The 144,179-nt window shown below is 46.6% G+C and overlaps 3 protein-coding genes across 7 annotated transcripts in view; 2 read left to right on the top strand and 1 right to left on the bottom strand.

Moving 5' to 3' along the window:
• The window catches only part of LOC129708471 (uncharacterized), a 15,639-nt gene extending 6,682 nt beyond the window's left edge, over nt 1–8,957 (bottom strand). For both annotated transcript variants that reach the window (XM_055654279.1, XM_055654278.1), the window contains exons 1-2: nt 8,143–8,957; nt 6,107–6,278 (exon numbers count right to left, since the gene is read on the bottom strand). Coding sequence is in view for 1 of the 2 variants with exons in the window: in XM_055654278.1 (XP_055510253.1) it covers nt 6,107–6,278; nt 8,143–8,364 (394 nt within the window). In the remaining variant the exon portion in view is untranslated. The remainder of the gene's footprint in view (nt 1–6,106; nt 6,279–8,142) is intronic.
• A 3,598-nt stretch (nt 8,958–12,555) lies between these two features.
• LOC129708472 (sulfotransferase 2B1-like) lies at nt 12,556–28,554 on the top strand. Its single transcript, XM_055654280.1, has 6 exons — nt 12,556–12,793; nt 17,469–17,677; nt 18,460–18,586; nt 21,381–21,475; nt 23,487–23,667; nt 25,589–28,554. Exons 1-6 carry the CDS (start codon nt 12,658–12,660, stop codon nt 25,696–25,698), a joined length of 858 nt encoding a protein of 285 aa, XP_055510255.1. The 5' UTR covers nt 12,556–12,657; the 3' UTR covers nt 25,699–28,554.
• A 6,123-nt stretch (nt 28,555–34,677) lies between these two features.
• wu:fj29h11 (uncharacterized) lies at nt 34,678–143,698 on the top strand. 4 transcript variants are annotated; one of them, XM_055654268.1, is made up of 50 exons: nt 34,678–34,943; nt 36,086–36,146; nt 37,752–37,836; nt 38,765–39,096; nt 41,591–41,824; nt 61,925–62,302; nt 65,280–65,917; nt 68,007–68,135; nt 69,299–69,496; nt 72,647–72,787; nt 73,869–74,129; nt 77,098–77,272; nt 78,120–78,286; nt 80,696–80,824; nt 81,367–81,548; nt 82,578–82,786; nt 84,732–84,965; nt 86,536–86,642; nt 87,613–87,813; nt 88,896–89,016; nt 91,220–91,433; nt 92,593–92,740; nt 95,260–95,440; nt 96,897–97,074; nt 98,721–98,847; nt 99,814–99,933; nt 100,735–100,885; nt 101,378–101,490; nt 103,869–104,022; nt 105,001–105,249; nt 107,405–107,614; nt 109,467–109,645; nt 111,513–111,702; nt 113,572–113,714; nt 115,205–115,389; nt 118,297–118,571; nt 120,015–120,228; nt 121,732–121,909; nt 123,263–123,389; nt 124,998–125,072; nt 126,475–126,657; nt 127,515–127,765; nt 129,933–130,078; nt 130,743–130,827; nt 133,998–134,115; nt 136,461–136,607; nt 138,367–138,477; nt 140,195–140,296; nt 141,484–141,610; nt 142,810–143,698. In XM_055654268.1, exons 4-50 carry the CDS (start codon nt 38,775–38,777, stop codon nt 143,393–143,395), a joined length of 9,093 nt encoding a protein of 3,030 aa, XP_055510243.1. In that variant the 5' UTR covers nt 34,678–34,943; nt 36,086–36,146; nt 37,752–37,836; nt 38,765–38,774; the 3' UTR covers nt 143,396–143,698. The 4 variants fall into 4 exon arrangements, with proteins under 4 accessions (XP_055510243.1, XP_055510244.1, XP_055510242.1 ...); XM_055654269.1 differs by lacking the exon at nt 36,086–36,146 and having other exon boundaries at nt 136,464–136,607; XM_055654267.1 differs by lacking the exon at nt 36,086–36,146.
• Nucleotides 143,699–144,179: the final 481 nt, after the last annotated feature.

Raw genomic sequence — 144,179 nt, 5'->3', positions numbered from 1 at the left:
GAATCAGGCCATTCGGCCCATCAAGTCTACTCCGCCATTCAATCACGGCTGATCCAACTCCCCCCATTCTCCTGCCTTCACCCCTGTAATCTCTGACACCCGTACCGATCACAACACAGAAGCAGGCCCTTCGGCAACGTGCGAACTCCGTACAGACAGCACCTGTGGTCAGGATGGGAGGCGGGTCTCCGGTGTTGAGTGGCAGCAACTCTACCGCTGTGGCATGAGGCCACCCTAGTTATTGTACCTGCCCCTGGCAGCTTGTTATACCCACGTGCCCCCCTGTGTGAAACATGTGGTCCTCAACCTTTACCCCAGCGGGTAGAGCTGCTGCCTCACAGCGCCAGAGACCCCGGGTTCGATCCCGACTACGGGTGCTGTCTGTACGGAGTTTGCACGTTCTCCCCGTGACCTGCGTGGGTTTTCTCCGAGATCTTCAGTTTCCTCCCACACTCCAAAGATGTGCGGGTTTGTAGGTTAATTGGCTTGGGATAAATGTATATTGTTTCTGGAGGGTGTAGGATAGTGTTAATGTGCGGGGATCGCTGGTCAGTGTGGACCAGGTGGGCCGAATGGCCTGTTCTGCGCTGTATCTCTAAACTAAACGTTAGTCCTATGTTTCAAGAGAGAGCTAGATAGGGCTCTTAAAGATAGCGGAGTCAGGAGATATGGGGAGAAGGCAGGGACAGGGTACTGATTGGGGATGATCAATCAGCCATGATCACATTGAATGGCGGTGCTAGCTCGAAGGGCCGAATGGCCTCCTCCTGCACCTATTGTCTGTTGTCCATCTGTGGTGAGGACAGGGGGCTTGGACAGAGTGGATGTGGAGAGGATGTTTCCACTGGTGGGAGAGTCGAGGAGTAGAGGTCACAGAATTCCCCGCTGTATCTCCAAACTAAACCCAACTAAACTAATGAATCCAATTTGCAATCTGTGTATGAGTGGAGCAGTTTGCTGGGAGCAGACGGGTAAGTGAGCAACATTCCTATTTTGTCATCAAACCATTGCAAAGTATTGGGTGAACCACAAAACATTTTTAAAACCCATGCAGAGAGAACAATACACTCTTCGCATTGACTTACAGATCTCCAAACTAAGGGACAAGCAAGTTATCAGTATCTGCAGTCTTACTCAATACCAATCAATATCAGTTTTATTCGACACTTGAGCATAAAGTGCAAGTTAAATGAATTTGCCAGCAGCGGTACAATGAAAAAGAACACACAAAAACACAATAGAAAATAGTACGATTAAACACGAACTTACCAGTTTGAAGTTTGATCTTTATTTTATGAGGAGTTACGATGAGGGATTACGTGAAGACCCCGTCAGCACGCATGCGCGACATTCTTCAAAGCAGCGGTGTGGAATCACAGTAATAGTAATTGAAATAAACATAGTAAGATAAGAAGAACTAATATACCAGTTGACCTTTATAATAGAGGGCGGGAGCAGAGGGCACGTAATCCCTCATCGTACTATTTTACTTCGGAGTCACGCGAGTGACTACGTGAAGATTTTAAAGCTCTGTGATTTCAAGCCGTGGAACAGTCCATGCTTCACTCACTGCCGAAGTCATTCAAGGGAGGAAGTATGTTATTGTATTCAGACATGTATCCAATTCAGACAATAACAATTTATTTTAACAAAATAATGCTCCCTTGGGCTAAATTTATTACTGAATTTAAACTTCATTCTGCAACAGCGTAGGTTTGGTTATTGGCTTTTTATAAAGAATTGGAAGGTCTTTCGCTAGACCATCCTGCTGTTGCCAGGATATGGTCCATAGGCACTTCCTTGTCTCTAGCTGCCGATGTTGCTGCTGCCCTTGTGGATAGAGATTTAAGATACACAAAAATGCTGGAGAAACTCAGCGGATGCACCAGCATCTATGGAGCGAAGGAAATAGGCAACGCTTCAGGCCGAAACCCTTCTTCAGACTAATAGAGATTTAAGATGTCAGTATCCACCCAGCAGCTCCCAAAACCTGTCTGAGCCATCTAGAGATGGTTTGTACTGATACCCGGCCATTCGGCTGTTTGTTGCTGCCCATAGTGCCAATTTACTTCCTCTTAAAGTTTAGGTAGTCTTAAGGTATAGAAGGTATGTCATTACACACAGTCGAGTGTTAGATGGGTATGCCTGGAATTCATAATATTGTCCTGATGCTCCTGGTTGATCTTGTTTAACAAGCTCTAATATGCAACGTTATCTTTTCTGGAGATGCCATCATATATCCCAGTCTCAGTTTATGTAGAAACTGCACCCTTAGAGCTGAGACCAGTACTATCAGCATACATGTCAGTTTTCCCCCAGGGACAGGGACATTGCTTGTGCCCCTAGCAATGTTAGTACAACACTGACGTCCCAGATCCATCCATCTCAGTCCTTCATCTACATGGAGGCTGGATAGGAATTCCCAGGACGTTGGTGGTTGTCGCTGTGTTATACGCTACACCAGTCCTTGTTGATTCTTGATAGGCCGCCGTGATCATGCTTGTGGTCCTGTCCACCAGCCCAGATCTAGCATGGTGGACTGTGGTTCAGAGGCTATGTCCGAGACCACAGGGATCCATGGCTGTGTAGGCCAATCAGGTACTTTCAAGACACCTGATGTTGAGACCATATGTATTTTGCTTAAGATCCGACTGATGAGGCAGGAGGGGAAAACATTGTAAACAATTATTCCCCATTCAGTGAGTAACGTCCATTGCTGCTGCCCCAGGTGTGGTTCACAAGCGGCATATGTTGGTAACTGGTGATCTAGACCCAAATGGATCGATATCTGGTGTCCCTATCTTTTAGTAATATCAGCAAACTTATTTGTGGCCCAACAACCATTCAGTGCTGTCATTGAATTTTCATGACCTGGTGTGTGCCACTGTATTGAACTTACCTGGTAGGTAAGTTTGCTGATAGCCAAATATGTATGTTAACACACCATTGCCAGATTGTATTGCTCAGATTGACACGTGATATTGATTTTATTCCACCCATATGATTAATATATGCCACCACTGTGGTATTATCAATTTGTAGGCGGACATGCAGATGGTGCATTGTTGAACAGTAGGCTTTTAGCCCATGAAACGCACCCAACTTTAAATAATTCATACCCAGTATTTTTAGTAATGACGGTTAACCATATAACCATATAACAATTACAGCACGGAAACAGGCCATCTCGACCCTTCTAGTCCGTGCCGAACACATAATCTCCCCTAGTCCCATATACCTGCGCTCAGACCATAACCCTCCATTCCTTTCTCGTCCATATAACTATCCAATTTATTTTTAAATGATAAAAACGAACCTGCCTCCACCACCTTCACTGGAAGCTCATTCCACACAGCTACCACTCTCTGAGTAAAGAAGTTCCCCCTCATGTTACCCCTAAACTTCAGTCCCTTAATTCTCAAGTCATGTCCCCTTGTTTGAATCTTCCCTACTCTCAGTGGGAAAAGCTTTTCAAGTCAACTCTGTCTATCCCTCTCATCATTTTAAAAACCTCTATCAAGTCCCCCCTTAACCTTCTGCGCTCCAAAGAATAAAGCCCTAACTTGTTCAACCTTTCTCTGTAACTCGGTTACTAATAATGATGGGCTGGAACTATGCCAACTATTCCCTTTCATCGTTATAACTCCGAATTGATTTGGCTGGTAACTGCATAGGTCGATCAAGGTGACCTGCAAGGTATTTTCACTCTTGCACTTTTGCCCTTTTTGAGCTTTAATGATGCAAGGCCCAAACTGAGTAGCTGGAAATGCTGCTACTAGTTTCCCAGTTACCCTTGTCTCCTGTCGAATAGATGGTTTATTTTGTAATAATTAATTTTGTTGTAGGCTTCCACCAAGTCTGCTGCTTTACTCTTTGGCAATGTTACAGACATATGGATAATGTTAATTGTAAATCCCAGAAAGTCCATAGTTGTGGATGACATCAACTTGGATTTATCTGGATGGAGATGACCCCAGAGCTTTGGTAGCTAAAACTGCTGATTTAGCTAGTTCCAGGGTTTTTCCCCACAATTGATATATCATCAAGATATGCCATGACAATATATTTTGTTTCCTAAGTATTGCCAAGGCCAGTTTTAATATCTTGGTGAACAGTCTTGGGGCTGAAGTTTAGCCCATTAGGCAATGCTATGCACTGCCATAATTGCCCCATCCAGTTAAATTTTAGGTATCGACAATGATCCCTCCATGTCTCCCAAAACAAGTGTAACATTCCCCCTGTTAGTACAGGTCGTACACCTTAGTGTTCTGGAAAGAACCAGATCCACCTACCTCCCTGGTTGCCGGTGATACGTCCCTTTCTTCAACTTCTGCCGGAGTGCGGGGTTGGCACGTTTTCCATGAGGGTCGCTCTGGGCATTGGCCTTCGTGGTTGCTGCGCGGCCCTCATGCTTTTCACCGGCGTCCTGGTGTTGATGCCTGCTGGTGGATGCATAGGGGTGCTGCCGTCTCAGGTGTGTGGTCTGCCCGTTGTTGATGACGCCCTCATGAGCGCGACGGCTTTAAAACTCTTCGTCGAGCTTTCTTACTTGTTTAGACAAGTTCCCCCCCCCCCCCCCCCCCCTGCAAATTTGGGGTTTCGTGCAGGTTTACTGTGTTCCTGCAAGCACTTGATCTCATAGTGGGCACTGCGGAGCAATGTCAAACCTGCTGTCATCTCTGTACCATCGTCTAGGCGAGCAACCAATGATATGCCCGCTGTCAGAAGGTTTAGAATCTTCTGTAGTTTGCCCTGCTGTATTTTTGTGCCAGTCCCACTCTACCCCCAGATCGCATTGTTCACTGCAGGCACTTTTAACGAAGTAAAGTTCACAGGAGGCATATACTGTACTTCTCCGTAATTTAGTTACCTGTTCCTGCAGAGGATGGAAGTTCAGGTAGTCGATGCTGGCCGCCAGCATGGTCTGTAATGCTACTCCTACTCTCGTTGATCCGCAAGTTTGCTGACCACTCCCAGTAGCTCCTTAGGATTCTGCACCCCCAGCACACTGCCGTTTTCTTCAGCCACGTCCCCTTCTTCCGGACCAGCCCAGCCCTGGTCCACAATGCTCTCCTCTATCGAGGGAGATGCATTGTTTTACAGCCCTCGATAAGGTGCTGTTGTGGGAGTGAGAACACTCCCATAGTGAGCTTGCTCCATCTCCCGGAGCAAGTCACGGGTGGACCTCTGCTGCACTCGGGCAGCGAGCCCCTTCGGCCGGACTCAGATGAGTTTGATCGGCCGGGCTGAGTCCTGCTGGGCTTTGCCTCCAGCCTGCTGCGCTGCTTTGGGCTGTACGACTCATGGCGCTGGATTCGGCTTAGCAGAGTTGGAGTCGGTAAGTGGACCTTAGTAACCACTCCAACGGTCACTTCCACTGCCCTTGGGCAGCGCGTCCTCCTGGCCGGACTCCCCGAGTCTATCGGCCGGACCGACTCCTGTCCTGCTTGCCTGCAGCCCGCGGCGTTGTTGCCGGGTATACAGCCCGCTGCGCTGTTGCCGGGTATGCAGCCCGCTGCGCTGTTGCCGGGTATGCAGCCCGCTGCGCTGTTGCCGGGTATACAGCCCGCTGCGCTGTTGCCGGGTATGCAGCCCGCGGTGCTGTTGCCGGGTATGCAGCCCGCGGTGCTGAGCTCAGCCTGCGCTGGTCGTCCCCGACTGTCCGAACCTTCCTAGTTCCTCCCAGCCTGTGGTCCTGGAGTTGCCGGTCACTCATGGCTATCGGCTGTTGGAACTTTCCCAGGTGTCCGTTTATCCTTCTGCTTGTCCAACGTGCTGTAACATGAAGCACAGCAACGGGAAGAAATACTTTAGAATAAATGTTCTCCTTACCTGTCGATCCGTTTCAAGTTTGCCGCGGGAGCGCTCCACCCCCGCCCGTCGCTGTTGCACCGCGTGAGACGCTATGCCGCACACATGTGCTGGCGGGGTCTTCACGTAGTCACTCACATGACTCCGAAGTAAAATGTTAACACAAACATCCACCACGGCATTGATCACAGTGGTGGAAGGCACAAAATGTGGCCTGGATTACGCGGTGGAATGTGTATCATGCGTAATATATGCGGTGAAGGTTACGTTGACCGAGATTAATATCTCCAATTACCCAGTTTGAACTGGTCGTACTGAAGCAAGCCGTTGCCGGCCTTGTCGTATTTGCAGAAGAGTTGCATGGCCTGCTGGTGATGTGCTTTCAGCCACTTGTCCATGCGCTCCAGGAAGGGTCTGTACTCACTGCCGTTCCTCTGGAACTCCCTTGCCGCCTTTTCCAGCTTCACCTATTAGACGGGGTCAAAGTTAGCATTCATTTAGATACATAGAAACATAGAAAATAGGTGCAGGAGTAGGCCATTCGGCCCTTCGAGCCTGCACCGCCATTCAATATGATCATGGCTGATCATCCAACTCAGTATCCTGTACCTGCCTTCTCTCCATACCCTCTGATCCCCTTAGCCACAAGGGACACATCTAACTCCCTCTTAAATATAGCCAATGAACTGTGGCCTCAACTACCACAGTGCTGTTGCTGTCTCTGGCCAATTGGGTGCAGCTACACAAGTTTAGTGATAGTTTTAACTTCTGTTTAATTTTTGGCTTAGTTTAGTTTAGTTTTGGAGATACAGCACAGATTAAGGCCCTTCTGCCCACCGAGCCCGCACTGACCAGCGATCCCCGCACATTAACACTATCCTACACACACATTAGGGACAATTTACATTTAATTTAGTTTAAGAAAGAACTGCAGATGCTGCAAAAATTGAAGGTAGACAAAAATGCTGGAGTAACTCAGTGGGTCAGGCAGCATCTGTGGAGAACATGGATAGGTGACGTTTCACAGAGTGCTGGAGTAACTCAGCGGGTCAGGCAGCATCTGTGGAGAACATGGATAGGTGACATTTCACAGAGTGCTGGAGTAACTCAGCGGGTCAGGCAGCATCTATGGAGCTAAGGAAATAGGCAACGTTTGCCTATTTCCAGAAGGATTTTGGCCCGAAACGTTGCCTATTTCCTTAGCTCCATAGATGCTGCTGCACCATAACTCAATGGGTCAGGCAGCATCTGTGGAGAACATGGATAGGTGACGTTTCACAGAGTGCTGGAGTAACTCAGCGGGTCAGGCAGCATCTGTGGAGAACATGGATAGGTGACGTTTCACAGAGTGCTGGAGTAACTGAAGGTCTCGACCCAAAACGTCGCCTATTCCTTCGCTCCAGAGATGCTGCCTCACCCGCTGAGTTACTCCAGCATGTTGTGTCTATCTTTGATGAGAACCAGCATATGCAGTTCCTTCCTGCACTTACAGCTACTAGATGCTGGGGCTACAATCTCCCAAAATTGTCACCATCTTGCGTAAACAAGGAACTGCAGAGGCTAGTTTACACAAAAGGACACAAAGTGCTGGAGTAACTCAGCAGGTTTGTAGGTTAGGTTACACAAAAAAGCTGGAGAAACTCAGCGGGTGCAGCAGCATCTAGATGCTGCTGCACCCGCTGAGTTTCTCCAGCTTTTTTGTGTAATCTTCGATTCTCCAGCATCTGCAGTTCCTTCTTAAACACAGGTTTGTAGGTTAATTGGCTTTGGTAAAAATATTGTAAATTATCCCTGGTGTGTAGGATAGTGTTAGTGTACGGGGATCGCTGGTCGGCGCGGACTCGGTGGGCCAAAGGGCCTGTTTCTGTGCTGTATCTCTAAACTAAACTATACATTAGTCCTACCTGCGGTGAGCACTGGTGGCTTGGATAGAGTGGATGCGGAGAGGATGTTTCCACTGGTGGGAGAGTCTAGGACCAGAGGGCACAGCCTCAGAATTAAAGGGCGCTCTTTTAGGAAGGAGATGAGGAGGAATTTCTTTAGTCGGAGGGTGGTGGATCCGTGGAATTCTTTGCCACTGAATGTTGTGGAGGCCACAAGTCAGTGGACATTTTTAAGGCAGAGATGGATAGATTCTTGATTAGTGCGGGTGTCAGGGGTTATGGGGAGAAGGCAGGAGAATGGGGTTAGGAGGGAGAGATAGATCAGCCGTGATTGAATGGCGGAGTAGACTTGATGGGCCGAATGGCCTAATTCTGCTCCTATCCCTTATGACACCAACAACGTTTTCGCGAGAGGGGACAGATTGAGTGACCTCACAATCTCTCTCACCTCTTTGCTCTCTGTTTGTTTTACCTTCGTCTTCTTTCTGTGTTTTTTCTTGCCCGTGACGTTCAATGGTTTTGCTTTATTTGGGCGGTCCATTTTAGACGCGGAATGTTCCTGGAAAAAAGGAATTGTGCAGAGACTCAATTCCCGTGGGAAAGCTGGTTGAGGAATTGCAGGTGCTGTTAAGCACCGAGTGCTGGAGTAACTCGGCGGGTCAGGCAGCATCTCTGGAGAACATATAAAATTATTAAAGGACTGGACAAGCTAGATGCAGGAAAAATGTTCCCAATGTTGGGTGAGTCCAGAACCAGGGGCCACACAGTCTTAGAATAAAGGGGAGGCCATTTAAGACGGAGGTGAGAAAAAACGTTTTCACGCAGAGAGTTGTGAATTGGTGGAATTCCCTGCCACAGAGGGCAGTGGAGGCCAAGTCACTGGATGGATTTAAGAGAGAGTTAGATAGAGCTCTAGGGGCTAGTGGAATCAAGGGATATGTGGAGAAGGCAGGCACGGGTTATTGATAGGGGACGATCAGCCATGAACACAATGAATGGCGGTGCTGGCTCAAAGGGTCGAATGGCCTCCTGCTGCACCTATTTTCTATGTTTCTATGTAACATGGATAGGTGACGTTTCAGGTCGGGATCCCTGTTCCATAGCTGAGATTTCCCCTATCCATGTTCTCCACAGATGCAGCCTGACCCGCTGAGTTACTCCAGCACTCTGTGAAACGTCACCTATCCATGTTCTCCACAGATGCTGCCTGACCCACTGTGTTATGGTGCAGCAGCATCTATGGAGCTAAGGAAATAGGCAACGTTTCAGGCCGAAACTCTTCTGGAAATAGGCAACGTTTCGAGCCGAAACCCGGAAGGGTTTCGGCCCGAAACGTTACCTATTTCCTTAGCTCCATAGTTGCTGCTGCACCCGCTGAGTTACTCCAGCACTCTGTGAAACATCACCTATCCATGTTCTCCACAGATGCTGCCTGTTTGTAAACCAGCATCTGCAGTTCCTGGTTTCTACGGAACCTCTATTAGGGATGAATTCCTGATCTTCCAATCTACCTTGTTGCACCCTTTGCACTTTTCTGCAGTTGCAACAATATATTCTGCACTTTTTGTTTCTTATTTTCCTCTTTTGCACACCACTTGGAGTCCTGGAGATAACAGTGTGGAAACAGGCCCTTCGGCCCACCGAGTCCGTGCTGACCAGTGACCACTAGCTCTAACCTGCACACACTCGGGGGACAATTCACAGAGAGGCCAATTAACCTACAAAGCCACGCGTCTCTGGGATGTGGGAGGAAACCGGAGCCCCCACGCGGCCACAGGGAGAACGCGCGGACTCCACACAGAGAGACAGCACCCGTGGTAAGGATCGAACCCGGGTCTCTGGCGCTGTGAGGCAGCAGCTCTACCCGCTGCGCCACCGTGCTGACCCCTCTCTGTCCCCTCTCTGTCCCCTCTCTGTCCCCTCTCTGTCCCCTCTCTCCCCCTCTCTGTCTCCTCTCCCCCTCTCTGTCCCCTCTCTGTCTCCTCTCCCCCTCTCTGTCCCCTCTCCCCCTCTCTGTCCCTTCTCCACCCCCACCCCCCTCTCTCCCCGCTTGCTTTCCCCGTAGTGTTTGGACACTCACCCCTCACCCTCGCCCAGCGGCCGATGTAACTGCCCAGTTGCCAGGGACGCGTCGCTAGGGCTACAATGGACACACCGACAGCTCTGCAAGAGACCGCATGTTGCAGCAACTTGCAGCACAACCGGTGCAAACACCTTGTCCACTGCCTTGTGGTTGTTTGCTTGTACAGATTGCACCTGAAGAAGGCTCAGTGTGCCGTGGAGTTGATACTTGCAGCCTGATCCTCTGAGTTACTGCAGCAATTAGTAATTGTTTTGTTAAACCAGCACCTGCAGTTCTATCCGTCTACATTCCCAGTCGCTGCCCGACCTCAGATTCAGCTGCCCGCAGCCCGGCTAGCTGAGGTTACCTGATCCTTCATTATAACTGGATCCGTAAAGAGGTTAGGCGTGGGTCTGAAGAAGGGTCTCGACCCGAAACGTCACCTATTCCTTTCCCTTCTCTCCAGAGATGCTGCCTGTCCCGCTGAGTTTCTCCACCATTTTTATCAACTTTATTAGGTGTAGGAAATAACTGGTTTACACCGAAGACGAACACAAAATGCTGGAGAAACTCAGCGGGTGCAGCAGCGTCTATGGAGCGAAGGAAATAGGCAACGTTTCGGGCCGAGTCCCTTCTGCAGACCATTTGTTGCATATCTTTCATTATTTGTTCCACATCTCACGTTTCTCATTCCCCTGACTCTCAGTCTGAAGACATCTCACACAAAAACGTCACTCATTGCTTCTCTTGAGATGCTGCATCACCCGATGAGCTACTCCGGCATTTTGTGTCCATAGACGATAGGTGCAGGAGGAGGCCATTCGGCCCTTCGAGCCAGCACCAGCACCGCCATTCAATGTGATCATGGCTGATCATCCTCAATCAGTACCCCGTTCCTGCCTTCTCCCCATATCCCCCGACTCCGCTATTTTTAAAAGCCCTATCTAGCTCTCTCTTGAAAGTATCTTCTGGGGCAGATAATTCCACAGACTCACAACTCTCTGGGTGAAAAAGTGTTTCCTCGTCTCCGTTCTAAATGACTTACTCTTTATTCTTAAACTGTGGACCCTGGTTCTGGACTCCCCCAACATCGGGAACATGTTTCCTGCCTCTAGCGTGTCCAAAGCCTGAATAATCCTATATTTCAACAAGATATCCTCCTATCCTTCTAAATTCCAGAGTATACAAGCCCAGCCGCTCCATTCTATGAACAAATTACAATAGACCATAGACAATAGGTGCAAGAGTATGCCATTCCTCAAATTAGGGGACCAAAACTGCACACAATACTCCAGGTGTGGTCTCACTAGGGCTCTGTACAACTGCAGGAGGACCTCTTTGCTCCTATACTCGACTCCTCTTGTTGTAAAGGCCAACATGCCATTCACTTTGTTTAAGAAGGAACTGCAGATGCTGGAGAATCGAAGGTACACAAAAAAGCTGGAGAAACTCAGCGGGTGCAGCAGCATCTATGGAGCGAAGGAAATAGGCAACGTTTCAGGCCAAAATCCTTTTGGAAATAGGTAACGTTTCGGGCCGAAACCCTTGAAGGGTTTCGGCCCGAAACGTTGCCTATTTCCTTCGCTCCATAGATGCTGCTGCTGCACCCGCTGAGTTTCTCCAGCTTTTTTGTGTACCTGCCATTCACTTTCTTCACTGAAGAAAGCATTTTTTTTCTTTAATCTTCGGTTTAAACCAGCATCTGATGTTCCTTCCGACATGCCATTTGGCCCAGTTCCTTGGCTGCACGCGAATAGAACTCCCTGCTCTGAGCTGACATTTGCTGAGCCTCCGTTCGCTTTGTGGACTGGTCACTTTCGGTCACCGGTCTTCTGATCCAACAGCGAAAATCTTGGCAGACCAGAGGGAAGTCACGAGAGTTCCTGTTTACGGAAGTCACGTCTAATAACAACATCTCAAAGGCCTCCGTTTATGGGGCAGGGGATGAGAAGGTGGAACAGCACAACTGGCTGGCGTTCACAATAGCCCCTTCAGTGTTTCAGCTTCAGATTGAGTTAGAAGGATGAGAGGGCATCCCATTGAAACATATAAGATTGTTAACAGCTTGGACACACTAGAGGCAGGAAACATGTTCCCGATGTTGTGGGAGTCCAGAACCAGGGGCCACTGTTTAAGAATAAGGAGTAAGCCATTTAGAACGGAGACGAGGAAAAACACTTTTCCTCACAGAGAGTGGTGAGTCTGTGGAATTCTCTGCCTCAGAGGGCGGTGGAGGCCGGTTCTCTGGATGCTTTCAAGAGAGAGCTAGATAGGGCTCTTAAAAATAGCGGAGTCAGGGAATATGGGGAGAAGGCAGGAACGGGGTACTGATTGGGGATGATCAGCCATGATCACATTGAATGGCGGTGCTGGCTCGAAGGGCCGAATGGCCTCCTCCTGCACCTATTGTCTATCATTGGTCATCTTCAACTTTCCGATGGCTTGGCCAGGAAGGGTCAAAGTTCACACACACACACACACACCACCACACACACACACACACACACACACACACACACACACACACACACACACACACACACACACACACACACACACACACATACACACACACACATACACATACACACACACACACACACACACACACACACACACACACACACACATACACACACACACACACACACATACACATACCCACACACACACACACACACCCACACACACACACACACACACACACACACACATACACATACACACATACACATACCCACACACGCACACACACACACACACAGGGTTAACTGCTGGCAGCGATCCAGTCTCCCAGTGTTCAACGCCAGCGGGTGTATTGAACTGCGAGTGCCCGGAGCTGGGAGTGTCAGTGTGTGTCTGTGTCCGTGTGTCCTGAGCGGGGATCTGGGGGTCTGCGCGATGAGTGAGCTGAACCTCGAGTACCAGGGGGTCCTCTTTCCGACCCACGTCCACGCGGTGGACAGCCTGAGCTACAGCCGCGACCACTTCCAGGTGCGGGACGATGACCTGTTCATCGCCACATACCCCAAGTCAGGTGAGTAACAGCGGGCAAAGCGGCCTCTCGCCACCGTCCAGCGCCCAGCCCCGACCCCCAGCCCAGCCCCGACCCCCAGCCCCGACCCCCACCCCTGCACACATGCTGCCTGGTCTGCTGAGATAAACTAGTCACAACTGTTGTATTATCAAATGTCGCCAAAATGCAAATCCTTAATTGCAGTTGCACAGCAGACACGTAAACTTGTGTTGGAAGGAACTGCAGATTCTGGTACATTCAAGGTAGACACACAATGCTGGAGTAACTCAGCGGGACAGGCAGCATCTCTGGAGAGAAGGAATGGGTGACGTTTCGGGTCGAGACCCTTCTTCAGACCCTGATTCTCTTTTTGAATCGTTTTCAACTTGATCTCTGGAGTACTTTGCGTTTTCCTAAACTCTCCATTTTGTGTCTCAAGAAGGGTCACGCTGAGTTACTCCAGCACTCTGTGAAACGTCACCTATCCATGTTCTCCACAGATGCTGCCTGACCCGCTGAGTTACTCCAGCACTCTGTGAAACGTCACCTATCCATGTTCTCCACAGATGCTGCCTGACCCACTCAGTTATGGTGCAGCAGCATCTATGGAGCTAAGGAAATAGGCAACATTTCGGGCCAAAACCCTTCTGGAAATAGGCAACGTTTCCAAAACGTTGCCTATTTCCTTAGCTCCATAGATGCTGCTGCACCCGCTGAGTTACTCCAGCACTCTGTGAAACGTCACCTATCTTTGTTCTCCAAGTCAACGGATATATTTAAGGCAGAGATAGACAGATACTTGACCAGTGCGGGTGTCAGAGGTTATGGGGAGAAGGCAGGAGAATGGGGTTAGGAGGGATAGATCAGCCATGATTGAATGGCGGAGTAGACTTGATGGGCTGAATGGCCTAATTCTGCTCCTATCACATGACCTTTTAACCTTCTTGATTCCCGTCCCATCTATTCCCCTCACGGTGTCAAACACCTCCGTAAAAATCGAAAGATCGGTTTCGCCTCGAGTTGACATTGACACGATGGGCCAAATGGCCTTCACCCCATCGGTCGCGGTGCCACAGCGGTAGAGTTGCTGCCTTACAGCAAATGCAGCACCAGAGACCCGGGTTCGATCCTGACCACGGATGCTATCTGTACGGAGTTTGTACAACCTCCCAGTGAGTTTTTCTCCGAGATCTTCGGTTTCCTCCCACACTCCAAAGACGTGCAGGTTTGCAGGTTAATTGGCTTGGTATAAATGTTAAAAAAAAGATGTCCCTAGTGGGTGTAGGGTAGTGTTAGTGTGCGGGGATCGCTGGTCGGCACGGACCCGGTGGGCCGAAGGGCCTGTTTCCGCGCTGTAGCTCTAAACTAAACTACCTTGCAGATTATGTGTGTCCCGTGCTAATCCAGGTGATGTTTGCACGATCTCCCGGACATGAGTGTGTTCATCGATTCGGAGATTGCAGCATATGTTGACCGATGGCTCGCAACCGTTCCAATAATATTTGCTGCACTCTGCACCAGAGCTCGCTGCGACTGGTCTCTGGCCCGCCTTGGTCTCCCTCTCATCTCCCCCTTTGGCTTGAGTGATGTTCCCCATTTGTACAGTGTGTATAGGAAGGAACTGCAGATGCTGGTTTAAACCGAAGATAGATACAAAAAGCTGGAGTAACTCAGCGGGACAGGCAGCATCTCTGGAGAGAATGAGAGTTGTGAGTCTGTGGAGGCCGGTTCTCCGGATACTTTCAAGAGAGAGCTAGATAGGGCTCTTAAAGATAGCAGAGTCAGGGGATATGGGGAGAAGGCAGGAACGGGGTACTGATTGTGGATGATCAGCCATGATCAAAATGAATGGTCGTGCTGGCTCGAAGGGCCTAATGGCCTACTCCTGCACCTATTGTCTATTGTCTTTTGTCTGTTGTCTGTTGAATGGGTGACCTTTCGGGTCAAGACCCTTGTTTGTCTGAAGAAGGGTCTCTGCCCGAAACGTCACCCATTCCTTGTCTCCAGAGATGCTGCCTGTCCCGCTGAGTTACTCCAGCTTTTTGTGTCTGTCTTTTCCCATTTATACTTCAGTTGCAGAAAGAGAGACCGCATTTAGAGTATTTTGTTCAGTTCTGGGCACCATGTTACAGAAAAAATATTGTCAAGCTGGAGAAGGTATAGAGAAGATTCTCAGTCTGAATGGAGCAGCTGGGCTTGTACACTCTGGAGTTTAGAAGGATGAGAGGGCATCTCATTGAAACATATAACATTGTTAAGGGTTTGGACACGCTAGAGGCAGGAAACATGTTCCCGATGTTGGGAGAGTCTAGAACCAGAGGCCACACAGTTTAAGAATAAGGGGTAAGCCATTTAGAACGGAGACGAGGAAACACTTTTTCTCACAGAGAGTGGTGAGTGTGGAATTCTCTGCCTCAGAGGGTGGTGGTGGCCGGTTCTCTGGATGCTTTCATGAGAGAGCTGGATAGGGCTCTTAAAAATAGCGGAGTCAGGGGATATGGGGAGAAGGCAGGAACGGAGTACTGATTGGTGATGATCAGCCATGATCACATTGAATGGTGGTGCTGGCTCGAAGGGCCGAATGGCCTACTCCTGCACCTATTGTCCATTTTTTATTTATGAGGATGTTGACAGGCCCAGAGGGTGTGAGCTACAGGGAGAGGTTGAGTAGGCTGGGTCTCTATTCAATGGAGCGCAGGAGGATGAGAGTGATCTTATAGAGGTCTTATAGATCTTATAAATCACTTCTTAAGACCCATCTCTTCTCCGTGGCCTTTGATACCCAGTAAGATGTCGACTTTATTTATATACTTGAGTTAATCTCTTATTTTTTGATTGCTTTTATTCCATGGTTATTATTTTTATGTCTTTTAATTTATTTCATGTGTAATTTTTGCGCCTCATGTGAGCTGTTATGGTGTTTGTTTATGATGTCTTGTTTATTCTTCTGTACAGTACTTTGGTCAACATTGTCTGTTTTAAAGTGCTTAACAAATAAAGTTGGATTGGACTTGGATTGGATAGGTGGACAAAATCATGAGAGGAATAGATTGGGTAGATTTATACTTCCCGAAATGAGAGCGTGGCCAGGGTGTGTGGGATTTTGACGATGCTGGCTGCCTGTTAACTATATAACCGTATAACAATTACAGCACGGAAACAGGCCATCTCGGCCCTACAAGTCCGTGCCGAACAACTTTTTTTTCCCTTAGTCCCACCTGCCTGCACTTATACCATAACCCTCCATTCCCTTCTCATCCATATGCCTATCCAATTTATTTTTAAATGATACCAACGAACCTGCCTCCACCACTTCCACTGGAAGCTCATTCCACACCGCTACCACTCTCTGAGTAAAGAAGTTCCCCCTCATGTTACCCCTAAACTTCTGTCCCTTAATTGAGGCAACACCTTTGTGGAAGTGTGCAGGAAGGAACTGCAAATGCTGTTTCACACCAAAGATTCCACATTCTTGTGGTCCTGTCCCACTTAGGCAATTGTTTAGGCGACTACAGGCGACTGGACTTCCCCAACCTGGTTGCCGGAGTGTCGCCTGTATGGTCATGAGTCGCCTCCTCAGTCGCCCAAAGAGTCGAAGCATCTTTCTGGTCACCGCTGGATTTTCAACATGCTGAACATTTTTTGGCAACAGTGGGCGTGATGCAAATGAGCGCGGCTTGACGTAGGCGTTGTCGTAGCTTGTCGCCACTGCTGACCTTGGTGAATTGCATTGTCATATTCACCGGCAGTCTCCTAAGTGGGACAGGCCCATTAACCATCCATGTGTCACATCTCCCTCTCCTCCCTCTCCCCCGGCTGGAGTGTGAAGCAGAGTCTCGACCCAAAACCTCGCCCATTCCTTCTCTTCAGACCCGCTAAACCAAACAAAACTATCTTGCAGATTAACTATCCTGACCCGCTGAGTAACTGAGTCAACATTTCCCTCGCTCCTAAGATGCTGCCTGAACCACTGAGTTACTCCAGACTTGCCGTCCTGCATGTGTCAGCAAGGTGCACACTTGACATAGCTTGGCATCACGCGTAGCAAGGAACTGCAGACAATAGACAATAGGTGCAGGAGTAGAGGCCATTCGGCCCTTCGAGCCAGCACCGCCATTCAATGTGATCATGGCTGATCATCCCCAATCAGTACCCCGTTCCTGCCTTCTCCCCATATCCCCTGACTCCGTTATCTTTAAGAGCCCTATCCAGCTCTCTCTTGAAAGTATCCAGAGAACCGGCCTCCACCGCCCTCTGAAGCAGAGAATTCCACAGACTCACAACTCTCTGTGAGAAAAAGTGTTTCCTCGTCTCCGTTCTAAATGGCTTACCCCTTATTCTTAAACTGTGTGACCCCTGGTTCTGGACTCCCCCAACATCGGGAACATGTTTCCTGCCTCTAGCGTGTCCAAACCCTTAACCCAGGCCTATTTCCTTCGCTCCATAGATGCTGCTGCACCCACTGAGTTTCTCCAGCTTTTTTGTGTACCTTCGATTCTCCAGCATCTGCAGTTCCTTCTTAAACCATTAACCCAGACGCTGGTTTAATCGGAAGATAGACACCAAATGCTGGAGTAACTCAGCCGGGACAGGCGGCAGGGTCTCTGGAGAGAAGGAAGGGGTGACGTTTCTGGGGGGATGGGCGGATAGCTTCCAGCTGTTCTATGTTGTTGAGCTCCGCTGTTTGTACAAACAGGCACAACATGGATGCAAGAAATAATCCCTCTGATCTACAACAGCGGGGATCTGACACCAGTCCTGACCATTCCAAACTGGCGCAGAGTCCCCTGGTTAGAGCAGGTAACCGGTAAAGGCCTACTGGAGGACAGGCCATCACCCCGATACATGGTAACGCACCTTTGTCACCACATGATGCCGAAGACCTTCTACTCATCAAAGGCCAAGGTGAGGTGGCATCGTTTTTCTACCCAATTAGAAGTGTGCAGTGAACCAGGAGATCGCAAATTGAGCACAACGTCATCTGCGGAGAACATGGATAGGTGACGTTTCACAGAGTGCTGGAGTAACTCAGCGGGTCAGGCAGCATCTGTGGAGAATCTGAAGGGCCCGACCCAAAATGACACACATCCATGTTCTCCACAGATGCTGCCTGACCCGCTGAGTTACTCCAGCACTTTGTGAAACGTCACCTATCCATGTTCTCCACAGATGCTGCCTGCCCCGCTGAGTTACTCCAGCACTCTGTGAAACGTCACCTATCCATGTTCTCCACAGATGCTGCCTGACCCGCTGAGTTACTCCAGCACTCTGTGAAACGTCACCTATCCATGTTCTCCTCAGATGTTGCCTGACCCGCTGAGTTACTCCAGCACTCTGTGAAACGTCACCTATCCATGTTCTCCACAGATGCTGCCTGGCCCGCTGAGTTATGGTGCAGCAGCATCTATGGAGCGAAGGAAATAGGCAACGTTTCGGGCCGAAACTCGGAAGGGTTTCGACCCGAAACGTTACCTATTTCTTTAGCTCCATAGATGCTGCTGCACCCGCTGAGTTACTCCAGCACTCTGTGAAACGTCACCTATCCATGTCCTCCACAGATGCTGCCTGACCCGCTGAGTTACTCCAGCACTCTGTGTCTTCTTCTGGGCTCTGAATTGTTTTTCAAGTGTTCTTTAAGAGCGTGTGTCACTTCTTGCAGACCGAATATATTGTGTTAAATCTTGCAGGTAATATACGTGGCCCGCAACCCAAAGGATGCCCTAGTGTCCTCTTATCATTACCACAACATGGCCACGTTCCTGGATGACCCAGGCACTTTTGAGGAGTTCATTGACACCTTCTTGGAAGGAAAGGGTAATGGTCCATATTTGTTTCGTTTAGTTAAGTTTATATTAAAGATACATCGCAAAACAGGCCCTTCGGCCCACCGAGTCCACACCGACCAGCGATCCCACACACTAGCACAATCCTACAACACACGAGTGACAATTTTACGATTATGCCCAAGCTAATTAACCTACAAACCCGCACGTCTTTGGAGTGTGGGAGGAAACCGGAGCACCCGGAGAAAACCCACGCGGTCACGGGGAGAACGTGCAAACTCCGTAAAGACAGCGCCCGTAATTGTGATTGAACCCGGGTGTAAGGCAAGGCAAGGCAACTTTATTTATATAGCACATTTCATACACGAGGCAGACTCAAAGTGCTTCACATAAAAACATGTCATACAATAAAATGAAATAATAAAATGAAATAAAATAGAACTAAAAGAAAAGAAAAGCAAAATTAAAAATGCATTATAAAAAGTGCAAAAGTTAAAAGTGCAATGTAGTTAAGATTTAGCTGAGAGCTAAAGTCAACGTAAAAGTTTTCAGTCTTGTTTTAAAAGTGGTCAAAGTTGAGGCAAGTCTTAAATCTTCAGGAAGTTTATTCCAGCTATTTGTTGCATAGTAACTAAATCCTGCTTTCCCATGTTTTGTATTTACTCTGGGAATCACTGCCAGATTGGTTTCAGAAGATCTTAGCGGTCTAGAAGGCTTATGTAGTGGAAGCATGTCAGTGATATACTTTGGTCCTAAACCATGTAGTGATTTATAGGTGAGCAGCAGGATTTTAAAATCAATTCTCTGACATACAGGGAGCCAATGTAAGGCAGCAACTCTACCGCTGCGCCACTGTGTTGTTCTTTATATTGGTCACGGTTTATGTCAATACACACATGAGTCAAGAGTGTCCGATTGTCATATGTACCAAAATGGAACAGGGAGATCTACACTTGTAGCAGCAACAAGCCAAGTTTATTCGTCACAAGCGCATACGAGATGTGCAGTGAAATGAAAAGTGGCAATGCTCGCACGGATTGTGCAAAAAAACAAACTACAAAACTGAATGGAACAGGATCAGTAATTACATATTTGTGGGGAAAAAAGAAAAAACAGCAATTTTAAAAAGACACCACACAACAGTAAATGGTTCAGTAAAGTTAGTCCCTGGTGAGGCAGGAGTTCACAGTCCTAATGGCCTCTGGGAAGAAACTACGTCTCATCCTGTCCGTTCTCACAGCATGGCAACGGAGGCGTTTGCCTGACCGTAGCAGCTGGAACAGTCCGTTGCTGGGGTGGAAAGGGTCCCCCATAATGTTGTTGCACCTTCTGGTGTATAGTTCCTGCAGGGGGGCGAGTGAAGTTCCCATAGTGCGTTCGGCCGAACGCACTACTCTCTGCAGAGCCTTCTTGTCCTGGGCAGAACAATTCCCAAACCAGATTGTAATATTTCCGGACAAGATGCTTTCCACAGCCGTTGAGTAGAAGCTCTGGAGGATCCTCAGAGACACTCTGAATTTCCTCAATTGCCTGAGGTGGTAAAGGCGCTGCCTTGCCTTACTCACCAGTGCTGCAGCGTGTGATGTACATGTCATATCCTCTGAGATGTGGACTACCAGATATTTAAAGCAGCTCACCCTATCCACAGTATCCAACAGGTTGGTAATCACAATACTCAATAAATAATACAATAAAACAACTTAAAATGGAAGTTCAATAAATTTGGGCGGCGCGGTGGCGCAGCGGGTAGAGCTGCTGCCTCACAGCGCCAGAGACCCAGGTTCGATCCCGACTATGGGTGCTGTCTGTATGGAGTTTGTACCTTCTCCCCGTGACCTGCGTGGGTTTTCTCCAGGTGCTCCGGTTTTCTCCCACACTCCAAAGACGTGCGGGTTTATAGACTGAAGGGCCTGTCCCACTTAACGCGATTTTTTCAACAACTGTCGGCACCCGTCATAGTCGCAGCAGGTCGCCAAAATAGTTCAACGTTGAAATTCCAGCCACGATCATATAACCATATAACAATTACAGCACGGAAACAGGCCATCTCGGCCCTACAAGTCCATGCCGAACAACCTTTTTTCCCTTAGTCCCACCTGCCTGCACTCAGACCATAAACCTCCATTCCCTTCTCATCCATATGCCTATCCATGTTACCTCTAAACTTCTGTCCCTTAATTCTGAAGTCATGTCCTCTTGTTTGAATCTTCCCTATTCTCAAAGGGAAAAGCTTGTCCACATCAACTCTGTCTATCCCTCTCATCATTTTAAAGACCTCTATCAAGTCCCCCCTTAACCTTCTGCGCTCCAAAGAATAAAGACCTAACTTGTTCAACCTTTCTCTGTAACTTAGTTGTTGAAACCCAGACAACATTCTAGTAAATCTCCTCTGTACTCTCTCTATTTTGTTGACATCTTTCCTATAATTGGGTGACCAAAATTGTACACCATACTCCAGATTTGGTCTCACCAATGCCTTGTACAATTTTAACATTACATCCCAGCTTCTATACTCAATGCTCTGATTTATAAAGGCTAGCATACTAAAAGCTTCCTTTACCACCCTATCTATATGAGATTCCACCTTCAAGGAACTATGCACAGTTATTCCTAGATCCCTCTGTTCAACTGTATTCTTCAATTCCCTACCATCAGAGAAAGGTACGACTTTTTGGGCGACCACTCACGACCGTACAGTCATCACATGTCGACATGCTGTCCAGGTTTGAAGCTCTTCCGTGCTGTGATAGAAGTGATTGTTTACATGTTAAAGATAATTGTGTTATTTATACTCTTTGAATTATTTTTTGTTTTGCTTCTGGCAGTGATGTTTGGCTCCTGGTTTGACCACATTCGGAGCTGGTGGCCGTTAAAGGATAAGGATAACTTCTTGTTTCTAACCTACGAAGATATGCTGAAGGTTGGTGAATGAATGAGCGAACACATGTGGCAAGTCTCAGTGATAATCTTTGTTTTTGCCTGCCCAAGGTATGTAAATAGTCGCTAGCTAAAGGGCACTGAGAAAGTTATAAAGTTGTCCACGGCAGGTCCTCCTTTGTTCTCTTCCCCCCCCAAGCCCCCCCTCCCAGTGTTTCCCCCATACTGGGTCCTCCCTTCGCCCCTCCCACCCCCCTGTGAATGTAAAGACCTGTTGCATCTCCTGGTGACCAACTATTTTCATCTTCTCTCTCCTTCCCAATCCCACACTGACCTCTTCATATTGAATGGCGGTGCAGGCTCGAAGGGCCGAATGGCCTACTCCTGCACCTAATTCTCTCTTGGGCCTCCTCCATTGCCAGAGTGGAGCCACACGAAATCTGGAGGAACAGCACCTCATATTGTACTTGGGTAGCTCACAACCCAACGGTACGAACAATGAATTTCCCAATTGTAAGTCACTACCACCCCCCCCCCCCCCCACTCTCCTCTGTGCCCCATCTGGGCTCACACCTATTTTTTCTTTCCTTATTTCCCCCCCCCCCCCCCCCCCCCCCACCCCTTCGTCAACCTACATTCCAAAAACACACACACAAAGTGCTGGAGTAACTCAGTGGGTCAGGCAGCATCTGTGGAGAACATGGATAGGTGACGTTTCACAGAGTGCTGGAGTAACTCAGCGGGTGCAGCAGCATCCATGGAGCTAAGGAAATAGACAACGTTTCGGGCCGAAACCCTTCCGGGTTTCGGCCCGAAACGTTGCCTATTTCCAGAAGGGTTTCGGCCCGAAACGTTGCCTATTTCCTTAGCTCCATAGATGCTGCTGCACCATAACTCAGTGGGTCAGGCAGCATCTGTGGAGAACATGGATAGGTGACGTTTCACAGAGTGCTGGAGTAACTCAGTGGGTCAGGCAGCATCTGTGGAGAACATGGATAGGTGACGTTTTGAGTCGGGGTCTTTCTTCAGACTAATGGCGGGGGGGTTGGGGGGGGAGAAAGCTGGAAGAGAGGAGCCAAAGGAAGTAATAAGTAGATACAGGTGAGTGGTGGATTTGTAGACAGATGGTTGGACAAAGGCTAGAGATGAAAAGACAGAATGTGAAGGAGAAACGAATGGAAGAGTTCACTCATTTGTTCTTTGTCTCTCTACATCACCGTCTATATCTGATTCCCTTTCCCCTGACTCTCGGTCTGAAGAAGGGTCTCGACCCGGTACGTCGCCTATTCCTTCTCTCCAGAGATGCTGCCTCACCCGCTGAGTTACTCCAGCATTTTGTGTCTACTTTTTTGACCACTTAATTAGTTTTGCTATAACTAGAGCCAGGATGTTTAGGCACTAAATAACTCAGAAATAGGTAGGCAAAAAGACACAGTAAAATTTACCAAAAAGGCATTTATTTCCACCACCAAAACATGGTTTTAAATGATAATATTCAGGTATACTACATTAAATGACCAAAGTTAGAACGGAGATGAGGAAACACTTTTTCTCACAGAGAGTGGCGAGTCTGTGGAATTCGAGGGCGGTGGAGGCAGGTTCTCTGGATGCTTTCAAGAGAGAGCTAGATAGGGCTCTTAAAAATAGCGGAGTCAGGGGATATGGGGAGAAGGCAGGAACGGAGAACTGATTGGAGATGATCTGCCATGATCACATTGAATGGCGGTGCTGGCTCGAAGGGCCGAATGGCCTACTCCTGCACCTATTGCCTGGTTGCACATAATTACAAGCATGTTTTTCAAATTATCCAGTGTTAAACTATGCTGCTCACTCACCTGTATCTATTATACTTCATTTACATATATTATTTTCATATATTATTTTCATATATTATTACTTCATTTGCCTCCTCTCTTCCAGCTTTCTTCCTTTCTTCCCCCCCCCCCATCACCGAAGAAAGGCCCAGACTCAAAACTGCAGCTCTTTCTTAAACAAGTGTTTCTAAGTTGTCTTTAAAGTTTGACATCAGCTTTGTCCCTCCCTATGTACTTCAGGACATGCGAGGAGCTCTGGTGAAACTTGGGGCCTTTGTGGACAGGCCTCTGAGTGAGGCCACAATGGAGTCGATTGCAAATCAATGTAAATTCACCAACATGAAGCAGAACAACATGTCCAACTACAGCTTTGTACCCATGGAAGTGATGGATCAAAAGAAAGGCAACTTTTTAAGGAAAGGTAACTTGGGAAAGGATTTGTTTTTTAGCATTGGTCGGCACGGTGGCGCAGCGGTAGAGTTGCTGCCTCACAGCGCCAGAGAGTGGGGTGGGAGAATGCAACCTTCACGTGGTCCGGGCCCGGTTTCGACGAGTGCAATCAACCCGGCGTGCACAATCAAACAAGATCAAATAGAACAAGTTATACTACAACTTTAGGCTGTGCACGCCATGCTCAAGAAGAAGAAGTAGCAGCGCCAGAGACACGGTTTCGATCCTGACTACAGATGCTGTCTGCGCGGAGTTTGTACGTTCTCCCAGTGACCTGAGTGGGTTTTCTTCAGGTGCTCCGGTTTCCTTCTACTCCTCAAAGGCAGGCAGGTTGATTGGCTAATAGAAACATAGAAACATAGAAATTAGGTGCAGGAGTAGGCCATTCGGCCCTTCGAGCCTGCGCCGCCATTCAATATGATCATGGCTGATCATCCAACTCAGTATCCCGTACCTGCCTTCTCTCCATACCCTCTGATCCCCTTAGCCACAAGGGCCACATCTAACTCCCTCTTAAATATAGCCAATGAACTGGCCTCAACTACCCTCTGTGGCAGAGAGTTCCAGAGATTCACCACTCTCTGTGTGAAAAAAGTTCTTCTCATCTCGGTTTTAAAGGATTTTCCCCCTTATCCTTAAGCTGTGACCCCTTGTCCTGGACTTCCCCAACATCGGGAGCAATCTTGTGCTGGACTAAACGATTAGTTTAGTCTATTATTACATGTACCGAGGTACAATGAAAATACTTTTATTCCTGCATCTAGCCTGTCCAACCCCTTAAGAATTTTGTAAGTTTCTATAAGATCCCCTCTCAATCTCCTAAATTCTAGAGAGTATAAACCGAGTCTATCCAGTCTTTCTTCATAAGACAGTCCTGACATCCCAGGAATCAGTCTGGTGAACCTTCTCTGCACTCCCTCTATGGCAATAATGTCCTTCCTCAGATTTGGAGACCAAAACTGTACGCAATACTCCAGGTGTGCGTACAGTAATAAGCTTGGTCAAATTGTGAATTGTTCCTAGTGTGTGTATGTAGGCTAGTGTTAATGTGCGGGGATCGCTGGCCAGTACGGACTGGGTGGGCCGAAGGCCTGTTTCCATGCTGTAACTCTAAACTAAACTAAAGTCATTTGAATCAGTCTAAAGTAGGGTCTCCGCCCGAAACGTCACCTATTCCTTCGCTCCATAGATGCTGCCTCACCTGCTGAGTTTCTCCAGAATTTTTGTCTACCTTAAAGTCATTTGAATGATTTTTACATCAAGAGAGTCAGGATTTAATTGTCAAAATGGACCGATGATGAAATCCCTATTTACAGCAGGTTAACAAGCCTGTAAACACATTAAAACTCATAGATAACATATAATAACATTAAAAAATCAATAAATTAAAACCCCTGCAAAACGATTGCAAAAAAGGCCAAAGTCCTTAGTGTAACGAAGACACATTTTACCATTCACAGTTTTGTTAGTATCTCTAGAAAGAAGGAATGGGTGACGTTTCAGGTCGAGACCTTTCTCTACTCGAAACGTCACCCACTCTTTCTCTCCACATGTTCCCGATGTTGGGGGAGTCCAGAACCAGGGTCCGCAGTTTAAGAATAAGGGGTCAGCCATTTAGAACGGAGATGAGGAAACACTTTTTCTCACAGAGAGTGGTGAGTCTGTGGAATTCTCTGCCTCAGAGGGCGGTGGAGGCTGGTTTCTCTGGATGCTTTCAATAGAGAGCTAGACAGGGCTCTTAAAGATAGCGGAGTCAGGGGATATGGGGAGAAGGCAGGAACGGGGTACTGATTGGGGATGATCAGCCATGATCACATTGAATAGCGGTGCTGGCTCGAAGGGCCGAATTCTGCGTCTATTGTCTATTGACTATTAAACAACTCTCGTTCCAGGCATTGCTGGCGATTGGAAGAACCATTTCACCGCAGCCCAGACTGAGCATTTTAATTCCGTGTTCGCCCGCCGAATGGAAGGATTAATTTTCCCGTACTACGGAGACTGACGGAGCAAGAATCGCTCGCCCAGGACTGCAGACTTCGCAAAACCTGTACTCGCCTTTCCTCACTGCCGCTAAAACTTGATTCCGTTCGCAAAGAAATATGATGTTTCAATCAGTGTTGCCTTACCTTGACTTGCCCTTGTTTCTGTACTACTGTGATGTAGGCCGAATGGTACTAAAAGCATCATCCTGCTGGCTATTGTTGCTTGAAGATAGACACGGTGGCACAGCGGTAGAGTTGCTGCCTCACAGCGAATTCAGCCCCGGAGACCCAGGTTCGATCCCGACTTCGGGTGCTGTCTGTACGGAGTTTGTACGTTCTCCCCGTGACCTGCTGTGGGCTTTCTCCGAAATCTTCGCTTTCCTCCCACACCCTAAACACGTACAGGTTTGTAGGTTAATTGGCTTGGTGTAAATGCAAGTTGTCCCTAGTGGGTGTAGGATAGTGTTAGTGTGCGGGGATCGCTGGTCGGCGCGGACCCGGTGGGCCGAAGGGCCTGTTTCCGCGCTGTATCTCTAAACTAAACTAAACTAAAAATGCTGGAGTAACTCAGCCGGAGAGGCACCATCTCTGGAGAGAAGGAACGGGTGTCGATTCAGACCCTTCTTCAGAACGAAACGTCTTTCCAGAGATGCTGCCTGTCCCGCTGAGTTACTCCAGCATTTTGTGTCTATCTGCGATGTAAACCAGCATCTGCAGGTTCCTTCCTACACATTTGGTCTGCTGATGCTTGAAACACGTTTTGTTTTCGCCACTTAACAGGATACGGTGAAATAGCTAGCTGCACAACAAAATTAATCCAGTTGTCAAAAATGTTTTTCTAATATGTCTTGAAAGTTTCACATCAACTTTATTGCTTTGATGCTCACACTTTTATCAAAAAAAGTTATGCTTTTGAAACTGTAACACTATAATGCTGTAAAACATAGAAACATAGAAATTAGGTGCAGGAGTAGGCCATTCGGCCCTTCGAGCCTGCACCGCCATTCAATATGATCATGGCTGATCATCCAACTCAGTATCCCGTACCTGCCTTCTCTCCATACCCTCTGATCCCCTTAGCCACAAGGGCCACATCTAACTCCCTCTTAACTATAGCCAATGAACTGTGTGGCCTCGACTACCCTCTGCGGCAGAGAGTTCCAGAGATTCACCACTCTCTGTGTGAAAAAAGTTTTTCTCATCTCGGTTTTAAAGGATTTCCCCCTCATCCTTAAGCTGTGACCCCTTGTCCTGGACTTCCCCAACATCGGGAACAATCTTGTGCTGGACTAAACGATTAGTTTAGTCTATTATTACATGTACCGAGGTACAATTAAAATACTTTTATTGTTGCATATAATGGAGTGGATGGAAAGACTACATGATTACAATCAAGCTGTCCACACTGTACAGATACAGGATAAAGGGAATAATGTTTAGTGCAAGGTAAAGGCAGATTAAAGATTGTCCAAGGGCCTCCAAGGAGTTAGATGATAAGTTGGGACTGTTCTCCAGTTGGTGATAGGATAGTTTGGTTTTCTGATATCACCTGGAAAGAAATGCTGGTTTAAACCGAAGATAGACACAAAGTGCTGGAGTAACTCAGCGGGACAGGCAGCATCTCTGGAGAGAAGGAATGGGCGACGTTTCGGGTTGAGAACCTTCTCCAGACTGGACACTTTCTTCAGAGTCTGAAGAAGGGTCTCAACCTGAAACGTCACCCATTCCTTCTCTCCAGAGATGCTGCCTGTCCCGCTGAGTTACTCCGGCCCTTTGTGTCCACCTTAAAACGCCCTTCATCTCGCTTCACCTTTGACTTCATTTCCAGTATAGACAAAAATGCTGGCGAAACTCAGCGGGTGAGGCAGCATCTATGGAGCGAAGAAATAGGTGACGTTTCGGGTCGAAACCCGGAAGGGTCTCGACCTGAAACGTCACCTATTCCTTCGCTCCATAGATGCTTCCGGGTCTCAACCCGAAACATCACCTATTCCTTCGCTCCATAGAAGCTTCCGGGTCTCAACCCGAAACATCACCTATTCCTTCGCTCCATAGATGCTGCCTCACCCGGCATTTCTCCAGCATTTTTGTCTATCTTCGATTTTTCCAGCATCTGCAGTTCTTTCTTAATCATTTCCAGTATAAAGTCCTCCTGCGTTAGACTTCCATCTCACCGCCTCCAAATGAATCGTTAACCTCATTGTGTGGCGTTCCCATCTGTGGAATAAAGATGAGGGCGCGTTCTGGAATCTTCCAACCTACCTCCCTGCGGCCCGTCGCACTTTTTTTTGCACTTGACCAGTCTCGACCCGAATTATCACCCGTCCCTGCTCTCTGGCATTTTGTGTCTATCTTGGGAAGGAACTGTCCCTGACTTTGCACAACCTGTGCATTGCACGATCTGTCTGGATATCTGCAGCACACCAACAAAAGATCTTCACTACACCTCAAAAAACTATAATCTAGAAAATTGGATTTGAGCTTTTAGTCCTTCACATTTATTGTTAATGCATTGATGAACTTTGTGCTGGACAGAGCTGCAAACTAACTTGAACTTTTGCTTCTGAAATTAAAATGCGGGAATATTAATAAAGAAATCACATTGTCAAAGCTGTCACAGCCAGACATAAAAACAAGTTATTTCAACGAGTAGTAGCTCTAATCAATAACCAAAATTCTGTACCCTCCTTTTGCTCTGGTATTTTATTTCATTCACCTGGTAAAAATCGATAATGTTTTATTGTTAATGTTTAATATTTTATGTGTCAATCCTTACTTTCACTATATGTCATGTTGTCACTTGCGGGCGGAGCACCAAAGCAAATTCCTTGTATGTGAATTCTTGGCCAATAAACTTATTCATTCATTCATTCAAAGTTAAATCCTCAAATTTCTATTGTAAAAGGAAATTGTATTTCAAAACATTTCTGACTTCCCACAGTGAGGAAAAAAGGTGCATTTAGGAAGGAATAGCACTGCATAGGGAGGACGTTCTTTTAGGAAGATGAGGAGGAATTTATTCATTTAGAGGGTGGTGAATCTGTTGAACTCGTTGCCACAGAAGGCTGTAGAGGCGGTCAGTGGATATTTTTAAAGCGGAGATAGACAGATTCTTGATTAGTACGGGTGTCGGGGGTTATGGGAAGATGGCAGGAGAATGGGGTTAAAAGGAAGAGAGAGATCAGCCATGATTGATTGGCGGAGTAGACTTGATGGGCCGAATGGCCTAATTCTACACCTATCACTTTTGACCTTACGCTGGTTTAAACCGAAGATAGACGCGAAATGCTGGAGTACTCAGTGGGACAGGCAGTAGCTTCTCTCCAGAGATGCTGCTTGTCCCGCTGAGTTACTCCAGCATTTTGTGCCAATCTAAGGAAAACAATTAGCTATTAGTTTGAATATTGATTTTTTAATCTTTTGGCAAAAATAATACGACTTTGTAAATAACAGGACCTGTTATTCCAGAGATTCACCACTCTCTGTGTGAAAAAAGTTCTTCTCATCTCGGTTTTAAAGGATTTCCCCCTTATCCTTAAGCTGTGACCCCTTGTCCTGGACTTGCCTAACATCGGGAACAATCTTCCTGCATCTAGCCTGTCCATCCCCTTAAGACACTGACATCGAAAGACACTGTGGGGAGAAAGCAACTCAGCTCAGTGTGGAAGGTAAACATTTGCCCACTTTTATCCCAAGCCTTTTCAGTTCAATTATCACAAAAATACAAAGTGCTGGAGTAACTCAGTAGGTTCCGCTCATTTTGACTCGAGCGTTCCTAACATAGAAACATAGAAATTAGGTGCAGGAGTAGGCCATTCGGCCCTTCGAGCCTGCACCGCCATTCAATATGATCATGGCTGATCATCCAACTCAGTATCCCGTACCTGCCTTCTCTCCATACCCCCTGATCCCCTTAGCCACAAGGGCCACATCTAACTCCCTCTTAAATATAGCCAATGAACTGTGGCCTCAACTACCTTCTGTGGCAGAGAGTTCCAGAGATTCACCACTCTCTGTGTGAAAAAAGTTCTTCTCATCTCGGTTTTAAAGGATTTCCCCCTTATCCTTAAGCTGTGACCCCTTGTCCTGGACTTCCCTAACATCGGGAACAATCTTCCTGCATCTAGCCTGTCCAACCCTTTAAGAATTTTTGTAAGTTTCTATAAGATCCCCTCTCAATCTCCTAAATTCTAGAGTGTATAAACCAAGTCTATCCAGTCTTTCTTCATAAGACAGTCCTGACATCCCAGGAATCAGTCTGGTGAACCGTCTCTGCACTCCCTCTATGGCAATAATGTCCTTCCTCAGATTTGGAGACCAAAACTGTACGCAATACTCCAGGTGTGGTCTCACCAAGACCCTGTGCAACTGCAGTAGAACCTCCCTGCTCCTATACTCAAATCCTTTTGCAATGAAAGTAACTAGCCTGTTAGATAACAAGGAAGCCAATGGATGTAGCAAATTTTGTTATACAAAATTTGATCTGTGAAGTGCCCCATAAAGGATTACCGCAATAGACAAGCACCTGTGGACATGAAAGTAATAGGTCAAGTCCAGGGGGTCAGATATGGGGCTTTATGTGAGGGCCAGATATATTGTCAGTGCGGAGGGGCTTGGAGCAAGGCCAAGTGTGCATCCAGAGTCAAGGTCTGGAATAGTACTAGGTGTTATGCAGACAATGAAACTCAGCGGGATGACAATGAAACTAGTTCAATGTCGAGGGTGGGGGAGGGGACAGAGAGAGAGGAGATGCCGGGGTTACTTGAAGTTAGAGAAATCGATGTTCGAACCGCTGGGCTTCAAGCTGCCCAAGAGAAATATGTGGTGATGTTCATCCAATTTGTCTTTGGACTTCAATTTGGAATTTGATACAGTTGTCAAGTCTGTCTCTTGCTCCCGTGCTCCTCCCATCCGCAGGGTGGCGCTGTGGCCGCAGGGTGGCGAGAGGTCCTCCCAGCCGCGGGGTGGCGCTGCGGCCGCAGGGTGGCGAGAGGTCCTCCCAGCCGCGGGGTGGCGCTGTGGCCGCAGGGTGGCGAGAGGTCCTCCCAGCCGCGGGGTGGCGCTGCGGCCGCAGGGTGGCGAGAGGTCCTCCCAGCCGCGGGGTGGCGCTGTGGCCGCAGGGTGACGAGATCCTCCCAGCCGCGGGGTGGCGCTGTGGCCCTAGGGTGACGAGGTCCTCCCAGCCGCGGGGTGGCGCTGTGGCCGCAGGGTGGCGAGAGGTCCTCCCAGCCGCGGGGTGGCGCTGTGGCAGCAGGGTGGCGAGAGGTCCTCCCAGCCGCGGGGTGGCGCTGCGGCCGCAGGGTGGCGAGGTCCTCCCAGCCGCGGGGTGGCGCTGCGGCCCTAGGGTGACGAGGTCCTCCCAGCCGCGGGGTGGCGCTGTGGCCCTAGGGTGACGAGGATCCTCCCAGCCGCGGGGTGGCGCTGTGGCCCTAGGGTGACGAGGTCCTCCCAGCCGCGGGGTGGCGCTGTGGCCGCAGGGTGGCGAGAGGTCCTCCCAGCCGCGGGGTGGCGCGCCCGCCCGGGTGGCGAGAGGTCCTCCCAGGCGCGGGTGGCGCTGTGGCCGCGGTGGCGAGAGGCCCAGCCGCGGGCGGCGGCTGTGGCCGCCGCCCGGTTGCCAAGGCAACGGGGCCTACCCCACCACCCACAGGAGCCCGCCCGTTGCCGCCTCCGCTTCCGTCTGTGGCGCGGCTCTTTTAACGGCGCCAGTGAAGCACGCTGCAGGCTTGCGGCTACAGGAGCAGCGGCGGGCCCCCGGCCATCCCTCCCCACCCCCTTCTCGCCAGGTTGATTCATTTTCACCCCCCCTCTCGGTGAGGTGACCCTTTTCACTCCATCCAGGGGGGCAACGCGCTTCTTGCAAATATACCCCCACCCCCCCTCCCCCTCTTCCCCCTCGCACCCCCCCCGCACCCCCCCCCCCCCCCCCATCTCCCAGTCTCACCCTCTCACCCCCCCCCTCACCCCCCCCCCCGTTTACTTCCCCACACAAACATAGAAACATAGAAAATAGTGCAGGAGTAGGCCATTCGGCCCTTCGAGCCTGCACCATTCGCCATTCAATATGATCATGGCTGATCATCCAACTCAGTATCCCGTACCTGCCTTCTCTCCATACCCTCTGATCCCTTTAGCCACAAGGGCCACATCCAACTCCCTCTTAAATATAGCCAATGAACTGTGTGGCCTCAACTACCCTCTGTGGCAGAGAGTTCCACAGATTCACCACACATCTAATAACTCTTGCAGCTTCTGCATTGCTGCAATTCTTAAAAATCTGGGTTATTTTTTTCCACTCATTTTTGTCGTTTGAATCCAACTTTGAGTTAAAGTGCCCGTTTTCAGATGAATGTTAAGGGCCTGTCCCACGAGCATGCGACCCCATGCGGCAAGCGCGACCTAACGTGGTCGCTTGAGCCATACGGCTCACGGGGCCGGTCCCACTTCGATCACCGGAGGCGTATGGAGTTGTGCGGAGCTGGTCCTGACATCGCGCAGGGCTCCGAAAAACTGACTGTGTTCAAAAATTCCGCGCGGCGACGGCCTGCCGGCCCGCAGCCACCTCGACACCGTACGCACTGCCTCGACACTGTACGTACCGCCTCGACACCGTACGCACTGCCTCGACACTGTACGTCACTCGTGAACTTCCCGCGGACTTCACTCGAACTTCATGTCATTCACTCGACCTCCGCGCGGCCCCCACTTCTGGTTAGGTCGCGCTTACCGCATGCATGCTCATGGGACAGGCCCTTTTAGGTCGCGCTTGCCGCATGGAGTCGCATGCTCATGGGACAGGCTCTTTAGTCACGGTCATAGGGTCAATTCGATCCAATTTGAGATACCAGCAGCTACCAAGACAGAATTGTGTACAGCAATTCATTCTTCCCCCGCACAATTAAAGCATGGAATAGTCTTCACCCTACCATAGTTACTCAACCAGACGCAACTAAATTTAAGGTAGACAAAAATTCTGGAGAAACTCAGAGGGTGAGGCAGCATCTATGGAGCGAAGGAATAGGTGATGTTTCGGGTGGAGACCCGGAAGCATCTATGGAGCAATGGAATAGGTGACCTTTCGGGTCCATAGATGCTGCCTCACCCGCTGAGTTTCTCCAACATTTTTGTATATCTTCCATTTTTCCAACATCTGCAGTTCTTTCTTTAAGTATGGCAGTATCATCAAGGACCCACACCATCCTGGCCACACACTCATCTCCCCGCTACCTTCAGGTAGAAGGTACAGGAGCCTGAAGTCTGCAACGACCAGGTTCAGGAATAGGCACTTCCCCACAGCCATCAGGCTATTAAGCTCAGCTCGGACAAAACTCTTAATAACATTAATAACCAATTATCTGTTTATTTGCACTTTATCCGTTTATTTATTCATGTGTGTATATATTTATATAATGGTATATGGACACACTGATCTGTTCTGTAGTCATGCCTACTAAGTTCTGTTGTGCTGAAGCAAAGCAAGAATTTCATTGTCCTATCAGAGATAATAAACTCTCTTGAATCTTGAAACAACTAAATTTAAGGTAGCTCTTCTCCAAGACTTTTTTGCTTAAATCCCCCCCCCCCCCCCATCCCATCCCATCCCCTCCCACCAGTTTAAATTCCATTTGGAATACTTTGGAGAACCAAGAACACCCCACCGACCAACATGTCCCATTGAGTAGTAGGGGGCTCACTGCAGATGCTGTTCCCCACCTACACTAGTCCCACCTGCCTGCGCTTGGTCCATATCCCTCCACACCTGTCCTATCCATGTACCTGTCTAACTGTTTCTTAAACGTTGGCATAGTCCCAGCCTCAACTACCTCCTCTGGCAGCAAGAAGGCAAAGACAGGCTGTTTCTCAGGTTGGCTCCTTGGTCTCTGGCTCCTCTTCTCAGTGACAAGTTTAAAGGCAAGAGCCAACTCAGTGCATTCCACATTGTCTTTAATCTGCAAACACAGAAGCAGGATTGCATTGATCCTCACCATCCAGTACATCAGGACATAAGAGTGATACAGTGTGGAAACGTGCCCACATGGGCCATACAAGTCCCAGCTACACTAGTCCCACCTGCCCGCGTTTGGCCCATATCCCTCCAAACCTGTCCTATTCATGTACCTATCTAACTGCTTCTTAAACAATGGTATAGTCCCAGCCTCAGCTACCTCCTCCTGCAGCTCGTTCCACCCTTTGTGTGAAACAGTTAACCCACAGATTCCTATTACATCTTTTCCCCTTCACCTTGAACCTATGTCCTCTGGTTCTCTAGTTCCGGCAGATTTGGAGGCTGTGGAGGTAAAGTCGGTGGATATAATTCTTCTTCTTCTTGTGTATGGCGTGCACAGCCTAAAGTTGTAGGACAACTTGTTCTATTTGATCGTATTTGATTGTGCACGCCGGGTTGATTGCATTCGCCGAAACAGGGCAGACCACGTGAAGGTTGCAATCTTCCACCCCAGTGGATATACTTAAGGCGGAGATGGATAGATTCTTGATTAATCCAGGTGTTCTCTGAACAAGTGGGGATATAACTCCAACCATGTCACATGCGAATGTGGCAATGCACCACAAACAATGGAACACCTGTTGAAATGCCGTTGACTGGAAAACCAATGCACAGTTGCTGATCTCGCTGCCTACAATGAAGATGCCGAGAGGTGTGTTCAGCTCCGGCTGAACAATATCTAATCTTGTGACGTACATCGACCCGGCACAGACATATTTGCACTTTAAACTGTTTTACTGTTTCACTGTCCTTTTTTATGAATCATGTTTCTCGTGGTATCTAAATTTTATTAGTTGTTTAAGTTATGACATCGGATGGAAGCTGCATACCAAATCTCGTTGCACCTATGTGCAATGACAATAAAATATATTATTAATTATTATTATTATTATGTGGACTCGATAAGAAGAAGTACGGGTGTCAGATGCCATGGGGAGAAGGCGGGAGGATGGGGTTATGAGGGAGAGCCATGATTGAATTGCCAAGTAGACATGATTTGCTGAATTCTACTAATTCTACTATCACTTATCATCTTATGGTTTTGATTATCTTGCTCTGTGTTCTACTATATGTATGCAGTATTTATGTACCACATCGATAAAGATGCCTGAAGAAAATCAAACTCAGTGGAAATACAAGGAACTGCAGATGCTGGAATCTTGAACAAGACGCAAAGAGCTGGAGGAACTCAAAACGGGTCAGGCAGTATCTGTAGAGGGAATCATAGGCGACGTTTCGGATTGGAACCCTTCTTCAGATTCGGTAAGTTCTCTTGTGCAAGCTTCTCAAAATACCTCATTTCCAAGAAACGACACAAAGTAGTGGAGTAACTCAGTGGGTCAGGCAGCATCTGTGGAGAACATGGATAGGTGAGGTTTCACAGAGTGCTGGAGTAACTCCGCGGGTGAGGCAGCATCTGTGGAGAACATGGATAGGTGACGTTTCACAGAGTGCTGGAGTAACTCAGCAGGTCAGGCAGCATCTGTGTGCTGGAGTAACTCAGTGGGTCAGGCAGCATCTGGAGAACATGGATAGGTGACGTTTCACAGAGTTGTGGAGTAACTCAGTGGGTCAGGCAGCATCTGTGGAGAACATGGATAGGTGACGTTTCACATTTTGTCGCTGTACCCGCTGTGCGACTGCTGCCCACTGCCAGATCCATTTTATTGTCCCTTTTGTGTCCTCCTGAATGCCGCCTTGTCCACTGTGTTGAGGGATTCAGTTGATCCTGACTTCTTGAGAGCTATGGTAGACCACTTCCTGTTGATTTTTGTACCTTAAAATCATGTAGAGTTTCATCTGGACCCGAAATCAGCCATTCCTTCTCTCCAGAGATGCTGCCTGTCCCGCTGAGTTACTCCAGCATTTTGTGTCTACCAGTAAGTGACTGCTCCTTGACAATGTTGAAGCCTAATTTGAACTATATTGTATCTAGCTATCCATCAGATAGCTAGAAATAATGATAGAATTTATGATAGAATAATCACAGAACGTGATAGAATCTTTACTTATGGAGCCTTACTTATAGGGCGGCATGGTGGCGCAGCGGGTAGAGCTGCTGCCTCACAGCGCCAGAGATCCGGGTACAACCCCGACCACGGGTGCTGTCTAGACGGACTTTGTACGTTCTCCCCATGACCTGCGAAGGGTTTTCTCCGAGATTTTCTGTTTCCTCCTACACTCCAAAGACGTACAGGTTTGTAGGTTGATTGGCTTGGGTTTGTATACTTGGTATGTGTAAATTGTCCCTAGTGCATGTAGTGTAGTGTTATTGTGCAGGGATCACCGGTCAGTGCGGACTCGGTGGGCCGAAGGGCCTGTTTCTGCGCTTTATCACTACACTAAACTAAAAGCTGGTTAAGGATTATTTTGTCTGGAGAAAATAACTTATTTTCATCTTATAGGATAGATGCAACCAACTACAGATGCTGGTTAATGCACAACAGTGCTGGACTATCTGAACAGGTCAGGCAGCATCTCTGGAGAACGTGGATCCATTTTGCTGTCTTAAGTGCTGAGTTACTCCAGCACTTTGTGTCCTTTTTCTTTTCATCTTATCTCCTTTTTCCCTGTTAGTCTGCACAAGGCTGTCTCCAAGCTGTCTGTGTTTATAATCATGTCTACCCCTGCATAACTTCTCTGCTCAAGGATGCCTCCTGCTTCAACAACAATATGTATATGCCTAGCTGCATGTGTTCATTCAGCCTATCTTCATTTTACTTGTGTTATGCTTAAATTTGGCCTTTTACCAGAAGCTAACAGTGGCGCAGCAGTAGAGTCGCTGCCTTACAGCGAATGCAGCGCCGGAGACCTGAGTTAGATCCCCGACTACGGGTGCTGTCTGTACGGAGTCTGTACGTTCTCCCTATGTCCTGCGTGGGTTTTCTCAGAGAACTTCGGTTTCCTCCCACACTCCAAAGACGTACAGGTTTGTAGATTAATTGGCTTGGTTTATGTGTAAATTGTCCCTAGTGATTTAAGGCAGTGTTAATGTGCGGGGATCGCTAGTCGGCGCTGAACCGGTGGGCCGAACGGCCTGTTTCCCCGCTGTATCTCTCAACTAAACTAACCCCAATACTAGCCTTTGGCACAATGGTAGTTGCGGTGGCTGCACAATTAGCAATATTGTCTTCAATTCCCTAAATGCAGGTTTTCTCTTGAGAAAAGCACGTCTTGAATGGTCAAAGTTTTAGATCAGGTGCCTACTCCAGACTCTACCTCGACATGCCGCCTGTCCATACCACTGTCAATTCCATAAACCCCTAAAGATCCCTTTCTTCTGACCTTTTGTGTCTCATGAGTTTCCATTTGTTTTTAAAAAGAGCTGCTCCATAAAATGTTGTTTTTGTTGTTTCAGTCGGCCGTCCTACTTTTTGTGTGCCTTGCTTTCAGATTTTGTTTGATGACGCTTCTGTATCTTAGGATGCAGACAAATTGTGAATACACGTCATCCGTGCAGTCTGAATGCCCTATCTTTGACCAACCTTTTGTCCATTGACACTTCAACATGTACAGTAATCTGAATTCCAAGTAACCCAGCTGGTCAGGCAGCAACATGGACCAATGTTCTCCAGAGATGTTGCCTGACCTGCTGAGTTATTCCAGCACTTTGTGTCTTTTTGTAAACCAGCATCTGTAGTTCCTTATTTCTCCATTTGCCTAGAAATACTCGTTTGCGTCCCGCCGTTGGGATTTTTACACTTGACTGTGACAAAGGTCACCCTTGTTTGAGCTACCTTGTTATCCATCTATCAATTTTCCTCTCCATCGCTATATTTAATATTTGGAGCAGGGACTAATGGGAGAAATGATCCTGAAAGTCATAGAGTGATACAGCGTGGAAACAGGGTCTTCAGCCAAACTTGCCCACACCAGCCAACATGCCTCATCTACACTAGTCCCACCCACCTGCATTGGGCCCATATCCTTCCAAACCTGTCCTATCTATGTACATGTCTAACTGTTTCTTAAACGTTGGGATAGTCCCTGCCTCAACTACCTCCTCTGTCAGCTTGTTTCATCCACCCACCACCCTCTGTGTGAAAGATTAACTGTTCTGTCTTCCCACAGATCCTGAACCTGCCTAGTGTTTCCATCAATCCCTGCTTTAGCATCGAAGAGCAGCAAGTAACTAATTGTTCGGGCATTGTTTGAGGTGAGAATGCACTGTTTTCCTCTCGTGCTAAGGCACTTAAAATGCCCCAGTCTTGGCTTCTGCAGCTGAACTTAATTTTTGTCCGTGAATTCTGAAGTTGAGATTCAAATTATTAATCTTGTACAGACAGAGAAAAAATGGTATGCTACATTGCAGCACTAAGAACACGTAACTGGCTTTAAAGCAGCTCGGGTGTACCGACACGTGAAAGGTGCTGTATGCATGGATGTGTGCCTTAAAAGGGGAGAGAGAACTTGCAGAAATGCAAGATACTTGAGATGCTGGAATCTTGAGCAAAACACACAGTTCTGGAGTAACTCAGCATCTGTGGAGGTGTATGGACAGGCCCAAAACGTTGCCTATTCAATCCCTTGACCGATGCTACCAGACCTGCTGAGTTACTCCAGCACTTTTTCTATTTTCTTCAAGAGAAAACTTGTATTTATCTAGCACCTTATCATATCCTAGATCTAAACCTGCTTCACAGCCAAAGTTCAAGACTTTTCAGTGCAGTCAATGTTATGCGGGGCAATGATTTGGCTCTTCTATAAAGTATCCTCAGATATTTGTGACCATTAATAGATTTAAAGTTTTGTTACATGCCAAAATTTGGGGATAAACGTAGTCCATGTCACACTGACAATGCATCATCTCTCCTAAAGGGCCTGTCCCACTTTCACGTCCAAATTCACGACCTCTGCCTAGTTTGCCCTTGACTCATTCTCGCAGCATGGACGGCACGAGGTCATAGGAGGTCGTAGGTAGGTTGTACCAGGCCATGATGCTAGTTGTAGGTACTCGTGGCATCAAGTAGGTTGGGGCATATTTCTAGCATAATGCAAAATGTCCATGAGTAAAAAAGGTTGTGAATTAGGTCATGAAAGTGGGACGGGCCCTTAATCAATAATGTCTTTTGGTTTCCTTGCAGTCGATTAACTATGGATCTGCTAAGACAAGAAATATCTGAACTGTGCCTTGCTCATCCTGAAGGTTTTCCACTGAGCCAGCTCTCCAGTCTTTACCTGCAGATGTATGAGAGACCATTGCAACTGTCGAATTATGGGCTGCAGTCTGTATTAAGCATGCTGGGATACATGGAGAGTGTGATCAGCCAGCATTTTGATGGTCAAAACTTAATAATTAAACCGGCAGCTAAGAAAGGATCAATAAAGTACGGTTGTCCCCCAATCAGCATGTCAGAAACTGTGTCTCTGGCAAAACAGCCTCAAATCCAAAAGCCGGCACCAAAACTTAAACCGGGTAAGAATCAATAATGTTTGTTTTGGGAACAATTTATCTCAGTACTCCGACATGTATTGTGAAACTTTGCCCTGCGATGAGTGAGGTGTGGAGTTGTTGAAGCTGTTTTTTCCACAGAGAGGGACAGACCTGCAGGTTGAACGTGGCCATATGTGATACTCGGGTATTATATTTGTTGAGGTATGACAGGAGTAAAAGGAGATAGAGCTTAAGACGGGCGCCACCAACCAAATAAAATTGTTCTCCTGTAATGTTGTCAATATCTATTTGGATGAACTGGTGTTAATAATTGTGCCAAATTAAATTACCAGTTTGTTCAAATTCAAGAACTTTAAAAAAAAAAAGAAAGAAGAAATGACTTTTTCCAAGAAAGATTTTAGGGGGTTTATTTTGGCTTTTATTGGTTAAAACAAAATAAAATCACGCTCTTTTGAACCACATGATCTTGGCTGATCATTCTAAATCATTTTCGATATTTCTTCTAAGATACCAAAGTCAGAAGCTGCGCCTTCCACACGCTCCTTCCTTGGAGAAGCTCCTTTCCCTCTTGTCTCCATCCTTTACACGATTTAAACGTATAAAAGTTAGACCGTGCCTTGAAATAACAAGTAACATTGAAAGAGTGGTAAGCAAAACTTAAAAGTTAAGGGAGCAAACTAATTTGCAACCTTTACAGCATGTCACCATCATTCTAAATCAATACCCCGTTCCTGTTTTCTCCCCATATCCCTTGATTCCATTAGCCCTAACAACTAAATCTAACTCTCTCTTGAAAACATCCAGTGAATTGACCTCCACTGCCTTCTGTGGCAGAGAATTCCACAGATTCACAACTCTATGGGTGAAAACGTTTTTCCCCATCTCAGTTCCTACCCCTTATTCTTAAACTATGACCTCCGGTTCTGGACTCCCCCAACATCGGGAATATTTTTCCTGCATCTAGCCTGTCCAATCCCTTAATAATTTGAAATGTTTCTATAAGATACCCTCTCATCCTTCTAAATTCCAGTGAATATCATATGTCAGTCCCGCCATCGCGGGAATTAACAGCGCTTCAAACGAAGGGTCAAAAATTGGGAAAGAATAAAATTCAAACATCCTTCTTTGTCAGGCAATAAAAATGTATGCATTTATTTGGGATTAGCGTATCACTAGATGGCAGTGTGCTGCATATACTTTGCATCAATTAATATCCCAGGAGGAAATCCATGCAGTAACAGAGAGAACGTGCAAATTCCATTCAGACGGCACCCAAGTCAGAATTAAACCCAGGTCTCGGCGCTGTTAGGCAGCAGCTCTACCAGCTGCGCCATAGTGCCGCCTTGGTGTTATAGGTGTAGGTTTTATAGGATTTTTGTGCGATCAGCGTAGGTTTACAAGATTAATTCCCGGGATGGCAGGACTGTCATATGCTGAGAGAATGGAGCAGCTGGGCTTGTACACTCAGGAGTTTAGAAGGATGAGAGGGCATCTTATTGAAACATATAAGATTGTTAAGGGCTTGGACACACTGGAGGCAGGGAACATTTTTCCCGATGTTGGGGGAGTCCAGAACCAGGGGCCACAGTTTAAGAATAAGGAGTAAGCCATTTAGAACTTAAGATAACGCTGCTCTGGCCAGCATTAGAAATGGAGACGAGGAAACACTTTTTCTCACAGAGAGTGGTGAGTCTGTGGAATTCTCTGCCTCAGAGGGCGGTGGAGGCAGGTTCTCTGGATGCTTTCAAGAGAGAGCTAGATAGGGCTCTTAAAAATAGCGGAGTCGGGATATGGGGAGAAGGCAGGAACGGGGTACTGATTGGGGATGATCAGCCATGATCACATTGAATGGCGGTGCTGGCTCGAAGGGCTAAATGGCCTACTCCTGCACCTATTGTCTATTGTCTATTATTTATCTTCATTCAATATAAGCCAAAGTGACCCAAATTCTCTCATAGATCAGTCCTGTTATTCCAGGAGTCAGTCTGTCTCATAAACTTTTGTTGCACTTCCTCCACGGCAAGAACATCCATCTTCAGAGAATGAAACCAAAATTGGGTACACGCATCCCAAGATGGGGTCTCACCAAATTCCTATTCTCTTTCAGTGAAGGGCATGGTGCCAATGATTGCTCTAGTATTGTACAATTCATCTGATTTTGTTTTATTGTGGATTGTTTTTGGATATATTTAATATACTTGGAATGCCTTCATAATATGTTAGAGATAAATTTTACACAAGGTAGACAAAAATGCTGGAGAAACTCAGCGGGTGATGCAGCATCTATGGAGTGAAGGAAACGGGCGACGTTTTCGGTCGAGACCTTTCTTCAGTCTGACGAAGGGTCTCAACCCGAAACGGCTCCTATTTCCTCTAAAAACCTATCCTCCCCACGTAGCTGACCAAATGTTTTTTTTTTACATGTTGTGATAGTCTCTGCTGGGCTTGTGAATGAATAACCTTGTTACTCCGTTTATCAGCCACTTGAGTTTTAATTTAATGCATCTCGTACTAGGTAATAAGTTATCAGAGGTTCGCAAAGAAGTCCTGGACATGCTTAAAGTTCAGATGCAAGGTGTTCCAGCGCGGAGATTAGCTTTGGTGTACAAGAGTTTTTATAAACGACCCATCCAACTGGACAAGTGTGGATTGAAATCTGTTCACGAGTTGCTTCACATTATGAGGAAAGAGGTGTATGTTCAATCGACGGGAAATAAGCGCCGTGTTTACAAGAATGAACAGCTAGCAGGTAAGATTTTAATATCACAGAGGGATTGGTTGCTCTTTTTACTTTTAAATAGTCTTGAGTGAAAATATTGAAGTATCAGAATGTAGTAATATAGTCCTGCTGCTGTTTGACCACACAAAAGAAAAATTGGAACACCAACTCTCTAGTTTCAATCCTACTCTGGCCCCATAGCAGAAGCGTCCATGTCGCGGGGCTGGAAGCTGAAAGTACCCTGAGCTAATTCTGCGACCACCATCATCTCTTGCGACAAGCGATGGCTTCCATTGATTGTCGCCGGAAGCTTGCGTCCTTTTCAGGACAGACGATGACAGCGAGGCCAACATTTGTAACAAGATGGACACGAAAGGAAGAAGATTCCTCCTCTTTTCCTGAAACTCGCTGGCCTGTTGTATTGCAATTGTAATCCCTAGTTCCAGACGACGGAGCCAAGAAAAACATCTACCCTGATTGAGGCCTCCTTGAATGTTTTTAAATGTTTTGTTGAGGTCACTTCTCATTCTTCTAAATCTTGAGTACAGGCCAAGTTTGCTTACTTTCTACTTGTTGGACAAACCCGCTATAATTTGGTGAAAATTGGCACTGCTACCTCAAAAATAATAATATCTTTCCGTAGAGACTGCAAAAGTCTCACGAGGGCTCTGTATAATGGGAGCAATATGTCTCTGTTCCTGTACTCAAATACTTTTAGCAATGAAGGCCGAGATATAGTTTGCCTTCCTAATTGCCTGCTGAAACTGCACTACGCCTTTGCAGAACTGGAGTAACAAACAGATTTTGGGTACAGTTTCCAGAGGAAGTGAGTGATATGATTGCAGATTTGAGCTACTGCTGGTTTGGAGGGGAGGAGGAGGGGGGGGGGGGGGGGGGGGGGGGGGGGTTGTTGTTTGTGAAGGTAATGAATATGTTTCTAGCCTTTTTGTTAGCTTACGCCCATTTATATGACTAAGCAATTTAATGATCTAATACTTGCACGGTAGCACTGTTTCCACTAGTTGGAGAGTCAGACAAGAGGGCACAGTCTCAGAATAAAAATATCCAATGCCCCCACAGCCGTCTGTGGCAATTAATTGCACAGCTTCACCACCCTCTGGCTAAAGAAAATCCTCTTCATCAGGAAAGGGAATTTCTTTGGATATTTTTAAATTTGAGATTGTTAGGTTCTTGATTAGTAAGTGTGTCAAAGGTTACAGGGAGAAGACAGGAGAATGGGGTTGAGAGGGAAAGCTGGATCACCCATGATTGAAATGGTGGAGCAGACCCGACGGGCCAAATGGCCAAATTCTGCTCCTCTGCCTTGTGATCTTATGATCTGTATCTGGGGGTTTATGAAATCAATGAGACCTGGAATATTTCTGTTTAGATTCTAAGTTGTGCAACATGTTTAAGAAGGAACTGCAGATGCTGGAAAAATCAAAAGTAGACAAAAAATGCTGGAGAAACTCAACGGGTGAGACAGCATCTATGGAGAATAGGAGTAGGCGATGATTCGGGTCAAGACCCTTCTTCAGGGAATATCTTGTTATTTTATAGATCATTGTAAAGAATGAGCTTCACTCAATTGTCTTAGTAACTGAATGTAATTGCCAGTCCCTCTCTGATAAAAGTTGCAGGTTTATAAATATCCAGCATTTATGGTTCGGAATAATGTCATGTGACTCTCCGGTGACATCTCGCATCCGTCATCTCACAGAACTGCTTAAACTGCAGCAATAACACTTTGGACACGCCAAACAGTGGTTGTAATGTTCAAGAACCACGGTTTGGGCTCTGACTTTGACTCTGACATCGGGGCGAGAGGGAAGTGCAGGGGAGAGAAGTTTTTTTGCCTTCCATCACAGCGAGGAGGAGATGCGCTGTGATGGATGTCTGTGTAAATTGTGTTGTGTCTTGGGTCTTTTTTTTCTTGTATGTATGACTGCAGAAACAACATTTCACTTGAGCCTCTACAAGGTTCAAGTGACAAATAAATTGTATTGTATTGTATTGTAAGAAGGAACTGCAGTTGCTGGAAAATCGAAGGTAGACAAAATTGCTGGAGAAACTCAGCGGGTGCGTCAGCATCTATGGAGCAAAGGAAATAGGCAACGTTTCAATACAAAACGTTGTCTATTTCCTTCGCTCCATAGATGCTGCCGCGCCTGCTGAGTTTCTCCAGCAATTTTGTGTACCAGTGTTTGTAATGTCCTCATTTTGTAAAAGAACAAGCTAAAAATATTTAATTTGAGGAGATACATTGGAGTGAATTGAAAGGTATCAGTACACAGGAATGGAATCTGAACCGAAACGTCACCTATCCATGTTCTCCACAGATGCTGCCTGACTCGCTGAGTTACTCCAGCACTCTGTGAAACGTCACCTATCCATGTTCTCCACAGATGCTGCCTGACCCGCTGAGTTACTCCAGCACTCTGTGAAACGTCACCTATCCATGTTCTCCACAGATGCTGCCTGACCCACTGAGTTACTCCAGCACTCTGTGAAACGTCACCTATCCATGTTCTCCACAGATGCTGCCTGACCCGCTGAGTTACTCCAGCACTCTGTGAAACGTCACCTATCCATGTTCTCCACAGATGCTGCCTGACCCGCTGAGTTACTCCAGCACTCTGTGAAACGTCACCTATCCATGTTCTCCACAGATGCTGCCTGACCCGCTGAGTTTACTCCAGCATTTTGCATCCTTTAACATGTTCCAAGGCACTTCATAGACTTATTTGACAAATAATTATTTGGCATCAGGTCATTGTCCGGGGGGTTTGCTGAGTTATTCCAGTAATTTGTGCCTCTCTTTGATATAACCCAGCATCTGCAGTTCTTTCAATAGACAATAGGTGCAGGAGTAGGCCATTCGAGCCAGCACCGCCATTCAATGTGATCATGGCTGATCATCCCCAATCAGTACCCCGTTCCTGCCTTCTCCCCATATTTTCTGACTCCTGCCCTATATATGTCTCTCTTGAAAGTATCCAGAGAACCGGCCTCCACAGCCCTCTGAGGCAGAGAATTCCACAGACTCACCACTCTCTGTGAGAAAATGTGTTTCCTCGTCTCCATTCTAAATGGATTACCCCTTATTCTTAAACTGTGGCCCCTGGTTCTGGACTCTCCCAACATCCGGAACATGTTTCCTGCCTCTAGCGTGTCCAAACCCTTAACAATGTTATATGTTTCAATAAGATACCCTTTCATCCTTCTAAACTCCAGAGTGTACAAGCCCAGCCGCTCCATTCTATCAGCATATGACAGTCCCGCCATCCTGGGAATTAACCTTGAAAACCTACGCTGCACTCCCTCAATAATTTCCTATTACATTTTACCAGCCGTCAGTTTGACAGAGGGAGGGGATGCTGTTTCTTGGTTTCTTGGTCCTCCAAAATATTCCAAATGGAATTTAAACTGGAGGTGATAAGATGTCATATGTAGAGCAGCTTGTTTTTAGATGATAATGTGAAAGAGCAGCCTGCAATTGCACACTAAGATATATCCATGAGAATTGCTGGATTGAAGAGAGGAATTGAAACTGAAAGTAAGTTAAAAATTCCTCTCCTTGTTCTGACCTCCTGAAACAGATCCTCAGTCTTTGTTCCAAGCTGACTCTGTTTTTCAGTGTTGGAAAGATTTTACTTCTGTTGCATAATGTTGACAGTAAATTCATGGTCGAGTGAATATATTTGGGTCCAGCTAGTCAGTGGAGAACATTTGCTTTGAGACAGATGTGTGGGAGAGATGAGCTGGTGAACATTCCTAATCTCACTGCTTGGGTTGGCAGAGTGATTGATGCATGTTTACTTCAAGTGACATTGAATAAAATTGAACCACAAAATAGATGAAGATAGTAGAAATTGCTCGGGATATATAAATAGGCTGAAGGCAGCTGATAGCCCAGTCCCACGGTGAGAGTTCATTCCAAGAGCTCTCCAGAGTTTAAAAAAAAACTAAACTCGTGGTACGCACGGAGAATGAACGTAGCGGGTACGTCGGAGCTTGGGGACGTCACTTAGCGGCTCGTAACGCTAACGGCGGGTACTCGGGAAGAATCGTAAATGCCAGGTTAGCACGGGAAGACTCGTGAAGATTTTTCAACATGATGAAAAATGTCCACGAGAGCCCCGAGTACCGACGAGTGGCCATTACCGTAAATCTCCGAGTTCGAATCAGGGCAAACTCGGGAGAATTCTTGGAATGAACTCGCACCGTGGGACAGGGGTTTAAGGCAATGTGGGACCTCGAGAAAATGAGGCTGATGGATCAATAACTAGGACCTCTATAACCGGAATCTTTGTGATTGATGCATTTGAACTGTAGGTCCCTCTGTACTTCACACACTTCTAATCTCTTTCCCTTTAGATCATACTCTTTATCTTGTGATTCCCTATCGAACTGCATGTCTTCCCACTATCTATCTATCTATCTGTCTATCTATCTATCTGTCTATCTATCTATCTATCTATCAATATATAAAACTCTCGTGCCATCCGACCGGCTGCCGTCCGGCTGCCTTTTGATTCGTTGACGGCTGCTCCTTCCTATCAGCTTCCAACACACTTCAATACAAAGTTGCAAGACAGGAACACTCTGAACTTTTCACTGCTGCAGCAGGCAGGGGAGGTGCAATTGGAATGTTTTTTAAATCCACTGCTGAGGGAGGCAGGGGAGTGCTGGAATCTTACATTTGGGAACGGCTTCAGTTCCGTTGGAGGAGACGGGTGCATGGTGGAATATTGGGTTGGGGGATCACACCATTGGGGGAGCAGTCTGCACTTGGTCTAGTTCCATATTAAACTTGATTTGCCAGGCTCTACCCAATCAATCAATATATCGTGTTGCAGAATCACATAATCCATATCCCTCCATTCCCTGTATTTCCACGTGCCTATTCAAAAGTTCCTTAAATGGCACTGTCGTATTTGCCTCATCACTACCCCTAGCTGCGAGTTCTAGGCATCCATCACCCTCCGTGTAAAAAATAATTGTCCCGCACATCTCCTTTAAACTTTGCCCCTTTCACCGCAGACAGATAAATATTTGATAGATTGAAGTATAGGGGGTTAAAAAAAAGCAAAACGCTGGAAAAACGTAACGGGTCACAGTAGAAAAGGAATAGGTGATGTTTCGCGTTAAGACTTCTCCAGCCTAAAGAAGGGTCTCAACCTTAAATGTCACCTATTCGTTTTCTCCAGAGATGCTGCCTGACCTGCTGAGTTATTCCAGCATTTTGTGTCTGTCTTTGGGATGAGCCAGTATCTGCAGTGCCTTTCTACACAACCAGCTGTAAGGCAGCATCTGTGGAGGGAAATGGACAGATGGCATGTCGGGTCGGGACCTTTCTTCAGACTGATGGAGTAAAGGGAAGATAGCTGGCAGAGAGACATGAACAAAACGGGAAAGGCGGCTCAACCGTGGCTAATGAGGGAAATCAAGGATAGTGTTAAATCCAAGAGGTATATAAATTGGCCAGAGGATGCAGCAAACCGGAGAACTGGGAGACATTTAGAACTCAACACAGGAGGACAAAGGAGTTAATTAAGAGGGGGGAAAAGAACATGAAAGAAACCTAGAAAATAGGTGCAGGAGGAGGCCATTCGTCCCTTCAAACTAGCATCGCTATTCATTGTGATCATGGCTGATCGTCCCCAATCAATAACCCGTGCCTGCCTTCTCCCCATGTCCCTTGATTCCACTAACCCCTAGTTCTATCTAACTCTCTCTTAAATCCATCCAGTGATTTGGCCTCCACTGCCCTCTGTGGCAGGGAATTCCACAAATTCACAACTCTCTGGGCGGGGATTATAAAAACGGACTCTAAAAGCTTCATTAGATATGTAAAAAGGAAAAGATTAGTGAAGACAAATGTAGGTCCCTTACTATCAGAGACGGGTGAATTTATAATGGGAAACAAAGAAATGGTAAAACAGCTAAACATGTACTTTGGTTCTGTCTGCACGGTGGAAGGCACAAACAATCTACCAGAAATACTAAGGGACCAAGGATCTAGTGGGAGGGAGGAATTGAAGGGAATCCATATTAGTCAGGAAATGATGTTAGGTAAACTGTTGGGACTGAAGGCAGATAAATCCCCAGGGCCTGATGATCTGCATCCCAGAATACTCAAGGAAGTGGCCCTAGAAATCGTGGATGCATTGGTGATCATTTTCCAATGTTCTCTCGACTGGATCAGTTCCTGTGGACTGGAGGGTAGCCAATGTAACTCCACTTTTTAAGAAAGGAGGGGGGAGAGAAAACGGGGAATTATAGACCAGTTAACCTTACATCGGTAGTGGGGAAGATGCTGGAGTTGATTATTAAAGATGTTATAGCAGTTGATTTGGAAAGTAGTGACAGGATTGGACCAAGTCAGCATTGATTTATGAAGGGGAAATCATGCTCGACTAATCTTCTGGAATTTTTTGAGGATGTAACAAGTAGAATGGATAAGGGAGAGCCAGTGGATGTGGTGTATCTGGACTTTTAAAAAGCTTTTGACAAGGTCCCACACAAGAGATTAGAGTGCAAAATTAGAGCACATGGTATTAACATGGATAGAGAACTGGCTGGCAGACAGAAAGCAAAGAGTAGGAATTAACGGGTCCTTTCCATAATGGCAGCCAGTGACTAGTGGTGTACCGCAAGGCTCGGTGCGGGAACCCCAGTTATTTACAATATATATTAACGATTTAGATGAGGGAATTAAATGACATCCAAGTTTGCGGATGACACAAAGCTGGGTGGCAGTGTGAGCTGCGATGAGGATGCTATGAGGCTGCAGGGTGACTTGGACAGGTTGAGTGAGTAGGCAGATGCATGCAGATTCAGTATAATGTTGATAAATGTGAGGTTATCCACTTTGGTGGCAAGAACAAGAAGACAGATTATTATCTGAATGGTGTCAGATTAGGAAAAGGGGAGGTGCAATGAGACCTGGGTGTGCTTGTACATGTCAGTCACTGAAAGTAGGCATGCAGGTACAGCAGGCAATGAAGAAAGATAATGGCATGTTTGGCCTTCATTGCGAGAGGATTTGAGTTTAGGAGCAAGGAGGTCCTACTGCAGTTGTACAGGGCCCTGATGAGACCGCACCTGGAGTATTGTGTGCAATTTTGGTCTCCTAATTTGAGGAAGGACATTGCTATTGATGCAGTGCAGCGTAGGTTCACCAAGTTAATTCCCGGGATGGTGGGACTGACATGTGATGAAAGAATGGGCCGACTGGGCTTGTATTCACTAGAATTTAGATCTTACCGAAACATATAATATTCTTAACGGATTGGACAGGCTAGATGCAGGAAAACTGTTCCCGATGTTGGGGGAGTCCAGAACCAGGGGTTACAGTTTAAGAATAAGGGGTAGGCCGTTTAGGACTGAGATGAGGAAAAAACGTTTTCACCCAGAGAGTTGTGAATCTGTGGAATTCTCTGCCACAGAAGGCAGTGGAGGCCAGTTCTCTGGATGTATTCAAGAGAGAGTTAGATTTAGCTCTTAGGACTAATGGAATCAAGGGGTATGGGGGGTAACAGCAGGAACGGTTTTAGATGATCAGCCATGATCATATTGAATGGCGGTGCTGGCTCAAAGGGCCAAATGGCCTAGTCCTGCACCTGTTTTTCTGTTTCTATGAATGGTTGGGGCGGGGCACGAGCTGGCAAGTGATAGGAGGAGTTAATTGACAGATGGGTGCGGTGGGGGTGAGAGTGTGGAGAGAACAACCGAGGCTGGAGGCAAAGAGTGGAGAGAAATTGATGGTTGCAGGGGGAAACTGGCACAGAAGTGTAATACAGAGATCAGCCATGATCATCACAACTTGGGGCGAAACCCCTGCTCCTATTTTCTAGTGTTTTTGCATTAAATTGTGTATTTTTATTTTTATTAGCTTTATTAGCTTTCCCGACAAAATGACCTTATTTTATAATCTGAACAAGTTTAATACTTTCACAGTAAGAATGGTGTAAGGGACAAAATAGTTTCAGTATTGTTTTCATCTTCAAGTATTACCAGCATTTCCTGCTCTTTGCTCTGCTGTCTGATCAGTTTCAGTTTTGTTTCATCACCACACTCTGGGGCTGCCCATTGGACCCGGCTTCAGCTGATGTAAGGCAGACAATGTTATTAAGAGGAGCATTTTAAGGAGAGCAGTGATCTCTTGCAGTTTTGCCCATGAGCTGAGCTGATGAGTCTACCTGATTATTCTCTCTGAATGTGACTGTCAACTGCCTGGTAAGTCAGAGCCAGATGCTGCACAAAAGCATGTCTCTTGTTGACTTCAGTAAACAAACGTTAATATTGAAGGTTAGCTAGCTGTGGCTGCAGTTCCACTGACAAGCAAATTTGTGTTTTCTGTGGCATGCAAATGAACAGATCGTAGCATTGCAAGGTATTTTTAGGCTGTCTAGTAATTTAAACATTTTCTTCATCTGAATTAACTTTCTCAATAATTTATGTATCTGCCTGTGGAAAATGTAAAGGGTTTATATTCTCCCCTGGTGTCGATGACATGTCTAGTGCAGGGAAGAGTTCATGTGAAACTTGGGAATTATTTTGTTCTTGTAATCCCTTTATAGTTTAACCATTGGGAATGTCTTGCCTGTCAGTGTGGCTTGTTTACAATAATACCATTCAAGCCAGATATTTCTCATATGGGTGGATTTTGTTTTAAAAATTATTCTGTGTATGAACTTTCCAGTGTGGTTGGTTGGATTATAGTAACTGAGGCTGATAGCATAAATCACAACTTCAAACAAGGGACACATGCATGGCTAAATATGTTTCTCTAATGATTATTGTATCTCTAATGATTATAACAAGAAATTCAAAAGCATTGTTTAATGCAATGCAATTCTTTATAAATAATCTACAACCAAATATTTATTGGCAGGTTCCAGGGTCATGAAGAGTCTCGGTTCTCAAAGTCGTTATTGCAGATTATAAATATCAGGAATAAGTTGGTTCCTTCCGTAATGGTTCATCAAATAATGCATATTAAGTCGGTTGTGAGTTTTGTAGCTCTTTAATGATTGCTGAAAGACTTCATGCTGAAAAACATGTTTAAATGGCCTCAAACCCCACTTGTAATTTTGTAAAGAACACCAACCAGCTTTCTTCTCCTTTGGCCTGGCTCGAATGATTCAGCTATTTTCATAGATCTGGGTAGAGTGGGTGTGGAGAGGATGTTTCCACCAAGTATCTTTGGTTTCCACTACTGGGAGAGTCCAGGATCAGAGGCCATAGTCTCAGAATAAAAGGGCGTTCCTTTGGGAAGAAGAACTTCTTTAGACAGAGGGTGGGCAATCTGTGGAATTAATAGCCATAGAAGGCTGTGGAGCCTGTCAATTGATATTTTTAAGGCAGAGATTTATCAGATTTAAAGAAAAATGTCACTTTAGTCTTTATTGCTTTTATGCATACACAAATATAACAACGAAACATACAACAATACAGTGAAACATACTACAGTGCAGCTCAGTTTACAATTAATGATGCAGTATACAGAACTATTTTCTTATTAAAACATTTTCCAATAACTTACATTATTGTCAATAAATTTACGCAGTGTTGATTGATGTCTTTATTTCTATACCTAATCCATTTTTCCCATTTTCAGTTAAACTCGTCTTCTTTCACTCTTAGAGAATATGTCATTTTCTCGATGACAAATATTTCCTGTACTATGTCTAATCATTGTCTAAATCTGGGTGTGTCCGCTGCAAACCAGTTTCTTGTAATGGCCTTTCTGCCAGCTGTGAGTAGGATTTTAACCAAGTAATGATCTTCCTTAAGCACCACTGTAGTTATATTACACAGGTATAAAATGGAACACTTCTTGGAGACTATATATCCTAATACCTCCTTTAATTCTGAATTCACTCTGTCCCAAAATGGTTCTATTTTTGGGCAACTCCAGAAGATATGTGCATGATTTGCGTCTGTTTGGCCACATTGCCTCCAGCATTTTTGCTGCCTTACAATTTGCTTGCTTTTTATGTTGGGCGTAATAAAGAAACAAATCAAATTTTTCCAATTACATTCTCTCCATTTTTGTGAATTAGTGGATGTCTGTAGTGTTACACACATATGATGCCATTCTTCTTCTGAGATTATGATGTTCAATCCCTTTTCCCACTTAAATTTTACATAAAATGTAGTTTTAGCTTGACATTCCATTAAACTATGATAAAGCTTAGAAATAATCCTTGATGTTTTTTGATGATACGCATTAACTATCATTTCTACCACTGGATTCTTTTCTTCTAGTGCCTCCCTTTTTACTTTTTTTATTGTAATGATCTCTCAGTCTTGGTTCCGAAGTGCAAATCTATCCTTCAAATCTTGAAAACTTCTTAAGTCTCCATTTTCAGTAACAGTACAAAATGCAGTCATTCCTTTTTTCATCCACTCTTTAAATGTTGATTCATACATCCCTGGTTTAAATTCACTATCTAAAGCTATCCATCTTAATACTTTTTGTCCTTTATTCAGTTTAAGTTGTCTGGTAAGAGTGAACCAGGTTTGTAATGTAAATATCGTTATTGGATCGATTATACTCCTGATATGTCCAGGAAGCGCATTTTCTCCCAAGAGTGTTTGGATGTGGAAGTCAGGGATATGTCTCAATCTCTTTCCACCGAGCTATAGAGCTATCCTCACACCAATTAATTAGTGGTCGATGTTGGGCTGCATAGAAATGTATCCTAACATTTGGAAGATGCCGTTCCACCTTTGTCCTTTGGCAACGAGTGTTGTGTATTGAACTCTGGTCTTCTTTCCTCCCCAAATAAATCTAGATATTAATTTATCCCATTCCGTGAATTGTTTTAATGCTACCTCTATTGTCAGAGATTGAAACAAGTACAATAGACTTGGCAAAATATTCATTTCCACCGCATTTATCTTGCTACTAAAATCCATTGGGTAGGTGGACCATCTTTCTATATCCTTTCTTATGTTTTGATTGATGTGATTATAATTGGCCCCATACAACATTGATATTTTTTGTTATATGTACCCCATGGTATTTGATTGATTTTGAATCCCATTTAATATTACACTTTTGCTCGATTTCTTCTGGGGGAGCACAATTAAATAGGAGGGTTTGAGTTTTTGAAATATTCACTTCATATCCTGCATAAAAATCAAATTTCTCTATGATCCCCATCATCCTTGGAAATGAGGTGTTTACTTGAGTGAGATTCGTCATCTGCAAAAAGGACAATTTAATGTTTTCTGTCTCTTATAGTTACTCCCCTCAGTTCCCTATCTTGACGAATCGCTTGAGCCAATGGTTCAATATATATAGCAAACAGAATATGGCTAAGACGACACCCCTGTCTCGTTCCTCTTCCTAACACAAATCTCTCAGTTAAGCACCCATTCACCTTTACTCTTGCAGTAGGTTGCTGGTAAATTGCTTTAACAACTTGATTTGAATCTTCGCTAAAGCAAAATCTTCCTAGTGTTTGATATAAGAAATCCCAATTAACCCTATCAAAAGCCTTTTTCGCATCTAGGCTTATCAGGACCATATGTAACCATATAACAATTACAGCACGGCAAACAGGCCATCTCGGCCCTGCTAGTCCGTGCCGAACACTTATTCTCCCCTAGTCCCATCTACCTGCACTCGGACCATAACCCCCCATTCCTTTCCCGTCCATATAACTATCAGCACGCGTACTTTCCTTTTTGAATCTTGTGTATTATATGTAGAGTTCTTCGAATACTGTCCTGTGTTTGTCTGCCTATTATAAAACCAGTCTGGTCTTCATCAATTAAATCTGGCATGGACTTTTCAAATCGTTTGGAGATATTTATAGAATATAATTTATAGTCCACATTTGGAATTGATATCGATCTGTAGTTGGTACAATTTCCTTGTCTTTGTTCTCTTTGTGGATTGATATTATAATTGCCTCTTTCCATGATGCGGGTGTCTTGCCTTCTTTGATAATCCAGGTAAAGGTTCTCAGAAGAAGTGGGTTCAGCTCATTCCGAATATTTTATACCATTCTATAGGGAAACCATCGCTGCCTGGGGCCTTGTTTGTATTCATCCTACCAATTGTCTTCTCTATCTCCTCTAATAGAAACATAGAAATTAGGTGCAGGAGTAGGCCATTCGGCCCTTCGAGCCTGCACTGCCATTCAATATGATCATGGCTGATCATCCATATCAGTATCCCGTACCTGCCTTCTCTCCGTACCCTCTGATCCCCTTAGCCACAAGATGCTGGAGACTAGAGTTAAGAAGCACCAGACAGCAGGAAGAACTCGGAGGATGGACAGGGGACATTTCAGGGGTGAACTTCAGTCTGAAGAAGCCATCCGACCAACAACCGTATCTGCCCAGTTCCCTGCACACATGCTGCCTGGTCTGCTGAGATAAACTAGTCACAACTGTTGTATTATCAAATGTCGCCAAAATGGAAATCCTTAATTGCAGTTGCACAGCAGACACGTAAACTTGTGTTGGAAGGAACTGCAGATTCTGGTACATTCAAGGTAGACACACAATGCTGGAGTAACTCAGCGGGACAGGCAGCATCTCTGGAGAGAAGGAATGGGTGACGTTTCGGGTCGAGACCCTGATTCTCTTTTTGAATCGTTTTCAACTTGATCTCTGGAGTACTTTGCGTTTTCCTAAACTCTCCATTTTGTGTCTCAAGAAGGGTCACGAACTGAAACGTCACCTGTCCATGTTCTCCACAGATGCTGCCTGACCCGCTGAGTTACTCCAGCACTCTGTGAAACGTCACCTATCCATGTTCTCCACAGATGCTGCTGCACCCGCTGAGTTACTCCAGCACTCTGTGAAACGTCACCTATCTTTGTTCTCCAAGTCAGCGGATATACTTAAGGCAGAGATAGATGATTCTTGATCAGGGTGCTGGTTATGGGGAGAAGGCAGGAGCTGAGTTACTCCAGCACTGATTGAATGGCGTCACTTGATGGGCTGAATGGTGCTCCATCACATGCTTTAACCTTCTTGATTCCCGTCTGAGTTACTCCCCTCACGAGTCAAACACTCTGTGAAACGTCGAAAGATCTATCCATGTTGACATTGCACGATGGGCCAAATGGCCTTCACCCCATCAGTCGCGGTGCCACAGCGGTAGAGTTGCTGCCTTACAGCTAATGCAGCACCAGAGACCCGGGTTCGATCCTGACTACGGATGCTATCTGTACGGAGTCCTTAATTGCAGTCGCACAGCAGACACGTAAACTTGTGTAGTTCGGTAGGCGGCGCGGCTCTGGCCAGCAGCGGCCTCTGCAGCCTGTCCGCGTTTTATTATTTTTTGTCTGTGTTTTTATGTAGTTTTTGTTATTTTATGTTGGGGTATGTGTGTGGGGGGATGGGGGTGGGATGGGAGGGGGGGGGAAACTTTTGAATCTCTCCCTGCACTGGAGACCCGACCTTTTCTCGTCGGGTCTCCATTGTCGTTGAGGCCGCAACGAGGAGCGGCCTCCAACGGGAAGAAGCCGGGGACTCTGGTGCCGACTCACCATCGCCGTCGCGGAGCTGGCCGAGACCGGAGCGGGTGGAGCGGTGGAGGAGCGCTGCTGCTGCTGTTGCCGATGCCGCTGCTGCTGCTGCTGCTGCTGATGCGGAGGCTGCTACTGCGGGTCTGTGGACGGCGGCACCGGGAGCCCGCAGATCCCTGGAGGGAGACCGCTTTTCGGGGCTCCTGCAACGGCGAATTCTCCCGCCCGTGTTGCGGGGTTGAAGAGCTCCTGGAGCGGGGCCTAACACCACTGCCCCGCGCGGCTGGAATGGCCGCGGGACTTTGCGAGCGCACACCGGGGGCTCCCAACACCCAAGACCCGGTGTGCCGACCTCGCACCACCCGGCGTGGCTTCAATGGCCGCGGGGACAATCGCCATCGCCAGCCGGGGGCTTTGACTTTGACTCTGACATTGACACGAGTGGTGGAGAGATACGTTTTTTTGGCCTTCCATCACAGCTATGTGATGGATGTTTATGTAAAATGTAATTATGTTGTGTCTGGGGTCTATTTGTGTGTAATGTATGGCTGCAGAAACGGCATTTCGTTTGGACCTCCAGGGGTCCAAATGACAATTAAATTGACTCTTGACTCTTGACTCTCTTGAGTTTGTACAACCTCCCAGTGAGTTTTCTCCGAGATCTTCGGTTTCCTCCCACACTCCAAAGACGTGCAGGTTTGCAGGTTAATTGGCTTGGTATAAATGTTAAAAAAAAGATGTCCCTAGTGGGTGTAGGGTAGTGTTAGTGTGCGGGGATCGCTGGTCGGCACGGACCCGGTGGGCCGAAGGGCCTGTTTCCACTCTGTAGCTCTAAACTAAACTACCTTGCAGATTATGTGTGTCCCGTGCTAATCCAGGTGATGTTTGCACGATCTCCCGGACATGAGTGTGTTCATCGATTCGGAGATTGCAGCATATGTTGACCGATGGCTCGCAACCGTTCCAATAATATTTGCTGCACTCTGCACCAGAGCTCGCTGCAACTGGTCTCTGGCCCGCCTTGTTCTTCCTCTCATATCCCCCTTTGGCTTGAGTGATGTTCCCCATTTGTACAATGTGTATAGGAAGGAACTGCAGATGCTGGTTTAAACCGAAGATAGATACAAAAAGCTGGAGTAACTCAGCGGGACAGGCAGCATCTCTGGAGAGAATGAGAGTTGTGAGTCTGTGGAGGCCGGTTCTCCGGATACTTTCAAGAGAGAGCTAGATAGGGCTCTTAAAGATAGCAGAGTCAGGGGATATGGGGAGAAGGCATGAACGGGGAACTGATTGTGGCTGATCAGCCATGATCCAAATGAATGGTCGTGCTGGCTCGAAGGGGCTTGGTTTCTGTGCCAGGGCTCTGTGTGCTCGTTCAACCTGTAAACCTGTCGTTCCAAGGATTGACATTTCACTTCTGAGCAGTTTCTCCACAAACGGAGTTACTAAGCTGCCTTCCGCAGCCTCCGGCACACCGTATATCGGCAGATTATTTCTTCGGGATCTGGACTCCAGACCGTTCAGTTTGTCGACAAGTAACTTCTGGTCTTTCAGTGTTTCTTGGCGGACGGTATTTACAGCCACACTCCACATTTGGAATACTGTGTACAGTTCTGGGGTCCATACTTAAGAAAGGATGTACTAGCCCTGGAGGCAGTGCAGCGAAGGTTTACAAGATTAATTCCTGCAATGAGGGGATTGACATATGAGGAAAGGTTAAGTAGGCTGGAACTCTACTCTTTGGAGTTTAGAAGAATGAGAGGCGATCTCATTGAAACATATAAGATCGTGAGGGGCCTTGATCGGGTGGATGCACCGAGGATGTTCCCAATGATCGGGGAAACTAGAACTAGGGGACATAGTTGCAGAATAAGGGGGGGCTCTTTTAAAACTGAGATGAGGAAGAACTTCTTCACCCAGAGGGTGGTTAATTTATGGAATTCACTGCCCCAGGGAGCAGTGGAAGCAGAAACTTTAAATATATTTAAGACTAAAATAGATGGTTTTTTAGCTGCCAAGGGGATAAGGGGCTACGGGGAGAGGGCAGGGATATGGACCTAGGTATGGTTAGTATAGTAAGACCTGAGTGATCTCCTGGACAAGTGTCGATCGCCTAGATTGGGGTCGGAGAGGAATTTCCCGGATTTTTTTCCCGAATTGGACCTGGGTTTTTATCCGGTTTTTTGCCTCCCCCAGGAGATCACGAGGTTCTTGGGGTGGAGAGGGGTGATAGCGGTATAAAGGGGAGGGTAGTGTCTTGTGTTCTGTGTCTTGTGTCTACTGTTTGTGGGTAAGTGTGTCTGTTTAGTGTTCAGCCATGAGCGAATGGTGCTGCGGGCTCGATGGACCTGGTGGTCTGCTCTCGCACCTACTTTCTATGTTTCTATGTTTCTATGTTTCCAGCTCCTCTATTCGGGCGGTGGCTTATTACGGTTTTTTTTTGCCTTGTATTGCTTGCGCACTCGCCGCCATCTGATGATTCATTTCATGTTGAAGTTCGGCCAGCTCTTCTCTCATATCCCGCTTGAAATAGTCTGTGAATGGTGTGAAGTCAATAGACAATAGACAATAGGTGCAGGAGTAGGCCATTCGGCCCTTCGAGCCAGCACCGCCATTCAATGTGATCATGGATGATCGTCCCCATTCCTGCCTTCTCCCCATATCCCCTGACTCCGCTATTTTTAAGAGTCCTATCAAGCTCCCTCTTGAAAACATCCAGAGAACCTGCCCCCACCGCCCTCTGAGGCAGAGAATTCCACAGACTCACCACTCTCTGTGAGAAAAAATGTTTCCTCATCTCCGTTCTAAATGGCTTACCCCTTATTCTTAAACTGGCCCCTGGTTCTGGACTCCCCCAACATCGGGAACATGTTTCCTGCCTCTAGCGTGTCCAAGCCCTTAACAATAAGATTCCCTCTCATCCTCCTAAACTCCAGAGTGTAGAAGCCCAGCTGCTCCATTCTCTCAGCATATGACAGTCCCGCCATCCCGGGAATTAACCTTGTAAACCTACGCTGCACCCCCTCAATAGCAAAGTCCGCTTTTAATTCTGTTCTCAAGGTGCTGATTTGTGTACTTGTGCTTTTTCCATGTACTGATTGATCAGATTCTTAATTAGTACGGGTCAGCATGATCTACCATACAGAATTTGCGATGCACTTGATTCTTATATACTTCTGCATAGTAAAACTCCTTAATATATATAATATAATATATATAATAATATAATATAATATAATTAATATAATAATTGGGGTTCAGTATTGATATGGATAGAGAACTGGCTGGAAAACAGGAAGCAAAGAGTAGGAGTAAACGGGTCCTTTTCAGAATGGCAGGCAGTGACTAGTGGGGTACCACAAGGCTCAGTGCTGGAACCCCCCCATTTACAATATATATTAATATTTACAATGAATGCAACATCTCCAAGTTTTTGCGGATGACACGAAGTTGGAGGGCAGTGCTAGCTGTGAGGAGGATGCCAAGAGGCTGCAATGGGTGTCATGGTACACCAGTCATTGAAGGTAGGCATGCAGGTGCAGCAGGCAGTGAAGAAAGCGAATGGTATGTTAGCATTCATAGCAAAAGGTTTTGAGTATAGGAGCAGGGAGGTTCTACTGTAGTTGTACAGGGTCTTGGTGAGACCACACCTGGAGGAAGGACATTATTGCCATAGAGGGAGTGCAGAGAAGGTTCACCAGACTGATTCCTGGTATGTCAGGACTTTCATGAAGAAAGACTGGATAGACTTGGCTTGTACTTGCTAGAATTTAGGAGATTGAGGGGGGATCTTATAGAAACTTACAAAATTCTTAAGGGGTTGGACAGGCTAGATGCAGGAAGATTGTTCCCGACGTTGGGGAAGTCCAGGACAAGGGGTCACAGTTTAAGGATAATGGGGAAACCCTTTAGGACCGAGAATTTACATTCTGTAAATGGGCTGGATGGTTTGGAGTTTGTAATAATGTGTGCAGGATAGTTTTTTGCAGCAATACATAGAGGTACCTACTAGAGAAGGGGCAGTGCTGGACCTCCTGTTAGGAAATGAGACAGGTCAGGTGGTGGAGGTATGTGTTGGGGAACACTTCAGGTCCAGTGATCACAATACCATTAGTTTCAATATAATTATGGAGAGGGTCAGAACTGGACCTAGGGTTGAGATTTTTGATTGGAGAAAGGCTAACTTTGAGGTGATGCGAAAGGATTTAAAAGGAGTGAATTGGGACATTTTGTTTTATGGGAAAGATGTGGAAGAGAAATGGAGTACATTTAAAGGTGAAATTTTAAGAGTACAGAATCTTTATGTCCCTGTTCGGTTGAAAGGAAATAGTAAAAATTGGGAAGAGCCATGGTTTTCAAGGGAAATTGGACTTGGTTCGGAAAAAGAGAGAGATCTACAATAATTATAGGCAGCATGGAGTAAATGAGGTGCTTGAGGAGTATAAAGAATGTAAAAATAATCTTAAAAAAGAAATTAGAAAAGCTAAAAGAAGATATGAGGTTGCTTTGGCAAGTAAGGTGAAAGTAAATCCAAAGGGTTTCTACCGCTATATTAATAGCAAAATTATTACGAGGGATAAAATTGGTCCATTAGAGAGTCAGAGTGGACAGCTATCTGCAGAGCCAAAAGAGATGGGGGAGATATTGAACAATTTCTTTTCTTTGGTATTCACCAAGGAGAAGGATATTGAATTATGTGAGGTAAGGGAAACAAGTAGAGTAGCTATGGAAACTATGACATTCAAAGAAGAGGAAGTACTGACACTTTTTGAAAAATATAAAAGTGGATAAGTCTCCAGGTCCTGACAGGATATTCCCTAGGACATTGAGCGAAGTTAGTGTAGAAATAGCAGGGGCTATGACAGAAATATTTCAAATGTCATTAGAAATGGGAATAGTGCCAGAGGATTGGCGTACTGCGCATGTTGTTCCATTGTTTAAAAAGAGGTCTAAGAGTAAACCTAGCAATTATAGACCTGTTAGTTTGACGCCAGTGATGGGCAAATTAATGGAAAGGATACTTAGAGATAATATATATAAGCATCTGGATAAACAGGGTCTGATTAGGAACAGTCAACATGGATTTGTTCCTGGAAGGTCATGTTTGACTAATCTTCTTGAATTTTTTTGAGGAGGTTACTTGGGAAATTGATGAGGGTAAAGCAGTGGATGTTGTATATATGGACTTCAGTAAGGCCTTTGACAAGGTTCCTCATCGAAGGTTGGTTAAGAAGGTTCAATTGTTGGGTATTAATGGTGGAGTAGCAAGATGGATTCAACAGTGGCTGAATGGGAGATGCCAGAGAGTAATGGTGGATGGCTGTTTGTCCGGTTGGAGGCCGGTGACTAATGGGGTGCCACAGGGATCTGTGTTGGGTCCACTGTTGTTTGTCATGTACATCAATGATCTGGATGATGGTGTGGTAAATTGGATTAGTAAGTGATGATACTAAGATAGGTGGTGTTGTGGATAATGAAGTAGATTTTCAAAGTTTACAGAGAGATTTAGGCCATTTGGAAGAGTGGGCTGAAAGATGGCAGATGGCGTTTAATGCTGATAAGTGTGAGGTGCTACATCTTGGCAGGACAAATCAAAATAGGACATACATGGTAAATGATAGCGAATTGAGGGATGCAGTTGAACAGATGGATCTAGGAATAACTGTGCACAGTTCCCTGAAGGTGGAATCTCATGTAGATAGGGTGATAAAGAAAGCTTTTGGTGTGCTGGCCTTTATAAATCAGAGCATTGAGTATAGAAGTTGGGATATAATGTTAAAATTGTACAAGGCATTGGTGAGGCCAATTCTGGAGTATGGTGTACAATTTTGGTCGCCTAATTATAGGAAGGATGTCAACAAAATAGAGAGAGTACAGAGGAGATTTACTAGAATGTTGCCTGGGTTTCAGCAACTAAGTTACAGGGAAAGGTTGAACAAGTTAGGTCTTTATTCTTTGGAGCGCAGAAGGTTAAGGGTGGACTTGATAGAGGTCTTTAAAATGATGAGAGGGATAGACAGAGTTGATGTGGATAAGCTTTTCCCACTGAGAGTAGGGAAGATTCAAACAAGAGGACATGGGACAGAATTAAGGGACAGAAGTTTAGTGGTAACATGAGGGGGAACTTCTTTACTCAGAGAGTGGTGGCTGTGTGGAATGAGCTTCCAGTGGAAGTGGTGGAGGCAGGTTCGATTTTATCATAGTTATATGGATGTGAAAGGAATTAAGGGTTATGGTCTGAGTGCAGGTAGATGGGACTAGGGGAGAATAAGTGTTCGGCACGGACTAGAAGGGCCGAGATGGCCTGTTTCCGTGCTGTAATTGTTATATGTTATATATGAGAAAACATTTTTCACACTGAGAGTGGTGAATCTCTGGAACTCTCTGCCACAGAAGGTAGTTGAGGCCAGTTCATTGGCTATATTTAAGAGGGAATTGGATGGGGCCCTTGTGGCTAAAGGGATCAGGGGGTATGGAGAGAAGGCAGGTACTGGATACTGAGTTGGATCAACTCATGATCCAACCATGATCATATTGAATGGCGGTGCAGGCTCGAAGGGCCGAATGGCCTACTCCTGCACCTAATTTCTATGTTTCTATGTTTCTAAGAGCATACTATTTTTCTCTACAGTTAAAGTGTTGGAGGAAGTGCGACGTGAGTTATTGGAACTCTTTGTGACTGAGCCTGATGGCATTCGTGAAGCCACTTTCCCTGAATGCTACCGCAAGAAATACGAGCGGAAACTAAGAGCGAGCACTTACGGATATACTAACCTAAAGGCACTACTGAAGTCCATGGATGATGTGCTAGATGTGGTCCAAGTGCCAGGATTAGGCAACGTGGTCAGACTAAAGTCCACTCAAGCCAGTGCGGTGTCGAAAGGTGAAGAGGACAAAATTAAAGTAAGGATGGCAGCAACTACACCGCCTGCTGGTGTGAAGAGTGCGGAGACTGTGTTCAAAAACTTCTCTGGTCCTCAGATGTTTCATCCACCATCACAACCGCAAGGTACTTGCATTTTTTAATTGTAAATATTAATTAAAAATTCTCCTCTGTGAAATAGTATTTGTCTGCAGTCAGTGGATATAAATTAGTTTAATGTGGGCAGCTTACAACCCAGCGGTATGAATATTGATTCCTCTGACTTCAAGTAACCCTTGCTTTTTCCTTCTCTCTCCGTCCTTCCCCCATCCTAGTTCTACGACTAGTTCTACTGTCCCTCCTGATTAAACATTTAAGAAAGAACTGCTAGAAAAATCGAAGGTGAACAAAAATGCTGGAGAAGCTCAGCGAGTGAGGCAGCATCTATGGAGCGAAGGAATAGGTGACGTTTTGGGTCGAGACCCAGATGGGTCACCTATTCACCTGCTGAGTTTCTCCAGCATTTGTGTCTCGCTCCTGATTAAACATTACTGATTGTATGCCTCATTGTCACCTTTCTCTCAGCTAACAATGAACAATTCTACATTTCCTTAACATCATCTGCTTTGATCTGTCATTTTCACACCTTGTCCTTCTATATTACTATGTCTCCCTCTCCCTTCACTCAATCTGAAGAAGGGTTCGACCCAAAACATCACCCATTCCTTCTATCCAGAGATGCTGCCTCTCCCGCTGAGTTACTCCAGCATTGTCTATCTTCGATATAGAGGTGAAGTCTGCTTTGGCTTTCAATTAGATAATGGCTGAGTTTTCCACAACTGCCTGTATTCACATCAACACCGTTGTTGGTGGCCAAATATCTGCTAGTCTTGGTGTTGAATATACTCATTGTTTGAACTCTTGAGGCTGAGAATTCAAAGATTTATGGTTCTCTAAGGGGAGACATTTTTCTCAGTCTTGAAACATATAAGATTATTAACTGTTTTGACATGCTAGAGGCAGGAAACATGTCCCTGATGTTGGGGTAGTCTAAGAATAAGAGTTTAAGAATAAGGGGTAAGCCATTTAGAACGGAGATGAGGAAACACTTTTTCACACAGAGAGTTGTGAGTCTTGGAATTCTCTGCCTCAGAGGGTGGTGGAGGCCGGTTCTCTGGATACTTTCAAGAGAGAGCTAGATAGGGCTCTTAAAGATAGTGGAGGGGATACGGGGAGAAAGGCAGGAACAGGGTACTGATTGGGGATGATCAGCCATGATCACATTGAATGGCGGTGCTGGCTTGAATGGCTGAATGGCCTACTCCTGCACCTATTGTCAGTCCCATCTTAAATGCATGTCCCTTATCTTGAAGTTAGCAGGCAAGTGGTGGGGAACTGTTTAACACAGAGGAGATTGTCAGTGTGGACTCAATGGGCCTGTTTCCATGCTTTATCTCCAAATTTAAACTAAACTGCAATTTGTGTATCAAGGTGCAGATAGAGTAATCTAGGCAAGATTACTTTGTTTTTCTTCCTCTCTGTTATCAGGCTTCTGAACGCTCCTTCCATTAACTAGGGTACTGTTCAAATCACCTCTACCCCATTGAAACTTGAGTTTGGGATTGGATGAAAAATTATACTTAACATCTCCTGGATCTATATCCACAATCTTGTTATTTGTAATTTCTTTTTTCGTCCTTTTCTCTCTATTATAGTTTTTCCTAATCTTTTTCTCTCTTTATCTCTATTCTTTAAAACATTTTTTTTTAAAGTGAAGCTAAAAAATTTGTAATTAAATTGCCGCTTATTACTATTTGTATACATGCTTCTAATAAAAATATATTTTTTTAAAAGAACTTCATTTGACAATGAAAAAAAAGATTACTTTGTTTTTCTTCCTCTCTGTTATCAGGCTTCTGAACGTTCCTTCCATTAACTAGGGTACTGTTCAAATCACCTCTACCCCATTGCGGACTTTAGATTCTCTCTATGGATCTGATATGCTACAATGCTGAGAACTATATTCAACACTCTTTCCCCTTTGCTCTATCATACTTGGGCGTTTGACCTGATTGCACTTATATATAATATCTGATTGGATAGCATGCAACACAAAGCTTTCATGGTACACATTATATTATTGTACTCATTACACAGTACATTAATAAATCTAAATAACCATCTTCCATGGTGCAAAGTATGACACCAACCATTGCTCTGTGCAACTTTAGTGTACTTTTGGTTTTTAGGAATACCGCAGGGAAACAGGCCCTTCAGCCCACCGAGTCTGCACTGACCACAGATCCCCACACACTAACACCACCCTACACACATTAGGGACGATACTATTCCTTGTACGTTTATACCAAACCAATTAACCTCCAAATCTGTACGTCTTAAGAGTGTGCGAGAAAACCGAAGATCTCGGAACAAACCCACGCAGGTCACGGGGAGAGCATACAAACATACAGACATCACCCGTAGTTGGGATCGAACCCGGGCCTCTGGCACTGTGAGGCAGCAACTGTACAGCCACGCCATCGTGCTGCCCACTTTATTGAATGCCTTGTGACTATTAGCAAACTCAATCAAAACCACAGCTAGTGCATACTTTGCAGAGAACTCTTGGCTAACTGCAGTCCTTGTATCAGCTCCTTCCTGTTCAGTGTGTACATCAAGCCCTTGGAGAAACACAGATTTCATTAGATGGGGGCTGAATGCAATTTGCATTTAATGGACACAAAATGCTGGAGTAACTCTGTAGGACAGGCAGTCTCTCAAGATAGATGGAATGGGTGACTTTTCGGGTCGTGACCCTTCAGTCCCATTCCTTCTACCCACTTTGTGTCTTATCTTTGGTGTAAACCAGCATCTGCAGTTCCTTCCTACCGATTTCAAATGCAATTGGCATTTGTTCCTTGGGCGCCTGCACAAAATCTTTATGTTGGAATTTGCAGAACCCTAATCTCCCATAATCACTGACCATACTTCCACATTAACCATTAAATACTTTGCAACATCCTAAAATGGATGTAAAAGGAAGTCTTTTGGTTAATGTTGAAAATTGCCATTGAATTGAGGTAAATCAAATCAAATAATTTATTTTTCCCTCTCTATATTTCAGCTCCAGCTGCCATGCCTGGATTGCCGACTTTTCCAACCAGTAACCAGTACCCGGTTTGTGCACCAGCAGGCCAACTCACATTTGTTTCCTCAAAATACCAAGCAGCATTGCCACCTCAGACAGCAATGCCATTGCAGAGCTGCTCTGAACGAGGTGCAAGACCAAAAAATGGGAAGGAGGAGGAGACGGCAATGAAAAACCCTTTATCCACATCCAATTTTGTCCACACTGCCCCAAGTGGTAAAGCAAACCCTGAAGGGCAGCCAGTTGCTTCATTCACATTTGCTCAAAATGGTGGTGGTTCAGTCTGGGCAGGGCAGCGTTCAGCCTCCCCGGGACAGTCATTGGTGTCATCAGTTGACTTTCCTGCATTGAGCAAAAAAGTGACAAAAGAGAGACTGAAACAGCTAAAGGAGGAGGAGCTGGCGAAGAAAAGGTCGATACATCGATATTCCCAAAGTTACTATACGCAAGTGAGGGAGGAGCATAATTCTGTCATGCAGGAACTTGAAACATTGGCCTCTGACAATCTTGTACAACGTCGAAACATACAAGTCAATTTGGAAGATGTGAACAAACGAGCTGAAGAGTTTATTCGTGCTTTAGCTGCTGAGGGGGAATATGTAACGGAAGAGAAGGTAAGAGACTCGAGACGCCAGCATCTCACTGGCTAGCGACAACAATGAAAATAATAATTTTATATAAACAGATTCTCTTGCCTACATGCAGTCATATACACAGAGGCATAGAGTGATACAGTGTGGAAACAGGCCCTTCGGCCCAACTTGCCCACACTGGCCAACAATGTCCCAGCTACACTAGTCCCACCTTCCTGCGCTTGGACCATATCCCTCCAAACCTGTCCTATCCTTGTACCTGTCTAACTGTTTCTTAAACGATGGGATAGTCCCAGCCTCAACTACCTCCTCTGGCAGCTTGTTCCACACACCCAGCACCCTTTGGTGTGAAAAAGTTACCCCTCGGATTCGTATTAAATCTTTTCCCCTTTACCTTGAACCTTTACCTTGAATGGAATAATGTTTGGGACACAGCAATGTCATGTAAATGAAAGTAGTTATGTTTAGTATTTTGTTGCACATCCTTTGCATGCAATGACTGCTTGAAGTCTGCGATTCATTGACATCACCAGTTGCTGGGTGACTTCTCTGGTGATGCTCTGCCAGACCTGTATTGCATCCATCTTTAGCTTATGCTTGTTTCAGGGCTAGTCGCCTTCAGTTTTCTCTTCAGCATATAAAAGGCATGCTCAATTGGGTTCAGATCGGGCGATTGACTTGGCCACTCAAGAATTGACCAATTTTTTAGCTTTGAAAAACTCATTTGTTGCTTTAGCAATATGTTTGAGATCATTGTCTTGCTGTAGAATGAAACGCCGGCCAATGAGTTTTGAGGCATTTGTTTGAACTTGAGCAGATAGGATGTGTCTATACACTTCAGAATTCATTATGCTCCTACCATCAGCAGTTGTATCATCAATGAAGATAAGTGAGCCAGTACCTTCAGCAGCCATACATGCCCAGGCCATAACACCCCCACCACCGTGTTTCACAGATGAGGTGGTATGCTTTGGATCTTGGGCATTTCCTTCTCTCCTCCATACTTTGCTCTTGCCATCACTCTGATATAAGTTAATCTTTATCGCATCTGTCCACAAGACCTTTCTCCAGAACTGTGGTTGCTCTTTCAAGTATTTTGTGGCAAACTGTAACCTGGCCATCCTATTTATGCGGCTAACCAGTGGTTTGCATCTTGCAGTGTAGCCTCTGTATTTCTGTTCATGAAGTATTCTGCAGACAGTAGTCATTGACAAATCCATACCTGATTCCTGAAGAGTGTTTCTGATCTGTCGGACAGGTGTTTGGGGATTTTTCTTTATTATAGAGAGAATTCTTCTGTCATCAGCTGTGGAGGTCTTCCTTGGCCTGCCAGTCCTTTTGCGATTAGTAAGCTCACCAGTGCTCTCTTTCTTCTTAATGATGTTCCAAGCAGTTGATTTTGGTAAACCTTAGGTTTGGCTGATGTCTCTAACAGTTTTATTCTTGTTTCTCAGTCTCATAATGGCTTCTTTGACTTTCATTGGCACAATTTTGGTCCTCGTTGATAAACAGCAATAAAAGTTTCCAAAAGTGATGGAAAGACTGGAGGAAAGACTAGGTGCTGAGAGCTCTCTTATACCTGCATTAAGGAGGCAATTAAACACTCCAGAGCAATTACAAGCACCTGTGAAGCCATGTGTCCCAAACATTATGGTGCCCTGAAATGGGGGACATGTATAAACACAGCTGTAATATCTACATGGTGAAACCAAAATGTATAAACATACCCTTTAATAAAATCCGTCCATGTGCACTTTAACCACATGTGATTTTTTAAAATATTACAAATCTCAAACTGTGGAGTACAGAGGCAAATAAATAAATGATGGGTCTTTTATATGTTGGATTGGAAACATTATTTATTTTCCACAAATGATTAGTGCGGGTGTCAGGGCTTATGCGGACTAGGCAGGAGAATGGGGTTTAGGAGAGAGAGATAAATCAGCCATGATTGAATTGCGGAGTAGACTTGATGGGCCGATTGGACTAATTCTACTCATCACTTATGACCATAAATGCTGCCCGTCCTGCCTAATATGTCCTGCATCTGTTCTAACCTCAGTCTTCCAGCACCTGGTTGTTTTTAATTGTCTGTTTTATTGTAATACAGGTTGTGAATAAAGTTTGCAAATACTTCAGGGTATCGAACGTGAAAAGCCTTGGCATCTGGCCTCCGATTAAACTGCCGGCCATTCGAGAGCTTCGACAAACACAGCGTGAGATCGTCACTTTTATTGAGGTACAATGGTACTTTATTTGACATATGTACTAAGGTACAATGACATTAATTTTTGTACATAATTCAGTACAAGTACAGTATGTACTGAATAGTGAAAAGCTTGGATCGAGTGGATGTGGAGAGGATGTTTCCACTAGTGGGAGAGTCAAGGACTAGAGGTCATAGCCTCAGAATTAAAGGACGTTCATTTAGGAACAGAATCTTACATGTTTCAATAAGATTCTCTCTAATCCTTCTAAATTCCAGTCTATACAAGCCCAGTCGCTCCATTCTATCAACATAAGAGGTGGTATGTCTTAAGTCAGAGGGTGGTGAATCTGTGGAATTCATTACCACAGATGGCTGTGGAGACCAAATCAATGAATATTTTTACAGCAGAGATTGATAGATTCTTGATTAGTACAGATATCAGGGGTTATGGGGAAAGGCAGGAGAATGGGGTTAGGAGAGAGAGATAGATCAGCCATGATTGAATGGCGGAGTAGACTTGATGGGCCGATTGGCCTAATTCTGTTCCTATCACTTATGATTTTATGAAGTATCACTATACATAAACACTTGGATACCTTTTAAGTACACATCTCTGATACAATACAATTGTATAGCAGTAGTACACTGAGTCAGGACACAGAATCGCCAGATTTAGGCCATTTTCGAGTCTCAGTTGTAAGTGCAGGGTTCTCCACCTGACCCTGAAGGCCCATTGGTGTTGTGGGGTCGACCTGGCCAAGTGTGGGCCATGGTGTCCCCGCCACTCCTCTGCTGCATCAGGGTGCTTTCAGTCCACACGCTTGGCCTCAGCTGCTACTGTTTAGTTTAGTTTAGAGATACAGTGTGGAAACAGGCCCTTCGGCCCACCGAGTCCGCGCCGGCCAGCGATCCCCGCACACTAACAATATCCTACGCACACTAGGGACAATTTACACTTACACCAGGCCAATTAACCTACAAACCTGTACGTCTTGGGAGTGGGAGGAAACTGGAGATTTGGGAGAAAACCCATGGCGTCACAGGATGAACAAACAAACTCCATCCAGACAGCACCCGTAGTCTGGATCGAACCCGGGTTTCTGGCGCTGTGAGGCAACAACTCCACCGCTGCACCACCGTGCCACCCTGATGTTTATTTTAAACGATGGAACTTCATGTTTTCTCACCCCTAGGCCTTTGAGAGCATCAGATGCGTCTGCACTCTCTACGAACTGAGCCAGTGCCTGGCAGCACTGAAGAACAAGAAAAATTTTGAGGAACTGAACCTTGGGCCTTTATGCAAGCACCCTCATGTGCACAGGATTTTCAAAGTGCCTTCGTCGCTGAAGGATGAAGATATATTTGAAATTGAGACTGTGGATATTTTACAGGTACAAAACATGGCATCTTTATTCCGTATGATTCCTCTGCGATGTGGTGTGAAATCCTGGTTACGAATCAGCCAGGTTCATGCATTTAGAATTGAGTAATACACCTTCTATGCATCAATATGTTTGTTTTATAGATTTATCTGTCTATTTATTTGTTCGTTTATCTTTTTCTTTGTGTGTGTGTGTGTGTATGCGTATATATATATATATATATATATATTCATTTATTTAGAGATGTGTGTGTGTGTGTATATATCTATATATATATATATATATATATCTCTTTATATATATATATATATATAGATATATACACACACACACACACACACACATCTCTAAATAAATGAATATATATATGTGTGTGTGCATGTGTATATAAATATATATACATATACGTGTGTATATATACACACACACATATATACATACACACACACATCTCTATATAAATGAATATGCGTGTGTGTATATACATATGTGTATAAATTGAGGAAGGCTGTCAAAGTATAGAGTGGGATTATAGATTAGCTACAGAAATGGGGTTTAATCTGAGCTAGTGCGAGGTGCTGCACTTTGGGAGGTCGAATGTCGGGGAAAATATACAATTAATGGCAACTCTTAAAAGCATTGACAAGAGGGATCTTGGGGTTCCTGAAACTAACATGAGTATCTAGAGCAGTGAGGAAAGTGCATGGAATGCTTGCCTTCACCGACCGGTTGATGCATTGAGTGCAAGAGTCTGGGTGTCATCACGCAGGTTTATCGGACTTTGGTTAGGCTGCATTTGCAGTAGTTTAGTTTTGAGCGACATTGCTGAAACAAGCCCTTCGGCCCTCAGAGTCCGCACCAATCCCAGCACATTAAGTACAGACTTTTTTATTTTTAAACCAAGCCAATTAAACCGACAAACCTGAACGTCTTTGGAATTTGGGAGGAAACCGAAGATCTGGGAGGAAACCCACACCGGTCACGGGGAGAATGTACAGACAAGCGCCCGTAGTCAGCATTGAAGCCGGGTCTCTGGCGCTGTAAGGCAGTAGCTGTACCACTACGCCACTGTGCCGCCCATTAGGACAGTATTGATTACAGTACTGTTTGCCCATTGTAGGAAGGATGTGGTGGCTTTGGAAGAAGCGCTGAGGTGATTTACCAGATTGAAGCCAGAGTGTTGGCTACAGGGAGAAGTAGGACAAGCTTGGATTGTTTTCAGTGGAACGCCGGAGACCTGATGGAAGTATATAAAACTACGAGAGGGAAGACAGGCAGAGGCAAGAGGGCATAGCTTTACGGTGAGCGGGGCAAAGTTTAAAGGCGATGCGTGGCGGCAAATTATCTTTACACATAGTTTTGGTCTCCAAATTTGAGGAAGGACATTCTTGCTATTGAGGGAGTGCAGCGTAGATTCACAACGTTAATTCCCGGGATGGCGGGACTGTCTCATGTTGATAGAATGGAGCAACTGGGCTTGTATACTCTAGGATTTAGAAGGATGAGAGGGGATCTTATTGAAACTGTAGATGGTTTATGCATTGAACCTATAACGTAGCTACCTCAATACCACTAACCACGCCTACCCATATCAGTATAACTGTGAGATCCTCCCTTTGTTCCTCCCTGTTGGTTCCAGCACGCCTGAAGACTAGATGCAGTCAGTGCTGGGACGTGTGTGCCATGTGCTATAATAAAGGACTCAGTAAAGGTCACAGTGTGTTGGACATCACTCCTTTACAGAAACATATAAGATTATTAAGGGATTGGACACACTAGAGGCAGGAAGGTAGACAAAAGTGCTGGAGAAACTCAGCGGGTGTAGCAGCATCTATGGAGTGAAGGAAATAGGCAACGTTTCGGGCCGAAACCCTGAAGGAAATAGGCAACGTTTCGGGCCGAAACCCTTCTGGGTTTCGGCCCGAAACGTTACCTATTTCCTTCGCTCCATAGACGCTGCTGCACCCGCTGGGCTTCTCCAGCACTTTTGCCCACCTTCGATTTTCCAGCATCTGCAGTTCCTTCTTTAAAAGATGGTCCCGATGTTGGGGGAGTCCAGAACCAGGAGCCACATTTTAAGAATAAGGTGTAGGCCATTTAGAACGGAGATGGAGACAAATGTTTGCACCAAGAGAGTTGTGAATCTGTGGAATTCTCTTCCTCAGAAGGCAGTGGGGGCCAATTCTCTGGATGCTTTCAAGAGAGAGTTAGATAGAGGAGTCAAGGGATATGGGGAGAAGGCAGGAACAAGGTGCTGATTGTGGATGATCAGCCATGATCATAATAAATGGCGATGCTGTCTCGAAGGGCCGAATGGCCTACTCCTGCCCCTATTGTCTATCGATGGTGAGAACATATCTATCTGGAACATAGAAACATAGAAAATAGGTGCAGAGGAGGCCATTCGGCCCTTCAAGACAGCACCGCCATTCATTGTGATCATGGCTGATCATCCCCTATCAATAACCTGTGCCTGCCTTCTCCCCATATCCCTTGACTCCACTAGTCCCTAGAGCTCTATCTAACTCTCTTAAATCTATCCAGTGACTTGGCCTCCACTGCCCTCTGTGGCAGGGAATTCCATAAATTCACAACTCTCTGGGTGAAAAGGTTTTTTTCTCACCTCAGTCTTAAATGACCTCCCTTTTATTCTAAGACTGTGGCCCCTGGATCGGGACTCACCCAACATTGGGAACATTTTTCCTGCATCTAGCTTGTCCAGTCCTTTTATAATTTTATATGTTTCTATAAGATTCCCCCTCATCCTTCTAAACTCCAGTGAATACAAGGCTAGTCTTTTCAATCTTTCCTCATATGACAGTCCCGCCATCCCAGGGATCAATCTCGTGAACCTACGCTGCACTGCTTCAATCACAAGGATGTCCTCCCTCAAATTAGGAGACCAAAACTGTACACAATACTCTAGATGTGGTCTCACCAGAGCCCTATACAACTGCAGAAGAACCTCTTTGCTCCTATACTGGAAAGCGCTGCCAGGGGTGGTGGTGGAAGCAGATACAATGGTGGTGTTCAAGAGACTTTTGGGTAGGCATTATGAATATGGAGGGATATAGATTACGTGAAGGCAGATAAGAGTTGGTCTTGGCATTGTGTGATTTACTCTCTTCCCCCCCCCTCCCCCATCTTGTCTCCCTCCAGAGCCTCAATACGTATAGAAGATCCAAGAGAGGATGTAAAATAGATTTGGCCGAATTTATCAAATACTTAGCTGATGGTTATCACTGCGATTCACCGTACGATCTTGGAATCAGAATTACCAGCATCGGTCTCTCAATATCAGTAAGTTCCTTTTCTTTTATTCACTTAAGTTATTCTCATTTTAGATGGTAATGGATTTCTGCCCCATCCGATTTTGTCACCAATTCTATAGATGATACAATATTGGAAATGATAGAACCATGACATTGTACAGCATGAACACGGTGCTGCCGCCATGACAAAAGCTTTGATGGCCAAGTTAACATTTTTTTTAACAACTTTGAACTTGAAGGCACAAGAGGGCTGTGTGACTGCAAACTGGTGACTCTTGCGTAGGTTTATAAGTGATAGGAGGGGGTGGGAGATTGCAGCCGTCACGTGGTTCCGCCCCGTTTCAACGAATGCAATCTACCCGGCGTGCACAATCAAATAAGATCAAATAGAACAAGTTGTCCTGCAACTTTAGGCTGTGCACGCCATAAACAAGAAGAAGTAGTGATAGGAGCAGCATTGCCCTTCAAGTCTACTCTGCCATTCAATCATGGCCGATTCTTTCCCTCTCAACCCAATTCTCCTGCCTTCTCCCCATAGCCCCTGACACCTGGAACAGTGTCCCTGAAAGTGAAGAAAATAAATGACTAAATATCTCTCTAATTAATTCCCGGGATGGGAACAAGGTTAATTCCCGGAATGGCGGGACTGTCATATGCTGAGAGAATGGAGCAGCTGGGCTTTTACACTCTGGAGTTAAGAAGGATGAGAGGGAATCTCATTGAAACATATAAGATTGTTAACGGCTTCGACACATTAGCGGCAGGAAACATGTTCCCTACATTGGGGGAGTCCAGAACCAGGGGCCACAGTTTAAAAATAAGGAGTAAGCCATTTAGAACGGAGACGAGAATATACTTTTTCTCACAGAGAGTGGTGAGTCTGTGGAATTCTCTGCCTCAAAGGGCGGTGGAGGCAGGTTCTCTGGATGCTTTCAAGAGAGAGCTAGATAGGGCTCTTAAAAATAGCGGAGTCAGGAGATATGGGGAGAAGGCAGGAACAGAGTACTGATTGGGGATGATCAGCCATGATCACATTGAATGGCGGTGCTGGCTCGAAGGGCTGAATGGCCTACTCCTGCACCTAATGTCTATTGTCTATTAATTAACAGACATTGTCAAAATCAGCGGGCAGTGAACGTGTCGCTATGGAAAATGCAAGGACTCGCATTGAGAGCGAGATAGAGGAGGAAGTTCGAAGCCGGATGAACAAGGTTAAGAAGAATCTCCTCGACCCCGCCAGTGGACCACTGCTGTACTCCACTTCAGGGTGCCTGGACCTCCGTAAGCAGTACGCCTCAAACACAGCGGCCGAGGCCGTTCTCCAGGTCTTCAGTAATGCCTCTGAGGTTTTCGGCGGAAGAATGACCAAGGTAATAATTCATTTAAATAATTAAATTGCTGGAGAAACTCAGCGGGTGAGGCAGCATCTATGGGGCGAAGGAATAGGTGACGTTTCGGGTCGAGACCCAGAAGCATCTATGGGGTGAAGGAATAGGTGACGTTTCGGGTCGAGACCCAGAAGCATCTATGGAGCGAAGGAATAGTTGACGTTTCGGGTCGAGACCCAGAAGCATCTATGGAGCGAAGGAATAGGCGACGTTTCGGGTCGAGACCCTTCCGGGTCTCGACCCGAAACGTTGCCTATTCCTTCGCTCCATAGATGCTGCCTCACCCGCTGAGTTTCTCCAGCATTTTTGTCTACCTTCGATTTTTCCAGCATCTGCAGTTCTTTCTTAAAGGTAATAATTATGTTTCCCTGCCCTTTCATGTAGATATAGATGAACATTTAACAATAACATAAATAGAGGTGGGAGTTTGTTGACAATGGGGGGGGAACTCCCACAGTGAAGGAAATGAGGATTGTGTGGGAACTTGGTGTATAATTACCACGGACTTTAAGCTGGTTTGCTACTGGGTACCTATTCGAGGATGTTGCTAGGATTTGAGGGCCTGAGCTCTCTGCTAGGACAGGGGTCGGCAACCTGATGCGGCCCGTAACCCCAAATCATCCGGCCTGCAGGCGTATTTTTCCCCCCCGTATTTCTCCGACCCGAAAACTTCCGTCATCTCCGGCACCGCCCAGGCCCGAAGCCTCGGCGCCCAGGCGCGGTGACGCAAGGAGGAATGCGCTGGCGGCCACAATGGCGGAGCCACTGAGCGCCAGCTGTGCTGCATCCTGCACTAAGCCACTGGCACGGCTGCGCACCTTCTGTGTCTGGGCTTCACTGTGGGGATCGGGGTTGACAATAGGCCGGGGACGAGTTAAAGGCCTGTCCCACTGTATGAGGTAATTCGAGCGTTCTCCCGATATTCCCCTGATTCGAACTCGGAGAATTACGGTAATGGCCGCTCGTAGGTACTCGGGGCTCTCGTGGGCATTTTTCGACATGTTGAAAAAACGTCACGGGCTTACCGCGTTTCCCGAGTACATGCCGTTAACATTACGAGCCGCTAAGTGACGTCCCGATCTCCGACGTACATTCTACGTACTTACCACGTGTTTGATTTTTTTTAACTCGGGGGAGCTCTTGGTTAAACTCGTATAGTGGGAAGGCCCTTTAGTGTGAGTTATTGAGCCACTGACTTCAGGACAGAACCAAGGCAATGGTCCGTAGGTGCGCCATGTTGGTGAGCACCCGTAACTAGGGGGCCAGTGTCCCGGGTGGCATCTATGTGAACATGTGATTTGATGCCTGCCATCCAGGGTGGGATCATGTATACACGTGATAGATGTGGCCCGCCACCCGCTCACAGACATGTGTCCTGGCCCCGATGCAGAACAAGGTTGCCCACCCCTGGTCTATGACTTTATTCTTGGGAGTGCAGAAGGATGAGGGGAGATCTTAATAGAGCTGTATTAAATAATAATGGGAATCGATAGGGTGATGAACTTCTATCCAAATGAGTCTTCTACCCAGAATAGGGATATCAAGAACCAGAGAAAATGGGTGTACGGTGAGTGGGGAACGATTTAATAGGAACCTGAGGGGCAATTTTTTCACACATGGGTGGTGGTTATATGGAACGAGCTGTCAGAAGGTAGTTGAGGTAAGCACTATAACAACATTTAAAAGTCAGCATCTTGGTCGTCATGGTTAACATGGGCCCGTTTCTCTACTGTATGACTCTGCAAAGCCAATAAGATATGTATATGCGTTCCTTCGAGACTGGCCAAGGTTGAACTTTTATTGTTCTGCATGCATCAGACTGATTCCTGGGATGTCAGGACTTTCATATGAAGAAAGACTGGATAGACTCGGCTTGTACTCGCTAGAATTTAGAAGATTGAGGGGGGATCTTATAGAAATTATAGAATTCTTAAGGGGTTGGACAGGCTAGATGCAGGAAAATTATTCCCGATGTTGGGGAAGTCCAGAACTAGGGGGTCACAGTTTGAGGATAAGGGGGAAGTCTTTTAGGACCGAGATAAGAAAAACATTTTTTTACACAGAGAGTGGTGAATCTCTGGAATTCTCTGCCACAGAAGGTAGTTGAGGCCAGTTCATTGGTTATATTTAAGAGGGAGTTAGATGTGGCCCTTGTGGCTAAAGGGATCAGGGGGTATGGAGAGAAGGCAGGGATTGGATACGGAGTTGGATGATCAGCCATAATCATATCGAATGGCGGTGCAGGCTCGAAGGGCCGAATAGCCTACTCCTGCACCTATTTTCTATGTTTCTTATCTCAATAATCTAATAACACAATAGACAATAGTCAATAGGTGCAGGATTTGGCCATTCGGCCCTTCAAGCCAGCACCGCCATTCAATGTGATCATGGCTGATCATCCCCAATCAGTACCCCGTTCCTGCTTTCTTCTGATATCCCCTGACTCCGCTATCTTTAAGAGCCCTATCTAGCTCTCTCTTAACATTGGTGGATGAGGTGTTCACCCAACATTCATGGGTGGCAGAGATATAACTGTCCCTGGACCAGTGACAGACAGAATGGTGAAAGGCTTGGACAGAGTGGGTGTGGAGAGGATGTTTCCACTAGTGGGAGAGTCTCGGACCAGAGGTCATAGCCTCAGAATTAAAGGACGTTCTCTTCGGAAGGAGATGAGGAGGAATTTGTTTAGTCAGAGAGTGGTCAATTTGTGGAATTCTTTGCAACAGAACGATGTAGAGGACAAGTCTGGATATTTTTATGGCAGAGATAGATCGATTCTTGATTAGTATGGGTGTCAGAGTTTATGGGGAGAATAGGGTTAGGAGGGAGAGATAGATCAGCCATGATTGAATGGGGGAGCAGACTTGATGGGCCGAATGGCCTGATTTTACTCCTATTCCTTATGACGCCAAAGTCAATGGTGATCATTTTTTTTCTTGTTAATGATCAGTCTATTCAGGAGTTCCTGTTGAAGGTGGGAGATAATCGTTTGGCCAGATCGCTCTTTCAACTCGCCATTTGCTGCGGTTCATTGGACATTCCTCAGGACTTGGTGGCCAAAGAGAAAGTGAGTAAAGCAGCTGTCAACGGAGCGGGAGACAGGGAAGCTCCACCCCCCAGTGAAGGTGAGTAGTTGTGCTCCACCTGGCTTCACATCATCCATGTTAAAGATGTCAAAGGAGAGGTGTCATGTGTTGTTCATTTTTATAGACAATCGGTGCAGGAGTAGGCCATTCGGCCCTTCGAGCCATTCAATGTGATCACGGCTGATCATCCCCAATCAGCACCCCGTTCCTGCCTTCTCCCCATCTCCCCTGACTGCTATCTTTAAGAGCCCTATCTAGCTCTCTCGGGAAAGTATCCAGAGAACCTGCCTCCACCGCCCTCTGAGGCAGAGAATTCCACAGACTCACAACTCTCTTTTTGTTAAGTACTTGAGAATAAATCCTGAATTATGTACAGTAAGCCCTGACAGTAATGGACCTCAATATGGCGCATTAGTGCCGGCATAGATTGGCCTTCAGATGGGGCAGATTAACAGGCTGGCTCCTCCTGCATTTCATCCACAGAGTTGTGAATCTGTGTGGAATTCTCTGCCACAGAAGGCACTGGATGTTTTCAAGAGAGAGTTAGATTTAGCTCTTGGGGTTAAAGGAAATAAGCAGGAACGAGGTACTGATTTTGGATGATCAGCCATGTTCATATTGAATGGCGGTGCTGGCTCGAAGGGCTGAATGGCCTACTCCTGCACCTATTGTCTCTGTTTCTGTGCAAAAACATTGTGCGTTACTGCCCTTCCTCTGTGCAGTAATGTAGGCGTGTCTGGACCTTGTGCTCCGACACCCATGGCCCTGTAATGAACTGATATCGTTTTTGTACCTCTCTGCCTGGCCTAATAGTTGCATGAGTATTGTTGCCCATGATGTGGAAAGTCTGAGTGTTATTCTCTGTGTTTTTTCCCTTGCTCTGTAGGATCTGTACGAAAATATTTGCAGACCAATCTCTCGTCTGTTACTGGATATTTGAGTCTGGTCTATTTATCTCGGCTGGAGAAAAAGTTGGTTGAGCATTTCAAGTTGAAGGGCTTTGTTGCCATAGGACACGGCACTTTCCTCGAGTATCTGGTGAAACACTCACAGGTCAGTGAATCTTTTGCAGCTATGTGTTCCCCCACTAAGATCTAAATTTGTTCAACTTTCAATCATCTACCATCTCCTTCAGAACATTTTTGTTTGACTTGCTCTGAGGCATTTGAGTTATTTTGACTTTTGGTTAGAAGTATTCTTACAATTTGCACTTGTTATTAGAGTCATAGAGTGATACAGTGTGGAAACAGGCCCAACTTGCCCACACCGGCCAACATGTCCCAGCTACACTAGTCCCACCTGCCTGTGCTTGGTCCATAACTCTCCAAACCTGTCCTATCCGTGTACCTGTCTAACTGTTTCTTAAACATAGGGATAGTCCCAGCCTCAACTACCTCCTCTGGCAGCTTGTTCCATGCACCCCCACCGCCCTCTGTGTGAAAAAGTTACTCCTCAGATTCCTATTAGATCTTTTCCCCTTCACCTTGAACCTGTGTCCTCTGGTCCTCGATTCCCCTACTCTGGGCAAGAGACTCTGTGCATCTACCTGATCTATTCCTCTCATGATTTTATACACCTCTGTAAGATCACCCCTCGTCCTCCTGAGACACAGCCTACTCAACCTCTCCCTGAAGCTCACACCCTCTAGTCCTGGCAACATCCTTGTAAATCTTTTCTGAACCCTTTCCTATAACATGGCACCCAGAACTGAACACAATATTTTAAATATGGTCTCACCCACGTCTTATACAACTGTATTCGCCAATACTGATTGAAAGTTTATTTTTAGGGTAAATTAATAATTGTGCATGGATATACAATTTAAAAAAATGACCACCTTAATTATTGAGATACAGCATGGAAACGGGTTCAATAGCTGACCATCGCTCACCAAACACTAGAGTAAACATTGTGCAACACATTTGCTCCTTTTCAACGTGCACCCTTGATTTGTCCTTCACCCTGGAGCACCACCCTCTATTACCCTGAATAAACAAGGGTTGACAAATAGTTTAATATCGACACCTTTTTCATACATCAATGATTTGGATGAAGGGATTCAAAGTAACATTAGCAAATTTGCAGATGACACAAAGCTGGGTGGCAGTGTGAACTGTGAGGAGGATGCTATGAGAATGCAGGGTGACTTGGACAGGTTGGGGGATTGGGCAGATGCATGGCAGATGAAGTTTAATGCGGATAAATGTGAGGTTGTCCACTTTGGTAGCAAAAACAGGAAGGCAGAATACTATCTAAATGGCGTCAAGTTGGGAAAAGGGGAAGTACAACGGGATCTGAGGGTCCTTGTTCCATCAGTCTATGAAAGTAAGCATGCAGGTACAGCAGGCAGTGAAGAAAGCGAATGGCATGTTGGCCTTTATAACAAGAGGAATCGAATATAGGAGCAAAGAGGTCCTTCTGCAGTTGTACAGAGCCCTAGTGAGACCACAGCTGGAGTATTGTGTGCAGTTTTGGTCCCCTAATTTGAGGAAGGACGTTCTTGCTATTGAGGGAGTGCAGCGTAGGTTTACAAGGTTAATTCCCGGGATGGCGGGACTGTCATATGCTGAGAGGATGGAGCAACTGGGCTTGTACACTCTGGAGTTTAGAAGGATGAGATGGGATCTCATTGAAACATATAAGATTGTTACAGATTTGGGCACGCTAGAGGCAGGAAACATGTTCCCGATGTTGGGGGAGTCCAGAACCAGGGGCCACAGTTTAAGAATAAGGAGTAAGCCATTTAGAACGGAGACGAGGAAACACTTTTTCTCACAGAGAGTGGTGAGTCTGTGGAATTCTCTGCCTCAGAGGGCGGTGGAGGTAGGTTCTCTGGATGCTTTCAAGAGAGAGCTAGATAGGGCTCTTAAAAATAGCAGAATCAGGGGATGTAGGGAGAAGGCAGGAATGGGGTACTGATTGGGGGTGATCAGCCATGATCACATGTAATGGCGGTGTTGGCTGGAAGTGCCGAATGGCCTACTCCTGCACCTATTGTCTATTCTGTGATAAATCCATTAATTTACTGCATGCATCACCTTGTGAATGTGTTGGCAACATCAGGATGAGAGCAGGTTAATAATAACACTTCAGGGTGGCACGGTGGCACAGCAGTAGAGTTGCTGCCTTACAGCGCCAGAGATCCTGGGTACGATCCTGGCTAAGAGAGCTTGCCTGTACGAAGTTTGTACGTTCTCCCCGTGACCTGCGTGGGTTTTCTCTGAGATTATTGGTTTCCGCTCACACTCCAAAGACGTGCTGGTTTGTAGGTTAATTGGCTTGGTGTAAATGTAAAAAAATTGTGTAGTGTTAATGTGCGGGGATCGGATTGCTGATCGGTGAGGACTCTGGGCCGAAGGGCCTGTTTCCACGCTGTATCTCTAAACTAAACAGAAGTGCAACTAGATCCACCAAAAAATGAAAAAGGTTCCTGATTCAGAGTATCGATGATTATTTGCACAGCTACTGGAAGAAGCTGCCGGCGGCAGTGTGTTTTTACAGCCACAAGAGGCCAGAAATTGTGGATTTCGACCAAGCCATCAGGACGTGTACGAGTTCATCAGGCAATGTGGAACCCTTGAAGAGTCCATGGTAAGTCAGTTTACAAAGTCTGTTCAACTTTTACCCTGCATTCATTTTGTTAATCATCTTGAGTTGAAGGATCTTCCTTATTTTTGGGGGGTATTTCTTTGCCTGGACATAACTCTTAGAAATATAGAAAATAGGTGCAGGAGGAGGCCATTTGGCCCCTCGAGCCAGCACCGCCATTCATTGTGATCATGGCTGATCGTCCCCTATTAATAACCCGTGCCTGCCTTCTCCCCAGATCCCTTGACTCCACTAGCCCCTAGAGCTCTATCTAACTCTCTCTTAAATCCATCCAGTGACTTGGCCTCCACTGCCCTCTGTGGCAGGGAATTCCATAAATTCACAACTCTCTGGGTGAAAACGTTTTTTCTCACCTCAGTCTTAAATGGTCTCCCCTTTATTCTAAGACTGTGGCCCCTGGTTCTGGACTCGCCCAATATTGGGAACATTTTTCCTGCATCTAGCTTGTCCAGTCCTTTTATAATTTTATATGTTTCTATAAGATCTTCCCCTCATCCTTCTAAACTAATCTTCTTTGATTTCAGTTTCCAGCAATTGAAGCTGCTCTCAGAAGTCAGTATAAGGTGAAGGACAGCAAGGAACTTGGGCATGGGGCATTGCCCAACATGATCAAAATGGTGCAGTGTCGAGCCAAACGGAACACTGACCACAATAGCATCCAAAGCTTAGTGCTGTACGAAGCCACTTTCTTTGTTCAAGAACCCAGGTGAGGCTGAGAGTAATTAAAACTTATTGTGTCCCGAAAATATATTAAACTTTAACCTCCCAAAGGTTAAAGAAAAGTGCGGTTTTATTGATTCAAGAAATCACTGTTATTGGAGAACAGTTTAAACAAATAAAACATGACTTTAACTCAGCGGGACAGGCAGCATCTCTGGAGAGAAGGAATGGTGACGTTTCGGGTATAGACCCTTCTTCCGACCCTCCCTTCATTGGTGCTTCATTGAGTTAGGCCCACGCTGCTAACCAGTCAGCGGAAAGACAATACATGAATACAATTGAGCCATTTACAGTGTACAGATACAGGATAAGGGAATAACGTTTAGTGCAGCAAAGTCCGATCAAGGATAGTCCGTGAGTCACCAGTGAGGTAGATAGTAGTTCAGGACTGCTCTCTCTGTAACATTAGTCAATGCTTTAATGCAGAAATCCAAGGCACAGCAGGAAATATCTTAGTCACTCTAATGACCTTCCTATCCTTGCAAGGGGAGGTTGAACAAACTTGAGTTGGTTTCTCTGGAGGTTGAGTAGAGACCTTGTAAAAGTCTAAAAAATGATGAGAGGTATAGACAGGAACCTTGTTTCCAGGGTGAGAAAGTCAAAGACTAGGCATAACTTTAAGGTGAGAGAGGCAAAGTATAAAGGAGAAGTGTATGGCAGGTTTTTTACACAGAGGGTGGTGGGTGCCTGGAACGCGCTGCCACGTGGAGGCAGAAACGATAGTGGTGTTTAAAAGGCTTTTAGACAGGCACGTGGATATGGAGGGATACGGATCACGTACAGGTTAACTTAGCATCATGTTCAGCACTGACAATGGGGGCTGAAGGGCCTGTTCCCGTGCTGTACTATTCTATGTTCTAAGTTAATCTTTTATCAATTATCTTACAACTTTCACAATATTTTAATGATGTTTGACCAAACCTGTGCGGATTGCTATGACCGTATTTATTTTTTTATAAAGGTGTTTGTGGATGTTATTTGGCTGTAATTAATCCAAGTAATTTTGTCTTTAAAGTTACTGCAACACTGAAACAAACAATTGCGTGGGGTTGCTTGGGGAGCTGAGTAAGGAGCAGGCCTTGACTTGTCTGTTGAACGCCCCCCTGCTGGAGAATCTGTCCCAATGGTCAGAGTGGGAGCTGGTATTTGAGCCCCAGCATGGTTCACTGAAGGACTTCATCGAAAGACACTGTGGGGAGAAAGCAACTCAGCTCAGTGTGGAAGGTAAACATTTGCCCACTTTTATCCCAAGCCTTTTCAGTTCAATTATCGCAAAAATACAAAGTGCTGGAGTAACTCAGTAGGTTCCGCTCATTTTCACTCGAGCGTTCCTAACATAGAAACATAGAAATTAGGTGCAGGAGTAGGCCATTTGGCCCTTCGAGCCTGCACCGCCATTCAATATGATCATGGCTGATCATCCAACTCAGTATCCCGTACCTGCCTTCTCTCCATACCCCCTGATCCCCTTAGCCACAAGGGCCACTTCTAACTCCCTCTTAAATATAGCCAATGAACTGGCCTCAACTACCCTCTGTGGCAGAGAGTTCCAGAGATTCATCACCACTCTCTGTGTGAAAAAAGTTCTTCTCATCTCGGTTTTAAAGGATTTCCCCCTGAATATCCCAGAGAAGCTGTGACCCCTATCTACCTCTTTGACTTCCCCAACTATCGGGAACAATCTTGCTGGCTTTACCTGTCCACTAAACGCACCAACAACGTATCACTGTACCTCCGTACACGTGACAATATACTAATCTGAAACTAAATTTCAGCTAGTGAGTGTGTGTTGGTCAACATTCTTTCCAGTCTTTCTTTTGAAGACCATTGTGCTGACATGGCCCAAGAATCAATCTGGTGTAATCGGTCTGAAACTGCACTCCCTCTATGTGCACATAATGTCCTTCCTCAGATTTGGAGTGACTCAAAGGGTACGCAATCTCTCCAGGTGTGGTCTCACCAAGTTCCAGGTCGGGAACCTTCTCCTTGGGCAGTGCATTCATCAGTTTTTGTTTCGACAACTTCTCTATTTGATGTTAATTTGATCCACACCGGGTTTTGCAAACATCGCATCGAAATATTTGCACGTGAATAACATCTAACCAATATAACAATAAAATTGTAGCGGATTGTGGAGGCAGCCCAGACTATCGCACAAACCAACTTCCCTTCCACTGACTCCATTTATACCTTCTCACTGCCTCGGCAAGGCCAGCAGCATAATCAAGCACGAGTCTCACCCCGGCCACTCCCTCTTCTCCCCTCCCTCATCAGGCAAACAGTACAGAAGTGTGAAAACGCACACCTCCAGATTCAGGGGCAGTTTCTTCCCGGCTGTTATCAGGCAACTGAATCAACCTACCACCCTTCTCCAGAGATTGTAGTGGAGAAGGCTGGTAAAGACGTTGCCAATTAACTGCCCACCCCCTAACCCCCACCTGTATCAACCTCTCACTTGCCAGGCTTTGTCCCACTCCCACCTCTCTTTCCCTGCTTTCTCCCCTCTTCTCCAATCAGTCTGAAGGACAGTCCCAACCTGGAATATTGCCTCCACAGATACTGCTTGGCCCACTGAGCTACTCCAGAACTATGTGTTGTACTCGACATTCTGACACATGCAGATCCCTGTCTCTAGGACGGATTTATTGCAGGACTTAAGTCTCTGTATAATTGCGTTTCCCAAGCATTTGTCCTCCAGCACTTTGTGTGTTTTCTTTTGTAAAGCAACATCAGGGTCACCTATTCCTTCGATCCATAGTTGCTGCCTCACCCGCTGAGTTTATCCAGCATTTTTCTCTACCTTAGAAAAAGGACCTTCGGCCACACACGTGCCCACACCGACCAACATGTCCCAGCTACACTAGTCCCACCTGCCCGCGTTTCGGCCATATCCTTCCAAACCTGTCCTATTCATGTACCTGTCTAACTGCTTCTTAAACATTGTAGTAGTCCCTGCCTCAACGACCTCCTCTGACAGCTTGTTCCATACACCCACCACCCTTTGTGTGAAAAAGTTACCCCTAAGATTCCCTTTAAATCTTTCACCTTGAACCCATGTCCTCTGGTCCTCGATTCACCTACTCTGTGCATCTACGTGATCTATTCCTCTCATGTAATCGGCATCTGCTGTCTCCTGTGTCTGTGTAACTGCATATCTCTCCTTTTTTAGGTTTGCCTGTGCTGAACGACCTGATTGCCATAGAAATCAAGCCAGGGGTCCTGCTGAGACTCACCACGGATACAAGCCCCGAGCTCTTTGCTCAAGCTGTCAAGTCCCATGACCCCATCGGGACAGCGGGGCATTTGGTTTCCATTGTCACCGCCGATGGATTAAGAAATGCCCCCTTGGCCTTGCTCGCTAATCATGTGGAATCTGCACTGGCAACTTTGGGAAGCTCAGAAGGTAGGAGTTGCTTTTGTTGAGCAGGTTTATTCTGGTCGCTCCAATGCAGGAAGGACGTGGATGCTTTGGGAAGGGTGCGCAGGAGGTTTATCAGAATGATGCTCGGGTTAAGGGGAATAACTACAGGGACGGGTTGGGCAGACTGGCATGCTGGTGGCTGAAGTGAGACCTTCAATAGACAATAGGTGCAGGAGTAGGCAGCACCGCCATTCAATGTGATCATGGCTGATCCCCAATCAGTACCCCTTTCCTGCCTTCTCCCCATATCCCCTGACTCCGCTATCTTCAAAAGCACTATCTAGCTCTCTCTTGAAAGCATCCAGAGAACCGGCCTCCACCGCCCTCTGAGGCAGAGAAATCCACAGACTCGCAACTCTCTAGTCCCATTCCTCTGCCCTCCGTTCTCGGCCATAAAGGATCCTTTCAGGAAACCGATGAGAATTCTTTGTCAGAGGTCTAACTGTTTCTTAAACATTGTAATAGTCCACAGCCTCACTTACCTCCGCTGTCAGCTTGTTCCAACACAGAGATTACCCTTTGTGTGAAAAAGGGTTAGGACCCCTAGATTCCATGATTGAAAGGTGGAGTAGACTTGATGGCCGAATGGCCTAATTCTACGATTCCTACTCTGTGATCTACGTGATAAAATTCCTCTAAATTATGAGAGGCTGTTATAGATCTGTGTAACTGTCATATCTCTCCTTTTTCCCAACATCTGTGCTAGACGGCCTAGCTTTACAATGAGAGAATCAAGCCAGGGCTGCCTGCTGAGACTCACCAGGGATACAAGGGGGCAGGCTTTTTGCTCAAGCTGTCAAGAACCATGACCCCAGGGGGGGGTGGCGGGGCATTTGGTTTAAAAGGCTTTTGTCATAGGCACATGGATAAGCAGAAATGGCCCCCTTGGCCTTATGTCGCTATCAGATGTTGAATCTGCACTGGCAACCTTGGGAAGCTCAGTGCCGGTAGGAGTTTGCTTTTGTTGAGCAGGTTTATTCTGGTCTGCAACGTTCCAATTCCAGGAAGGACTTGGATGCTTTGGGAAGGGTGCGCAGGATGATTTTATCCCAGAATGATGCTCGGGTTAAGGGGAGTAACTACAGGGACGGGTTGGGCAGACTGGCATGCTGGTGGCTGAAGTGAGACCTTCAATAGACAATAGGTGCAGGAGTAGGCAGCACCGCCATTCAATGTGATCATGGCTGATCCCCAATCAGTACCCCTTTCCTGCCTTCTCCCCATATCCCCTGACTCCGCTATCTTTAAGAGCCCTATCTAGCTCTCTCTTGAAAGTATCCAGAGAACCGGCCTCCACCGCCCTCTGAGGCAGAGAATTCCACAGACTCACAACTCTCTGTGTGAAGAAGTGTTTCCTCATCTCCGTTCTAAATGGCTTACTCCTTATTCTTAAACAGAATTAAAGGACGTTCTTTCAGGAAACCTTCGAGCCTGAAATCTGGCTCGAAGGGCCGAACGGCCTACTCCTGCACCTATTGTCTACCGTCTATTACATTGATTTCTGCCAATGTTATCAAACTTGCAACACCTTTTGTGTATTTGTCTTGCACAGGAAGCTACTTGGGGGCTGAGAGGCTATCGTCAGACCAATCGGCCAAATTTATTATCGATTGTCTTGTGAGGATTCCAATAAGACTGTGTAAATCACTTTTGCAGAAGGTACTGGTGTTTATGAATATTCTGTTGCCTGGTATTGTCTAACAAACTATCTTTAGCATCAAAAGTCGAGAGTATTTGCTCCAAATATGATCTGGAATAGTGAAAGTTACACTTGCTGCAGCGTTATAGGTGCATTAAATGCAATAGACAATAGGTGCAGGAGTAGGCCATTCGGCCCTTCGAGCCAGCACCGCCATTCAATTTGATCATGGCTAATCATCCACAATCAGTACGCCGTTCCTGCCTTCTCCCCATATCCCCTGACTCTGCTATTTTTAAGAGCCCTATCTAGCTCTCTCTTGAAAGCATCCAGAGAACCTGCCTCCACCGCCCTCTGAGGCAGAGAATTCCACAGACTCACCACTCTCTGGGTGAAGAAGTGTTTCCTCACCTCCGTTCTTAATGGCTTTTACCCCTTATTCTTAAACTGTGGCCCCTGCAACAACACCAATGAATATCCAGTTTTACAATAAAGTATCAGTTTTCAACGTAAACTAGACCATGATAACCAAAGTACATTGCAAGTGTCTACAGAATAATATATTTGATCCGTGACCAAGCAAATCACTTCAGCAGCGTTTACGTTTTAAGCAAAATAGAAATAATAACAATAGTTATTTAAAATATTGGAGGCAGACAAAAATGCTGAAGAAACTCAGCAGGTGAGGCAGCATCTATGGAGCGAAGGAATAGGTGACGTTTCAGGTCGAGACCCGGAGGCTTCTGTGGAGTGAAGGAATAGGTGACGTTTTGGGTCGAGACCCGGAAGCATCGATGGAGCGAAGGAATAGGTGACGTTTCAGGTCGAGACCCTTCCGGGTCTCGACCTGAAACGTCACCTATTCCTTCGCTCCATCGATGCTGCCTCACCCGCTGAGTTTCTCCAGCATTTTTGTCTACCTTCGATTTTTCCAGCATCTGCAGTTCCTTCGTAAACATTTAAAATATTGGAATCATTTATCATTTGCAGGTTTTCCTGGAACCGTTTTCCAGAATAGTTGGGCAATGTGAATCTAAAGAGCTTCTACTCCAAACCGCAAAATGTTCTCTGTGGAATCTGAACCGACTGCATGAACTGGGAATTCTCCTTGGGATCACGGAGTGGAGGAGAGACTATCAATCCAAGTTGGATCCCACAAAGCTCAGGCCCATTGCTTCAAAAACCGTTCGGGTGAGTCGGACAGTCAAAGGTTTGTTTTAATTTAGAGATGCAGCACAGAACCCGGCCTTTCGGCCGACCGAGTCTGTGTCAACCAACAATCACGGGAACACTTTTAACACAATCCTACACACACTAGGGACGATGTTACTATGATATCAAGCCAAATAACCTACAAACCTGTACGTCTTTGGAGTGTGGGAGGAAACCGGAGGTTCCAGAGAAAACCCACGCAGGTCACGGGGAGAACGTGCATACTCCATACCATCAGCACCCGTAGTCAGGATTGAACCTGGGTCTCTGGCGCTGTAAAGCAGCAACTCTACCGCTGCCCCACCGTGCAGCCCCTAGTTGTAATGGCATGAAGAATGGCTAGCAGGTTGGTGGGCAGGCAAAGGAAGTCTGTTTTGACCCAAAATAACAGACCATGTTAAAAACGTGGCTTTATATTCCCTGCTCTGTCTATCAGAACATTTATCTCCCAAATGCAAGAGTTTAAAATAAAAATGTTGATTGTAAGATTCAATATGGAAACGAACCCCTCTGACCACCGAGTCCACGCCGGTCATCGATTACCCGCTCACGCTAGTTCTATGTTATCTCACTTTCTCATCCACTACCTACACACTCGGGCCACGTTACACGGGGCCAATTAACCTACAACCCCACACGTCTCCGAGATGTCCGGGGCACCCGCAGGAAACCCACACGGTCACAGTGAGAACGTGCAAACTCCACGCAAACAGCACAGATCTCAAGATAGCCTCAAAGTGCTGGAGTAACTCAGGCAGCATCTCTGGAGAAACGGAACAGGTGACGTTTCGGGCCGGAACTCTTCTTCAGACTGAACCCTTCGGTCTGAAGAAGGTTTTGGACCTGAAACGTCACCTATTCCTTTTCCTCAGAGAGGCTGAGTAGCTCCAGCACTTTGTGTCCATCTTCAGTATAAACCAGCATCTGCATTTCCTTCTTACTTTGATCTCATGTTGGTCATTTTTATTCTGGTTCAAATGAGAGCCCAGAAATATACGGGAATAGTTGGGGTCTCGTGCAAAGACCAAGATTTTTACTTGTAAATGTAAATTCTGTTGCAGACTGTAGATTCCGCTTCGCTAAGTAGCAGGTCTTCATGTGTGGGTCTGAGTGATGATGAGGATGTGAATATACCTGTGTCTGAATCGGAGATTGATGCTGAAAGCAATTGTGCCAGTTCAGGTAAGGAGCATGTTTCAACTACGTCCATCTTCTGAAAGAAATGCCTTCAAAATGCCCTCACGAAATGACCAGCTGAATCCAGCCTGACTCTCCCAAATGTGAACGGCACAGAAACTGAAACGTCATAAGTTACAGGAACAGAATTGGGCCATTTTGCCCGCCAAGTCTACTCCGCCATTCAATCATGGCTCTTCTATCTTGCCTTCTCCCCATAACCCCTGACACTAACCCCTGATACTAATCAAGAATCTGTAAATTGACGCCTTATAAATATCCATTGACTTGGCCTCCACAGCCGCCTGTGGCAATGAATTCCACAGACTCACCACCTTCTGGACTGTCATCTGTCCAGTCTGTTGAACGGTCCTGACCCTTGGAAGAGTCTAGAACTAGAGGTCATAGCCTCAGAATTAAAGGACGTTCTTTTAGGAAGGATGTGAGGGGAAATTTCTTTAGTCAGAAGGTGGTGAATCTGTGGAACTCTTTGCCACAGACGGCTGTGGAGGACAAGTCTGGATATTTTTAAACCAGAGATTGACAGATTCTTGATTAGTGCGGGTGTCAGTGGTTATGGGGAGAAAGCAGGAGAATGGGTTTAGGAGGGAGAGATACGTCAGCCATGATTGAATGACGGAGTAGACTTGATGGCTTAATTCTACTCCTATTCCTTATCACAGCTTAAGGATAAGGGGAGATCCTTTAAAACCGAGATGAGAAGAACTTTTTTCACACAGAGAGTGGTGAATCTCTGGAACTCTCTGCCACAGAGGGTAGTTGAGGCCAGTTCATTGGCTATATTTAAGAGGGAGTTAGATGTGGCCCTTGTGGCTAAAGGGATCAGGGGGTATGGAGAGAAGGCAGGTATGAGATACTGAGTTGAATGATCAGCCATGATCATATTGAATGGCGGTGCAGGCTCGAAGGGCCGAATGGCCTCTACTCCTGCACCTAATTTTCTATGTTTCTATGACCTTATGAAATGCCACCTGTCCATTTCCCTCCTCAGTGCCTGCCTGGCTGACTTGCTGAGTTCCTCAGAAGGAAACAAAAAATGTATTTTGTAATCTTACTTTTGTCATTGTTATTCTGATTAAAAAGAATAGCCCAGTTCCTCCAGTATTGGGGGTGGCGCAGCGGGTAGAGCTGCTGCCTCACACCCAGACGGAGACCCGGGTTCCATCCTGACCACGAGGCTGTCTGTACGGAGTTTGTACCTTCTCCCTGTGACCTGCGTGGGTTTTCTCTGGCTGCATCGGTTTCTTCCCACACTCCAAAGACGTGCAGGTTTTCAGGTTAATTGTAACAAAACATAGTACATTGTCCCTGCTGTGTAGGATAGTGCTGGTGTACGGGGCGATCGCTGGTCGGCAAGGACTTGGTGGAGAGGGAATGAAAGCGAAGTCTAGAAGGGCATAACGGCCAGTAGTCCTCCTCAGATGCTGCCTCACTCAGTTACTCCAGCACTTTGTGTTTTGCTCCAGGTTCCAACACCTGCAGTTCCCTGTGTCTCCAGGACTAATAGCAAACTGAATTTAACTTGGTTTAGGTTTATTATTGTCACGTGTACTGAGGTACAGTGAAAAGCTTTGTTTTCCATGCTTCCTATCATAAAGACAATCAAGTCCAATAGGTGGAGCAAAGGGGAAGATACAGAGTGCAGGATATAGTTCTCAGCATTGTAGCGCATCAGTTCCACAGACAATGTCCAATGTCCGCAATGGGGTAGAGGTGAATCGGACAGTACCCTAGCTTATGGAAGGGCCGTTCAGAAGCCGGATAACGGAGGGGAAGAAGCTGTTCCTGAGTCTGGTGGTGCGCGCTTTCAAGCTTCTGTACCTTCTTGGTGGGGAGTGTGGTCTGTGTGATGGACTGGGCTACATCTACAATGGTGGGGAGTGTGATGGACTGGGCTACATCTACAATGGTGGGGAGTGTGGTCTGTGATGGATGGACTGGGCTACATCTACAATGGTGGGGAGTGTGGTCTGTGTGGGACTGGGCTACATCTACAATGGTGGGGAGTGTGGTCTGTGTGGGACTGGGTGGGGAGTGTGGTCTGTGTGGGACTGGGCTACATCTACAATGGTGGGGAGTGTGGTCTGTGTGGGACTGGGCTACATCCACTACTCTCTGCAATTTCTTGTAGTCTTGGGCAGAGCTGTTGCCAAACCAAGCTGTGATGAACCCAACATTGTTTTTCCAGTTGCGGAGGATGATGACGATGATAAGTTTGTGCTTGCTGACGAACCAGATGACTTGCCGACAACTGATGAGAAAGCATCTGAGCTGACGGATGATGCTGCTGCTCAGAATGGTGTTCCATCTGATGCTGATGATCGCTCTAGTGGTGAGGAATGCTCAGTTGAGGCCATTAATGAGGAAGACAACCAGTACAAGTCGATCATTGATGATATCAGGTCAGTATTCATGTCATCACCAAAGCACAATTAAGGCTGATCTTCAATTTAGCCAGGAAATACTGAAGTAACTCAGCGAGACAGGCAGCATCTCTGGAGAGATGGAATGGGTGACGTTTCGGGTCGAGACCCTTCTGTAAGACTCCGACATTTTGTGTCTTATCTCTGGTGTAAACTGGTCAACTTGCTATTGAGAGAGCACAGCGTAGGTTTACAAAGTTAATTCCCGGGATGGCGGGACTGTCATATGCTGAGAGAATGGAGCAGCTGGGCTTGTACACTCTGGAGTTTAGAGGGACGAGAGGTGATCTTATTGAAACATATAAGATTGTTAAGGGTTTGGACACGCTAGAGGCAGGAAACATGTTCCCAATGTTTTGGGGGAGTCCAGAACCAGGGGCCACAGTTTAAGAATAAGGAGTAAGCCATTTAGAACGGAGACAAGGAAACACTTTTTCACACACAGAGTTGTGAGTCTGTGGAATTCTCTGCCTCAGAGGGCGGTGGAGGCGGGTTCTCTGGATGCTTTCAAGAGAGAGCTAGATAGGACTCTTAAAAATAGCAGTCAGGGGATATGGGGAGAAGACAGGAACGGGATACTGATTGGGGATGATCAGCCATGATCACATTGAATGGCGGTGCTGTCTCAAAGGGCCGAATGGCCTACTCCTGCACCTATTGTCTATTGTCTGTAGGTCCTTCCTACACATAAGGCAGATCTTCAATTGGGAAATGGCCATCCGTTCAAACTAACACTGTTGGTAAAACTGAAGGAACGTACACAGGGCGGTTTTAACAGCATTATAGGCCCCCAGCCAAAGCAGTGCACTAGGGGCCGCTTCACTTCCAGTTTGTTTATGCCGAATCAAATATGCCCTCATGCACTTGCGATGTTCTTCTCCGGTTTCATGTTCTACAATAACATTCTACAACACAGATTAGCATGGGGCCTCTATGCTGGTGGGGCCCCGGGCAACTGCCCAGCGTGCCCATGCGTTAAGTCGTCCCTGACTGTACATGTCTGCAAATTTGAAATGCGTGCAATATTTTTTTGGAAAGTTTGGCCAGAAGGCGTTTGGGATTTATGATGCATGACAATTTTGAAAAATGGTGGTTTATTGAATTGGTATAAATCTTTGCATACATTCTTTTGGTTTAGGAAAAATGAATTTGGTATCGGGATTGAACTGAATGAGGAGGGGAAGAGGCTAATGCAAATACATCAGAACCGATTAGGCCGAAGCCTGACGCGCTTATCTACTGAGCTGTACAGTAAAGACACTCACTTTGTACTGGAACTGATACAGGTAAACTGTGTTAGCTTGTTTGCCATAGACAGGCACAACGTGCTGGAGTAACTCAGCGGCTCACGCAGCTTCTCTGGCGAAAAGGTTATTTCTCGGATTGGGGCGGCTCTTGGGTTTATACCAGCATGTGGGATTCCCAGGGTGGCGGGACTGTCATATGCTGAGGGAATGGAGCAGCTGGGCTTGTATACTCTGGAATTTAAAAGGATGAGTGGGAATCTTATTGAAACATATAAGATTATTAAGGACACACTAGAGGCAGGAAACATGTTCCCGATGTTGGGGGAGTCCAGAGCCAGGGGCCACAGTTTGAGAATAAGGGGTAAGCCATTTAGAATAGAGATGAGGAAACACTTTTTCACACAGAGAGTTGTGAGTGTGGAATTCTCTGCCTCAGAGGGCGGTGGGGGCCAGTTCTCTGGATACTTTCAAGAGAGAGCTAGATAGGGCACTTAAAGATAGCAGAGTTAGGGGATATGGGGAGAAGGCAGGAACGGGATACTGATTGTGGATGAGCAGCCATGACCACATTGAATGGCGCTGCTGGCTTGAAGGGCCGAATGGCCTCTACTCCTGCACCCATTGTCTATTGTCTATTATTATCTGCACTTCCTTTCTGCACAGTTAGTTTCATCTTGCACAGTATATTCATCTTGCAAATGACCAGAAAATAACTATTGCATACCGAAATGAACAAGTGTAAAGAGCATGTATCATTTCAAAGCTACTGCCTTTTCACTTCCCCTTCAGTTATCACTGTTATACCCCATTATAGAACAGTGCAGCACAAGAACATTCCCTTCTGTCCACAATGTCTGTGCCAAACATTTGGGCATATTCGGTCGAGACCCGAAATGCCACCTATTCCTTCGCTCCACAGATGCTGCCTCACCCGCTAAGTTTCTCCAGCATTTTTGCCTACCTTACATTATATGGGCTATGAGAGTTGTTGTAAATAAGAGGACTGACTAATATGCTCAGCACAAGACAGAGGGGATGTGGACAGGCTTTGAGAAATAACTTTTTCATTTAGAAGCTGTCCCATGGAACCCGCTGTCCGTGGGGGTGATGGAGGCACGTACTTTGAAACATTTTAGTGGCTTTTAGATAAACCACTTGAAACACCATAGCATAGAAGGCTAAAGGCCTTCTATAGATAGGTAGGTACATGCTGACCTGGTGGGCCACGGGTGAGTGTATGGAAGCAGCTGCAGGAAGAGGTAGGTGGGGCAGGTATGTTTACGAAGCATCCAGATAGGTACATGTATTGTGTAGGGAGGAACTGCAGATGCTGGTTTAAACCAAAGACAGACACAAAAGACTGGAGTAACTGAGCGGGTCAGGCAGCATCTCTGGAGAAAAGGAACTGGTGACGTTTCGGGTCGAGACATCGAAGAAGGATGTCTGAAGAAGGGTCTTGACCTGAAACGTCACCTATTGCTTTTCTCCAGAGATGCTGCCCGACTCGCCGAGTTGCTCCAGCCTTTTGTGTCTGTCTTACGTACGTGAATAGGGTAGGTGTGGCACACGCAGGCAGGTGGGACGTGTTGATTGGTGTCAGTTGAAGTTGAGCCGAGGGCCTGTTTCCAACGTGCATGACTCTTCCACTGTGGAATATATGCATCTCCAATAAAGTTAGATTTTGAAAATTAAAAATTTTGAGTTGTTTTGTTAATCAGTTCTAATTGTACGGCGGTGTGTGCAATGATTCACAGGACTATTGTGTGCTAAAGGGCCAGTCCCACTTGCGCCGTCACTTACGTGACAGGCCGGTAGTGACGGTTGCGCGATGGTCCCACGAGAGTCGCGCGCGTAATCATGCGCCCGCACAGCCGTCTGGAGCGCGTGACGTCATTTGAAGATGGACACAAGATGCAGGAGTAACTCAGCGGAACCGGGGCAGCATCTCTGGAGAGAAGGAATGGATGATGTTTCAGGTTGAGACTCTTCAGGTTCTTCAGTCTGAAAGAAGGGTCTTGACCCGAAACATCACCCATTCCTTCTCTCCAGAGATGCTGCCGGTCCCGCTGAGTTACTCCAGCATTTTATGTCTATCTTCAATTTTCTTGGCCCCGTTCTGGGAGTAGAAGTGGGGGCGGATCCGGACTGCAATGGCCGTGAGCCCCAGGCCGAGCTCGGCGATCGTTAGCTGCTTCTGCTGCTGTTGGAGGTGAGACGTTGCGTCACGCCAGGGTCTTGGGCCCGTCCCACTTTGGCTGCCAGTTACACCACAGGCCAGTGGCGCGCGAAGATTTCGTGAAGGACAAAGTCCACACTCCTCCTCGCCACTCCACGTGCCCGTCCCCACGCTACCCACACGCTAGCAGGTCACGTAAATGGCGCATGAAAGTCAGCCAAGTGGGACAGGCCCTTAAACATTCAATGATTATTATTGTTTTAATGTTTTATGTGTCACTCCTAACTATCACTGTACGTGGTTGTCACTTGCAGGCGGAGCACCAAGGCAAATTCCTTGTATGTGAATACTTGGCCAATAAACTTCTTCATTCTGGTTCTAGAATGCTGATGATAACAAATACCCACCATTTGATGGTGAAGCAGCTCCCAGCCTGCTGTTCGTGGTGGAACGAGACTGCATCATTCTCCTCAATAATGAATGCGGCTTTGAGGAGAAGAACATCCGAGCCATCTGTGATGTCGGCTGCAGCACCAAGGGGAAGCACAAGTACGGCTACATAGGTAGGAGTGTGTGCAATGATTCACAGCACTAAAGATTCGATAGATAATTAAAACAAGGTGCTATTTCAATTATGAAGTAAAGCGTACCTGTCTAATTACATTGTGACATTCAGTTGGGTGTGGTTTCAGAACAATTTAAGATGGAATGCGATAATGGTTACATAAGAGATTGCAGATATTTAGTTTGTTTAGTTTAGAGATACAGAGCGGAAACAGGCCCTTCGGCCCACAGGGTCCGCGCCGACCAGCGATCCCCGCACATTAACAATATCCTACACCCACTAGGGACAATTTTTACATTTACTAAGCAAATTAACGTGCAAACCTGTATGTCTTTGGAGTGTGGGAGGAAACCGAAGATCTCAGAGAAAACCCACGCAGGTCACGGGGAGAACGTGCAAACTCTGTACAGACAGCACCCGTAGTCGGGATCAAACCTGGGACTCCGGCGCTGCGTTCGCTGTAGGGCAGCGACTCTACCGCTGCGCCACCGTGACACGTTGTCATGTGTACTGGGGTGCAGTGAACAGCTTATTTGTTGCGTGCTGTCTGTCCAGTCAGCGAAAAGACTGCACATGATTACAATCGAGCCGTCCACACTGTACAGATACAGGATAAAGGGGATAACATGGGGTTAGGAGGGACAGATTAGCCACTGTCTTCATTGTCATTTACGCGATTTTGGAAATAAGGGTGGAAAAGCATTTTGTTCTTGCAGATTTTACTGCTTCTGGTATTTGTAAAGATTGTTTTTCAGGATTTCAAAGGAAATTTGAAACCCATCAGATTTGTACTTTTGTGCAGATTTTCTGCACTCTCTTCTTAGGGCTCTGGTGGTGTCATTGAGCCACGGCCAGCCTCTAGGCTTAGACTTTTTCATTTTAAGAGGAGCAACAGAATCCAGAATGGAAGAGCAAGTAGTATTGAATAAAGAAATGAGGTTGTCGGTGCTGAAATGGAGGGGAGATGCCCCAGTAGCGCAGGTCATAAGTCATAGGAGCAGAATTAGGTCATTCGGCCCATCAAGTCTACTCCGGCCTTCAATCATGGCTAATCGGTCAAGTCAAGTTTATTTGTCACATACACATACGAGATGTGCAGTGAAATGAAAGTGGCAATGCTCGCGGACTTTTGTGCAAAAGACAAACAACAAAACAACCAAACAAATTATAAACACAATCATAACACACATATTCTTTTACATAATAAATAATGGAAGGAAAAACGTTCAGTAGAGTTAGTCCCTGGTGAGATAGGCGTTTACAGTCCGAATGGCCTCTGGGAAGAAACTCCTTCTCAACCTCTCCGTTCTCACCGCATGGCAACGGAGGCGTTTGCCTGACCGTAGCGGTCTCTCCTAATCCTATTCTCCTGCCTTCAAATTCAGAGTCAAATGCGCCACTGTGCCCGCTCAAGTTAAAGTGAGCTGCAAGTAGATTATTGTCTTGTTTTGCAGGTCAGAAAGGCATTGGATTTAAGTCGGTTTTCAAAGTTACCGACACGCCAGAAATCCACTCTAATGGTTTCCACATCTGTTTCGACAAGCTGAGTGGCCCAATGGGATACATCCTTCCTCACTGGGCCGAGGATCAACGGCCTGTGGAGTTAACGGGGTCAGAGGCAGAGAAAGCAAGGTAATATTTAACAGCGGAGAAACAGGAGACTGCAGATGCTGGCAACTTGAGGGGGGAAAAAGACAGCAAAAACTGCAGGAGAAACTCAGTGGGTTTGCGCCAAATTTGAACTGAGAGGAGCAAGATTTATTGGGAACATGAGGGCCAACCTTTACACTCCAAGGTTGGTGGGTGTATGGAACCAGCTGCCCCAGGAAATAGTTGATGCAGGCACGAAACCATAATTTAAAAGACATTTGGACAGATATACTGGGTCGGAAAGGTTTATAGGTATAAAGGCCAAACTGGGGCAAAAGTTACTAGCTTTGACCAACATCTTGTCCGCCATTGGACGGGTTGGGCCAACGGGTCTATTTCGGTGCTGTGTTACTCTGCTAAATTTAGTTTAGAGATACAGCACGGAAACAGGCCCTTCGGCCCACCGAGTCCGCGCCGACCAACCAGCGATCCCCGCACACTAACACTATCCTACACGCAGGTACACAAAAATGCTGGAGAAACTCAGCGGGTGCAGCAGCATCTATGGAGCGAAGGAAATAGGTAACGTTTCGGGCCTGTTTCCCTTCAGGGTTTCGACCCGAAACGTTGCCTATTTCCTTCGCTCCATAGATGCTGCTGCACCCGCTGAGTTTCTCCAGCATTTTTGTGTACCTTCGATTTTCCAGCATCTGCAGTTCCTTCTTAAACACTATCCTACACACACTAAGGACAATTTATAATTTTGCCAAGCCAATTAACCTACAAACCTGTACGTGATTGGAGTGTGGGATGAAAACCCACGTCGCCTATCCATGTTCTCCACAGATGCTGCCTGACCCGCTGAGTTACTCCAGCACTCTGTGAAACGTCACCTATCTATGTTCTCCACAGATGCTGCCTGACCCGCTGAGTTACTCCAGCACTCTGTGAAACGTCACCTATCCATGTTCTCCACAGATGCTGCCTGACCCACTGAGTTATGGTGCAGCAGCATCTATGGAGCTAAGGAAATAGGCAACGTTTCGGGCCGAAAACCTTCTGGAAATAGGCAACGTTTTAACCCGAAACGTTGCCTATTTCCTTAGCTCCATAGATGCTGCTGCTGCACCCGCTGAATTACTCCAGCACTTTGTGTCCTTTTGTGTAAACCAGCCTCTGCAGTTCCTTGTTTACGTAAGATGGTGACAATTTTGGGAGATTGTAGCCCCAGCATCTAGTAGCTGTGACTGTGCAGGAAGGAACTGCAGATGCTGGTTCTCATCGAAGATAGACACAACATGCTGGAGTAACTCAGCGGGTGAGGCAGCATCTCTGGAGTGAAGGAATAGGAGACGTTTTGGGTCGAGACCTTCAGTTACTCCAGCACTCTGTGAAACGTCACCTATCCATTTTCTCCACAGATTCTGCCTGACCCCCTGAGTTACTCCAGCACTCTGTGAAACGTCACCTATCCATGTTCTCCACAGATGCTGCCTGACCCGCTGAGTTACTCCAGCACTCTGTGAAACGTCACCTATCCATGTTCTCCACAGATGCTGCCTGACCCGCTGAGTTACTCCAGCATTTTGCACCCTTGCTTGGTAAACCAGCATCTTCCTTGTTTCTGTAATATACTGATGAGTTTTCTGTCTTCATTGCCCTTTATGTGTTTGATTCTAATTTCTCAGGTGGACAACAAAGATCGTTCTTCCACTCAAGCCACAGAACCAGCAAATGCAAAATTTATTCCACGACATCGACCCTTCGCTGCTCTTGTTCCTGCACAGACTCCGTTCCATTACAATCATTAACAAGGTAATGTTTTTTAAAATGTTTTTGCTCATCTGCGGAATTCTCTGCCTCAGAGGGCGGTGGAGGCGGGTTCTCTGGATGCTTTCAAGAGAGAGCTAGATCGGGCTCTTAAAGATAGCGGAGTCAGGGGATATGGGGAGAAGGCAGGAACAGGATACTGATTGTGGATGATCAACCATGATCACATTGAATGGCAGTGCTAGCTCGAAGGGCCGAATGGCCTACTCCTGCACCTATTGTCTATTGTCATCGTAAGCTTATAATTGAAGCTGCTGCGAGCATCCCGGCATTTTATCTCGCTGTGATGTTCAAGAAAAGTTTTGAAGAGAGCTTCTTATGGTGTTTGCCATATAGGAGGAATTTCTTTAGCCAGAGGGTGGTGAATCTGTGGAATTCTTTGCCACAGACGGCTGTGGAGGCCACAAGTCAGTGGATATTTTTAAGGCAGAGATAGATAGATTCTTGATCAGTACGCGTATCGGGGTTATAGGGAGAAGGCAGGAGAGTGGGGTTAGGAGGGAGAGATAGATCAGCCACGATCGTGGACTTGATGGGCCGAATGGCCTTATTGGTTATGGTTATGAACGTTGAAAATAGCACATAGCAGCTTATTTTCTACTACACAGGATTTATAGAAACACAACTATTGCATGATAGCACCATGCTGATGCATAATAATAATAATAATAATAATAATAATCTTACTTATATAGCACATTTTTAGTCAACTTGCATTGACCCCAAAGTGCTTCACATAATTACATTACATTTACACTCAGGCAAAGGTGGGTGAAGTGTCTTGCCCCAAGGATAGTGTGCACTCCAAGCGGGATTCGAACCGGCTACCTTCCGGTCGCCAGCCGAACACTTAGCCCATTGTGCCATCTGTCGTCCCACTAAGCTAAATCACCTGTCTTCATTTTATTCAGTAAGTTGAAAAGAAATGTAAACGACATATTATCTAAACAGGTAAAGGGTCAGGATTTTCTGGTGACGCGGAAGGACCTTGCTAACAACATCTTGGAGGTGAAACACAGGACGGGAGCTGATCACTGGCTGGTGGTCAAGAGCATTCTTGATGCAAGAAAGGTCAGCTATTGTTCATTCTGCTACTCAAGCTCTGTGTACTCTGTGTCGTCTGAAGAAGGGTCTCGACCCGAAACATTACCCGTTCCTTCTCTCCAGAGCTGCTGGCCGGCTGTCCTGCTGAGTTTACCAACATTTTGTGTCTTGTCTCCTGTGTACATTGAGCGACTTGTGCAGAATCTCGAGCAAAAAGACAAAATGCTGGGCGAACTCAGCGGGTCAGGCAGCATCTGTGGAGGGACTGATCAATCTGAGGAAGGGTCCCGACCCAAATCATCATGTGTCCATTCCCTCCACGGATGCTGCCTGACCCTCCAGCACTTTGTTTATGCTCCAGCTTTCAGCGTCTACACTCTCTCTATCCCTTCCCCCCATCTCCATCTCTCCTCCCCCTATCTCCCTCTCTCCATCTCTCACTATCTCTCTCTCTCTCTCTATCTCTCCACCTCTCTCTCTCTATCTCTATCTCTCTCTCTCTCTCCCCCTCTCCCTCTCCCTCTCTCCCCAGCCTCTCTCTCCCTGAACTGAGAGCGGGAGAAAGAGCGAGCGAGAGAGAGAAGGAATGAGTGTCCCCCTCCCCCCTCTCCCTCCCCCTCTCCCTCCCCCTCTCCCTCCCCCTCCCCCTCCCCCTCTCCCTCCCCCCCCTCCCTCCCCCCCCCCCCCTCTCCCCTTATTCTCCCCCCCCCTCCCCTCCCTCTCCCTCCCTCTCCCTCCCTCTCCCTCTCGCCCTCTCTCTATGTTTCACTGTATCACTCTTATGTCCTGATGTACTGGATCAATACAATCCTGTTTCTGTGTTTGCAGATTAAAGACAATGTGGAATGCACTGAGCTGGCTCTTGCCTTTAAACTAGTCACTGAGAAGAGGAGCCAGAGACCAAGGAGCCAACCTGAGAAACAGCCCGTCTTTGCCTTCTTGCCCTTGAGGAGCTTTGGGTTCCGCTTCATCATACAAGGTCCTTTAAACCAATTAATAACAACCTCCTAGAAACAAAAATGCTGGAGAAACTCAGCGGGACAGGCAGCATCTCTGGAGAGAAGGAATGGGTGACGTTTCAGGTCTCAACCCAAAACGCCATCCATACCTTTTCTCTAGAGTTGCTGCCTGTCCCGCTGAGTTACTCCAGAATTCTCTGCATAGCACCATTTTTAATGCAATGGGATACGGGGAGAAGGCAGGAGAATGGGGTTGAGAGGGGAAAAAAACATAGAAATTAGGTGCAGGAGTAGGCCATGGGGTTGAGATCATGGCTGAAAGATAGATCATCCGTGCTTGAATGGTGGAGTAGACGTGATGGGCCGAACGGCCTAATTCTATTCCTATAATTTATGAACATGAACGTTCCCTATTAATGTAATGAGTCCGTTTAAAGAAGAATAACAAGAGCTGGTGTTTGATTTTGTTCTTCCAGTTTTTGGTCAATCTTTCTGTATCTCTCTATCCACAGGTGATTTTGATATCCCATCCTCCCGTGAAGATATTGACCGGGACAGTCCATGGAACCAGTGGCTTCGCTCCGAAATCCCACAGTTGTTTCTGAAAGCCATGGAAACATTCAATGTAATTGTTGCGCTGGGTTGTTTTTTTTGCTTTCTCAAAATAACAACGTCTTTTCATTTTGGTGTTTTCCGAAATTGGGGATAATACACAATAGACAATAGGTGCAGGAGTAGGCCATTCGGCCCTTCGAGTCAGCACCGCCATTCAATGTGATCATGGCTGATCATCACCAATCAGTACCCCGTTCCAGCTTTCTCCCCATATCCCCTGACTCCGCTATTTTTAAGAGCCCTATCTAGCTCTCTCTTGAAAGCATCCAGAGAACCTGCCTCCACCGCCCTCTGCGGCAGAGAATTCCACAGACTCACCACTCTCTGTGAGAAAAAGTGTTTCCTCGTCTCCGTTCTAAATGGCTTACTCCTTATTCATAAACTGTGGCCCCTGGTTCTGGACTCCCCCACCATCGGGAACATGTTTCCTGCCTCTAGCGTGTCCAAACCCTTGACAATCTTATATGTTTCAATGAGATCCCCTCTTATCCTTCTAAACTCCAGCGTGTACAAGCCCAGCTGCTCCATTCTCTCAGCATATGACAGTCCCGCCATTCCGGGAATTAACCTTGTAAACCTACGCTGCACTCCCTCAATAGCAAGAATGTCCTTCCTCAAATTAGGGGACCAAAACTGCACACAATACTCCAGGTGTCGTCTCACTAGGGCTCTGTACAACTGCAGAAGGACCTCTTTGCTCCTATATTCAATTCCTCTTGTTATAAAGGCCAACATGACATTCGCTTTCTTCACTGCCTGCTGTACCTGCATGCTTACTTTCATAGTGTTTAAGAAGGAACTGCAGATGCTGGAAAATCGAATGTACACAAAAATGCTGGGGAAACTCAGCGGGTGCAGCAGCATCTATGGAGCGAAGGAAAAAGGCAACGTTTTGGGACGAAACCCTCTAAAGAAGGGTTTCGGCACGAAACGTTGCCTTTTTCCTTCGCTCCATGGATGCTGCTGCACCCACTGAGTTTCTCCAGCTTTTTTGCTTACTTTCATAGACTGATCTACAAGGATCCCCAGATCCCGTTGTACTTCCCCTCTTCCCAACTTGACGCCATTTAGATAGTAATCTGCCTTCCTGTTTTTGCTACCAAAGTGGATAACCTCACATTTGTACGCATTAAACTTCATCTGCCATGCATCTGCCCACTCCCCCAACCTGTCCAAGTCACCCTGCATTCTCATAGCATCCTCCTCATAGTTCACACTGCCACCCAGCTTTGTGTCATCTGCAGTTGATGTAGTGGTGGTTTGAAAAGTGGGATTGTTTACAGCATTGGAGACACAAGAAACTGCAGATGCTGCAACCATGAGCGAAACACACAGAGTGCTAGAATAGTCCATTGTCTCCGCAGATGCTGCCTGGTCTTTGAGTTACTCCAGCACTTTGTGTTTTCACTCATTCATGGCATTTGAACCTCGTCACAGCTGAAATGACAAGTCTGCATCAACTCAGTTCTTTTGTCTTCATCCAAATCAGGATGCCAGTTGTCATGGCCACCAAAACACCTCAGAGGCAATGAGGTTTACATTTATATGGCGGAATCTCCCTCTAAGTTTATTGTATGGCGATTTGTAATAGGATTATAATTCATGTAGAGGTAACAGCAGTGCTTTCTGAAGGCGGTAACAATTTAAACAAATTGATGCACTGGGTAACAGTTTGGTTGTAGAGAATGGGAAGCACGGTGGCACAGCAGTAGAGTTGCTGAATACGTTTGATCCTGACCTCGGGGAATGTCTGTGTGGCGCTTGCACTTCTGTGACCACGTGGGTTTTCTCCGGGTGCTCTGGTTTCCTCCCACATTCCTAAGACATGCAGGTTAATTGTCCCTAGTGTGTAGGATAGTGCTAGCGCATGGGTGACCGCTGATCGGCGAGGACTCGGTGGGCCGAATGGCCTGTTTTCCCCCTGCTGTATCTCTAACACCATGACTAAAGTATAATGGGACTCTCCATTGTGTAAAATATCACAAAGTGTTTAGTTTGGAGATACAGCACGGAAACAGGCCCTTCGGCCCACCGAGTCCGCACCGACCAGCATTCCCCGCACACTGACACTACCCAATACACACTAGAGACAATTTACATTTACACCAAGCCAATTAGCCTACAAACCTGTACATCATTGGAGTGTGGGAGGAAACCGAAGATTTTGGAGAAAACCCACGCAGGTCACAGGGAGAACGTGCAAACTCCACCCAGACAGCGCCCGCAGTCGGGATCGAACCTGGTTCTCCGGCCCTGTAAGGCAGCAACTCTACCGCTGCGCCACCGTGACTGCCCCTTTACAACACACTTTACAAGGAGTGAAATATTTTTGATGTTAATCCCTGCAGAAAGCAATATGACACAAGTCTCCTTTTAATACCTTTGCAGAACCATCCCAGCTTTGATGGCCTGGAGGGACTCTGCCATTTCCTGCCATTCATTCCACTACCAGACGAGATCTTGGATTTCTTCCGACCTGTTGCCGGGCAAATTATTCAGATCCTTAGAGCAAAACCCTGTTTGCCAATAGCAGAAGACAAAGGTAAAGTATACTGACACTGAGTAAATGGGAATTAAAATGACAATTCATTCATACAGTCCAGTTTGCTGAATCATTTGAAACATGAAAATTACACTGCCAATAGCAGAATACAAACTGGAATGTTGCAATCCAGGTCAAACTAATTGAGATCTGGTTTTGGATTTGATAGTTTAGTAACATATTTGTTCTGCCTAGTTAGTCTCTTTCTTTCTCTATCCTTCTCTCCCCCATCTCTCTCTTTCTCTCTCTCTCTCTCTAACATATAAAATTATAAAAGGACTGGACTAGCTAGATGCAGGAAAAATGTTCCCAATGTTGGGCGAGTCCAGAACCAGGGGCCACAGTCTTAGAATAAAGGGGAGGCCATTTAAGACTGAGGTGAGAAAAAACATTTTCACCCAGAGAGTTGTGAATTTGTGGAATTCCCTGCCACAGAGGGCAGTGGGGGCCAGGTCACTGGATGGATTTAAGAGAGAGTTAGATAGAGCTCTAGGGTCTAGTGGAATCAAGGGATATGGGGAGAAGGCAGGCACGGGTTATTGATAGGGGACGATCAGCCATGATCACGATGAATGGCGTGCTGCTCGAATGGCCTCGTCATGCACCTATTTTCTATGTTTCTCTATCTCTATCTCTATCTCTATCTCTACCCTCTCTCTCTCTATCCCTATATATATCTCTCTCTCTCTCTCTCTCTCTCCCTCTCCCCCTCTCTCTCTCTTTCTATCTCTCTCTCTCTCTCTCTCTCTCTCTCTCTCTCTCTCTCTCTCTCTCTCTGTCTCTCTCTCTCCCCCTGTCTGTCTCTCTCTCTCGTTCCCCCTCTCTGCTCTCCCTCCCCCTCTCTGTCTCTCTCTCTCTCGCTCCCCCTCTCCCTCTTTCACTTCATTGCAAACAGTGCATGGTATCTGGAGGTGAAACAGCTGCAAAGGCAGCCTGCAGTTTGTATATGGTCTTCATCCTGTGATTCTGTCGTTGCAGCCGGCAGGATTGAATACAGATTGCCCTCGCAGATTGCCATCACACACGACATCTTGGTACAAGAGGTGATCACCGCAGAACTTCTGGAGAAACACCTGAGCTTGGCTTACCTAAACCCAGTGCTTCTGTCTTCTCTCAGTCCGGCCCTGGTCTCTGCACTTGGTATACACAAGCTCAGCAGCACCGACATCATTGCCATCACCAAAGCCATTGCCAAGGAGCTTGCAGAGACCAACTCTCCATTCAATGGTACCTAACTCAACCTTTTCTTGTTTTTATAAGTTACCCAAGATGTCCCCGATGGAGATTGTTCCCGATGTTGGGTCCAGAACAAGGGGTCACAGTTTAAGGATAAGGGGGAAGTCTTTTAGGACCGAGATAAGAACATTTGTTTTCACACAGAGAGTGGTGAATCTGTGGAATTCTTTGCCACAGAAAGTAGTTGAGGCCAGCTCATTGGCTATATTTAAGAGGGAGTTGGATGTGGCCCTTGTGGCTAAAGGGATCAGGGGGTATGGAGAGAAGGCAGGTACAGGATACTGAGTTGGATGATCAGCCATGATCATATTGAATGGCGGTGCAGGCTCGAAGGGCCGAATGTTTCTATGTCCTGATCCCAAAGCAGCATGTTGGTATGGAGTCTTCTTCTTCTAGCGAATGAAACATAAGCCAAAGGAATAGTTAGATCTCAAACCAGGTGTTGAGCAGCCAGGTTGTTGTCTGCGTCAATGTCTGCCGGGCCCTGAGCTCCATCTGGCGGGTGGTTCAATGATACGTTCGGTTATTGTCACTTGTACCTAGGCACAGTCAGATGTTCAACCTGGTAAAATCATACAGCAGTCGTCACCGAGGCAGTACACTAGTGTCCCCGTGTGTTGGTTCGACAGAGTTAAAAGAAAGTTCACCAAACAGCCTTAACAGCAGGCACCCCCCCCCCCCCCCCCGAGAGAATGGAGCAGCTGGACTTGTACACTCTGGAGTTTAGAAAGATGAGAGGGGATCTCATTGAAACATATAAGATTGTTAAGGGTTTGGACACGCTAGAGGCAGGAAACATGTTCCCGATGTTGGGGGAGTCCAGAATCAGGGGCCACAGTTTATGAATAAGGGGTAAGCCATTGAGAACGGAGACGAGGAAACACTTTTTCTCACAGAGAGTGGTGAGTCTGTGGAATTCTCTGCCTCAGAGGGCGGTGGAGGCAGGTTCTGTGGATGCTTTCAAGAGAGAGCTAGATAGGGCTCTTAAAGATAGTGGAGTCAGGGGATATGGGGAGAAGGCAGGAACGGGGTACTGATGGGGGATGATCAGCCATGATCACATCGAATGGTGGTGCTGGCTCGAAGGGCCGAATGGCCTACTCCACCTATTGTCTATTGATGCAACAATTTTATCTTTAAAATGTTCTTGGACACAGGAAGGTAGTTTTAAACCAAAAATTGGAGATAGACGCAAAATGCGGGAGTAACTCGGCAGGACAGGCAGCATCTCTGGAGAGAAGGAATGGGTGACGTTTCAGGTCGAGACCCTTCTTCAGACTTGTTACGGAGGGAAAGAGGAATCACAGATGGGGTGGGGGTGGGGGGGGCAGTGAGAGAGGATGTTGCTGAACTCTCGTCGGAGAGAGGAGGAGAACTTCTTCAAAGTAGACATACCTTGAGGAGATTTCGCAGTGGAGCAGACAAAATGTGTAGGAAAGAACTGCAGATGCTGGTTTTAATCAAAGATAGACACAAAATGCTGGAGCAACGGGCAGCATCTCTGGAGAGAAGGAATGGGTGATGTTTCGGGTCGAGACCCTTCTTCGGACTTCAGGGACTCGACTACCTCCACAATTCTGAGTTTAGGAAGGAACTGCAGATGCTGGTTTACACCGAGGATAGACACAATGTGCTGGAGTAACCCAGTCGGTCAGGTAGCATCTCTGTAGAACATGGATAGGTGACATTTAAGGTCGGGAGATAGACAAAAATGCTGAAGAAACTGAGCAGGTGAGGCATCATCTATGGTGTGAAGGAAATAGGCAACTTTTTGGGCCGAGACCCTTCTTCAGACTGATGTAGGGTGGGGAGAAGAAAGGAGAAAGGAAGAGGAGGAGCCAGAGGGCTGAGGGAGAGCTGAGAAGGGGAGGAGACAGCAAGGGCTACCGGAAATTGGAGAATTCAATGTTTATGCCGCTAGGGTGCAGACTGCCCAAGCGGAATATCAGGTGCTGCTCCTCCAATCTCCGGTGGTGCTCACTCTGGCCGTAGAGGTGGCCCAGGACAGAAAGGTCGGATTCGGAATGGGAGGGGCTCATCTCTCCCACGAAAGATTTGAAACATAAATGTGGGCGAATTAAAAACATTTGGTTGATTTATCTCGAACATTTTGTGACGATAATAGTGCCAACTTTCCCTGATTTAGATGGTGTGATGAAGAAAATTGCAAAGTTACTGGTGTGCAACTATCGTAGCCTTGAACAAGAGTACGGGAACTCGGACCAGTTCATTGAGGATCTGAAATCCGTGCCAATCATTCCTCTTGCCGATGGAAGCATGGCAGCATGGAAAGATCAGGCCATATTCTTCCCCCTTTATGATAAAGAGAATGAACAGTTTACAAAGCCGACTCCAGGTAATCGCTTCACGTTATGGATCTATTGTGCAATATCCAACACTACAAGGGCCGAATGGCCGGCTCCTGCACTGTGTCTGTTGTCTATTTGTTGCTTTGCAGATTTGTGAGTGTATCCAAGGTCTTCAGTTTAGTTTCATAAGATCATAAGTGATAGGAGTAGAATTAGGCCATTTGGCCCATTGAGTCTACTCCGCCATTCAGTCATGGCTGATCTGTCTCTCCCTTCAAACCCCATTCTCCTGCCTTCTCACCATAACCTCTGACACCTGGAATCAAGAATCTATCCATCTCTGCCTTAAAATATCCACTGACTTGTGGCCTCCTCAGCCTTCTGTGGCAAACAATTCCACAGTTTCGCCACCCTCTGACGAAAGAAATTCCTCCTCATCTCCTTCCTAAAGAACATCCTTTAATTCTAAGGCTGTGACCTCTAGTCCTAGACTCTCCCACTAGTGGAAACATCATACGGCCATAAGTGATAGGAGTAGAATTAGGACATTCGGCCCATCGTCAACACCATTCAATCACGGCTGATCTATCTCTCCCTCCTAACCCCATTCTCCTGCCTTCTGCCCATAACCCCTGACACCCGCACTAATCAAGAATTTATCTATCTCTGCCTTAAAAATATCTGCTGACTTTGCCTCCACTGCCTTCTGTGGCAAAGAATTCCACAGATTCGCCACCTTCTGACTAAAGACATTTCTCCTCATGTCCTTCCTAAAAGAACGTCCTTTAATTCTGAGGCCATGACCCCTGGTCCTGGACTCTCCCACTAGTGGAAACATCCTCTCCACATCCACTCCATCCAGGCCTTTCACTATTCTGTACGTTTCAATGAGGTCTCCACCCCCCCCTCATTCTTCTAAACTCCAGCGAGTAGAGGCCCAGTGCTGTCAAACGCTCATCATATGTTAACCCACTCATTCCTGGGATAATTCTTGTAAACCTCCTCTGGACCCTCTCCAGAGCCGGCACATCCTCGAATATTGTTACGTGTGCCGTGGTGCAGTGAAAAGCTTTTGTTCCGTGCTGACCAGTCAGCGGAAAGATAATACATGTTTACAATCGAGCCGTTCACAGTGTACAGATACATGAGTAAGGTAATAACATTTAGTGCAAGATAAACCCAGTAAAGTCTGATCAAGGATAGTCCGAAGGTCTCCAATGAGGTAGATAGTAGTTCAGGACTACTCTCTAGTTGTGGTTGGATGGTTCAGTTGCCTGATAACAGCCGGGAATAAACAGTCCCAGAATCTGGAGGTGTGCGTGCGTTTTCACCCTTCTGTACCTCTTGCCCGATGGGAGAGGGGAGAGGGGAGAAGAGGGAGTGGCTGGAGTGAGACTGGTCCTCGATTGTGCTGCTGGTCTTGGGAGGGAGGGGATGGGAAAAAGCCAGAGCAATCCTTGAAGTAACAAATGTAAACGATGGCCCAGCGGGTAGAGCTGCTGCCTCACAGCGCCAGGGGCCCTGCTTCAATCCTGACCTCGGGTGCTGTCATTGTGGAGTTTGCATGTTCTACCTGTGACCGCCTGGGTTTCCTCCGTCCGGGTGCTTCGGTTTTCCTCCCACATCCCAAAGACGTGCGGGTTTGTATGTAAATTGCCCCCAAGTGTGTCGGGAGTGGATGAGAAAGTGGGATAACATAGAACTAGTGTGAGCGGGTGATGGATGGTCGACACGGACTCGGTGGGCTGAAGGGCCTCTTTCCATGTGATATCTTTCAATCAATTAATAAAAAAAATCGTGTCATGAATGTAAGTCCTTTTTAATTTGTATCTGGTGGTTGTAGCTGATGTTGTGCAATGTAAAGCTGAGCACTGTCACAGTTGTGGCTTCTCCAAACAGGCTTGCAAGACCTCTATCTGGATCTAAAGACCATCCACCCCGACGTGCTTTCATGCCTTGACAATCTGGGCAACTCACAAGTCCGCAAGCTGCTGGAGAAGATGGATGTTCATTATCTTCAGCCAGACACAGTCGTGCATGAACACATACTACCCAATTTAAAGGACCAAAAATGGAAGGTGATTCATTTTAAATGTCCGCTCTCGACCCGAAACCTCACCTATTCCTTCGCTCCATAGATGCTGCCTCACCCGCCGAGTTTCTCCAGCATTTTTGTCTACCTTCGATTTTTCCAGCATCTGCAGTTCCTTCTTAATCAACTAGTCATAAAGGAAGTCATCAGTCAGTGCACCACTTCATAATAATGTCTGCGTATTGCATCCCCCCCATGCTCGTCGCTAATTTTCTCTTTCTCTCCATGACACGTGCAGTTGCGACAGGTTAGGATTTGAGAACAACACTAGTAACTCCCCCCTTCTACACAAAATCATGAGAGGAACACATTGGGTAGACACACATAGCCTCTTGCTTAGAGTGGGGAAATCGAGAACCAGGGGACATAGGTTGGGGTGGGAGGTTGCAACCTTCACGTGGTCCGCCCAGTTTTGACGAATGCAATCAACCCGGTGTGCACAATCAAATAAGGTCGAATAGAACATGTTGTCCTACAACTTTAGGCTGCGTACGCCATACGCAAGAAGAAGAAGGACATATGTGTAAGTGGGGGGGGGTAGATTTAATAGGAAACTGAGGGGTAACATTTTCACACAGAGGGTGGTGGGTGCATGGAACGAGCTGCCGGAGGAGGTCGTTGAGGTTGGGGCTATCGACATTTTTAAGAAACATTTAGACAGGTGCATGGATAGGAGGGATCTAGAGGGATGTGGGCCAAACACAAGCAGGTGGGACTAGGGAGCAAAGAGGTCCTTCTGCAGTTGTACAGAGCCCTAGTGAGACTACACCTGGAGTATTGACCTTCTCTCCCCCCACCAACCCTCACGGTCCCTCAGATCCACATCAGCCGGTCTCCTCTCCATCCACAAGTCTAACCTCCGCAGTTTTGGGGACAGAGCCTTCTCCAGGGCAGCTCCCGGGCTCTGGAACTCCCTCCCCCAACTGATCCGCAATTCCGTGTCCTTCACCATCTTCCAGTCCCGCCTCAAGACCCATCTCTTCACCTCTGCCTATCCTTAGCCCCACGTCCCCCTCCCTTTTCATCTGTGCATTAATTGCCTTATTATTGTGTTTTGTATTGAATTCTGTCATTACTTTGTGTACTAGTCATGTCTCTACTATTTATTTCATTCCCCTTACATGTTTATCCTCTACCTGCAAAATGTTTGTACGGTGTCCTTGAGACTCTTGCAAGGCGCCCATAAATAAAATTTATTATTATTATTATTATTATTATTATTATTATTATTATTATTGTGTGCAGTTTTGGTCCCCTAATTTGAGGAAGGACATTCTTGCTATTGAGGGAGTGCAGCGTAGGTTTACAAGGTTAATGCCCGGGATGGCGGGACTGTCATATGCTGAGAGAATGGAGCAGCTGGGCTTGTAAACTCTGGAGTTTAGAAAGATGAGAGGGAAACATTGAAACATATAAGATTGTTTAGAGCTTGGACACGCTAGAGGCAGGAAACATGTTCCCGATGTTGGGGGAGTCCAGAACCAGGGGCCACAATTTAAGAATAAGGAGTAAGCCATTTAGAACGGAGACGAGGAAACATTTTTTCTCACAGAGAGTGGTGAGTCTGTGGAATTCTCTGCCTCAGAGGGTGGTGGAGGCAGGTTCTCTGGATACTTTAAAGAGAGAGCTAGATAGGGCTCTTGAAAATAGTGGAGTCAGGGGATATGGGGAGAAGACAGGAACGGGGTACTGATTGGGGATGATCAGCCGTGATCACATTGAATGGCGGTGCTGGCTCGAAGGGCCGAATGGCCTACTCCTGCACCTATTGTCTATTGGCGGTGTGGGCAAGTAGGGCTGAAGGGCCTGTTTCCGTGCTGGACGACTCCATCTCACCCATTGTGTATTTTCAGAACAAGCTTCCAGGGGTGGTGATCAGCTACGGTGTCTTCCTCAAGATGCACTGCCAGGAGAATGAGCTGCAGCAGTTCCGACCTCACATCCCCATCCTCACCAGCAAAGGCTTCGTCTGCCCCTTCTATGTCAACGTCAACTTTTCACCCGAATACAAGAACGTTGTTGACCTGCCCGTGGATCTTCCAGGTAAAACAAAATTGTGGGGAGAGGGAACATGTACACAGATGAAGACACAAAGTGCTGGAGTAACTCAGTTGATCGCTGGAGGACATGGATAGGCAACGTTTCACATTGGGGCCATTCTAGTCAAGTCAAGAGAGTTTATTGTCATGTGTCCCAGATAGGACAATGAAATCCTTGCTTGCTGCAGCACAACAGAATATTGTAAGCATGAATACAGAACAGTTCAGTTCAATATAACTATATAACCATATAACAATTACAGCACGGAAACAGGCCATCTCGGCCCTACAAGTCCGTGCCGACACAACTTTTTTACCTTAGTCCCACCTGCCTGCACTCATACCATAACCCTCCATTCCCTTCTCATCCATATGCCTATCCAATTTATTTTTAAATGATACCAACGAACCTGCCTCCACCACTTCCACTGGAAGCTCATTCCACACCGCCACCACTCTCTGAGTAAAGAAGTTCCCCCTCATATTACCCCTAAACGTCTGTCCCTTAATTCTGAAGTCATGTCCTCTTGTTTGAATCTTCCCTATTAAAGGGAAAAGCTTGTCCACATCAACTCTGTCTATCCCTCTCATCATTTTAAAGACCTCTATCAAGTCCCCCCTTAACCTTCTGCGCTCCAGAGAATAAAGACACTAGCTTATTCAACCTATCTCTGTAACTTAGTTGTTGAAATATACACATAAATAAACAGATAAAGTGCAATAGGCTGTTACAGTTCAGAGTCTGTTTGTTGGCCAGTTTAATAGCCTGATGGCTTTGGGGAAGAAGCTGTTCCTGAACCTGGATGTAACAGATTTCAGGCTCCTGTACCTTCTGCCCGATGGTAGCGGAGAGATGAGCGTGTGGCTAGGATGGTGTGGGTCCTTGATGATGTTGGCTGCCTTTTTGTCCGAAACGTCACCTGTTCATGTTCTCCAGAGATTCTGCCTGACCCACTGATGGGCCTGTCCCACCTACATGATATTTTCGGCGACTGCCGGCACCCGTCATAGTTGGAGCAGGTCACCGAAAATGTTCAACATGTTGAAAATCCAGCGGCGACCAGAAAAAGGTACGACTCTTTGGGCGACTGCTCACAGCCATACAGACATGTTGCGGAGTGACGCCTATATGGTCGTGAGTAGTCACCCAAAGAGTCGTGCCTTTTTCTGGTCTTCGTCCACCTGTTGCGACTATGACAGGTGTTTGAAAAATCACCTAAAAAATCTTGTAAGATGATTCGGGCCCATTAGTTACTCTAACGCTTTTTTTGTAAACCAGTATCTGCAGTTCCTCATGTCTACGTTTGGGTATAGTGCAAATCCAGCAAACCATTCTCTGGTGAAACATTTCCGTTTAGAGATACAGCACGGAAACAGGCCCTTCGGCCCACCGAGTCAGCGCCAACCTGCGATCCCCTTACACTAACACTATCCTGCACACACTGGGGACAATTTGCATTTCTTGACCGAAGCCAATTAACCTACAAACCTGTACGTCTTTGGAGTGTGGGAGAAAACCGGAGATCTCGGAGAAAACCCACGCAGGTCACAGGGTGAACGTACAAAACTCCGTACGGGCAGCACCCGTTGTCAAGATTAAAGAGGAGGGTTTCGGCACGAAACGTTGCCTATTTCCTTCGCTCCATAGATGCTGCTGCACCCGCTGAGTTTCTCCAGCTTTTTTGTGTAACCTTCGATTCTCCAGCATCTGCAGTTCCTTCTTAAACACGTCAAGATTAAATACTTAGGCTTTGGTGCTGTAAGGCAGCAATTCTACCTTGTTCAAGAAGGAACTGCAGATGCTGGAAAATCGAAGGTGTGTATTTGCATTGTATGTCTGTACTGAACTCTATTGACTTAATTTCATGTCTAGGTGTGGACTGGGTGCTGGTGGACTCTTGTTACCTGAAGACAGACCACGACACTGACGCTTGGAGAACGTTCCTCATTGCACTCGGCGTGCAGGACTCGTTTATTTTTCAAAAGAGAAAAATGACCTTCACAAAACAAGAGCTGGTTAGTCCTGCTTCACAAAACAAGTCGTCCTGCTGGCTTACTGAACACAGAGCAGTACAGATGTCATAAAAATGAGCTGTACCAAAGATAGACCCAAAAAGACTCAGTGGGTCAGGCAGCATCTCTGGGGAAAATGGATACAGTACCCCATTCCTGCTTTTCCCCATATCCCTTCATTCCTTTAAATTCCCCCCACGCCCCCTCTGATCTTAAAGCTTTGCCCTCTAATCTTTGACATTTCCACCTCAGGAGAAAGATTCTGACTGTCGTGAGCCTACCCATGCCTCTCATCATTTAATAAATGTCCATTAGCTTTCCCCTCGAACTCCGGAGAAATGAATCTCCGTTTGTCCAGCCTCTCTTTGTAACTAAATGCCCACTAAACCAGGCAGTCTCCAGCGCTCTGTCCAAAGCCAGCAGATCCATTCTGTAATGGGGTGACCACAACTGCACTTGACACCAAATGCGGTCAGGCCAAAGCCCTATAAAGCTGCATCGTGCCTCCAAGGCAGTAGTGGTCACCCCTTAACTAAATGGATCTATCTGCTGGCTTCGGACAGAGAGCAGGAGAGGTTTACCAGGATACTTTGACCGATGAAGGCAAGCATACCGTACGTCTTTACCACTCTACCTACCTGTGTTTCCACTGCCATGGGGCAATGGATTTGGATCTCATGATCCAGCAGTGCTGGCTCGAAGGGCCGAATGGCCTACTCCTGCACCTATTGTCTATTGTCTATTCTGTACATCAATGGTATTAAGGGATCTACCATTAACTGCATAATATCCCCTTGCATTTGACCTTCCGAAGTGCAATATCTCAGACTTCCTGGATTGAACCTTACACACTATCACAATATTATATCTACTAAAATATTCCATTTTTTGTCCTCCTTCCTGCTTGTTTGCATTGCACCCAATTTGGTCTAAAGCTGGCGTTATCCTTCCCAAACCTCAAGCTTGAGTGTTAAGACCATAAGTGATAGGAGGAGAATTAGGCCATTCGGCCCATCAAGTCTACTCCACCATTCAATCATGATCTTATAGATGTGTACAAAATCATGAGAGGATTAGATCGGGTAGACGCACAGAGTCTTGCCCAGAGTAGGGGAATCGAGGACCAGAGGACATAGGTTTAAGGTGAAGGGGGAAAGATTTAATAGGAATCTGAGGGGTAACTTTTTCACACAGAGGGTGGTGGGTGTATGGAACAAGCTGCCAGAGGAGGTAGTGGAGGCTGGGACTATCCCAACGTTTAAGAAACAGTTAGACAAGTACATGGATAGGACAGGTTTGGAGGGATATGGACCAAGTGCAGGCAGGTGGGACAAGGGACATTGTTGGCCAGTGTGGGCAAGTTGGGCCGAAGGGCCTGTTTCCACACTGTATCACTCTATAGCTGATCTACCTCTCCCTCCTAGCCCCATTCTCCTGCCTTCTCCCCATAACCTTGGACACCTGTTAAAGTACTTATTTTAAATGATCTTTAGGCATCCAGCCCCTGGGCACCTATCTATGAATGTTGGCCCGACACGGCAGATAATGTATACGTCGTGGAAGATTATGTCTGCGAGGAGCTTCACGGGCTCCTAACCACACAGGATTTGTCCGAAGAGTTAAAACTAATGCAGAGAATGAACCTACTCAAACTTCTTGACAAAAACTGGGACTCGGGGTAAGTGAACTCCAAATTAGTTTCTTCTCCACTTTTGTTGCCTCCTTTCACCTGACTTTACATTGTTCAAGCACCTAAGCTGGCCTCCATTGCTACGGCCTTGTTTAATCTATGCATCATTCTTCCCCCATCCCCCCTCCCCCCCCCCCCCCCCCACGTCTCTTGCATGCTTTAGAACCAGGGGCCACAGTTTAAGAATAAGGAGTAAGCCATTTAGAACGGAGACGAGGAAACACTTTTTCTCACAGAGAGTGGTGAGTCTGTGGAATTCTCTGCCTCAGAGGGCGGTGGAGGCAGGTTCTCTGGATGCTTTCAAGAGAGAGCTGGATAGGGCTCTTAAAGATAGTGGAGTCAGGGGATATAGGGAGAAGGCAGGAACTGGGTACTGATTGGGGATGATCAGCCATGATCACATTGAATGGCGGTGCTGGCTCGAAGGGCCGAATGCCCTACTCCTGCACCTATTGTCTATTGTCTATTTCCTGCTTCCCCTCAGTGCAGAAGATAGACACAAAAAGCTGGAGTAGCTCAGGCAGCTCAGGCAGCATCTGTGGAGAATAGGAATTGGCGGAGGTTTGGGTCGAGACCCTTCTTTAGACTGTGAGTCGGGGGAAAGGGGAAACTAGAGGTGTGGAAAGGTTCAGAACAAATCACACCTGGCACCGATGACCCAAGGACAGGTGGAGTCCACAATGATTCATTGTTGGCCGTGGAAGAGAGGATAGTGAAGGGATATATGAATGCGAACAGTGGAACTGGCAGGACAGCTAGTGTGGGGGAGGGATGGGGAGAGAGGGTTACCTCAAATTGGAGAAGTCAACGTTTGCAAATGTATCTATGCCACTCGACTCAACTGCTCCATGCAACAGCAAGTTTATGTTCAGCACAGACATTGTGGGCCGAAGGGCCTGGTCCTCTGCTGTGCAGTAAGTTGATGAAGTGATATAGAGTGTGGCCTTCTAACATCTGTCTTCAAAGACTTGTTTGTGTAATGAGAGCATCAGAAATAAATCAGCATGTCATTAGTCCCCTTGTGTCACCTTCCCCAGTCATTTTAATGGTGGCTGATCATGTACCCATTACTGCTTTCCTGCACTTGATTATTATATTACATTGGTATTATTGTCACGTTTACCGAGCCACCGTGAAATTTAGTTTTGCGTGAGATCTAGACATAGATACAAGTAAGCCAAACTCTAGTACAATAGGCAACGGGGAATATATATATACAATATATATTAATGATTTGGACGAGGGAATTGAATGCAACATCTCCAAGTTTGCGGATGACATGAAGCTGGGGGGCAGTGTTAGCTGTGAGGAGGATGCTAGGAGGCTGCAAGGTGACTTGGATAGGTTGGGTGAGTGGGCAAATGCATGGCAGATGCAGTATAATGTGGATAAATGTGAGGTTATCCACTTTGGTGGCAAGAACAGGAAAGTAGACTATTATCTGAATGGTGGCCGATTAGGAAAAGGGGAGATGCAACGAGACCTGGGTGTCATGGTACACCAGTCATTGAAAGTAGGCATGCAGGTGCAGCAGGCAGTGAAGAAAGCGAATGGTATGTTAGCATTCATAGCAAAATGATTTGAGTATAGGAGCAGGGAGGTTCTACTGCAGTTGTACAGGGCCTTGGTGAGACCACAGATTGCATGCAGTTTTGGTCTCCTAATCTGAGGAAAAACATTCTTGCCATAGAGGGAGTACAGAGAAGGTACCAGACTGAGAGCAGGACATAAACGAAGAAAGACTGGAAGACTCGGCTTGGCTAGAATTTAGAAGGAGGAATTGCAAAATTCTTAAGGGGTGGACAGGCTAGGAAGATTTGATTGATGAAACAACTCAGTTTAAGGATTCGTTTTAGGACCGAGATGAGAAAAACATTTTTCACACAGAGATGAATCTGTGGAATTCTCTGCCACAGAAAGTAGCTGAGGCCAGTTCATTGGCTATATTTAAGAGGGAGTTAGATGTGGCCCCTTGTGGCTAAAGGGATCAGGGGGTAGAGAGAAGGCAGGAGACAGGCTGAGTTGGATGATCAGCCATGTATTGATGGCTGTGCAGGCTCAAAGGGGCCGAATGGCCTTCCTGCAATTTTTATGTTTCTATGAAAACAGAATGCAGAATATGTTCCGTGTAGTTAGTTCCACCGACAGTCCAGTCTGCAATGGGGCGTGATGGTCCCCCCCTTCCCTCCCTCTGCCCCCCACCCCCCCTCCCCCCCCCCCCCCCCCCCCCCCCCCCCCCCACTCTCTTCCCGGTGCAATTCATGAGCATTGATGTTCTGACGATGGCGACCCACTGCTCTGTACTGGTAGAGAGGGAGACACAAGCAGCAGCACAAGTGGTTTATGTTAGTAGTGGGTTTGGGGCAAGACCTCAGATGTCAGTAAACCATTGACTCTTTTCTTCGACATAATATAGTCTAACGCCGAGAGAGTTCCAGGATAAAATCTTATTAAAAAAATAAAATGTCCATCATCAAGGACCCACACCATCCAGGCCACACACTCATCTCCCCGCTACCTTCAGGTCGAAGGTACAGGAGCCTGAAGACTGCAAGGTTCAGGAATAGCTACTTCCCCACAGCCATCAGGCTATTAAACTCAACAGAAACAAACTCTTAGCATTAATAGCCCATTATCTGTTTATTTGCACTTTTATCTGCTTATTTATTCATGTGTGTATATATTTATATAATGGTATATGGACACACTGATCTGTTCTGTAGTCATGCCTACTATATTCTGTTGTGCTGATGCAAAGCAAGAATTTCATTGTCCTATTTGGGACACGTGACACTAAACTCTTTTGACTTGACTCTTGACATAACGTGAGAAATCTTGGCTGAGGAATGCACGCCTACATTGATTGATGAAACAACTCTTAATTCTTCCTTGCAGATCGAGATTGTCTCAGTTCTGCTCGGCTAGAGTCTTCGACAGCCAGGAGAAAGTGCTGAGGAACGATGTCGATTCTTCCTTTGCCATTTACCTGAAAACCTTGCCGTGGTTACCCACCGACAGTCCAGCCGCGGATGGTCCCGGGTTCCGCCCTGCCTACCTGCGCCCTATCGAGGCGTACCTGAGATCCAATGATTTAATGGAGCTCTTGGCCGACAATGTTAGCTACGTGTCTTGTGAGCTTCTCGAGAAGAGCACTTTTGCTGCTTTCGCCGGTAAGTACCAATGTTAAACCTTAGGTAAGACAAAAATGCTGGAGAAACTCAGCAGCTAAGGCAGCATCCATGGAGCGAAGGAATGGGTGGAGTTTCGGGTCGAGACCCGGAAGGAATAGGTGACGTTTCGGGTCGAGACCCGGAAGGGTCTCGACCCGAAACGTCACCTATTCCTTCGCTCCATAGATGCTTCCTGGTCTCGACCCGAAACGTCACCTATTCCTTCGCTCCATAGATGCTGCCTCACCCGCTGAGTTTCTCCGGCATTTTTGTCTACCTTCGATTTTTCCAGCATCTGCAGTTCTTTCGTAAACACCAAATAGTGGAGTTATGTACAGCTGGCGTGAAGCAATAGGCGACGTTTCTAGTCGAGACCCTTCTTCAGACCCGAAACGTCACCCATTCCCACTCTCCAGAGATGCTGCCTGTCCCGCTGAGTTACTCCAGCATTTTGTGTATGTCCTTGGTTGAAAGCAGCTTGGTTCTGCAGTTCCTTCCTACACATTCCCTTATCACAAGCTTCCCCAACTCAGGGGGGTAAATTTCGCCTACCCAGTGGGTCAAATTGTCGACTGTGGATTTGTACGTATTTTTTCTCATTGACCGCCTGTGTTTGGTTCTGGTATACTGTTCATTGTTCATAAATCATCATCATTGTTCATAATTAAGTGAAATCACATTATGTGCTATTAAAGTTGCCAGGGGTGAACGGGATGAAAAAGCCTTATTATATTTAAGAAGGAACCGCAGAAGGAAAATCGAAAGTAGACAAAAATGCTGGAGAAACTCAGCGGGTGCAGCAGCATCCATGGAGCGAAGGAAATAGGCAACGTTTCGGGTCGAGACCCTTCCGAGTCACCTATTCCTTTGCTCCATAGACAATAGGTGCAGGAGTAGGCCATTCGGCCCGTCGAGCCAGCACCGCCATTCAATATGATCATGGCTGATCATCCCCAATCAGTAACCCGTTCCTGCCTTCTCCCCATATCCCCTGACTCCGCTATTTTTTAAGAGCCCTATCTGGCTCTCTCTTGAAAGTATCCAGAGAACCCGCCTCCACTGCCCTCTGAGGCAGAGAATTCCACAGACTCACCACTCTCTGTGAGAAAAAGTGTTTCCGTTCTAAATGGCTTACTCCTTATTTTTAAACTGTGGCCCCTGGTTCTGGACTCCCCCCAACATCGGGAACATGTCTCCTGCCTCTAACGTGTCCAAGCCCTTAACAATCTTATACGTTTCAATGAGATCCCCTCTCATCTTTCTAAACTCAGATGCTGCCTCACCCACTGAGTTTCTCCTGCCTTATCATGTATCTGTACACTGTAAAGGGCTCGATTGTATTCATGGACTGTGTTTCCGCTGACTGGTTAGCACGCAATAAAGGCCTTTCGCTGTACCTCGTTGCACGTGACGATAGTCTGAACTAAAGTAAACTTTTCTTAGGGATCAAGAGCTCGTTAACTGTGGAAATGATGATCAACCATTTTAAGTCGTGGTGTGTGAAAACTCCGAGTGAACCCGGGGATGTGCAGGGAGCAGAGTTTCGAGCCAAGGTTGATCATATTTACAAGGTCTACGCCTACTTCGAAAGGAACTGCAACCACAATCAGCTGAAAGACCTGTTTGAACAATACCCAGCCGTGTTCATACCCAGCAAGTATGTACCTTCCTTCCTGTTCACAGCAGATGTCTCAAAGAAAAGTATTTACTGAGATGCTGCCAGGAATGCAGAGAAGATTTTCCTGGATGTTGCCAGGACTCACAAGTTATAGGTGTAGAATTAGGCCATTCAGCCCATCCAGTCCACTCCGCCATTCAATCAGGGCTGATCTCCGCCTCCCAATCCCATTTTCCTGCCTTCTCCCCATAACCCTTGACACCAGTTCTAATCAAGAATTTATCCATCTCTGCCTTAAAAATATCCACTGACTTGTCCTCCACAGCTCCACAGATTCACCACCCCGTGACTAAAGAAGTTCCTCCTCACCTCCTTTCTAAAAGAGCACCCCTTTAATTCTGAGGCTGTGACCTCTGATCATAAACTCTCCCACCAGTGGAAACATCCTCTCCACATCCACTCTATCCAGGCCTTTCATTACTCTGCAAGTTTCAATGAGATCCCCCCCTCAACCTTCTAAACTCCAGCGTGTACAGGCCCAGTGCTGTCAAACGCTCATCATATGCCAACCCACACATTCCTGGATTCAATCTTGTAAACCTCCTCTGGACTCTCTCCAGAGCCAGCACGTCCTTCCTCAGATATGGGGCCCAATTGCTCGCAGTACTGCAAATGCGCCTTATAGAGCCTCAGTATTTCATCTCTGTTTTCCAGTCCTGGTGATATAAATGCTGGCATTTCATTTGACTTGAGGGACAGAGCTGTAGGGTAAGGTTGAGCAGGCTAGCACTTTACTCCCTGGAGCGCTGGAGGAGGGTGAGGGGTGATTTTGCAACGGTCTGCAAAATTGTGAGAGGAACAACAGATCGGGTAAATGCATAGAGTCTCTTGCCCAGAGTAGGGGAATCAAAAACCAGAGGACATAGGTTTAAGGTGAAGGGGAAAAGATTTAATAGGGATTTAAGGGATGACTTGTTACACAAAGGGTGGTGGATGCATGGAATGTGCTGCCACGGGAGGTAGTTTGCGGCAGGGACTATCGCAACGATTACGAAAAATTTAGACAGGTACATGGATAGGACAGGTTGAGAGGGATATGGGCCAAACGCAGGCAGGTGAGACTAGTGTAGCTGGGACATGTTGGTCGGCGTGGGCAAGTTGGGTCGAAGGGCCTATTTCCACGATGTGGGATTCTGTGACTCAAGTGAGTCAATATTTTCTCTCCAGCACATATGACAGAAAGGTATGAATCAGTGGTGAGTACATTGCTGTTTGTGGCGTCTTGCTGTCTGTACATTGTCTCCCACATGCAATGAAGGACAACAATTATGAAATGATGGCTGGAAAGAAGTTAAAAGAATGTAGACATCATGAAAGCTGCTGTGCTGTGTTGCTTAGATAAGTGTTGGTAGGATGTAACAAGATTTGTTTCTAACATATACTGTAAGATGTCGCAAGATTTGAAGGGAAGGAAACAATTGTTTTTTTTCCCTTGTGTAAAATTCCAGTGCAGTTTTAACATGTGTCTTTCTTTTAAAACAGTGACTTGAATTGTCCTGGAACATTTTTCCATCAGAAAGAAGTGTGTTGGAATGATCCCACTAAAATTTTCCACCGGTATAAATCGCAAATCCAAGAAGCAAAGGATTCATTGCAGGAACCGCATCTGCTCGCCCCCTTCTATGGACACAAGGAGGACATGAAGGATCTGTTTCTAAAGGTGCTTCATGCTGATGTGCCTGAGCTACAGGGAGAGAGAGGTTGGGGCAGGCTGCGACTATTGCTTGGAGCGCAGGAGGATGAGGGTGTGATCTTATAGAGGTGTATAAGATCATGATGAGAATAGATTGGGTAAATACACAGTCCTATACCTGGAATAAGGGAACCAAGAACCTGGGACACAGGTTTAAGATGAGGCGGGGGGGGTGAGATATAATGGGAACCTGAGGGGCAATTTTTTTACATAAAGTGTGGTGGGTGCATGGAATGAGCTGGCGGAGGAGGGATGTTCTAGCAGAATGTTTAAAAAAAATATATATATTTGGACAGGTACATGGATAAGATATGTGTAGAGCAGTGGTTCCCAACCTTTTTTTGGCCATGCCCCACCTAATCACCTCTAAAATCCTGATGCCCCCCCCGCCCCATATGGTGATATATAATTCTTATCATTTAAAAAGTGAACTCCGTTTCAGCTGAAGAACCTTAAAACGCCAATACCTTGGTTGTAATAACTACACAATAAAGACCTTTTTTACCCCCCAAAAAATTATTTACTCAAAATAACATCTGAAACATAAACTACATATGTTTACCTGATGGAAAATCCAAAAAAATAAAAATCGAAAATTTGGACCCAGACCTCCTCAGTCGCGCTCAATTGCCCCCCTTAAAAATCAAATTACCCCCCTGTGGGGCGTACGCCCCATGTTGGGAACCACTGGTGTAGAGAGATGTGGGCCTAAGTGTAGATGGGGCATGTTGGTCGGCGTGGGCAAGTTGGGGCAAAGGGCCTGTTTCCACGATGTATGACTCTACGATTCTAATCTCCACTTGAACATTTTTTTTTAACTGATTTGACCTCCGCAGCCGTCAGGCAATGAATTTCACGGATTCACCACCCTCTGGCTGAAGAAAGTCTTCCTCGTCTCCATTCTCCAGCTCCATCCACCCTTGTAACACAATAAATTCCTAGAAATAACAATGTGATGAAGACAAGGAATATTGTTTTGGATTGTGGATGAAAGAATGAAAATTGCTTAGGGCATCATTTGTAGCACTCAATAGACAATAGACGCAGGAGTAGGCCATTCGGCCCTTCTTGTTCTACCACAACAAGAGAAAAGTCCTAAACTACTATCTACCTCGGACTACTATGGAGACCCTCGGACTATCTTTGATTGGACCTTACTGGCTTTATCGTGCACTAAACGTTGTTTCCTTTATCATGTAACCATACGCTGCGAATGGCTCGATTGTAATTGCGTATTGTGTTTCCGCATACAAGACAAGCTTTTCACTGTACCTCAGTACACGTGACAATAAACTAAACTAAACTTGTTTCACATTGCAGAGGCTGAATGTCGAACGAATCCCATCTATGAAGCACTATGTAGACCTGCTGGTGTTGATCTGTGGTTCGGTATCTTTACCCAACACTTCTGTCCTGCAGGATGTCTCTGTCATTTATGCAATTCTAGGTAAGCGCTGTTGCAAAATCTGAAGTTTGTTTAAAAATTTTTTTTTCACATGGGGGGGAAAAAGCAGGCATTTATTTGGTTTCTCATCTAATCTTCCACTTTTCTGTTTAACCGTGCCACCGTGAGTAAGATCGCTCGTTGTTCCAGCATGCCTAGTGTCCGTCACGCCCTGGATTACAATTAAACCTAGAACAGGTCATCACAGGAGCTGGGCCTCAGGCCCAAATTGTCGGTGCCAAAAATTACGCCAAGATAAACTAATCTCCTCTGCCTGCACGCAACCCACAAACGCGGAGTTTGCACGTTCTCCCTGTGGCCATGCGGGTTTCCTCCCACATCTCAAAGACGCGCGTGTTTGTAGGTTAAGCGGCCCTCTGTAAATTACCCCCTAGTGTGTAGGGAGTGGATGGGGGAAAGTGGGATCACATAGAACTAGTGTGAACGGGTGATAGAAGGTCGGCACGGACTCCGTGGGCTGAAGATTCCATGTTGAATCTCTCAACTAAGCTAACCATTTGACCTACAGCGCTAATTAAGAACTCAGAATGATAACTGAAGTTTAAGTGCAAGAAAACTCCAAGTTTTGGCTGGAACTCCTAAGATTAGCCAGTTAGTCGGCAGATTTAAGAAGGGTCCCGGCCTGAAACGTCACCTATTCCTTCTCCAGCATTTTGTGTCTATCTTTTGGTATAAACCAGCATCTGCAGTTCTTTCTCGCTACTGGGTTATTAATTCATTTTTACAAAACATTAAACTGGCCAGTGCATGCTTGTGATTTACAAAAAGATTACATTGCTAATATGTTTAAGAAGGAACTGCAGATGCTGGAAAAATCGAAGTTAGACAAAAATGCTGGAGAAACTCAGCGGGTGAGGCAGCATCTATGGAGCGAAGGAATAGGCGACGTTTCGGGTCGAGACCCTTCCGGGTCTCGACCCGAAACGTCACCTATTCCTTCGCTCCATAGATGCTTCCGGGTCTCAACCCGAAACGTCACCTGTTCCTTCGCTCCATAGATGCTGCCTCACCCGCTGAGTTTCTCCAGCATTTTTGTCTACTTTGCTAATATTTGCATTTTTGCAACCAAAAAAAAGTCATTCCCCTCTGTATAACATGGATGTATGGATATATAGAGGGCAGGAATGGGGATACTGATTGGGGATGATCAGCCATGATCACATTGAAGGGTCGAGGGCTTGGACATGTTAGAGGCAGGAAACACGTTCCCGATGTTGGGGGAGTCCAGAACCAGGGGCCACAGTTTAAGAATAACGGGTAAGCCATTTAGAACAGAGACGAGGAAACACTTTTTCTCACAGAGAGTGGTGAGTCTGTGGAATTCTCTGCCTCAGAGGGCGGTGGAGGCAGGTTATCTGGATGCTTTAAAGAGAGAGCTAGATGGGGCTCTTAAAAACAGCGGAGTCAGGGGATATGGGGTGAAGGCAGGAACGGGGTACTGATTGGGGATGATCAGCCATGATCACGTCGAATGGCGGTGCTGGCTCGAAGGGCCGAATGGCCTACTCCTGCACCTATTGTCTATTGTCTATAACCCTACAGGTCACATCATCTTAATCAGTATATTTATTTGTATTTTCTGTCCTGCAGCGGAGAAATGCAAGAAATGCAATGAATATGGTGATTCATGGGAACTCATCAAGGGCCACTGCCAGACACTGAAAGGTATGAATTGTGTTTCTAGTGTTTTATTGTCATGTGGCCCAGATAGAACAACAACATTCTCACTAGCAGCAGCACAACACAATATGCAAACATGGTAGACAATAGACAATAGGTGCAGGAGGAGGCCATTCGGCCCTTCGAGCCAGCACCGCCATTCAATGTGATCATGGCTGATCATCCCCAATCAGTACCCCGTTCCTCCCTTCTCCCCATATCCCCTGACTCCGCTGTTTTTAAGAGCCCTATCTAGCCCTCTCTTGAAAGCATCCAGAGAACCTGCCTCCACCGCCCTCTGAAGCAGAGAATTCCACAGACTCACCGCTCTCTGTGAGAAAAAGTGTTCCCTCGTCTCCGTTCTAAATGGCTTACTCCTTATTCTTAAACTGTGTGGCCCCTGGTTCTGGACTCCCCCCCCCCCCCCACTGTAAACAATATAATAAATGAGAAAAAAAGTTCAGTGTGTGTGTATATACACACAAACATACATACATATACATATATATATATAATAGACATAAAAAGCTCAGCAGTTATGGGTCAAGACCCTTCCTCAGTGTCTCTCTTTGGTTTAAACCAGCATCTGCAGTTCCTTCCTATATAGATATATTTGAGATGTATGTTCATATTGGAGGGGGAATCACACATCAGTCCCTATAATCCATTTAACTTGACACCCCTTCAATGTAGAATAATTGTCCTGGATAACAGCCTCAGATTATATCGTTCAACTCCACATTTTAGATTTATTGACCATCATTAACGACTGAGCACAGAGAAGTCTAACACAAGGATGGGTCCTTCGGACAACCCTGTCCTTGCCGAACATGATGCCAAGTTAAACTTATCCCCTCTGCCTACACGTGATCCATAATCCCTCCATCCCCTACATATCCACGTGCCTGTCTAAAAGCTTCAACCCTCACTATTGTATCTGCCTCCACCACCTCCTCCAGCAGTGCATCCACCTCACATTGAAAAAACAAACGCCCCGTACATCTCCTTAAAAAGCTGCCCCGCACTTCTTAAATTATGTCTTCTATTCTTTAACATTTCCACAGTGGGAAGGGTTAGATTTAGCTCTTGGGGCTAACGGAATCAAGGGATACGGGGAGAAAGCAGGAACTGGGTACTGATTTTGGATGGTCAGCCAGGATCATATTGAATGGTGGTGCTGGCTCGAAGGGCCAAATGGCCTACTCCTGCACCTATTTTCTTTGTAAAAGGTTCTGACTATCTACCGTGTCTATGCCTCCCATCATTTTATATATTTCTATCAATGTCGAGTAAGTACATGTTAATAAGATTTTTGGCTTATTCCTATGAATGTTACCTTGCTGGTGTGGTTCCCATTGATTAGAATTCCTGTTATTCCTAATGAACTAATTTTATCTGTGGTGGTTAGGAATGATAAAAGATGAGAAGATATTTCCTGCCAAAGATAATCGCTGGGTGTCCCTGGCCAACCACCCCATCCTACCCGACGATAAGCACCTGGAGCGGATGTTTAAAGCCCAGTCTCTGTGTTTTCTGACTCGCCCTGCTCCCGAGAAGTATCGTCCACACGCCAGGAACAGTAGCAAGCAAGGTAACGCTGTTTATATCGTTACATCGGCACCCTAGACATACAGGGGATTAGACTTTCGAGATACAGCACGGAAACAGGCCCTTCGGCCCACCCAGTCCATGCCGACCAGCGGCCTACCCTGTACACTAGCACTATCCTACACACACTGGGGACAATTTACAGTTATACCGAAGCCAATTAACCTATAAACCTCCCGCACGTTTTTGGCGAGTGGGAGGAAACCGGAGTAAGCCATACTCCCAAAGACGTACGGGTTTGTAAAATTGTCCTTTGTGTGTAGGTGTTACGGAGGGGGGGGGGGGTGACCATTGGTCGGCACGGTCTCGATGAGCCGAAGGCCCTGTTTCCGCTCCGTATCTCTAAAGTAAACATCTTGGCAAGGAATAATCCACTTGTCCTCATAGTCTGGGTCATGTGAGTACAGAATAACTGGACAGATAACTCAGGCCAGTTCCAACCCGAGATTTGGTTTAGTTTAGAGATACAGTGCAGACAGGCCCTTCGGCCCACCAAGCCTGTACCGACCAGCGATCGCCCCACATTAACTCTATTCTACAACGCTAGGGATAATATATATTTATACCAAGCCGATAGACCTACAAACCTGTACGTCTTTGGAGTGGGGGAGGAAACCAAAGCTCTCAGAGAAAACCCTCGCAGGTCACGGGGAGAACGTACAAACTCCATACAGACAGCACCCGCAGTCGGGATCGAACCCGGGTCCGTGGCGCTGTGAGGCAGCAGCTCTACCGCTGTGCCACCCCTAGGAGATACTTAGGAGAACATTGCGAGAACAAGTTTAAAGTGTAAAATGCTTGGAACTGCTGCACATAATCGGAAACCATTTCTTTCACCAGAGAATCGATTTAACGAGGAAGATCGCAACTTATTTTTTGATATCTGTGGCGTGGTGCAGCTTTCCAGCTGTGTCACTGTGGAAGCTCAGACTGAAGACTTCAGACTCTGCCCTCGTGTCCAAAACTTTGTCCATTCTATAATCCCCTTCATCCAGAGGTGGTTTTATCACCACAGCGACTTAACTGATGTCTATAAAGAGCTGCAGGACAGTAACATTGCCGCATCTCTCAAATCCATGGCCTTCTACCAGGTGGGTAGCCCGCTTAAAGCCCTCAGTTTTATAAGCAACATGAATAGAGTCATACAGCCTAGTGGAAACAGGCCCTTCGGCCCAACATGCCGACCCTCACCAAAATGTCCCATCTACACTGGTCCCACTAAACCCATCCTATCCGTGTACCTAATTGCTTCTTAAAACATTGCGATAGTCCCAGCCTCAACTACCTTCTCCGGCAGCTCGTTACATACACCCGTCACCCATTGCTTGAAAAAATGACCCCTCAGATACCAATAAATCTTTCCCCTTCACCTTAAATGTCTGCGCTCTGATTCTCGATTCCCCTACTCTGGGCAAAGGGTCCAATCTATTCCTCTCATGATTTTATAATACTTTGCATCTGCAATGCCTTAAACTGCGAGGGATTCCTCCCACTCTACACTCTTATTTTTATTCTTCTATGAATTTAGAATATCCCTTCTAGTTTAGTTCAGAGACGCAGTGTGGAAACAGGCCCTTCGGCCCACTGTGTCCACGATGGCAATAGACAATAGGTGCAGGAGTAGGCCATTCGGCCCTTCGAGCCAGCTCCGCCATTCAATGTGATCATGGCTGATCATGCCCAATCAGTACCCCGTTCCTGCCTTCTCCCCATATCCCCTGACTCCACTATCTTTAAGAGCCCTATCTTGGTCTCTCTTGAAAGCATCCAGAGAACCTGCCTCCACCGCCCTCTGAGGCAGAGAATTCCACAGACTCACCACTCTCTGTGAGAAAAAGTGTTTCCTTGTCTCCATTCTAAATGGCTTACTCCTTATTCTTAAACTGTGTGGCCCCTGGTTCTGGACTCCCCCAACATCGGGAATGACCAGCGATCACCCGTTCTCACTAGTTCTGTTTTATCCCAATTTCTCATCCGCTCCCTACACGCTGGGGACAATTTACAGTGGGACAATGAAGCTACGGGTTGGGAATGTGGTCAGGATGGAACCCGGGTCTCTGGCGTTGTGAGGCGGTGGCTCTACCCGCTGCGCCACCGTGCGTTTTCTAGAGTCAAGAGTGTTTTATTGTCATATGTCCTGGACGGGACAATGGAATTGTTACTTGCTGCAGCACAACAGAATATGTGAATATGGAAACATTGTATATAATGGGGGGGAAAAACAAAAACGTTTAATAAATAACAACTATAGTGCAAATAATATAGTCTTTTGCAGTTCCGAGCTCATAGCTTATTCGTTGTGTTTAATAGCCTGATGGCTGTTGGGTAGAAGCTGTTCCTGAACCTGGACGTTGCAGTCTTCAGGCTCCTGTACCTTCTCCATGATGGCAGCGGTGAGATGAGTGTGTGGCCAGGATGGTGTGGGTCCTTGATGATTTTGGCTGCCTTTTTGAGGCAGCGACTACCATAGATCCCTTCGACGGTGGGGAGGTCAGAGCCGGTGATGGACTGGGCAGTGGTCACCACTTCTTGTTGTCTTTTCCGCTCCTGGGCAGACTTAGCGGCCATTTTGTATACTGGGACCCGATTTGATGGCGACTACACTTTAAATTGTGCAATAAAATTCCATGCATCCCTCTGGAAGAAAGCAGAAGTGGTTTTAGTTTGGCTTTTTGTGCTTAGTTTAATTTATTGTCACTTTTATAAGTTTATTAGTGTACCAAGGTACACTGAAAAGCTTTTTTGTTGCACGCTGAGAAGAAACTGCTCCTGAATCTGGAGGTGTGCGTTTTCACACTTCTGTACCTCTTGCCTGATGGGAGAGGGGAGAAGAGGGAGTGGCCGGGGTGAGACTGGTCCATGTTGATGCTGCTGGCCTTGCCGAGGCAACGTGAGGTGTAGATGGAGTCACTGGAAGGGAGGTTGGTTTGTGCGATGGTCTGGGCTGCGTCCACAACTGCATTTATGAATGTGTCTTCAAAGAGAAGGCTCCTCGGGCAAAGCTGTTGTCCATCAGTTCTGCACCAGGTATCAGCTTGGCTCACAGGCAGGTGGGTTGCAAGTGGATACTCACAAGTTCATAACTGATAGGAGCAGAATTAAGCCATTCGGCCCATCAAGCCTACACTGCCATTCAATCATGGCTGATCTATCTCTCCCTCCTAATCTAATTCTCCCACCTTCTCCCTGATGCTCGTACTAATCAAGAATCTATCTCTGCCTTAAACAATTGTCCCTCTTCTAATTGTTCTTCTTCAGGTTGGTAAGCTGTATCTCTACTATCAGCTGACTTTGCCGGACAAACCACCTGTGTTTGAGCAAGAGAACATAAATTGTCACTTGAAGAATAAGAAGACTTTCTACATTCAGAAGGATCACGTCACATCATTTATTGACATCTGCAGGTGATGACATTCGACCCGAAACGTCGCCTATTCCTTCACTCCATAGATGCTGCCTCACCCACTGAGTTTCTCCAGCATTTTTGTCTAACTTCGATTTTTCCAGCATCTGCAGTTCCTTCTTAAACATATTAGCAATGTAATCTTTTTGTAAATCACAAGCATGCACTGGCCAGTTTAATGTTTTGTAAAAATGAATTAATAACTCAAACCAAAAGATAGACACAAAGTGCTGGAGAAGGAATAGGCGACGTTTCGGGTCGAGATCCTACTTCAGGCTGATGTTGGTAGGGGGGGTGGGAAAGAAAGGAAGAGGCGGAGACAGTGGGCTGTGGGAGAGCTGGGGAGGGGAGGGGATTGAGGGAGAAAGCAGGGACTACCTGAAATTGGAGGTCAATGTTCATACCACTGGGGTGTAAACTACCCAAGCGAAATATGAGGTGCTGCTCCTCCAGTTTGCGATGGGACTCACTCTGGCTATGGAAGAGGCCCGGGACAGAAAGGTCGGCTACGGAATGGGAGGGGGAGTTGAAGTGCTGAGCCACTGGGAGATCTGGTTGGTTATTGGGAACTGAGCGGAGGTGTTGGTCTCACCGATGTACATTGAGGTGGGACATGAAACATTGGCCATTTCTTTAACGTGGTTTTTATTCCTTTATCTTCCTAGAGAGCTCGTGAAATTGTTTGATCTTAACAAGGAACTTGAAAAAGAACTCGAACACTTCCTACAGAGACTCGTCTCCTGCTTGGAGGTAACACTTTTGCGTTCAAAATGAAATGTTTACGATTAACTTAAACAAACTCATCGGGAAGGCCGGCTCCGTCCTGGGTGGCGGAGATTGGAGTTGGAGTTGGATCCACGGGAGGTTGGTCTGGGAGGGGGGGGGATGCTCCTCAAACTGCGGAGCATCCTGGACAATACAGCTCACACCCCCTCCATGACACACTGGTCAACCTGAGGAGCACCTTCAGCAACAGACTGGTTCCACCAAGATGCAGCACAGAACGCCACAGGAGATCCTTCTTCCCTGTGGCTGTCAAACTGTACAACTCCTCCCCCTTCTGTCGTGGGGTAGACTGAGACTGATTGCCCCCTCCCTCCCCCCAGCACACCCCCCAATCCTTTCCACTCGTCACTTTCATTTCATGTTTCATGTATTTTGTTTTTTTTATGACACTTGTGGGATCAATTTCCCTCCTAGGATAGACAATAGACAATAGGTGCAGGAGTAGGCCATTCGGCCCTTCGAGCCAGCACCGCCATGCAATGTGATCATGGCTGATCATCCCCAATCAGTACCCCGTTCCTGCCTTCTCCCCATATCCCCTGACTCCGCTACCTTTAAGAGCCCTATCTAGCTCTCTCTTGAAAGCATCCAGAGAACCTGCCTCCACTGCCCTCTGAGGCAGAGAATTCCACAGACTCACCACTCTCTGTGAGAAAAAGTGTTTTCCTCGTCTCCGTTCTCAATGGCTTACCCCTTATTCTTAAACTGTGTGGCCCCTGGATCTGGACTCCCCCAACATGGGGAACATGTTTCCTGCCTCTAGCGTGTCCAAACCCTTAACAATGTTATATGTTTCAATGAGATCCCCTCTCAAACTCCAGAGTGTACAAGCCCAGCAGCTCCATTCTCTCAGCATATGACAGTCCCGCCATCCCGGGAATTAACCTTGTGAACCTACGCTGCACTCCCTCAATAGCAAGAATGTCCTTCCTCAAATTAGGTGTGTCTGTGTGTCGTTACATGGTACAAACTAGAGAGATGAGATTTAAACATAGTTTGTTTCAGTTCTAAACTTTGTGGCCTTGATGTGTAACGTTGGAGGTTGCCGATATTTGACACAACGCACCTGATGGCTGGAAATATGGCTTTCCTTTTGCCATTTCAAGCGACTCTTGGAACAGTGGGCAGCGGTTACCACCGTACAAATAATCCATCCACTTTCAACAGTGATGGTACCTTGGAACTAAACCAAAGCGAGAAAATCAGTGTTACATCTATGGAGCGAAGGAATAGGTGACGTTTCGGGTCGAGACCCGGAAGGGTCTCGACCCGAAACGTCACCTATTCCTTCGCTCCATAGATGCTGCCTCACCCGCTGAGTTTCCCCAGCATTTTTACCTACCTTCGATTTTTCCAGCGTCTGCAGTTCCTTCTTAAACAATTCTTTTATTTGTTTTTAAATCTTTGAATGGCCTCGCCCCGCCTTACCTCTCTGAGCTGCTCCACCTATATGCTCCTACCCGGTGCCTCAGGTCAGCGGATCAGCTGCTCCTTGAGGTACCAAGGTCTAAGCGGAAGCTCAGAGGGGATAGAGCCTTTTCTGTTGCTGCCCCGGCACTCTGGAACACCTTGCCGCTGCAGATCAGACAGGCCCCTTCACTGTCCATCTTTAAATCCTCCCTAAAAACTCACTTTTATTCACTGGCTTTCGACACTGGCTGAGACATTGTTCCTGTTTTAGTGCTTTTAATGTCTTTTAATTTTTACTGTTTTTATAGTCCTGTCGTCTTAATGGTTTTAGTAGTTTGTAATAACTTTTTGTTGACTTCCCATGTACAGCACTTTGTGGTAACTGATGTTGTCTAAAAGCGCTTTGTAAATAAAGTTATTATTATTATTATTATTAACTCGGTGTTGCAAACAGCTGACACCAGCAGACTGTATGAATTTATGATCAAAGCAAGATGCAGCGAAGACCTCGACAGGTCAGGCGGAATCTGCGGAGGGACAAATTCAGGCGACGTTTCAAGTCGACGTGTTTGTTCGGCCGCACCAGCTTTGTGCTCTCAACTGTTGACTATAGTCAGTGAAAGTTGCCGTGGTGGCGCAGCGGGTAGAGCTGCTGCATCACAGCTCCAGAGACCCGGGTTCCATCCCGACTACGGGTGCTCTCTGTACACAGTTTATACGTTCTCCCCGTGACCTGCGTGGGTTTTCACCGGGTGCTCCGGTTTCCTCCCGCACTCCAAAGGCGTACTAGTCTGTAGGTTGACAAGAATGCTGGAGAAACTCAGCGGGTGAGGCAGCATCCATGGAGTGAAGGAAATAAGTAACGTTTCGGGCCAAACCCTTCTTCAGACTGGTTGAAACCCTTCTCCATACACGTCTTTGGTAAAATTGTAAATTGTCCCGAGTGTGTAGGATAGTGCTAGTGTACGGGGTCATTGCTGGTTGTGGTGGGCCTCAACGCCCACTTCCACGCTGTATCTCTAAAGTTTAATGTCAAGTCTAAAGGGCAAAGAGGGAAGTGGTTCTGCCCTGTCCCGGGCAATCTAGAGCTCATTTGGTTACGTTTATGTTAGAGATAAACTGAGCTAAATTAGTTTAGAAACATAGAAATTAGGTGCAGGAGTAGGCCATTCGGCCCTTCGAGCCTGCACCATTCGCCATTCAATGTGATCATGGCTGATCATCCAACTCAGTATCCCGTACCTGCCTTCTCTCCATACCCTCTGATCCCCTTGGCCACAAGGGTCACATCTAACTCCCTCTTAAATATAGCCAATGAACTGGCCTCAACTACCTTTTACACTAACTTGCACTGGATCCGGTAAAGGCCTTTGTTCCAAAGTATCTCGAGTGCCCAAGAAGACTGCATAGCAACCCAAGGTCCCCATTGACAGAACTGAGTTCAATTAAAAGATACAGCATGGAAACAGGCCCTTCGGCCCAACAGGTCCCCGCCGGCCATCGATCACTCATTCACACTAGTTCTATGTTATCCCATTTTCTCATCCACTCACCACGCGTCTTTGGAGGTGTGGGAGGGAACCGCACCCAGAGAAAGCCCACGCGGTCACAGGGAGAACGTGCAAACTCCACACAGACAGCACCCATAGTCTGGATTGAACCCGGGTCTGTGGCGCCGTGAATGTTCTCCCGTGTGTTGACGTTTGTGCCTCTTGTGTTCGCAGGATGCAAATACACTGCAAAGATTTTTTAAGAAGGAGGACGTTGGTGAATTGCCAGAAGGTGAAGGGGCGTGGGAGGTTTCAGCGGCCCCTGAGATAAACATGGAGCCACGGTTCACAGGTAAAGGACAATCTCAGACCCGCCGACTATCTCAGATCTCAGAGCACTTTACTGGACTTTATCTTGCACTCGGTGTTAAACCGTACAAACCTTGTGTATCGCTGTGGATGGCTTGATTGTAATCATGTATAGTCTTGCCAGCTAGTGAGTGCACAACAAGACAGCGTTTCATTCTGTTTAAGAAGGAACTGCAGATGCTGGAAAACCGAAGGTAGACAAAAATGCTGGAGAAACTCAGCGGGTGCAGCAGCATCGATGGAGCGAAGGAAATGGGCAACGTTTCGGGTCGAAACCCCGAAGGGAAATAGGTAACGTTTCGGGCCGAAACCCGGAAGGGTTTTGGGCCGAAACGTTGCCTATTTCCTTCGCTCCATAGATGCTGCTGCACCCGCTGAGTTTCTCCAGCATTTTTGTCTACCTGTGTGTAGGATAGTGTTAGTGTGCGGGGATCGCTGGTTGGTCGGCGCAGACTAGGTACGTTGCCTATTTCCTTAAGGGTTTCATCCCGAAACATTGCCTATTTCCTTCACTCCATAGATGCTGCTGCACCCGCTGAGTTTCTCCAGCTGTTTTGAGTACCTTAGCTTTTCATTCCAGCTCAGTGCACTGACGATGAGACACTAAACTAACAGCAAGAGGAATCTACCACTAGAGAGCGCTCCTGAGCTACCAACTAACTCCTACCCCACTGGTGGCAATAGACAATAGGTGCAGGAGTAGGCCATTCGGCCCTTCGAGCCAGCACCGCCATTCAATGTGATCATGGCTGATCATCCCCATTCAGTACCCCGTTCCTGCCTTCTCCCCATATCCCCTGACTCCGCTATTTTTAAGATCCCTATCTAGCTCTCTCTTGAAAGCATCCTGAGAACCACAGACTCACCACTCTCTGTGAGAAAAAGTGTTTCTTCGTCTCCGATATAAATGGCTTACTCCTTATTCTTAAACTGTGGCCCCTGGTTCTGGACTCCCCCAACATCGGGAAGATGTTTCCTGCCTCTAGCGTGTCCAAACCCTTAACAATCTTATATGTTTCAATGACATTCCCTCTCATCCTTCTAAACTCCAGAGTGTACACACCCAGCTGCTCCATTCTCTCAGCATATGACAGTCCCGCCATTCTGGGAATTAACCTTGTGAACCTAGACCCTCAATAGCAAGAATGCCCTTCCTCAAGTTAGGGGACCAAAACTGCTCACAATACTCCAGGAGTGGTCTCACTAGGGCCCTGTACAACTGCAGAAGGATCCTCTTTGCTCCTATATATTTGATTCCTCTTGTTATAAAGAAAACAAAAATGTTTACATCCTGCCATTCACTTTCTTCACAACGTTATATCCTTTTATCATTTCGCTGTGGACGGCTTGATTGTATCACCTACAGTCTTTTCGCTGACTGGTTAGCATGCAATAAAAATGCTTTTTTTCACTCTACCTTCCAATACTGTACCCGCATGCTTACTTTCATAAACTAATCCTGGCTTCATTCTGGTCAACCTCTTCCGCGTCCTCTCCAAGGTCTCCACATCCGTCCTATAATGGGGGAGACCATAAGCGAGATAGAGGAGTCAGGGGGTATGGGGAGAAGGCAGGAACGGGGTACTGATTGGGGACGATCAGCCATGATCACATTGAATGGCGGTGCTGGCTCGAATGTTTTGCCTGAGAGTGACTCACCAAATAGTGGAAGGGGGACAAAAATGCTGGAGAGATTCAGCGGGTGAGGCAACATCTATGGAGCGAAGGAATAGGTGACGTTTCGGGTCGAGACCCGGAAGGGTCTCGACCCGAAACGTCACCTATTCCTTCGCTCCATAGATGCTTCCAGGTCTCGACCTGAAACATCACCTATTCCATCGCTCCATAGATGCTGCCTCACCCGCTGAATCTCTCCAGCATTTTTGTCTACCTTTGATTTTTCCAGCATCTGCAGTTCTTTCTTAAACACCAAATAGTGGGGTTAGTTGGTGGAGATTCAGTGAGATTGAAGTTGAGATAAGTTAATAAATTCTAGGAGCAGAATTAGGCCATTCGCCCCATCAAATCTACTCTGCCTTTCAATCGTGGCTGACCCATCTTTCCCTCTCAACCCCATTCTTGTGCCTTCTCCCCATAACCCCCCGACATGCTGACCCTGACCCGACACACAGATGATTGAACCTGTTCCTGGAAGTAACGCGTTTTAAATGCTGAGGACATAAAATGAAGATGCAAGCAATATTATAGTCGTACAGAGTGAAAACTGGCCCTTCGGCCCAACCCGTCCAGGATAGCCCATCTACGCTAGTCCCACCTGCCCGCGTCTCTCTAAGCTTTTCCCCTTCATTCCTTCTCCATTTTGTCCAGCAGGTAAAGCAACTGTTCCAGTGCAAGGCCAGAGCGTGAGTGGTGTAGAAGCCCAGAAGAAGAAGGATGACAGCACAGATGAAGAACGGACTTTGGGGAGTTGGCCACCAAGATCATCCCTCTACGCCTATCCTGACGCCACGCCCAGTAAGAGGTCTTCTTGCTCGAACGGGGAGAAGGCAGGAGAACGGGGCTGAGAGGGAAAGATTGAATGGCGGAGTAGACTCGATGGGCCGAGTGGCCTCGTTCTGCTCAGGAACGGTTAAAAGGGGGAGCGTGAGCTTCGATGCGATACGATATAACTTTATTTATCCCAGGAGGGAAATTGAACAACAGTCATAAAACGCAAGATACATGAAACATGAAATTAAAGTGGCGAGTGGAAAGGATTGGGGGGGGGGGGTGCAGAGATTGGGGAGTCAGTCTCAGTCTACCACCACACCACGACAGAAGGGGGGGAGTTGTATAGTTTGACAGCCACGGGGAAGAAGGATCTCCTGTGGCGTTCTGTGCTGCATCTTGGTGGAACCAGTCTGTTGCTGAAGGTGCTCCTCAGGTTGACCAGTGTGTCATGGAGGGGGTGAGCTGTATTGTCCAGGATGCTCCGCAGTTTGAGGAGCATCCTCCCCTCCAAGACCACCTTTGGGTCTTTATTCAACGTTCTTTATACTGAGTGTTACAGGCTGTTTGTCAAAAGCCTCTCGTGTACGTAGGTTCATAAGTGATAGGAGCAGGATTAGGCCATTCGGCCCATCAAGGCCACTGCTGTTGAATCGTGGCTAATTGTGGAGTGTGTGACAAGGCCCAGTCACACCAATTGTGGGTGTTACATCTCGAATCACTTCTACACTTTTTTCCCTCCAATCATATTTTGTCTCTGGATTTGCTCACAATGCTCATAAATGATAGGAGCAGAATTAGGCCATTCGGCCCATCAAGTCAATTCCGCCATTCAATCATGGCCGATCTATCTCTCCCTCCTGACCCCATTCTCCTGCCTTCTCCCCATAACCCCTGACCCCCGTACTAATCAAGAAACCGTCGATCTCCTCCTTAATGCCCATGGACTTGGCCTCCACTGCCGTCTGTGGCAATAAATGCCACGATGCAAGCAGTGAGATTGCGGTTTGGATGATTTATCCTGCTACTGGCGTGCCTTGACGGTGCGGGATGCTAGCCCCCAGCCCCCACCAGCACCCGTTACCCCCCCCCCCCCCCCCCCCCCCCCCACACACACCAGGGGGCCAGTGAGAGGGAGAGCTGAGATGGGGGGGCGAATGCAGGGACTCCCTTCGCCTCCCGTTCTCAGCCCACTGTCTCCACCTCTTCCTTTCTTCTTCCCGCCCTCCCACCCTCACATCAGTCTGAAGAAGGGTCTCGACCCAAAACGTTGCCTATTTCCTTTGCTCCATAGATGCTGCTGCACCCGATGAGTTACTCCAGCAGCATTTTGATTTTCCAGCATCTGCAGTTCCTTCTTAAACATTTTGATGGTCATGTTGGACAGGTACATGGATAGGACAAGTTTGGACCAAGCGCAGGCAGGTGGGACTAGTCTTCTAGCGAATGAAACATAAACCAAAGGAATAGTTAGATGTCAAGCGGGTGTTGAGCAGCCAGGTTGTTGTCTCTGTGTCAATGTCTGCCGGGCCCTGAGCTCCATTTGGTGGGTGGTAGAGCGGGCACCCAGTGATGACATGGTTGGGACTAGTGTAGCTGGGACATGTTGGCCGGTGTGGGCAAGTTGGGCTGAAGGGCCTGTTTCCGCGCTGTATCACTCTATGACTATATTGTCGTGGGGTAACTGTTACATTGCTGGCCGTTTGAAACTCTCGTGTATGTATGTAAGTTCATAAACTCTAGAAGCAGAATTCAGTCCATCTCTCTCTCCCAACCCCATCCTCAGACAAAGCAGCCGAAACCGTCATGAAAATGTGGCCTCCTCCTGCTCCTCCTTCAGACTCTGGCAACGATGTGCCTTCTGGTAGGCACCAGCACTCTCCTCTTCCACAGACTGGTGAGTGATGCATAAGCAGTGGTGCTGGAGACACAAGAGATGATGGGTGGAGTAAAGGGCCTGTCCCACTTACGTGTCCTTGGCAAGCAAATTACGCGACCTCGTGGCCGCGTTGAGCCGCGATGGTCCTGCGAAGGTCGGGCGCGATTACATGCGTACGCACAGCCGTCTGGAGCACGTGACGTCATTTGAAGATGGACACAAAGCCGGAGTAACTCAGCGGGACCGGCAGCATCTCTGGAGAGAAGCAATGGATGACGTTTCGGGTCGAGACAGTTCTTCAGTCTGAAAAGAAGGGTCTTGACCCGAAACGTCACCCATTGCTTCTCTCCAGAGATGCTGCCTGTCCCCGCTGAGTTACTCCAGCATTTTGTGTCTACCTTCAATGTAAACCAGCATCTGCAGTTCCTTCCTGCACAAGGGACGGGTGGATTCAAGTGAGGAGGGATTTGATTTACAATGGATCAGTTGGGCAAGAGACTAGTGGGGACAGTGACGGACCCAGGCTGGAGGTGATGAGCAGAGAGGACAGAAGGATGCAGATGGTGGACTGTATTGAAGAACGGAGTGAAATGTAGACCCAGGGAGGGAGGGGGGGGGGGGGGGGGGGAATGGGTAGAAGGGGGTACAGGGGAGGAAGGTGGGGAAACCTGAACTGGCAGTGGGTGGATGGATGAAGAGGAAAGTTGCGTTTATAGCTCAAGTAAAATGGAAAAATCGAAGATAGATACTGGGATGTCAGGACTGTCTTATGAAGAAAGACTGGATAGACTTGGTTTATACTCTCTAGAATTTAGGAGATTGAGAGGGGATCTTATAGAAACTTACAAAATTCTTAAGGGGTTGGACAGGCTAGATGCAGGAAGATTGTTCCCGATGTTGGGGAAGTCCAGGACGAGGGGTCACAGCTTAAGGATATAGGGGGAAATCCTTTAAAACCGAGATGAGGAGAACTTTTTTTCACACAGAGAGTGGTGAATCTCTGGAACTCTCTGCCACAGAGGGTAGTTGAGGCCAGTTCATTGGCTATATTTAAGAGGGAGTTAGATGTGGCCCTTGTGGCCAAGGGGATCAGAGGGTATGGAGAGAAGGCAGGTACGGGATACTGAGTTGGATGATCAGCCATGATCATATTAAATGGCGGTGCAGGCTCGAAGGGCCGAATGGCCTACTCCTGCACCTAATTTCTATGTTTCTATGTAGAAAATCAGCGGGTGAGGCAGCATCTATGGAGCGAAGGAATAGGTGACGTTTCGGGTCGAGACCCGGAAGGGTCTCGACCCGAAACGTCACCTATTCCTTCGCTCCATAGATGCTTCCAGGTCTCAACCCGAAACGTCGCCTATTCCTTCGCTCCATAGATGCTGCCTCACCCGCTGAGTTTCTCCAGCATTTTTATCTACCTTCGATTTTTCCAGCACCTGCAGTTCATTCTTAAAAGTTTAGTTTATTGTCACGTGCCCCGATGTACAGGGAAACACTTTTTGTTGCGTGCTAACCATTCAGCGGAAAGACCGTGCATGATAAACTGCCCCTGAATCTGGAGGTGTGTGATTTCCTGATGGGAGGGGGGAGGAGTGGTCGTGGGGGGTGGGCATAGTTTGTTATATTGGTGAACAGTTTCAGTGTCTTCCAGTGAGTGGGTCCTTGTGAATAAATGTTACTGCCCAAGAGGCCATGGTGCTGGTCAAGTAAAGAGCATTTGTCTTTCCATCAGGTGGCCAAGGTAACTTCATGACCACTGCAGGTCCAAAGGCCAATGTAGACCAAGCCCAGCACCTGGAGCATCACAACAACCTGGACCACTCTCCAAACACAGGTACATCATAAATGAATGAATGAATGACTACTGGAGAGACAGTTGATGGCACCCGGGACAGGCTGGGTTAGCACCCCAGTCTGTGTCTTTCGTGAGAAAGTCACCCAAATAAAGCTACGGAAAGGCCTAATGAACCACCGTGGCCTAAAAATGCATCAGGTGAGAATGAAATGCTCAAGAGAAGGAGAAAGATGTGCAGTGCGCGCACCGGCCTTGAACCTGGTGAGGAGCAGGACTCACCCCACAGAGCCCAGTCCCTCCACGCACTAGAGTCTCCCAACCCCTGCAGGGTAGTTACTAAGATGGCTGATACGTGGGCGGTTGCTGCTGCTGGGACGCAAGTCGGGGCCTGATCAACCACGGCTGGGTCGCCTGGGTGAGGGGGTCTGATGTTGTGACACCCGATGACCCCAGGTCACATCACTGAGGACCCGTCCCAGTGCATCTAGAAGATGTATCTTTTTCACACTGAATGAATACGTTTATTGGCCAAGTAATCACATACAAGGAGTTTGCCTTGGTGCTCCGCCCACAAGTGACAACATGACACATAAAACATTAATGATGGAACATTGAATTAAATAAAATACCAGAGCAAAATGAGGCTACAGATTTTTGGTTATTGAGTAGGGGTTGAGTAGTACTTGTGGGGAAAAAGCTGTTTTTATGCCTGGCTGTGGCAGCTTTGACAATCCGGAGTCGCCTTCCAGAGGGAAGTGATTCAAAGAGTTTGTGGCCAGGGTGAGAGGGGTCAGAGATGATCTTGCCCGCACGCTTCCTGGCCCTTGCAGTGTACAGTTCGTCAATGGAGGGAAGGCTGCAGCCAATAACCTTCTCTGCTGATCGGACAATTCGTGCTTGGTGGCTGAGCCAAACCAGACCATGATGGAGAATTGTCAGTTTTACACCAAAACGCTCTCCTTGCTTCTCTCTGTTCTCCTGTGTCACTGGTTCATTCATTGTTCTTTATCTCTCTACATCACCGTCTATATCTCTCGTTTCCCTCTCCCCTGACTCTCCGTCTGAAGAAGGGTCTCGACCCGAAACGTCACCCTTTCCTTTTCTCCAGGATCAGAATTTTTTATTTCCGACAAATATTTTGTTCTTATTTTATTTTTGAAATATAAAAAGAGTATTTGTTTCATGTGCTTGGCATGCATTAATATGCTCTGTTTTATCTTCTGCAGTACATGTTGAACGAACAGCAAACTCGGACCAAATGATGGATTCTGTTCAGACCAAATCCTCTTGCCTGCCCACTACTGAGAACAATACACTAGACAGCTCATCAGCTGTTGCCGAGAATCATTCAAGGTATAACCGCACAAGCCTTTCAATAACAAACTCTGCGGGAGGTTAGGATCTGTGCCATAGTCTCTCCTTCCAGAAAAAGATCTGTTTAGTTTAGATTCAGCCCACCGACTCCATGCCGACCAGCAATTCCCAGCACACTAACACTATCCTACACACCAGGGACAATTTACAGTTTGTACCAAAGTCTAGAAACCTGTACATGTTTGGGATGTGGGAGGAAACCGGAGCAAACGCACGCGGTCACGGGGAGAACGTGCAAACTCCGTACAGACAGCACCCGTTGTCGGGATCGAACCCGGGTCTCTGGCGCTGTGAGGCAGCAGCTCTACCCGCTGCACCATCGTGCTGTGCTCTGTGCTCCTCATCCAAACTGGCGACTGATCTCATTCCAAGCTCTCGGTATCCATTCTCTCGGGTGTTTATCTCTGACCCCAACTCACCTCTCTTGCCCAGCCACACCCAGCAATGACGTCTGTTCACCATCTCTCTGTGGGCAACACTCAATCAGTCTGAAGCAGGGTCCAGGTACGAAATGTCACCAATCCATAAAAGATAGACACAAAATGCTGGAGGAACTCAGTGGGTCAGGCAGCATCTCTGGAGAAAAGGAATTGGTGATGTTTCAGGTCGAGACCCTTCATTAGACTCACCTAACCATGTTCTCCAGAGATGCTGCCTGACCCGCTGAGATACTCCAGCACTTTGTGTCTGTTTTAGGATATCAGAGAGGGGTGGCACAGTGGCGAACCAGAGACCCGGGTTCGATCCCGAAACGTACGGAGTTTGTACGTTCTCCCCGTGATCTGTGTTGGTTTTCTCCGAGATCTTAGCTTTCCTTCCACACTCCAAACACGTACAGGTTTGTAGGTTAATTGACTTGATATCAATTAAAAATTGTCCCTAGTGTGTGTAGGATAGTGTTAGTGTGTGGGGATCGCTGGTCGGTGCAGACGTGGGCCGAAGGGCCTGTTTTCGTGCTGTATCTCTAAACTAAACTAAACTAAGATAGATAGATTCCTGATTGGGGAGAAGGCAGGAGAATGGGGTTAGGAGAGAGATAGATCAGCCATGATTGAATGGCGGTGCAGACTTGATGGGCCAAATGGCCTACTATCACATATAATAGAGTGTGTTGGGGTGGGGGTGGGTGCAGGAGTGACCCTTGTTTCTCACGGTTGTGTTCCGTTTGTGCCGAGCAGCCATGAATCATCGCAGTCGGGACTGGGAAGCAGCAGGAGCCACTTCAATGGAGCCAACACGTCCCGCCCGGCCCTTCCCCTCGACATCCCGGTCTGGACCAAGGAGCAGCCGCACGAGGAGGCGCTGGAGGAGCTGGTCATCCACAGCGCGGTGGGGAAACCCCAGACGGTGATCTTCACCGAGGACAAGATGGAGAACGCGGCCATCGGGGAGTGGGGGGAGCGCTTTGTGCACGCCTTCCTCACGCACTGGCAGGGGAGCGAGAGCGAGCTGAGGCCGAGCTCCGTCAGCTGGGTGAACGAGAAGGGCGAGAGCGGGCTGCCCTACGACTTCAAGGTGGTGTTCACCTCGCTGAGTCAGCAACAGGTGGACACCTTCATCGAGGTTAAATCCACCGTCAAAGCCGAGAAGAACTATGTGCAGCTCTCAGCCCAAGAGATGGACCTGGCATTGAAAGCCAAAGATCGCTACCACCTGTATCGTGTGTACAAGGCGGGCGATTCACAGAACGTCAAACTGTGTCGCATCAAAAACCTGGCACAGTGCCTGCATGCAAAGCAGCTAGAATTATTCTTGTATGTATAAGTCCCACACTGATTTTAGGTAAGTAAGTCATTCCGCTTAAAAGCTTTTAAATTGGTTTTATGTTTTTTGTAGGTCGACAATGTAGTGGACAGAAATATCTTGTTTTTAAAAGAGTCTTTGACGGATCAAGTTGGTAGAATGATGTTTTAACCTGTATTTCCAGACACAAAAAAAAAGTCATGTATTTGTCGAATTACTGTGCGATTTGACTTTTTTAAAAACCTTTTTTATCATCGTGCAAAACCTGTGGTGTTGTGATAGAAGAATGACAATAATAATTGCAATAAATTATCTTTACAAATTTATCATCTTTTAATTCATTCTCTGGGTAGCGTTGGTGAGACCTGCATTTTGTTTAAGAAAGAACTGCAGATGCTGGAAAAATCCAAGGTAGACAAAAATGCTGGAGAAACTCAGCGGGTGAGGCAGCATCTATGGAGCGAAGGAATAGGCAACGTTTCGGGTCGAGACCCGGAAGGGTCTCGACCCGAAACGTCGCCTATTCCTTCGCTCCATAGATGCTTCTGGGTCTCGACCCGAAACGTCGCCTATTCCTTCGCTCCATAGATGCTTCTGGGTCTCGACCCGAAACGTCACCTATTCCTTCACCCCATAGATGTTGCCTCACCTTATGGTAATAGGTGACGTTTCGAGTCGAGACCCTGAAGCATCTATGGAGTGAAGGGATAGGTGAAACTTACAAAATTCTTAAGGGGTTGGACAGGCTAGATGCGGGAAGATTGTTCCCGATGTTGGGGAAGTCCAGGACAAGGGGTCACAGTTT

The sequence above is a fragment of the Leucoraja erinacea genome, chromosome 23 (assembly GCF_028641065.1).
Source record: "Leucoraja erinacea ecotype New England chromosome 23, Leri_hhj_1, whole genome shotgun sequence".
In the NCBI taxonomy this organism is placed as follows: domain Eukaryota; kingdom Metazoa; phylum Chordata; class Chondrichthyes; order Rajiformes; family Rajidae; genus Leucoraja; species Leucoraja erinaceus.
This window is presented reverse-complemented; position numbering and strand designations above follow the sequence as displayed.

Bases quoted from the DNA above. Each gene is read 5' to 3' on its own strand.
- LOC129708472 (XM_055654280.1), top strand. From the start codon at position 12,658: ATGAGTGAGCTGAACCTCGAGTACCAGGGGGTCCTCTTTCCGACCCAC. The intron at 12,794-17,468 runs GTGAGTAACAGC...TTGTACAAACAG, and splicing joins CGCCACATACCCCAAGTCAG to GCACAACATGGATGCAAGAA. The intron at 23,668-25,588 runs GTAACTTGGGAA...CTCTCGTTCCAG, and splicing joins AGGCAACTTTTTAAGGAAAG to GCATTGCTGGCGATTGGAAG.
- wu:fj29h11 (XM_055654267.1), top strand. From the start codon at position 38,775: ATGGATCTGCTAAGACAAGAAATATCTGAACTGTGCCTTGCTCATCCT. The intron at 39,097-41,590 runs GTAAGAATCAAT...ATCTCGTACTAG, and splicing joins GGCACCAAAACTTAAACCGG to GTAATAAGTTATCAGAGGTT. The intron at 109,646-111,512 runs GTGATTCATTTT...GTGTATTTTCAG, and splicing joins TAAAGGACCAAAAATGGAAG to AACAAGCTTCCAGGGGTGGT.